Consider the following 138,576-nt stretch of genomic DNA (forward strand, 5'->3'; position numbering starts at 1 on the left):
AACACTGCCCTCTCCGAGTCGGTACCTAGACCCAGGACTCAGGGCCAAGGAAGGCTGAAGACGAGGCGTCGTTCGGTGCCGCAACTCGTCCATACCCTCTCCCTCGTCCCAGTCAGTGGTCCCGAGGGGTGGGGGGAGGCTGAGCTTGAGAACTGCTAATGAAGCCGCAGCCAATTAACGCCTGGGCAAGGGTTGGGGGCGGATAAAATTAGCAGCCGCGGCTGCTGAAGGGAGCTAGAGGCGGGGGTGAGGACGGTGGGCAGCTGGCTGAAGGGGGCCTCGTTTGCAGGCGGCGGCAGCGATGACCAGGCCCGGCTCTCCAAACTCGCGCTCGTCTCTTCCCCCACCCCCTCGTCTCAGGCCTCCCTCCCTCCCTCCCTCCCTCCCTCCCTCCCTCCCTCATCCGTCTGCAAACTCAGCGCCCACGAAATTAGGAAGGAAAAGGAAGATCGATGACTCCAGATGCTGCAAACACCGTTCGCCCTCCCCCACCTGCCGCCTCCCGCCAGCCCCGCGGAGCTTAGCAGGTTGTCAGCGCTCTGCTTACGCTGTCCCTGCATCTCCTTGAATGGGAATTCTAGGTCTATACCTCCACCCCCAAGTCGTGCCAACTAGTCCGCTGGCAATCCCCTCTCTGGTTTAATCCCCATCCTAACTGCTACCTATCTCTTACCCCAAGGGTCGTCCTCATCTCTGTCTGATGCAGTCTCGGATGACCTCCAAGGTGCTAGGTCCGTTAATATTTGCCTGTTTCCCCGCGAGTCGCGGGGGGACGGGGAGGAGGCCCTGGCCAGGTCTCTGCCAGACATAAACCCACATCATTCCCCCTTCCCTACAAAGGTCTCACACATACTCGTATTGGATTTCACTTTATTTTGTTTCCTTTCTCGACTGTTTTGGAGTAGAAAAAATATCACGGAGAGGAAGCAACCGGGAAAGGGGCAGGTGGACCAGGACTACAGCGACAGGAAGGAGGCAGGCATAGGGCAGGGGCTGGAGTCCATCACGTACCCAGGAGTCTGCTTTCGCTACCCTAATTGGAGTTTGAGGGAAAGGGGACAGGCATACGGCAGGCAGAAGGGAATGAGGATAGGCCGCAGCTTATACTTCTTTAGTCTTGACGTAGGAACAGGGTGGAGCAGGAAGACGAGCGCCTGGGGGCAATAAAGTCAGGGTAAGATGAGGGTGCCAGGCCAGGCATTATTAAAGCTGTGGGCAAAGGGAATGTCCAGCCCAGCGTCAGGAGCGTAAAGGGACCCAATGTGGATGTAGGGGACGCTGGAACCGCCTATTCTGGGCTGCGCTTTGCCCCTCCACTTTGGGGTGTAGCCGAGGGGACTACCAGCCTCATAGGCACTCCCAAAAGGGAAAAGGAGACTGACGCCGACTGATGTTCCCCGGGAGGGCTGTTCCTCTCCGCCCCCAGAATGGAAGAGTGGATGCGGCCACAGGACTTGCGGGGCATGGGGAGGGGTCCCACTTAGGGAGGCCGGGATTTGGCGGGAAGTTCGGCCGAGGGAGGGGCGCACTATCCAAAGTAGGGGTGCTCGCTCTGGAAGTTATAGTCTGGGCACACCTTCTGCACCAGTTTGTAATCAAAGCTGAGGAAGGAGACGAAAATGCAGATGACTTTGAAGGGCTTGGCACAGAGCCAGGCAGCCTGACTCTGCGTATGCTCGGTGAAGCACACCTGTGATGGGTCGTACAGGCACGGGCGATGCTTACGCGCACGGTTTGTCTTCTCATACTCCACGTGGCAATTGAAAGCTCGTGACTCTTTGGCCCCAGGCACTCCGAGCGAGCCCCCAAGTGGGCCCGCCAGCGCTCCCCCAAGGGTACCTCCTAACCCTGACCCTGTGGCTGCCAGCCCCAGCGGGGGCCCCAGCCCAGGGAGCACACCCTCCAGGGCAAGGGTGGACTGCAGAGGGTGGGGAGCGGGGCCCGGCAGCCAGACGCCCCCGAACTCGACACGCTTGGAGGGCGGCACGATACTGACGCTGAGGTTGCCCAGGCTGGACGAGTTGTGGCGGAAGTACACGCTGAAAGTCCCGTTCACATGGTCCACGATCTTGCCGGTCACCAGCAGCGAGAACTTGAGGGTATGCACCCGGAAGTAGAAGTCTCCCCAGCCAAAGATCTTTTTGGCGCGGGCCGCCTTGATAGACGGCTTTCTTTTGGTGCGCGGCGCTGGCAACGCTCCCGCCGCTCCCGCCCGGGCCAGTGCAGTGGTGTGGTTAGCGGGCCACGCCCAGCTCCAGGAGCCAGCGGTGCCCAGGCCGTCGGAAGACCTGGGCGCTGGGAGCTGTTGGCCAGGGACGCCCCCTCCAGCCGCTGCGGGGCGCAGCTCCACATACTGTGGCCTCCCGGACTCCGGTATCTGGGCACTGACGGCCTGTGAACACAGAATAAGGAGGAAAAAAGAGACGCAGGGGTTGTCCCTGGCCACCCCGCCAGAGCCCTACCCACACCAGCTCCTTTCAAAAAGTCCCTAGGAGACCAAATGGAATCCGTCAGTCCGCCGTCAGTGGTTGAGGGAGTGTGCATTGGAATAGACCTGCAGCCCTACCAAGCTATGTACGTGGTGTTGCCCAAGTCACTTCACCTATCTAGGCCTCAGTTTCTACATCTGTGAAATGACACTGAGAATCCTTATGTTCTTCCAGAACTCCGATGCAGGTGAGAAAGCCCAAGCCAGTGTGGGTTTGAATAGGGAGTGGAGCTGGGGACCTGGGCTCCATTTCCTCCAGCCTGGAGCCTAAATGGTCCAAAGTGATAGGCCAGGGAGGAGCTGGACTCAGGCAAGCGAGGCCATGACCGCTGTCAACATCCAGCAGTAAGAAAGAGGTGAAGACCTCCCAAGGCCTCTGCTGAGACTAGAGCCCCCGCCTCAGCCTCTACTCCCTTGCAGGAAAGGGCACGGGAAACCGGTAGAGAGGAGGAGAGCAGTGGAGAGTCTGGGTATGGGGGGTGAGACTTGGGGGCTACTCCACTACCCCTCCCAGTCTCCAGTGCTCTGGCAGTAGTGGGGGGGTGGCTCCTGGTGGTCCTATGAGCTCAGAGGCAGGCAGGAGGAGCCGCCCTGGCCCGCCCCTACCCGTCTCCTCCTGTCTCAGGTGGCGACGATCTGGGAGACAGCTTGGGCGCGAGTACAAGATAGATCGAGAGGCAGGAGCAGCGGGGCCAGGCCCAAGCCATCAATTATCTGGGGGTGGGGGGGTGGGGGTGGCCGGGAGTGAAAAAGACGGGTGAGAGCAAGAGGAAGAAATATGGAGATGCCGCTCCAGTAAAGGGAGTGAGGGAGAGGAGCTGTGTGTGTGTCAGAGTGTGTCAGTCAGACTGTGCTAGCTGTGGCCGTTAGTGTGGCTCTTACTGCGTGTGGGTTCAGACGGGGGTTGGGAGTACTGCGTGTATCAGTCTGGGGTGGTTGTGTTTCTGTTAGCCTGGGATGATTGTATTGCATGTCTGTCTACCTGGAGTGATGTGTATTTGCGTATTTACCTATGGTGATGGGTGTGTGTCTGCCTGCGGTGTCTGTGCAGGGTGGGTGGCTCTGTGTGTGGTCCTGGTGACTGTGTATGTGTCTGTATGCCCATGTGTATCAGTCTGAGGATGCTGTGTACGTGTGTCTGCTGCTTGTGGTGGCTGAATGTCTGTTGTGTCAGTCTGTGGAGGTTATGTATGTGTGCCTGGGTTGTATATGTGCCTGGGTTGGCTGTGTATACGTGTGTTAATCTGAGTGAGGCTGAGTATCAGTTTGTGGTTGTATGCCAAGGTTGGCTATATGTCTGAGGGTGGCTGTGTGTGACTCTAGGTGTGTCACTTTTCCTGTGTGAGCTATCATCTTGTGTCCATGTGTCAAGCTCTTTCTAAAGGGTGTGTGTCAGTATATCCACAATGATAGAATAAGTGTGCTCACTGTGTTCCCCCCCTGGGGGGGGTGCATGTGTGTGAGTTGTATATGAATGGTCCCTGCTGGCTGAGCTTTGGGTAGGTAAAGAGGCCTGTCAGCACGGGTGTCGCCCTCTGTTTGCACACACCCGTGTGTGTATATACCATAAGTCTACAGGGGACAGGAACAGCAGTCAGGCTGCGGGGCTAGAAGCTCCACTGCCTGGTCCCCACCCCTGCAGCGCCACGATCCTGGGTTATTAATGCAGCGACACCCGCTCATCATACATATTTATCGCCCACCCCCCATTCCTCCTGCCATCCATCCCTCCTCCCAGCTCAGGTGAGAGGGTCGGGGGAGGCAAGAGTGATTGACTCAGACAGACAAGCTTGAATAGGCAGTTAACACCCGGAGGGTGAGACTGAGAGGGGCTGGGGGCAGGGGTCCTAGGCTGCAGGGGGAAGGAGGAAGGGCCTCCTAGGAGGAGGGGCCAACGCCCCCGCCCCAGGAGGTGGGCTTTGAGAGGGCAGGGAGCGAGCTCCAAGCTCAGAGAGCATTGGAAGATGAAGTGTGTGAAGCTTCCAGCGAAAGTCTAAGGGTGGGGCTGGGGGGCACCATTTGAACTCTAACACCTAACTCCTCACCCGTTTGGGCCCAACCACTGCTTTTTCCCGGGGCTTCCATCAGTCCCCACAATCTGCAGCTACAACCCAAATGTCTCCAAGGCACCCCGCCCCTAGCACACACCCCAGCAGCACCCGAAGTCCTGCACCCTCCCAGTCAGGGGTTGGGACGGAAGCAGTTTTGGCTGGGCTGTGAAGGGTGCCAGGTATCTCCCCTCTGACCCCAGACAAATTGCTGTCTACGCTTCTCTGATCCAGGCAAATCCCCAGGCTTTGGGCACTCGCACCCCCCACCTGCCCAGGAAACAGCCATCATAAAACGGAAGAGTTGGGGGGGGCGGACAAAGCGACCTTGTGGGGGTGTCGGACAGGGAGGGGCGAGAGTCTGCGAGGAAACGAGCCGAGAAATGGGAACATGGAATAAAATAAAATCAAATCCTCCCTCTGGCTTCCTTGCTCGCCGGCTTGCTCTCCCTCTCTCGCTCTCCCTTTTTCACTGTTTTGCTCTCTCTCTCTCTCTCTCTCTCTCTCTCTCTCTCTCTCTCCCTCTCTCTTCCCCACTCTCCTCTCAGTCTCTCTCGGTCTCTTCTTCATTGTCTCTAATTTTCTCCTTCCATGATTCTGTTTTTCTCCCTGTTTCTGTCTGTCTCTGTGGTTATTTCCCTCTATCCTTCAGGTTGTCTGTCTCCAACTGTGGGTGGGGGTGGGAGTGAGGGCGAAGGAGGGTGACAAGGGAGCCCCTCTTTGCCCAGAATCATGGTGCTGTTCCTCCCCCTCTAGGACTGAAAGTGAGAGCAGGGTTTTGTCCGAGGAGGGGTTCCCCTTGCTCCAGAGCTGGTTTAATTAAGCTAATTGAGCACGATGACATTTGCAGAGGGGAGAAGCTAGCTGGGCTGTGGGCTGGGGGGGCGGAGGTGTTCTGTGGCAGACAGGGAGGGGGGTGAGGGGTGAGCTTCACCAGGCACGCTTCCAGGCCCATGGTTGGGGGGGCCGGGAGCCGAGCCAGGAGTTCTTTGCCCCCAAGGCAGCGAGCCCACGCACTGGAGGGGAGTTGAGGCTGCCTCTTGCTGCTGAACAAACTCCACTGGGGGAGGGGGCTCTTTTGGGACGGGACTGCTGGGAAAGGGGGGTGAGGATCAGACTGTTAGCCCCCCAACCGCATTGCAGAGTGCACCTCCCCGGGGCCTCCAGACTGGTCGGTAGCTTCTCTCTTGCTGCCTGGGTCAGGCGGGGCCGCTCAGGATTCCGACGGGGGAAGGGACAGCACCCTGTGGTTGGAGAAGAAACAGTGCTCCCTGCCTGGGTTGGGGATGAGGAGGGAAGAGCGTGCTGAGCTCTTGCACCTAGAAAGATGAGGGGGCACTGCAGTCAGAACAGGATGGAGTAGCTGGGGTCTGGCTGAGGACCAGAGATTGAGATGGGGGTGAAGTCAGAGGTAGGGTGGACAGGACAGGCTGGGGTGAGGACTGGAACAGATATGGAGGGGGACTGGGAATGCAAACCTGCCTCTGGAAGGCACAGGTACTGGGTGCAGAGATGAGGATAAAACAAAGGTAGGAACAGGGATGAAGCACGGGAACAGGAATTAAGAGGAAATCAGAAATGGTGGACAGGCATGGGCAGAGACAGGGACGCAGATGGGGTAGGGACCAGGGAAATGAAGAGAGGGGACAGAATGGGATGGGAACCAAAATGAGGATGCGGGAGGACAGGGATGGTGGATGAGGAATGGGCAGGAATGAGAATGGGATGGGGACTGGATGCGGGTGGGAACAGGAATGGGGAATGGGACATGGTTATTGGGCAGAAACAGGGATGTTGAGGGATGCAGAGACCCAGGGGGTGGGGATGGGGAAGGTGAATGGGGACTGGAATGGGAAATCGAGGACAAGGAAGGAGGTAGGAGAAAGGGAGGAAGACAGGAGCTGAGGACAGGTATGGGAGACAAGTGAGAGGAAAAGGCAGAAGAGCAGGACTGGGCTACGAGAGGGGGCCAGGCAGGTGGAGGCGCAGACACCTCCATCCAGACCTTACTATAGCGAGAGGGGGCGGGGACCGCTGGTGGGGCCAGCTCTGCCCTTGGGCCGGGCACCCCTCCCCCTCAGCCCCGCCTGCCCGCCTGCTCTCTGCCTGCAGCGCAAGGCTCACCGTTATCTGAATTTTGATTTTATTTTATTTTATTTTATTTCCCTGCTTCCTAGAGCCGACGCGGTCCCCACGGGAACGGCGCCCCCCGCCCCCCGCCCCGCGCCTCACTTTATTATTGCAATAAATGTGCCTATAAAGGCGCGGGCTCCAGGGCGCGGTGAGGGGGGTGGTGGGAGCCGCGGAGCTGCGATGTAATTTCCCGAAGCCGGAGCTGGAGGGGGAGTGGGCGGGGTGGAGGTGGAGGAGGGGCAGGCGAGGGAGAGGGGAGACTCGCCAATTTCCAGCACTCAAGGCAGAGCTCCCTGCTCCCCACCCCACACCCCACGACTCCCCACTCTGCCGGGCAATGCCTGAGCCTTGGGACCCCTCCCACAAGACTCTGCCCTCTCTCTGTTATCCTGTCCCCCTCCTGGGCCCCGCCCACGTGGAGTTGAGAAGCTTCCTCCAAAGTTGTCCATCTCTTTGCCAATGACTTCATCTCTGACTCCTGCAATGCCCCCTCCACTTACCTAGTCTCTTTCACCGTTTATCTCTCCCCTTCCCAATGACACCGTCTCTGACCCTAGTGACCCTTCTTTACCTTGTTTCTGTTCCCTAATTACTTCACATCTTCTCCAGTCATCCTGTCCTGGATCTCCAGCTCTTCCCCCAGCCCCACTGGAGACCCTCTAGATCCTTTCCAGCGGGTACCCCTCCCACACTCGCAGGCTTGGGCCCAAGGGAGCTGTCACAGCGCTGCCCCTCTCTCCTGTGCCCCTAGCCCAGCTGCGGCCCTGATTACCCCCAAATCCCTACCAACAGCTCCAGGGCCTAGCCCAGGCTGCACCGTGCCTAAGTGGCCCAGCCAGAGATTAGCTGGGGGGCTAGAGGTGATGATGGGAGGGGGTGGGCTAGACACATGGACAGGGCCAGCCGGCTCCAGAGACTGGAGACTCCAGCTTAATCCTTCCCCCAGGCATGATAGAGCTGGAAGTTCCCACAGGGCTCCACCCCTGCCCTCCCCCAACTAATTAGTAATTAGTGATTAGTGATTAGTGACTATTGATTGCCTGCTGCTTCTCCCAGTAGGCAGCTGCTTTGGCAAGGGGTGGGGAAGACACACACAGAGAAAGAGAGAGAGTGAGAGAGAGAAGAATCAGAGACCAGACGGTATTAGAAAGATACTGAAGAAGGCCTGGCCCAGAGGGCAGGGCCCCAGGGCCAGTGGAAGGCAAGAGTCCCAGGCCCTGAGAGATGACCAGGAACCCTGAGCAAAGAAAAAGGAGAATGAGCTTCAGGAGGAGGGGCAAGTGAACAGGGTGAAAGAAGGCAGGGTTGTTATGTATCATGGACAGTTAGGGTTTCCCAAAGAGCTGTCTTATAAACTGTCCCCTACCAGCCTCTTACCCAGTGTCCACCCACTGCCAACCCTGCCAGTGAGACAGCCCTGAGCGCACACACATACATAGGCCACACTCAGATACACAAACGCATCCTGAGGTTTGCAATCCCACCATCAAATGTACTCAAAACCATAAGCACGTAGATACACACTCACAAACCCTCGAGACTCATACAGGCAACACATGGGCCCCAGTACACAGGTGCACTGGAGATGTACCACCTTGGGGTACACACATTTGCACATGACATACTCACAAGTGTAGACAAACGCACATACTCAGACACATCTTTCTACACATATACCCCCACCCACAGTTATAAATATTCTCACACCCACAGTCTGTATACACAAGTAAACACAGGTTCTCACAAACACACAAGCTGGACTAAATGGGAGATACACTCCCCCCCCCCCACTGATTCCCAACACAGAGGCCCACAGCTGCAGCTCACATACACTCAGCTACATCCCCATTACTCACATCCTCGTGCTTACTCTCCCTCAAGTCTCCACCAGATGTTTCATTCCCCTTCAGGGGGCAAAGGAAATTAAACCAGATCTGTCCACAGGGGAGTTTATGTGATGGGGAGAGTGAAGAGGAGAGCGGAGGAAGTAGAAAGGAGGGGTGGGGAGTACCATCTCTCCCATCCTCTCCACCAGGCCTTCACACACAGTAGGTTGTGGGGCACAGACTCCCCCCCCCCCCACTGCAGTCCTCTAAAGGCAGAGCTGGGCAGCAAGCCCAAAAGAAGCTCTAGCTAGTGGGAGCAGTTTCTGAAGAGGGGGCTCCTCTGCCCACCTTCCAGCCCCTCAAGGTCACCAGGCAGGTTTGGGAGAATCAGGGAACTCAATCGCCAGCTTCACTGGGCAGCCCCTGCCCTTCTGGAGCTGCTGAGTGTGATTTGGCTGAGCAGATGGAGATTCAAATGTTGAAGGGAGAACTACACCCCTTCCAGACTCTGCAGGGGCTGGGGATAGGGTGCAGGGAGTAGGGTTTTAGGAAACCACCTGCATGCCCCTAAACTATGTAGGTCGGGGTGCAGGAAACAGGAAAGTCATGGGCAGGGGAGCTGATTGAAGGAGACAGGGGGCCAGGGCCTCGGTCCCCAGTGTGGGACACACAGCGGGGCACAGATGGCTGCACTGTGAAGCAGGCACCTGCACTCACTCCTTCAAAGCCAACACAACACCCCATACCAGCATACACATGCACCCTGGTCCCCAGCATGGAGACAGCCAAGTCTGCCCCCCCACATGCATGCACACAGGTGCACACACTGCCTCACACATTCCACACCAGCACAGATGAGCACACCGTGTACATGAGTTGAAGCCTCCAAGTCAGGAGGAAGGCAGATCAAGTCTGGGCCCCCTTAGCCTCTGGGTCCTCGCCCCAGAGCCTCAGGGAAAAAAGGCAGCCTTGGGAGGTGGGGCCTTGGAGGGGACGGGAAGAGAGACTCCCCTTCCAGACAGCCCCCACCCCTATCAGCCGACACCAGAGAGGGGTGTGTCTGTGAGGTTGTGCAGGGGAGATGGTGTCTCCGCGGGAAATATGATGGGAGACTGTAGCCAAGTTGGGCAGTATCTGTGTGCGTCCGTGTGTGCGCGCGTGTTTTGGGGCCGTGTATGCTCGGAACACAGTGCCCACCTGGCATGGTGACAAGTGCAGAGAAGAGAAATGGGAAGGCACGAGTGGAGGGGTGGAAGGACAGACAGAGAGGGAGGCGAGCGAGGTTGGCGCGGAAAGGCGGCAAGGCTGACACCCTGCTGGCTTGTCTGTCTGTCTCGCACTCCCGCTCTGTCTGGCGCACTCGCGGGTCGGGCTTAGTCCCCTCCCCCGCCGCGCCTGAAGCCAGATCCGAGTCGGGCCTCCACCCTTGCCCCAGTCCCCGACCCTCAGCCAACTTGCACTGGGAGCACGCTTGTCCTGGACTTGGGAGTCTGTCTGTCCGCGTCCTCCACGCGGCGCAAAGTTGGGACGCTGGGGGCGGGGCGGGCGCACGGAACCCCTTGCACTCTGGGACCTTTGCATGCCGGACCCCGCGCTCGCGCTGCAGCCCTGCTGCTCTTACCGTCCTCAGGAGCCACGGGCCAAAGAGCAAGAAAAGCCATTCCGGGAGCAGCCGCATCTTCCTGGGCGGCGAGCGGGGCGGGTGGGTCAGGTCCCGGGGCAGGCCGGAGCCAGGTGGGAGCAAGGGGTTCCGGGCTGGCGTGCGGGGGGTTAGCTGCCGGAGCGGCGGAGCGGCGGCGCGGCCCGCGGACTGAGCGCTAGCAGCGAGCGCGGCGCTGGGGGCGGGGCGCGGGCGGGGGAGAAAGTTGGGTCCGACACGGGCGGCGGGCGGGGGCGGGGCTCCGCGGCGCTCCAATCCCGGCCGCACCCCGCGCGCCCCCTCCCGCCCGGCTGGGGGCACCGAAGGTGACTTTCAACCCGACACGCCCCGGACACGCCCCCGGCCCAGGTGCGAAGTAGAGAGGGCGGCGGGGCTCAGGGACCATGAACCAAGGGTCTGGGTCTGTGCACGGATGAGGAATAGGGCAGGGCGTGGGGCTTGAGCTCCAGAACGGTGTTCCCAAAGGGCCCAGTACGACCGGTGACCCTCGGTGCTCGGGGCCAAGGTGGGTCCCTGGGCAGGAGCAGGGCCGGGGCCGAGGTGAGGGCGGGCGGGGTCTCGGGCAGCTGGTACCGCGCGGCGCTGACGGGGATGGATGGGCGCCCCGCGGCTCTTTCGGCCCGGAGATGAGAATCATTGATCACGGACGGAAACCCCATCACGTCTGTCAATAGGGTTGACAAACGGCGCCCGCCGCTCCCACTCCCGCCCCCAGGGCACCTCCGCTAGACCGGCCGTTCACCTTTGCCCCTAGCCCCCCGCCGCTGACCCCTGCGCGTCCCACGCAGAGTGTCCCTGCGTGGGGGTTGGGCAGGAAGTCCCCCTCAGCGCCGCCCGCCCGGCCTTTTGGTGCAATCTCTATCCCTTCCCTCTCACTGCCCCATCTTTCACCATCAGCTCCTCTCGGTCCTTGTCTCCTTGCTCCTATATCTCTGTCCTTGTCTCTGTCCCCAGCTCCAGCCCTGTCTCTGTCCCTTTCCTCTTGGCTGTTTCTTCACTGTTTCTTCCTCCCCCAGTCTCTCTCTCTCTCTCTCTCTCTCTCTCTCTCTCTCTCTCTCTCTCTCTCTCTCTCCTGCCCGGGAATCTTCATCTGTCAGCTGTTGCTATGCAGTGAGGCTGTGGCTGAGGTTGTGGTATGACCGACACCTAGACAACTAGAGATAGGGACAAGCAGAGAGATAGAGACAAGCAAAGAGATAGAGACGGGCACATACTCTGAGACACCAACACCCCCACCCCAGGCATGCACGCAGATGCTTCACAAGTGCAAGCCATACCATACAGGAGAGCACACAGGCAAAGTGAAACACATCCATGCAGAGATCAGCACACACTAGAGGCACAGTGACACACAGACGGACACACTTGGTTTACACACACGCAGGAGCACACAGAGACAGACAAATGCACACTTGCACCAAGAGACAACTACACCCAACCAGGTACTCAGAGCCCATCCCTGCTTTCTTGCCTTAGTAGAGGCCAACATCCACAGACAGAGATGGACACACACACAGGTGTACACTGGCACCGGCAAGCCCAGACACATGCAGACAGATAGATATACGGATGTGACAGACAGACAGACACACACACACACACACACACACACACACAGAGATCAGGGATACTGAGAAGATGAGGCAAACAGAGACACCCAGAGAGAGACAGACAGTAGCCAGGAGAAAGGAACCTGGGTGCACGTGGGGCAGAGAGGAGAGAGGCAGGAGGGAGCAGGAGTGGCCAAGGCCCAAAGCTCCAAGGCTCCAACCAGAATCCTGAGCTCGGGTGCGTTCCAAGCCCAGGGGCTGCAGCAGTGGGTGGGGGCAGTGGGCACACCCAGGCCTATAGTGCCCAGGACAGAAACCCATCACTAGGGTCTTGATCTTCTGGAGTCCTGACCCACCCCACCTCTCCTCCTTTTGCTGCAATCTCAGACACACACACACACCCCCCTCCCTTTTCTGGGTCTTTGCCTCTGTCCCTGTATCTCTCCATTTCTGTATCTGTTTCTCATTCTGTCTATATTGCCTCTGCTCCCGTCTCTTCTCCATCTCTTAGGACGCCTCTGCCCTCCTTGCCAGGTGGGGAGTTTTCCAGGATTGCCTCTTGGTAGACCCTCTCCTGGTGGGTCCTGGAGGGCAGAGGGAGGATGCAGAGGGAGGGGTGTGCGTTCCAAGCCGCAGCTGGGAGCCCCTCTCGCTTTGCCCAGGATCGAGGCGACAGGCAGAGAATCAGTGGCTCCCCGGGGGCGCCAGATGCACGGCTGGCAGAGGGAGTGAGGGGGTGGGGCTGGTGGTGGTGTTGTGGGGGGAGCAGGCAGGCGCTGAGGGAGGGAGCCGGCTGGAGGAGGGTGGAGGGGGTGTGGCAGAATAGCCTGAGGGAAGCAAGTGAGAGGTTGGACCTGGGGTCCGCCCGCAGGTACATAATTAGTGTGTTGGGGAGGGGGCTGTGCTGGGCTTCGGGATGAGCGGCGCTGCAGGAGTGCGTACGCCACCTGGTGGATAGATGGGGGCACAAGCCTCCCTCTCAACAATCGACGAGGATGACCCTTTTTTCTCAGCAGGGTCTCTCTCTGCCCCGGGGCCCTTGGAGCCTTTGGGCCCTGGGAAGCTCGGCGACAGTAGAGGATCTCAGAGTTGGCTTGGAGACTGAAGTTGGAGATGGGATCTCAGGGCTGGGAGGGCTTTTGTTTTTAAAGGTGCCTAGACCCATAGCTTGCTCAAGAAAGGAGGAATAGACTGAGGAAGTTGAACTAGGGAGGGAGGGGTAATGAAAGGCAATGCTTCCCCTTTGGGAGTTGGTAAGGGTTCTTTGTAGCTGCCCTCTCTAAGCTGTATTTGCTGTTGAGGGGAGAGTAGGGCTATAACCCTGTCTGTATTGGACAGTGTAAAGCTGTGTGATCTTCTGTAAGAGGTTCCGCTCTCTTGGCAGGGGTTGAAGTAGACCTGGGACCCCTTTGATTGTAGCTGTCCTTTCCTGTCCACCCCTGGGATGTTTAAAATGATTGGTGAGCTGGGTCTGTTGGTGGCCCATGGGACCTGGCAGACTGGTTTTCCCAGTTCTCCTTCACTCCAGGGACCCCCCTTCTCCTGAATCCAGGATTCTACTCTTGGCATCTGGTTAGTTAGTTTCCATGAAGTGTGAGATGTTAGTGCTTCAAGAGCAACCTCAGGCAGAGAGCTGTACAGGACCACCCTGAAGGATTATAAAGCCCTTCACAGCCCCAGGATGTCCATTTCTCATGTTGGGATTTCTCACTGTGGGAGTTCATTTTGGATAGGGTTGGTGGTGTCCCCTAAAAGTGACAATGCACAGAAACAGATCTTGGAGTTAGTATCCTAGAGCCAGAGGGAAACAAGATCCAGATAGGTGAAGTCACTGGCTCAAGGTCACACACCCAGGAGAAGCAAGTCTTTCTTGTCAAGTCCAGTGCCACCCCCTTCTTCTGCCACAGAGAGATGCAGAGGGAGGGAGCTCAGAGAAGGGTACTGAAGACCAGACTCAAGCCTGCCTCCAGCACAGACTAGGGCTACCTCTGGTGGCTGCAGCAGGCAAGCACAGCCCAGCTCACAGAGTATCGCACTCATAGGTAGACACAAGTGGCATTTTTCTTTCTCTTTCTTTTCTTTTTCTTTTTTTTTTTTTTTAACAATTTTATTTATAACAATATCTGTGTTATTTAGTTGTAAAGGAATTCAGCAAAAATTATTAAAACGTTCATGTCCCCAAAACGGGGCGACCCACTTACCCTTCCTTGGTGTGCCCCACCTCCTCCTTCTCCCCAGGGGAAGAGAGGCTGGGGGACTGTTTACCAAAGTCTCCAGCCCAGGGAGCCACCGTGGGGACTCTGGAGAAGGGGGAGCTGTCTGGGAGGGGTATTGAGTATGGCCATCTCAAAAGTGCCTCTATAATGGGGATTGGGGCATGGGATGGCCTCCTCCAAAACTAAAAAACTCCATCCTTTCCTTCCTACCTCAGCCAGAGCCAAATCTTCCAGACAGAGGCAGTGAAGGACTCTCCCTCCCCAGAACTAGCCCTCAAGGAGTTGGGAGGGGTGAGGGGGAGGGTGACAGGGGAGAGCCCTGACAAAGTGTCTTGTACAAGGAGGGGAAGGCAGCACCACCAGCTCTCCCAGTGGGGGTGCATTTTGGTGGGCAGGGCCCCCTTATACCTGTAAGCCAAAGGAACCCCCAGAGCCCTGCTGTCCCAGCTCCCTGAAGGCAACATGGGGGGTGGGGGTGCTGAGGAGCAGGCAGAAGGAAAACGGAAAGAGATAATACTGTGCTCGCTTGCTCGCTTGTTCACTCACATATAAAAAGTAATTCCTTCATTTTTACATTTATACATCCCAGCAGGGCTGGGGAGGGCTTGTTGGGCAGGAGTGGGGCTCATTGAAGTACTTCTCTGGCAGGGGGCAGGAGGCTCTCTGGGGGAAGTCCGATGGGGCAGGGCCCTATGCCAAAGGGTCTCCTATCTCGTCCTCAGGGCCCCGGCCCAGGAGTTCTCGTTTCTCATCCGTGCTGGCCAGGGAGTGGCGGCTGCCGTGACCACCCATGTAGAGTGTGGCGTACACAGGGTTGGTGAAGTTGGTGGGCTGCAAGGTGACAGAGGGTTCAGGTATGGCTCAGGGTCTGGGCTCTATGGCCCAGGTACCCTACCCACACCTCCACTCTATCATCCAACCCAACACCCTTAGTCATCCCATCCATAACCTCTTGCCCCTGCCCTGGAAGTTACCCCCTCTTTCCTCCCAGCCCACCTTGTCAGGGTCCAGGGCAAAGTCAGCATCCAGTAGGCCCCCTACATCATCAGGCTCCCCGCCTTCATACATCTTATAGGTGGGGTTCCCAATCTCCACGTTCATGGCCCCGTTGGTCATCCGTTGGTGCTGGAAGCCCTTAGCCCTGGGGAGAGGCAGGAGTATAGGAGTAGAGATTCTAGGGGGGTAAGGCTAGGGTGGTAAGGTAATGACCAGAATTTTTCAGACTCCTTGTAACTCACCCCCGGACTCGCCGCTTGTACCAGAATACTGCTCCGGCTACCAGAAGCATCAGCAGCAGCAACAGCAGAGGGATAAGGATGGAGGCCATATCTAGAGGGGAGGAGGTGGGGGACTCAGTCCAAAAGGCCTAGGAGGCACAAGCACCCCACCCCATTCCAGGTCCCAGCAGCCCTGCCTTCCCACCCCCTGCCACCTACGTCCTGGCTGCTGTTGGCTGACCACCTGCTCCTCACACTGGGGTCCTGCCATATGGGGTGGGCACCTGCAGACAGGAGAGCAGAGCTGAGCAGACATGACTTCCACAGCCATGGCTGCCAGGGAAATGGGGAGGGGCCCCAGGATCCTGATGCGAGCCCAGATTTGGGGAAGGGGGATGATCTAGGCCTCGATGAGGCTGAGGCCCAACTCACTGGCACTCAGGCATCATTTTGCTGTTCATGGTGCAGGAACCGCCATTGCTACAGTGGCCGTCGCAGGTTAGACAGCTGGGGGCCACCCGGCCATCAGAGCAGCTGTAGGAGGGAGTGAAAGGCTGGTGTGAGGCTGGTGAGGGGTGCCTGAGACTCTGAGGAAGAGGCAGGGCAGGGCTGGGAGGGGCAGATGGAGGGCATAGAGCTGTGACAGGGCAGTCTAGCCAGGCACAACTGTGGGGCCCCACTCACTTGCAGGTCACATCCCCAGTCTGCTTGTTGACCACACAGGCCCCATTGAGACAGCGGCTGCACTTGTTCACTTGGCACCTCGGCCCCTCGAAGTAGGCGGTACAGCGGCACTGGCGGGAGCCATTAGCAGCCATCTGGCACGTGCCAAAGTTCTCACAGTAGCCAGAGCACTGTCCTGTGGTTTGGGGTGGGGGGAGAGGAGGTACTTCAAGTTCCATTCTCATGAACGTCCTTCATCGGTTGTGGGGTGAGCTAGACACTTGAGGGGGCCCCCAGGTCTTTTGGATGATCGCTACCTTCTCCTGAGTCCCTGGCAGCCCTCACATCACAGACTGCAGGGTACAAGGACATCCCCGAGCATCCTGACAGGGCACCACTTTTGCTTGAATAATCCTGGTGCCAGAGGGCTCACTACCTCGGGGGAAGTGCCGACACCTCCACAGGGGAGTGCCAGCAACTTGGGCCTGGCTGAGCTGAGAATGGCCTCCCTCCCTAGAACTCACTCCTGTGGCTACCACCCTAGGCTCTCAGGTCCCCCAGCTACCCTCATTCCTTCCCTGGGTCCCAGGGACAGCTGACTCACGGTACTGGCAGCGGTCACCCAGGAATCCAGGTAGGCATCGGCACTGGGGCTGGTTGCCCTGGTTGACAGTGCAGGTGCTGTTGTTGGCACAGTAGCCCGCACACACCTGCTGGGTGCATTTTGGGCCTGTGAAGCCTGTGGGGCAGCGGCACGTGGGCATGCCTGGTGGGAGAGGATGTGTGAGTGGGCCTGTGGCCCACTGAACCACCTGGCCCTCCTGCAGAGGAACAGGGCTGGAAGGCCCCAGGTGGGAGGCAGGTAGCAGAGGGATGGGACACAGGGGTGTGGACAGGAGGCATGAGGGGACGCAGAAGTGACGCAAGGTGGGGCAGGGGCTGAGGATTTGCCTGAGGTGGGGCCAGTGGGTTGGGGGGCTGGGGTCAAGGGGCCAGGAGCAGTCCTGGAGGGAGAACTGAAGGCCATACCAGAGGGGGAGGCAGCGCAGGTGCCCCCATTGCGACAGTGCTCCCAGCACTGATCTAGCTCACACTTGTCGCCTGTGTAGCGGGGCTGGCAGCGGCACTTGGGCTGCCTCCGTGCATTGAGGAAGCAGCTGCCACCGTTGAAGCACTGTAGGTTACAAGTTCCCGGCCGAGGAGCTGCAGGAAGGACCATGGGGGCAGAGCCAGGGAGAGAGGAATTCAGGGGCTGCAAGGAGGAGGGTTCTGGGGCACAGGGGGAGGGGCAGGGGAGGGGTGGGTGTGAGCATACCATCTGGTGGGGGTGTTGGTGAGGGCACAGCCACACAGGTGCCATTGTCCAGGCGCTTCCCGTTGGGACAGGTACAGACAGGCCCACTGGGGCTCAGCAGGCAGAGCCACTCACACTTCTTGCGGTCACAGGGGTTGGTCACTGTAGGTGTGGGCCAGCGGGAGAGGATGCTGAGCCCTGTGGACCCAAGACCCTCCCCTGCCCTCCAGGAACCGAGGCCACAGCTTGGAGACCTAGTGCCCCCAGGCCTCCCTGCCCCAGCCTGGGCTCTCCCTCCTTGCCCACCTTCAGGCTGCTTGTGCTGGTGGTACAGGACCACGTCAGAGGCGTGGTTCAGGCCTCCTGTCAGGTTGATCAAGGGGCTGTGTCCAAACTTATGGATCTTGAAGACACGATTATTGATGTAAGTGACACCATAGATGTAATCCTCAAAGACATCGATGCTGAAGGGGTGACTTAGGCCTGGGGGAGGAGGACATGGACTCAGAGGGGACTCAGGCCCTGGTAGTGTCCTTCAGGACACTGGCTCTCAGGCACCTCAAACCTAACATGTCCAAAACCAAATTCTTCCCAGCCTGTTCCTCCTTCTGTGGCCACTACTGGCAAAATGTCCCATTACCCCTAGACTTCTGGGAAGAGGACTGACTTCTGTTGCCTCTCCCCACATTTGCTAAGTTCCTACTGCCACCTATGTTTCCTCCGCGCAGTTTAATACTCATTGGTACAACAAATGAATGGACAGGTAGGCCAGAGGGTCAGGGTGGGTGTCAGGCCTGCAGGGCTGGTGCAAGGGGAATCCCATTAGGAGAGGCCTGGAAGACACTGCAGGACTGTGGGGGGCCAGGCTGGGGAGGATGGCAGGCGCTGGGGGAGGGCTTGGGCTCAGTGGGGAGGACAGGAGTCCCCAGGTCCAGGCTGGCTGAGGCTGCTGTCATGCTGACCTCGTTTGCTGTCAGCTGCCACGATGGGGTCTGTGCCATTGAGCCGGATACTGCCGATGACTGAGAGTTTGGCATCTGCCCAGTATAGACGTTCATTGTGATAATCCACGGCCAGGCCTGGGGGAGGCAGAGAGCATGATGAAGCCCAGCCCCTCCCACCTCAGGTTGGGGGAGAAAGAATTGTGTCTGTGTTGGGGTGGATCCACCCTGTTCCCATGACCACTCCCAATCACGTCTTCTGGAAAAGCCTCCACAATCCACCTGCCCCATTCCAGTCCAAGCCCCTCCCCTCCTACACCGTCCCCTGCTGCCTCGGACCTGTGGGCCACTGGATGTTGTCCTGCACCAGGGTCTCCCGCAGTGTCCCATCCATCGCTGCTGTTTCAATCTTGGGGTGGTTCCCCCAGTCTGACCAGTACATGGTGCTGGGGAAGGAGAAGGGGTGAGTGTGGGTAGGACCTGGGGCTGCCAGAAGAGGCCAGTCAAGGTGGGCCACCAGGTTCCTGGCCTGGGCACAGAGACTTCTGGGTCTTGTGAGGAGGGCATTCTGTCTGCCTCCTTCAGAGAAAACCAGGGGGAGTCAGCTTCCTGACCAGGTTAAGAATCTTTTGTTGTAAAGCCACAGTGTGCTGCAAAGTGGGCAGAGCTGCCCCCTAGAACAAAGCAGCAGCCAAGTCTTGGCTGTCCAGGACAGCCAGCCAAGTAGAAGTCAGGTCCCTGTCTGAGCCCTGGGCAAAGGCAGGCTGGGGTTGGCCAGACTGGGGCAGCCTGGAAGACCCTAGGCCAAGGGAGACTCAAGCTCAGGGAAGGGCACGCCTGGGATTCTGGGCCCCTGCCCCTGTCCCGGCCCTCCCCACAGGATGCACTCTCCCAGGACCCTGGCCTACCCCCTCAGCGGGTCCACCACAATGGCGTGGGGCTCATCAATCATGCCGGAGATGAGCGTCTTGCGGTTCTCGCCCTTCATTTGTGCCACTTCAATCACGTCTCGGCCTGAGTCAGTCCAGTACACGTTCCCGGCCACCCAGTCGATGGCAATGCCCCTTGGCATCTTGAGCCCTGAAATCTGAATGGCGGGGGTCACAGGGTCAGGGGCCACCACCTTTTGTCTTCTTGCCCATGATCTACCCCCGACTCTGCCAGCCTGTCCCTCCTAAAAAGTCATGCCAGACTGAGCCAGTTGCCTGGCTTTGAAGAGATTCAGTGACACTTATCTTATGGGCCACACTTAGCACTTTCACGTGTTTTGCTGGGTTAGATATTACTACCCTGCTTTATTGAAGAACAAAGTGAGGCCCAAAGAGGCCAAAGAGGTGTTGGCCAAGACTGACACAGTAGGCGGCAGTGACAATCAGGAATTGAACATGGCTCTTGTGCTGAAGGCCTGTGTGCCCAGGGTGCTCTGCTGCCTTGGGCTGCAGTGTGGCAGAGCCAATGATGGGTTCTCACTGCTCTGTCCATCTGTGGCCCGTGCCTCCCGACATAATCCTGACTGCCCTCGGCCTCCAGTCTCAGCCTCTGCCCACCCACTGTCTTTTTCAAACTCTGCTCGAAACCAGCTGCTCTTTGGAGTCTCTCCACCCAGTCAATCCTTGTAGACTCCACCCCAGGCTGGGTGCTCACATTGAGGTGGGTGACACCTCGGTCAATCTGTCGCCGGTGGCGATTGGAAGTAGTGGGAGGCGCGGCAGGGGGCAGGCTGCGGTAGGAGATGGTGCCCGTGTGCCAGTTGGTCCAATAGACACGGCCAGCCTTGACGTGGACGTCCATCGCATCGATGCGCACAGTCTCGTCACCCTGGAAGGCCTGCTCGTAAGCCGAGTGAGGGTGACTGGGGAACAGGCTGCGGATCTCATTGTCATCAGCAATGTACAGGACCTGATATTCAGAGCCTGGAGGGGTGAGAGGTCAGATGTCAGGTGTGGGGAAAGACAGGGGCAGGAGGCCAGGCCTGGGTGCCAAGGCTGGGGGCTGTCGGGCCCGGTTTTGGGAGGAATGTGCCTGAGACATGCTCCTACACCCAGCCCAGCCCCTTTCACACGAACAATGTCTTCTCTCCTAATCAAACCATCTGCACCATCAGAAACCTCTGCTCAACCCACCCCAGTGCCAGGCCCTAGTGCCAGCCTCAGCCCTTGAAGGTGTTTCCTCCCTTCCTCCCCTCAGCTGATCTAATGGGACCTGCTACTCTGGAAAGCTGTCCCTGCTCCTCTAGTCCCAGCGACTTCTGACTCATGGCCTCTGGCTGGCATCACCATGCTCCCTGCTCCACACTGTCTGATGTGTGCCTGTGAGTGCATGTGGATTTAAATGCACAGGCGTGAGGGGTGCAGGCACCCATGGCACGGGAGTGCGCTTGGGCATGTGGGGTGGGGTTGTATGTATATGCATGCCTTTGAGTGTGCACGGGGGTTATGTGCACGGGTGTGTGGATGTATTTGTGTACAGGCATGAGGAAGGTGCAGGTGCTTAGGCATATGGGGGAGAGCTTGCATGTTCTCGCCAAAAAAAAAACCAAAAACAGGTAAATACGTGAGGTGATGGATGTGTTAATTAACTTCATGGGGGAATCCTTTCACAAGGTGTACATATATCAAATCATCACATTGTACACATTAAATATCAGACAGTTTTGTCAATTACATTTCAATAAAGCTGAAATAAGAAAAGCATAATGGGAATATGCAGGTGGGGTACACGTGAGTGTGGCAATGTGTGTCTGTGTGCACTCCTCCTAGGAGTGGTGGGTGAGGAGGCATGTGTGGAAGGAAGGGGGCTGCCCCCACCCCAGACTTCCTCAGATGAGCCAGTCCAGGACCTGTGCCCAGAAGGCTGCACCTGTGGGTCTGGGGTTCCACACTTACGCAAGGGTGTATGGAGGAAAACATCCCACTCTGGGTCCACCCATTTTATATCCTGGTGCTGCAAAGCCCTGCCCACTCTTCCCATCCTCTCCCGGCTCAGGATTCAGTACCTTCGGCCTTGCAAGTGTTGTGCGTCTTCATGAAGTTGCGAGCACAGCTGCAGAGGTGGCCGCCCTTGGTGTTGTTGCACAACTGTGAGCAGGTGCCGAAGCGTAGGCACTCGTTGATGTCTGGGGATTACACGGGAGGGTCATGGAGAAACGCCATGTGGCTGGGGTTTCTGCCCCAGGCCCCCTGGGTCCTGCCTTCTTACCCTGGCATCCCGGCTGGCCTGGCACAGTGTGGAAGCCCGAGCGGCAGGCACAGTAGGCAGCTTTCTCGGTGCGCACGCAGCGTGCCTCATCCCCACAGATGCTGGCGTTGGTGGCGCAGCTGGTGAGCTTGGGGTCTGTGGGGGGACAGAGAGTGGGTTCTCTCCTGAGCCGCCCTACACCTGGACTTCGGTTCTCCACGCTGCCATCCCTGCACCTGCCCCGTTGCCCGCACACACCCCTCTTACCAATACTGCAGTCCTCCTCATCGGAGCCGTCCCCACAGTCATCGAACATGTTGCAGCGCAGCGAGGAGGAGAGGCAGCGCTGGTTCCGGCACAGAAACTCCTTCTTGTCTTTGCAGTGGGGGGTCTGCGCCGTGGGTGGCTCTGGGGAGGGCAGGGACTTCAGGTCCTGGGTATTCACCACCCTTGCTCCCTCCTCCCGTAGGGGCCTACAGTCAGTCATGGATACAGGTAGGACCCAAGCCTGGCTGTTTGTCAAGCTTGCAGGGGAAGTGGGTTAAACGTGCAGGTTCTCCCTCAAGACCTACGGTACCAGGAAGCTGCCAGTGCCTTTCCCCAGCAGCTTCTCCCTCCGCAGGGAGGGCCCCCAGGCTCCCAACAATGGAGCCTACTCTTCCTGGTGACTCCAGACACAGCTCGCACTTGGCTCACCCCATCCTCTGTAGCACCCCACTATGGGCCCCCAAAGCATCTTTGCACTGGCCCCTTGCTCACCACAGTCTTCCTCATCAGTCCCATCCCCGCAGTTGTCGGTGCCATCGCATTGGCGCCCAATCCACAAGCAGACGCGATCATTCTTACAACGGAAGGGTCGGTTGGGAGGGCACACAAACCGGGCTGCAGGAGACAGAGCCAGAATCAGCCCTGGGGGGCAGCTGTGGGCCACTGGGGAGCGTGAGAGCCGCCATCTCCAGAGCCCACCCCCCCTGCTCTGGGTGCCCGCTCTGCCCTCGCCCTGCAGCCTCACCGCACTCCTCAGGGTTCTCATCTGAGTTGTCCCCACAGTCGTCCTCGCCATCACACTTCCACGCCAGGGGCTTGCACAGGGTGTTATTGCACTGGAACTCATCCAGGGGGCAGGTCCGCACTGGGCGCCATGGACAACAAAGGGCAAGGAATGAGCTGAGCCGCAGGCTGCTGGGGGCAGGACCTTGCCCACACCCCTCCCTCCACAGGTGGAGGCCAGAGGAGTCCCCAGGCTAGCAGTGGTACAGCCAGATTGAACCCAGCTCTAATTTTCTACCAGCTGAACAGCCAGGACAGAACTGCTTCCTCTGGTATTTAGGGGAGCAGAAGAGGCCTTCTTGGGAAGAGTGCACTGAGGGGTCCAAAGGGTCCTCTTTCTCTGGTGGTTGTGGTGGGGCACTGGGGCACTGGGTAGATCAATGGCAGGCACAGAGGAGGAACAGTGGGCTTGGTGTGAGGATACCTCGTGCCAGTCCCCATCCTCAGCCCACCAGGGCAGAGCCAGGATGTCTACCTCACAGCTGGGGTCTCTGCTCCAAGCCCCAACCGTTTACTCAGGTTCACACTGGCCCCTCTAGGCTGCCGAGCCCATGCTGATCAGCCAGGAGCAGGCACTACCTTATTGCCCAGGAAAAGGAGAGAGAGCAGGAACTTTGTTTCTCAGGGCAGCCGACTGCCTTGTAGGAACTTATGGGGTGGGGCCTAGAGGGACACAGCCCACAGGTTTCTGCTGGATTTCAGCCCAAGTGGCTCTTTGACTAAGTGCTGCTATGGGGGAGGGAGTGCTCACCGCCAGTGCCACAGGCCTCCTCATCACTCCCATCCATGCAGTCGGCGTCTGCATCACAGCGCCACCGCAGGGGGATGCAGTGACCACTCTTGCACTGGAACTGGTCCATGTCACAGCGGGGGATGCAGTCTTTCTGTGGGCCAGGAAGCAGGCATCCTGGTCAGATCTGGGCACCCATCCGACCCTGCCCTGACTCTCCCTCCTTCCGGTTTCCCTGCCCACCTCGTCTGAGCCATCTGCACAGTCATGGTCCCCATCACATTTCCAGCGCCCAGCGATGCAGCGGCCATTGGCACAGGAAAATTCACTCTCAGAGCAGGGCCGAGGGGCTGGGGAAGGATAAGGGACAGACAGGCCCCAAGAAGGTGGGCATGGGCACTCAGCCCTTGAGGGCATCTCCAGCCCTTGGCAGAGTGATGCTGCCCATATCTGTGTCCCTGAAGGCCACAGCGGACTGGCATAATGACCAAGATGCTCAACCAATCCTGGGTAGCCAACTGGCTGCCCTCATGGGACCTGCGAAGCACAGAGGGTGCTCACTTACCCCTCTGGGGCAGACATAGGAGAGAGGGCATGGGTCCCTGGCCCTGCCCTCAGGACAGACTGTGTGGGGAGGGGAGAGGAGGGACAAGACCACTAAGACAAGCACCAGGGTTTAGGGAGCGGCCAGTAAAGGATGATAGGCTGAGGCACAGCACAGGGACAGGTGGGCTCTGGGGCAGAGGCAGGGGTGAGGTGGGAGCACGGTACATCAGAGACACCTACCTCTGTAACCCCGAGAGGACAGTGTGAAAATGGAGAGAAACATGAGATGAGGTGAAATGGCACAAACTCAAATACACAACATGGAGTGGGGTGAGGAGGGAGGGGCTCCTGACCCCTAGCCCTGGGGGTGGCCACCTGCTCTAGTGCAGCCTCGTGGGGGTGGGAGCAGGGCTGCTGAGAAGCGAGGTGCCGGAGGTCTTTGGGGGGGAAAAGCACCTGCTGGGCGGGGGGGAGGGGGTGTGGGGAGGTGGGGGACATACTGCAGCTCTCCTCGTCCGAGTTGTCCCCACAGTCGTTGTCATAGTCACACTGCCAGCGGCCTGGCACGCAGCGGTTGTTCTTGCAGCGGAACTGGTAGGGCTCACAGGTGCGCTCGTCTAGGGGAGGCAAGGTGGGGGCGCAGTCAGGGACAGAGGGAGGGGCAGACGTCAGGGTCGCGCACCGGCATGGCCAGCATGGCCAGGAAAGGTTAGGGCCAGGAGGGGGACAGTGGGCATTCCAGCCTGAGAAGGTCAGCATTAGGAGGCAGCGTTCTGAGATGCAGGATTTACAAGGAGGTGCTGGGGTCGGGGGAGCTGCTTTGGGAGGGGATGAACAGATCTAAGAGATTCTGCACAGGTATGTGCTGATGAGGCACTGGTGGGCACAGGGACAGGAGAATTAGGAGGAGGTGGCAGGAAGCCAGGTGCCAGGCTCTGCGGAGACACAGCTCTGCCCCCATCAGTGGACATCAACCTCCCTCTCCAGGCAGGAGGCCTTGCCCTGGGAGTCAGGACTCGGCAGACTCACCACACTCTTCCTTGGGCTCGTCAGAACCGTCCCCACAGTCGTCCTCCCCATCACACTTCCAGCGGGCCGGGATGCAGCGGCCTGAGTCCTTGCAGCGGAACTCATCCACCCCGCAGGTCATCTGGGCTGCAAGGGGGTGGGCCCGGTGGTGAGGGGGAGGCTCCTTTCAGGAATGTGCTGTGAGGGTGGGGTGGGGGTCCCATGTGGGGGTGGTGGGAGCAGAGACACCATGGAGAAAGGGGGGGCTCCAGAGGCTGGAGGGGGCAGGGGGCAGGGCTCCTGTGGGGAGGCAGGCTCTAGGCTCCAGGGTGCCAGGCAACTCACTGCAGTTGGCGGGCTCGTCACTGCCATCCACACAGTCATTGTCGCGGTCACACACCCAGACTCGTGGGATGCAGCGCTTGGTGATGGAGCACTGGAACTGGTTGGGGGCACAGGTCACCTCGGCTGCGGGGCAGGGGAGAAAATGAGGACCCGCCTGTTCTGCCTCCCACCACATTTTAAGAACACCATCTTCTCCCTCTCCCAAGCCCTGCCCGCACTCCCCCAGGCACTGCCAGCAATTTCTTGGGAGGAAGGTACAGTTTATTTCCAATTTTAGTGCTTTTTATTTTCTGGATGTGCACATCTCTCTACCGAGCAGGATGATTTTATGAACAACCAAGTCACACTCAATATAATATATGTTGCCCTCTGATAACATTACTTGAGAGCAACATCGGCCCTGGAAGACCGCGGGGGGAAGATGCCAACATGCGCCGTGTGTGGTGCCTGTGCCCACCCCCCGGTCCCTGCCGCAGCGTGGAGCACTCACGGCAGTCCTTCTCATCTTCCCCGTCGCCACAGTTATCCTGCCCATTGCAGCGGAAGATGCCGGGAATACAGCGGTTGGTGTTGGTGCACTTGAACTGACTGGGCAAGCAGACGTGGATGTCTGTGTGGGGTGGGGAGGAGAGCAGGGTAACTCATGGTGGACGGAGGACTCGGGCAGGGCGCTGGTGCCCACCCCTGGGCGGGAGAGGCAGGCTCAGGGCCTGGGGCAGCAGGACGCCAGCCTGGAGAGGAGGCTGCTGTGGGCTGAGCTTCCTCGCCCTGGGAGCACAGTATGAAACCCCCAGATCCCGAGGAAGGGCAAAGAGGGGAAGGAGGGCAGCCAGTGGCTGGCCAGCCCTTTACCGCAGTTGGCCTCGTCACTGTTGTCCTGGCAGTCATTGTCCCCATCACAGATGAAGGCAGGGTTCGTGCAGATGCCTGTTGAGCACTGGAACTGTCCTGGGCGGCACTTGAATTCGGCTGGCGGGAGGGGAGGCTTAGCATCAGAAGGGCTGGCGTGGGCGGGCCACACAGGGCCCTGGAGTCAGGCTGCCCCTACACATGACCCTCTCGCCACCCCTGCTCTGGGCACTCACGACAGTCCGGGGGCTCGTCTGAGTGGTCCCCACAATCGTCCTCTGTGTCACACTTCCACCAGAAGGGGATGCACTTGTCGTTCTTGCACACAAACTGGAGGGCAGGTGGGGGCAAGAGGGGTTGGTGGGGGTCTGGGGAACTCAGAAGGTTTTCTTTTGAGGGGCTGGGATGTTTCAAGGAGCAGCAGGGTCAGGGTATTTTGGGAGAAGGTTGAGCAGGATGGAAGGCTGGGATATGATGAGTGCAGGAAGGCCAGGCAAGGGAGTATCTGTGTGGAGGTAAGGTTAGGGGTATTGGTGAGGGAGGGTCAGGGTTAGGGTGTAGGGGTGTTTGTGTGAGGTGACGGGTGTAAAAGTATTGCTGTGGGGAGACAAGAGGTAGGCAAGAAATGTAGGGGTGTTAGCGTGGGAAAACCAGATGCATGAGGACATTAGAAAGGGTGTTGGGGTCCGAGGAGGAGTGGGACTACTGGTGTGGGGGGCTCAGGGGAATGAGGCAATGATGAATGGGGGCCCAGGGGAAGAGCCTCACCTGGCTTGCTGTGCAGTTGGACACACAGGTACGCCCGTCGCCGCCCAGGTAGAAATTGGTGGGACAGGCACATTTGTGGCCGCCCCCAGGGGACAGTAGGCACAAGTTGCTGCAGCCACCATTGTTGATTTTGCAGGGGTGATTGGGCACTGCCAGAGAAAAAGTGGTTCAAGGGCGGCCAACTGTGCCAGTTTATGGACCACTGCTCCCTGAGCCACTTGACCTTTGGCAGAGTGAGGGCAGCACTAGCTGCTAACACATTTTGGTCTTTCATAGGCTGCCCAGCCCCCTCTATCCTGGGCAGACGTGGGATGGGTCCAAATCCTGCTCTTTTAGGAGAGAGCTGAAGCCACAGACAGGAGAGGACTCTCCTGAGGTCCCAGGATCAGAACTGTCCTGAAGCCCACACACTGCCTCCCCTGCACCCTCCCTTAGCTGTGGCCTGCCTGCCTTCAGGGTCCCACCTCAGTGGTCTGCACCCCGACCCACCGTACTTGACCGGCCTCAAGGCCTTGCTGCTACAAGACCCCAGGGCTGGCCCCAGGCTGGAATGAGCTCCCACGAGCCAGCCCAGAGCCTGTCTGCAGCCTCCCGCATCTCCCGGCATCTGGCAGGAAGCCCTGGTCGCTTACCATCTGGCTGGCGCAGGGCGTGGAACACATGCAGGTCCATGGGCCGGTGCAGCGTGCTGATGAGGAGCGTCTTGTTGGTGCCCGTGGTCTTATGAGCTCGGTTTATGGATTTGGTCTCCCAGTCAGTCCAGTAGACATAGTCCTCAAACAGGGTCAGTGCAAAGATGTGCGGGATGTCCTGGTTCAGCACTGCAGATGCGGGAGGACAGGCCCGGGGGGCAGGCCGCGCTGAGTATGTACGGGGCGCCTTCCCTGCTATACCCTCTTATCCCCAAACAGCCCTGGAAGGTAGGCGTTAGCCTCAGTGCCACATGGGTACGTGGATTCCGAAGGTCGCACAGCTAATAAGTGGCAGAGCTGGAACTCAAGTCCAGGTCTGTCTGATAGCAGGTTTCTGCGTCACAGTATTGTATGGTTTCTTGTCAGGAAGTGGGGAGCACGGAAGTACCCCGATCCCAGGCCTCCCACTCCCATCTGCCTTGGGGTCGCATCATCTGGGACTGTACATGGGGAGGGTCCTCACGCCTGGGCTGATTCCAGTAGTGGACCCTTCAATGCTCTGAACCCACGCACCGCTGGTGGGTGGTGTCCTGGGACCATGCCCTCTGGCTTTTATGCTACTCTTGCCCTGAAGGCCTGACCCCCTGCAGCTTCACTGTCCATCCCCATCAGGTGTGCTGTGCCCAGGCAGCCTCACTGGCATACTGACCAACGTGACGATTGGAGCCATCTAAGCTGGCAAACTCAATGTAGTCTTCCCGGGCATCGGCCCAGTAGATGCGCTCGGTGACATAGTCCAGGGTCAGGCCATTGGGCCACGTGATCTTGGTGTCCACGATGACGCTGCGTCCAGACCCATCCATGCCAATCCGGCCAATAAGTGAGTGGTCACCCCAGTCTGTCCAGTACAGGTACCTGGCAGGTGGGTGGGCAGTGAGCCCCAAGAAATCAAGTGACTGGTCCCTCCAGCTCCCACCTGCATGTGGGGAGGCTGGGCCTGGGTGCCTGACTGCACCATGTCAACTGCTTTCAGAGGCTCCCTCAACCCTCCTTGCCCACTTACCCATTCTGCACGTCCACCACCAGAGCCCTGGGCTCACGGAGGCCAGAGCTGACTAGCACCGTCCGATAGGCCCCGTTGAGCTTGGACACTTCAATGGTGTCCCGGCCTTTGTCACACCAGTACAGGTTGCCGCCCACCCAGTCCACAGCCAGCCCGTCGGGGTTGCTGAGGCCAGTCCGGTGCAGCACCTGCAGGCAGGGAAGGAAGAGCCTGGGTGCCCTGTGGTCGGACTCTCAGCCTCTCTGGGGCTCAGCTTCCCCATGTGTAAAGCGGGGAGCTCGGCGGGGAGGACAATGGAGAGAAAAGGCGCAGCTTTGGGCCTGATGTCAGTTGAGGCTCTAGGAAAGGGGTCTATAGATGAGCGGGACCACCACAGTGCCTGGGAGCACAGGTTTAAGGGAGGTCAGACATAAGGGGGAACTTACTGGTAATTAGGGATAGAACAAGAGGAAATCTCCTAGGTCTTCCTCTAGGCTTAGAGAGGAAAAGGTGAGGACCAGCAGTCATGTAGTGATTCAGTAGGGAAGGGGGTGAAGAAAATAATTGTGGGAGGTGGGTGGGGAGATGGCCTTGAAACAGCGCCCTGTGGGGAGGGGCAATGAGGCTGGATCTCTGCACCCCCACAGTTGTCAGCTGGGGAGTGGGTTGCCCCGGGCTTACCTGCACATTGCTCCCATTTAGGTGCATCCTTCGGATCATGCTGCCCTGGGTTGTCACGTCCGTCCAGTAAATCATCTGCTCTCGGTAGTCAAAGTCCAAGGCGACGGCGTTGTTGAGGCCCTGCATTAGGGGGTGGGGGAGAGGGGTGACTGCAGAGACAGGAGGGGTGGCTGGAGAGGTCAGGAAGGGGTGATGGCCATGGGCCAGTGGGGAGGACGTGGGCCTGTACTGAGTGAGGACAGTAGCTCTGGGCTTGGGACACAGTAGGGGGAGGAGGTCTGGTACCTGCTTAAGCAGGGTGTAGTTGGAGCCGTCCAGGTTGAGCTTGCGCAGGTAGTACCGGTTGGCGAAGATCAGAAATGGCTCCTCATCTAGAGACAGGATTCTGGCTCAACCGCTAGCTGGGGCATATTCTGGGCACCCCTGGTCCCCAGCCTGTCATGAGCTCTGCTTCCCCAGCCCTCCCACAACAGCCCTCAGCTGCCTGGGCCATCTCACCGGTCACAGCCTTGCAGCTGTGGGGGTCACCGCCGCGGGGGGCGTAGCCCTCCACACACAGACACTTGTAGCTGCCGTGGGTGTTGATGCAGCGCTGGCTGCAGGGGAAGGTGGTGCTGCACTCGTCCACATCAGCACAAGTGCGGCCGTCATCCTTCGGCCGGAAGCCGGGTCGGCAGCGGCACTGCAGGCACAGGGAGCTTTGGCTGGGGATGGGGCAGGGGTCTGGGCCTCCCCGTGAGCTGACAGCCTCCCACCCTAGAGACCGGGGATCAGAAGCCCTCATGGGGCCCCGTTCCTTCACCCTGGGTAGCTGGCTCTGCTGGGGAAGCCCAGCCTTGCTGGGGGAGGCAGGCAGCACACAGGTACTGAGCCAACCACGCTAGTTATCTGGCTCTCACCCCACCCAAACCACTACATTGAATCCCCAACCACCATGTTTCCACGTCCACAGGGCAGTGCTCAGGCCTCATCTGGGCCCGTGGGCATCATTTGACAGAGCTGATCATGTTCCTCTCCAACGGTTTCTTCAACTTGCTCTTCTTTAGCCCCAGCATCTGCCCATTTTCAGGGGCCTCTGCTGCTTTCCCTCACCTCCCAGCCCTCGGGGTGGCCGAGCACAGGGCTCAGGCTTCAGACCTCCCCTCTTTTCCATCTATGCTCACTCCCTTGGGAATCTGATCCAGACTCATGGACTTAAATGTCGTCTCTATGGTGATAACTCCCAGATTTCCCTCTCCTGTCTGGCCTCCTCCTTGAACCACAGGCCTGTGCAGCGCCTTGACATCTGCACACGCTTTTCTCTCACAGTCCTTCTCTCATCTTCCAGCAAAGCTGCTGGTTCTACCTTCCAAATAGATGCAGAACCCAACCAAGCAGAGTTCCGTTTTGTTCACTGCTGGGTCCCCACTGCCTAGAATGCTGCCTGACAGAGCAGGTGCTGTGTAAGCCTTTGTTGAATGAATGAATGAATGAATGAATGAATGGTAGAAAAAGAAGTTCCCAACCAGGCTTGGGGGTGTGGAAGCTCCCACCCTGGGGCATGGCACACCTTGAAGCCAATCTTGAGGTCCTCACAGTCCTGGCTGCAGCCACTGAGCTTGCGGTTGAGACACTCATTGACATGGCAGCCACGCTCGTCTGAGCCATCGCCACAGTCGTCCTGGCCGTTGCAAAGCAGCGCCTCGGCCACGCAGCGCCCGTTGCTGCACAGGAACTGCGAGGAGGTGTAGCACTTGTGCTCTAGGGAGGGGTGGAGGTGGCAGGTCAGCAGGGTCCCCAGCCATCTGGGGAACAGGTGTAGAGGGGCAAGGCGAGAGCGGGGAGTCAGGCATCGGGCCCACCTGGGCTGGTACAGTGTGGGTTCATGGGGGCCTCATCGCTCTGGTCGTGGCAGTCATTTTCGCCATCGCACTCCCACTGGCGAGAACTCAGACAGCGCCCGTTGGCACAGCGGAACTCATTGGGGCCACAGGTCGGGTACTCTGGGGGAAGAGGGGACGGGTGAGGCTGGTGGCCTGGGCAAAGCCCATCACCGTGAGGGCAGGGCCTGTCTTCCCCCATGGCCCCAGGGCTCACCACACTCGGGGGACTCATCGGAGCCGTCGGCGCAGTCACGGTCATGGTCACACACAAAGTGCTTGGGGATGCACTGGCGGTTCTGGCACATGAACTCGCGGTCGTCGCAGGTGCTGTTGTATACTGTGGACAGAGGAGGACATGGCCCCTCTGCCCCTGCCTGACCAGCTGTTGACTGTCACCCCCAGACCTTCCTGTGGTCCACGCGGTAGAATGGGCAGAGCAGTGGATAGGGGGCCAGACACCTGAGTTGTAGATGGGGCTCTGCCACTAATGGCCTGTGTGACCCCTGCTGAAGCACTTCCCTTTCTTGACCTCAGTGTCCCTTGTGCAAAGCGAGACTGTGGCCCATCGTAGCCCACCCCACTCCTCATGACCCGTCACTCACAGCAGCCAGCTGTGACGCTCTCATCAGCACCGTCAGCACAGTCCTTGTCACCATCACAGAGCCAGCGCTCGGGGACGCACACGTGGGTGCCAGGGCAGGAGAAGGAGTTGGGGCCACACGTCTTGCCTTCTGTGGAGGGAACAGAGAGCTGCTGAGAGATCAGGAGCAGGCAGATGAGAGTCGGGCAGCGGGATGCCATCCCCTGTGCTGCGCTGTCCTTCCTGGGGCGCCGCCCCGCCCTGACCCTGGCCGCCCCTCACCACAGTGTGCTGCCTCGTCCGAGCCATCACCGCAGTCGTCACTGCCGTCACACAGCCACTGCTTGGAGATGCAGCGATGGTTCTGGCACTCGAACTGGGCCTCTGAGCAGAACTTGTCTGGGGCAGTCAGAAGCCACAGTTAGATGGGGTAGTGACTTGTGGGTCACTCAGGTGCCACAGGATGAATGGGAGAGAGACCCCTGGTACCCCTCTGTGGAGGGCTCAGCATGAGCTGGAGAGATGACACCCCTCTGCTTAGGGTCTGGGAGGGGGGGCCTGGCATGAAGGCCCCGGGTACCCTTCTCCCTGGAGGGCACTTCCTGGGAGGGAGCTAAGAGGTGGGGCCTGGACTGGGTCTTAGTGGCTACGGGGAAGCCTGGCCCACTGCAGGTCCTCTGGGCTCCCAGCTCAGGTGGCGGGATGCTGTGGTCACTCACTGCAGTGGGTCTCATCCTCGCCGTGTTCACAGTCATCCTCCTTGTCACATGTCCAGCTCATGGGGATGCAGCGTCCACTGGGACAAGCGAAGTAATTCAGGGGGCATCTGGGGCGCTTCACACCTGGGGGTGAGGAAGGCATGAGGGCCCTGCTCCCTTCGGGGCCCACGGCTCCCCACATGCACGGCTCCCCACACGCCCGACTACCGGCCAGACCTGGGCAGTCACGCTCATCGCTGTAATCCCCGCAGTCGTTAGCGCCGTCACACACCCAGCTGGGCGCGTAGCAGAGGGACGTCTTCTCACAGGGCTGGAACTGCACGCCTTTCACCCCCAGGCGGAAGTAGCTGCTGCAGTTGGTAGCACCTGGTGTGGGTGGCGGTGAGGACTGACATCAGGTTCCCTCCCATCACCCTCCCAGGCAACCACTGGCCCATTGGGGCCTCCGTGTGTTTTGGAAAATTGAACAGCATCCTTTAGGTGGGGCATTGTCCACACCTTCCACTCACTGCCCTCTCCCTGAACCCCAGGGGAGCCCAGGCCTGGAGGCAGGGAGCAGGCGTGAGACAGGCAGGCTGTGGCGAGGGGACTGTGGCAGCCCTGTGGGCCCAGAGGGAAGGTAGAGAGGAAGGCTGGGCAGGAGAGGGGAGCAGCCTAGCAGGACCCAAGGAGGGCTCAGGAAGAGGGTACCACTCACTGCAGTTCATCTCGTCTGAGGCGTCCTCACAGTCCACAAACTGGTTGCAGCGGCTGGAGTTCCCGATGCAGGTGCCGTCCCGGCAACGGAACTCGCCCACACCACAGGCCGTTTCTAGAACAGTGCCCACCCGGTACCATCAGGCCAAGTTCTCCCTGTGGGGCCCAGGAGGGCACAGGCCAGATCTCCTGGCCCAAAACCTGTCATAGAGTACCCTGAACCAGACCCCTTGGGGTCTGGGGCTCAAAGCTCGTTAAGGTGGGGATGGTGCAGAGCTTGGGGGGTCCAAGGCCCGGGCACAGTGTCCCACTCACTGTTGCAGAGAATCTCGTCAGAGCCATCCCCACAGTCATCTGCCCCGTTGCACCACAGCATGTTGGACACACAGCGCCCGTTGTTGCACTGGCGGAAGGACTTCTTGCAGCGGCGTGTGTCTGCAGGTGGGGAGGAAGCAGGCTTTGAGTTAGCAGCAACTACAGCAAAGGGGCTGCCTCTTATGAGACGTTATGCATTTGTTCCCTTGACAAACTGTGCAGATCCAGCTATGGGTCTGGCACTGGGCTCACGGTGGTTCCGCCCTCCATGACCTCCCAAAATTCCTTCTCGGGCCATGGAGCTGGGTCATGGAGCTTCTGCTCCTCTCACTCCCAGGCCCTGCCCTGCTGGGGGCTGAGGCTGGTCACTAGAGGCCACAGGTCTGGGGGAGGCAGCTCCTTACTGCAGTAGGATGGCTTCTCGTCAGACTTGTCCTTGCAGTGGGAGACGCCGTCACACGTCAGGCTGAAGTTGATGCACTCACCGTTGGCACACTCGAACTCATCTTGTGCTCGGCAAGAGGAATTCACCGCTGTGGGGGAGGGAAGGAGCTTCATGATCCAGGGCCCTGGGGCCCTCTGTGCCCATGCCCCTCTCCCCCAGGAACTGAGGTCATCCTCAGTTTCTCCTTCGTGAAAGGATCAAGGAGCTGGGCTGTTGCAGAGTCTGGGAGGAGCTGGTCCCCAGTGAGAGCCCAGGGTTCCCCACCAGTGCCTTCTTCCCTCACTCCCTCTCTCACCCCGGCAGGTGAGGTCCTCCTGGAGGATGCGGCCCCCTCGGCAGGAGCAGTTGACATGGCCTTGGTGGGTGAGCAGGCACAGTTCCTGGCAGCCCCCAGTGTTGATGCGGCAAGGGGAGAGTTCGCCTGAGCAAGGAAGGAGCATAAGGAGGTAAGACTGTTCTCTGCTGTGCACCCACACCCACTCCTACAGCTTCACTGAGCTCCTGGGCACTGGCTGTGGCACAGTGATGGAGGGCCAGGTGTTTGGGGTGGGGTGGGGGGGCTGAGGTGGAAGACGTGTGTCCTCTTAGGTAGGGGGATATGGAACTCAAGGCATGCTTTGGGGAGATTCAAGTCTAAGGAGCCTTGAGATTGTGTGTGTAGTGGTGGGGCCCCCAGGGCCTGTGTGAGTGGCCCAGGAAAGCTTCAGGTCTGTGTGGGGGACACTCGGTCAGCTAGGCCCCGTGTGGGAGTGTGTCTGTGCACGTGCACAGAGGGTGGTGCAGGCAGAGCCGGGGCTGTGTGTGTGAGATCAGGTTCCAGGGGACGTGTGGCTCTGGGTGGGAGGAATGGTGAGAACATGCACTGGGGTGTCCGAGGATGTGGATGGGACCAGAGTGGGTGGTGTGTGTGTGTGTGCATGTGTGCGTGCATGTGTGCTGGCACGGTGGGCAGGACAGCCAGGCTGGTGGCAGCGGCCCCACTCACAGCTGTTGGTGTCATTGGCCACAGCGATGATGCCCATGGGCTGCTGGGGGATGTCCACGCGCAGTAGCTTCATGTCACTGCCCACATACTTGTTGGCCCGTTGCACAGCCCGCCGCACCCAGTCAGTCCAGAAGATGTGCTCCCCGTACACAGCCAACCCGAAGGGGTGGACTGGCTCTGACTTCAGGATCACCTGTGGACACAGCACCTTCGCCGTCACGGGTATCGCTCAGGCCTCTTGCCCGGACTCCACACCCCTGCAGCTGGCTCCAGGGACGAGGGGGCCTGGCCCTGCCCTAGGTCCCCTGGACACAGTCACAGAATGGGCAGGATCCACAGAGGCATCTTGCCACCTCTCTCATTTAATTGATAAGGGAAAACAAGCCTGGGAGGTGAGGATTGCACAAGGCCACACAGCTAAGTGGCAATGTCAGGGCCTGGATGGGACCCCTCATGGTCGGCTTGGCTGTTGCCAGCATGTGGCCTCCCTTTCTGCTGCTCTGTGCCTAGGTGGTTTCCTTCTTGGCTGACAGGCCATCCCCTGACCCCAGTCCCTTGTTCCACCCGTCCTGCCTGCCCTGGAAACTCACATAACGGTGGGAGCCGTCATACTCGCACCGCTCGATCTTGTCCAGAGTGGCATCAGAAAAGTAGAGCTTCTCAGCACGGTGGTCAATAGCTAGGCCATTGGGTGTACGGATGTCCTTCTCGATGAGAGTCAGGGCATTGGCTCCTGACAGGGCCGCTCGCATGATGCTGGGGTGCTGCTCATTCCAGTTGGTCCAGAACATCAAGCTGGGGGAAGAGAGAGCCATAGGGAGGAGTCAAAGCCAAGGGGTCTGCCATGGAGGGCCCCGGCCAGCGCGTGCAGATGAGCAGAATCCAGGGGTCAGCCAGGGTGGGACCCAGACCCCAGTACCACAGGGAACCTCTGAGCCGCCAAGGCCAACACAATCCTAGTGTCCAGGAAGGGCCTGGCTACTGCAGTCTGTGAGAGCAAATGTCCCTCAGTGTCTGTGTAATGACCATCTGCATTTACTGAGAGACAGTGTAGCCAAGTGAGTCAGGCTCTGGGGTTCTAGCTGTGGCTCCACCACTTTGCAGCTAGGGACCCTAGCAAGTTACTTAACCTCTCTGTGCCTCAGTTTCCTCCTCTATGAAATGGGGATAATACTACCACCTCTCCTATAGGGTGGCTTGAGGATTAAATGAGTTAATATTCATCTCGATGACAGCCAGTAAATGCTCTGTGAGTATTTTCTATTATTTTATTAACTGTTCTCTTCTCTCAGTATCCAGGAGACCCTTGTTCAGTGTCTACTGTGTCCTAGGTCCTAGGGATGCATGGATCCTACCCTTAAGAAGCTCTTGAGAATCTCCTTCTCCATAATTTAAGGCCTTTGCATATTTGGGGTCTGAGCCCCATCTCTGCCCTTGAATGAGCCTCTTGGCCTCCTCTCGGTAAAGGAGGTGGTGGAGCAGGCTGGCCACGCCGTGCTCCTCTCTGGGGCATGGGGTATGGCTCCAGAGATGGATGTGGAAGACCTCAGCGCTGGTCAAGCACCACACTGGCTGTGACAGTGTGGTCCTTATACTATCTGCATTGGATCGTGATTCCTGGGTCCTCGGTCCCAGAGACTCACTGGGTTAGGCCTGGGGTGGGGTCGGGGAACCAGTGCTCCCCAGGCGATCCTCATGCATCCTGGAGTTTGAGAACCACTGAGCTGCACAGAAGCCACTTCTGTTCTCCAGTTTTATCAGAGGAGCTGCCCTGCCTCCCCTCGGCTCCTCACCAAGTACCTCTGTGCCCCTCCTCCTTCCATCCCTCTGAAGTTCTGGCCCCAGAGCTGTTCTCCAGCCAGTGGACTTACCTGGCTTGTGTTCTGGACTCCTTTGCAACCAGAGCCCAGCCTCCTGAGCCATCCTCAGCCTCCCACCATGGGAGCCCTTTGAATGGGCGTGGGAGGCTCCTTGCAGCCCCTTCCTGCCTAGAGCTCTCCCTCCTCCAGCTCCTGCTGAAAGCACTCCCCTGTCTGCTCTGCCTTTCCCTGGTCTTTCCACTTCTGGGCCCTGTGCCAACCTGCCGCCTCCGTGGTGCCTCTCAGTCATCATGCACAGCCCTGTGCTGGTCATCAGTACTGCCCACCAGTATGATCTCTCCCCCCAGCTCGGTGGCTTGAACAGGCCCAGCTCAAGGTGTCCACACAGCAGGTGTTTAGTGAGTAATCTTTGCCTTAAGCTTGGAGTCCCAGAAATACAGAGGACCTACTATGTGCCTTGAACATGGCCTTCTAATGAATGAATCAATTAATCACCAACTCAGAAGGTCCTCCACAGCCCCCAGATCGTCTCCTAGGTTCAGGTACCGTGTTTCCCCGAAAATAAGACCTAGCCAGACCATTAACTCTAATATGTCTTTTGGCAAAAAAATTAATATAAGACCCGGTATTATATTATATTATATTATATTATATTATATTATATTATATTATATTATATTATATTCTACCAGTCTTATATTAAAATAAGACTGGGTCTTATGTTAATTTGTGCTCCAAAAGACACATTAGAGCTGATTGTCCAGCTAGGTCTTATTTTCGGGGAAACACGGTCCCTGAAACATTACAATCCTCATGTTACAGATGAGGAAACTGAAGTTCAGAGAGGTCACACAACTGGCCCAAGGTCAAACAGCAAGGAAGTGGCCAATCTCAGGTTAGAGCCAACCTGTCCTGCTCCTGCACCGCCCTCCCAGGTCTGCCTGGGGCAGTTTCTGCTGCCCTGTGGCCCACCCTCCCCCATGCCCTGGGCCTGGCAGCTCACTTCTGGCACTCGTCCAGCACAAAGGCCCGAGGGTGGTCGTCTCCAGACATGGTGATGACTGTCTCACGCTCGAAAGCCCCTGGGCGGCTCTGGTCCACCGTGTGGCGGGTGATAGTGGATGTCGTGTAGCTTGTCCAGTAGAGAGTGTCCCAGCCACGGTGATACGCCAGGCCTTCTACGGAGCCCACATCTATGAGGAGATAGGAGCAGCCATGGGTCAGGACAGAATCAGAGAATAGAGCTGAGGGAACAGCCTGGGCAGGAGCTAAGGGGAACAGCCTGTAGCACCTACTTCCCTGGCATATGTGGGGTCGGAAGAGAACTGTGGGAGCTGGGGAGCATGTGGGAGCACAGCCCTTGGTGCCTCCAATCCCTCCTGTATCACCCTATTTCCAAATGGCCCATGGTCCATCTCCTTGACCCTTTTCCTGCGTCTTCCCACCACTGGGTAGATTTGACTTCCCTTGAGCTACAGTTCTGCCATGTTGAGTGCGAACTGGATTTCAGTAACTCAAACCCTACTTGGGCTGTACTGGGAAGATTCCTACTTAAAAAGACCCTGACCTGGATTGTTTTGTAGACATCTTAAACTCAGGTTAAAGAAGTAAGTACACAATGAGGGAGATCCAGGGGAGCAGTCACTTAAGAGAAAAAAGACTCAGGGGTTTAGTGGCTTCAAGCTGTATGACGAAGTGGTTGTCAGCAGGCTGTCTTAATAGACGTATTGTAGCCTGAACAATAGCCTGATGGGAGAGGACCGTTCTGCCAGTCTCTGCTGATCAAGCCAAGATTGCAGCGTATCAGGTTTAGCACAGGACACTACATTTTAGACAGACATGTGGACTGGACTATGTGAAGCAGAAAATGCCCAGAGGAGGCTGAAAGGACAGGTCTGTTCTCATCACCACTGTGTACCCGGCACCTAGTTCACTGTGTGGCAGGTCTTTCTGAACGGGATGCATGAACACATGACTGAGACAAAGGACCTGGGGGGTGTCCAGCCTGGAGAAGACAAGACTGTTGTGGAACAAAACTGCAGTTTTCAAAGACCTGAGAGGCTGTCTTAGGATGACAGCTCTAGCACCCACTGCCCTTCATGGAGCGTCACCACTTGTCCTGTGCTGATCTAAGATTTTACCTTTGCTGCCTCGGTGCTCCTGTATCTTTACATACACAAGAAATCTGAGGCTTGGGGAATGTAGGAAATTTGCCCAAGTGACTTAAGTCCTGTGTCGGGGCCTGAACCTGGCCTGTCTCTGCAGCCTGTGCTCTGAGCACTGGCCACACAGAGTAGAGCTGGGGCTTATTCTGTGCAGCCTGGTGGTAAACCAGGACCAGAGGGGGAAGTAAGAGGGAGCCAACTCTGCCTCCAAAGGTGGAGAAATATCCAAGTAACTACAGTGGGCACGGTGTGACCTGCTGGCCATCGGTTGGGGACGCAGAGGTGGGATTCAGACAGGGCAGGGGTGGGCTGGCTGAGATTTGCCAGCCCTTCTACCCTGAGTCTCTGCTGACCCTCCCCCTTCCCCCCACTCCAATCCTGGGAAGACTTGGAATCTGGGCTCACTTTCCACAATGGTGGTCCTCCCTGAGCCATCGTCATTGATCTGCTGGATGTTCCCAAAGTGGATGTCGCTGAAGAAGATGCGATTGGGGGTGCCTGGGGAGGTGCCGGCTCGGTAGTCGAAGGCCAGAGCAATGACGTTCTTCATGTGCTCAGGGTCCTCAAAGGGCTGCACAGGAGCGTTGAGGTTGCGCTCGTCCGACAGGTGGATGCTCTTAAGGATGGTACGCTCTGAGTAGAGCAGGTAGCCAGCGTACTCACGGCATGACGCCCCGTCTTCAGCCAGCATCCCATGGGCACAGGCACAGGCCCGCTGCCCACCGCCCCGGTACAGGCACAGCTGCTGGCACCCACCGTTGGCCACTGCACACACGTTGGTGCCTGGGGGGAGGGCATAGGGGAAGGAGGGGGTTACAGAAGGCAGGGCCCACCTTTGGGAAGGATTCATTGGTGCCTCTGTCATCTCAGCTGAGGTGGAAATTCTGGGTGGCACACTGTTCTGCCTCAGTTTCTCCAATTCAGACAACCCTCCAGGAACCCTGTGCCCAATACCAGATGGGTCCAGCTTCTCGGTGTCTCCTCACCACCCTTGGGTCTCTGGGGCCACTGGAAAGTGCCCCTTTGGGTCTTCTCTCCCAGCCCCTTGCACTCTGGGTTCTCTGGGGTACACAATCCCAGCCCAGGGTGCTTCTGGCCTCCCCTGCGCAGCCCAGAGCCTGGCCTCACCTTTCTGCCGGTCCCGGTTGAAGACCTTAATGTCTTTGAGCTGGACACCGATGCCCGTTCTCAGGGGCACAGAGTCTGTGGCATTGTCTTTGCTCCCACGCTTGATGGAGCCGTTGGCGTGAGTCCTAGGGGAAGGGAAGAGCCATGAGCAAGATGTCAACTGGGGTAAGGAGGGAGGGAACAGACGGCCAAGGAGAAGGCCATGACGGAAGCCCTCACCTGTCACTCCAGTAGATGAAATCCTCAAACACAGACACCGAGAACATGTCCATGTTGTTGTTGGACAGAACCACCTCGCGGTTCTCACCTGTCTCCAGGTCGATCCGCTCGATCTTGTCTGTCCGGGCATCGCACCAGTACAGCTTCCCATCCTACACGCCAAGGCACCCACCTCATCTCCAGGGCACCAGGCTCCTGTCAGCCCCCACATCCCAGGCAGCAGGGAGTGTCCCACTCACTCCTGACTCATGCCTTTCTCCTCCTTCCTCCACTTCCTCCTGCCCTCTGACCTGCTGACCTCTAGGCTTCTCTCTAGTCCCCACTGCTGAATGACCTCCCACCCACCATCTCTGGGATGGCATAAGGTGTACTCTGGGTGGGGGCCAGAAGACCCCATGACTCGCTGGGTCCATATCTTCCTACCAAATGGAGGTCATTACAAGGAGACTCGAACAGGAGTAGAGCAGAAGATAAGGGGAGCTTCCCTCCAGTGCATGGGGTCCACCCCTCAGGGCCAAGCCTGCATCCAAACCTGATAGTCCACCGAGATGCCGTTGGGCCAGCTGATGCTGACATTAACCAGCACCACTCGCTCAGTGCCATCCAACCGAGACCGTTCAATACGTGGATACTGGCCCCACTCAGTCCAGAACAAGTACCTGTGGGACGGAGGTAGAAGGAGAGTGTCAGTGTCCAGAATATGGAGAAGAGGCCTCATTAGTGTGGGCTGTGGCCTGGGGGACTGGGCCAGACCAGAGGCAGGAATGGGGATTGGCTAGCCTGTCCAGCTGCTTACCCCTTCTCCGGGTGGACAGTGATGGCCCGGGGCTTGTCCAGGCCCTGGGAGATGACCACATAGCGGAAAGAGCCATTGAGCCGGGCCACCTCGATGACGTCAAAGCCCTGGTCCGTCCAGTAAATGTTGCCTGAGGAGGGAGTAGGTGGTGCTCAGGGGTGTGGGGTTGGAACACATGTACCTGGTCCCCTCCCAGCTCCCAGATACCCCTGCTGCTCCCCTATATGTTCTTGGCTGCCCCTCCTTCTTAGATACCACTTTCCCCCATCCTCTTGAGCTCCACATCCTCACCTGCAATCCAGTCTACTGCGATGCCCTCCACGCGGCCAATGCCATTGGTCACGACATCCTCACGCCATGTCTGGTCTCGCTTAGCACGGCTGATGGTGCTTAGGCCCATGTCCACCCAGTAAATGGTGTCATTTTCTAGAGGTGGAGGAGCCAACATGGGGATGCCCAATAAGGCAGGGGTGAGGCGAGGGGTCAAAATCATATGGTGTCAGGATAAAGATGAATGAGTGCTAGGGGGCCAGGGAGCTTGGAAGGGGAGATGGAGGGGCAGAAGCGGCTGTGGTAAATGCCTGCCCCTCAAGCTGTGATCAGGTAGCTTCACACTGGACCCCCCCCACAGAGCACACCACCCCCAAAGGTCATGCCCCACTCCCTCCTGCCATCAAATGGCTCACCAGCATGGAAGTCGATGCCAACAGCCAGGGAGGTTCCTGACACTGGGACCAGGGCATCTGACTTGTCATTGGGATCCAGGGGGATTCCCCGGATTCCCTCATGAACAGAGTACAGGAGGAAGGAGCCCACACCTGAAACACAAGGACACTTTAGGCATGGCCCTCCCTGATACTGCTTTATACTTGGCTTCCGTCACCCTCAAATCCGTTCTTCTCTGCTTCCCTTTTGATATCTTCCCCCAGCTATCACACTCCCCACTTCCCCAACATACACACATGTGCCTCCTAGTCTGAAGCCTGGAGCCTCGGGCAGGGAGGTCACCTGCAAGACCTCTGACTGCCCACTAGAGGGCAGCAGAAGCCGGGCTTTCTCCCTCTGCACTATGAACTGCAGTATGGCTTCCCTCAAATACAGCCCTGCACCCCCAAAGGCCGTTAGGGAGAATCTGGGGAGTTCAGACAACATAATCACATTGGATGACTCCCAACTCTAGATTTCCATCTTAGTACATCTTTGTTCTCTCCTCACTCCAACACCTGACACTTAACATTCCCAACACCCCGCTCATCTCACTCCGCTTCCCCATGCCCTGTAATGAGGTGTCATATCTACACATCCCAGAATCCTCCCTTGCCGTTATCCTTTGATACAGTGTCCCCAAATGAATCCCCAAATGGATTCTGGTTGCTCAGGTTCCATGAAAAAAAGGATTCATGGTTGAGCGAGTTTGGGAAATTCCAAACACTAGCCTTCTCTTGAAAAATAGTGCCAATGAGCATATTTAAGGCTCTGCAATGAGAAGTTCTGCAGCAAAAAAAAAAAAAAAGAAAGAAAAGAAAAAGAAATAGAAACCACTAAAACTTTGTTCAACCCAATATTTCTGTAACATCTACCCACATTAAAGAGGGAGGTGTCCAGGAGTGTACTTTGGAAAATCCTATCCCAGGGCAAGCTCGTAAATCAGTCAGCAGATTCTTGAAAAATGTCTCTGAGAAATATCTTCAGCCCCAGCTTAGGCCCCATCTCCTAATACTGGGATTACTCTAACAGCCTCCTAACTGGTCTAACTGCCTCGGTTTCTCTTCCCCCACTCTGCTGGCTCCCTGCCACCAGGTTAATCGGCCCCAAACAACACTTTCTGGGCACTCCTGGCTGAGAATGCAGGGCCCTGTCCTACCTCACAGCCTATCATCATGACTCCCCCACACCCTGCCCACCACTCCTGCTTGGCACCTCAGCACCCATTCACATACCCTCCTATTGTTCTGGACCCCTTGCCTTGCATATTGTCCCTTCTTCTTTGAGCCACACACTTAAATCCTAGTTGTCCTATTAAACCCATCTCACAGCACACCTCTTCCATGACGCTGGCCCTGGTATTACCTTCTGATGCCTATTTCTCCAGTTTCCTACTGAAGGCAGAGCTACTTCGTGGTCCAGTTTCCCCTACATGTTGGCCCCCCCTTCTGGCTGTAGCTGCAGAGCACAGGGTCAGGGACTTCTCTCCCCTGGCTTCCCCGCTAGTACCCAGTACAGGGTGGCTTACTAAGCATCTAACCCTGAATATTACATGGCGAATACAGTCTTGTTGTCAAAGTGAGGAGAGAAAGGTAGGGCTGTAGGATAGGACGGGTCAAGGTTGGGGACTTGGGCCAAGAGGTACTGACCCTCACAAGCCTGTTGGCCGCTCCGGAGGCTGTAGCCAGCTGTGCACATGCAGGAACGGGTCAATTCCGATGTGGGCAGGCAGAGCTGGGAGCAGTCCCCATTGTTGACACTGCAGGGGTTGGTGCCCTCATGCTCTGGGGGAGGAGGTAGGAGGCAGAAAAAAACCTTAGTGGCTCTTTGGGACCTCAGTGCAGGCTCGTGCTGCCCAGGGACAGGATGGTCACCACCTTTACCCTGGACCTAGTAGGGATCACCACCCAAACCAGCTCTCAGGTCGTCTGTCCTCCTGGCCCCTGGCCCTGTGACCAGGGGGGCTGTGAGCCTATAAGGTGTCCCAGTGAGAATTAGAAAGGGGAGCCCCTTTGGGTGGTGAGCAGAGCCCAACCCATTTTCATTCCCATTCACTCCCTTGCCCAGGGGCTCCTGGCCACAGCCCTGACCTCTCTGACCCCCATCCTGTAGCCCCTGTCCCTTGCCCCCGGCCTCACCCAGCTGGATGCTCTCATCATAGACCTTCATGTGCATAACCAGCGTCGTGCTGTTCCGCAGGACCACAGACCCTGAGCCATCAGCCTTGTTGCACGTGCCCATCTTCTCCGACACTTGATCTGCCCACCACAGCTTGTCCCCTGGGATGGAAAGAAGGGCTGAGACCCTTGGGAAGGCCCTTCCCACTAGCTCTCCTGAAGGGCCTGCCCTACCAGGGCAGGCAGGCTGCCCCCAGGCCAGCCCCCATCTCCCCAGCCAGTCCAGTCTGGCCTGCTCTGCTCCCACCCAGTAGCACTCACCCATGATGGCCAGGGCAGTGGCCTTGCCCAGCTGGTTCCGCATGGAGTCAATGATCTCGAGATCGCTCCCATCCAGGTTGCAGCGGTTGATGGTGTGGTTTCCGGAGCTGATCCAGTAGAGTTTGCTTTCAGGGAAGTCAATAGCCAAGCCTGGAAGAGGGGGGTGTCACTGCTGGAGGGCCTGGCACCAGAGCTGGGGTCCCAGAGCCTGACCCCGCTGGGCTGCTCACCTCCAGGGTTGGCACATTGTATGTGTGAGGGGTGCGTGGTTTTCAGGGGAGAGTGGTGAGGACAAACACTAAGCTGGGAGTTTGAGAGATGGGGGGGCAACTAGGGGACCCTGAGAGCATGTCCTGGTTGAGAATTAGGGGAGGGCTGCAGCGTGGGCAGGTCAGGCTCATACCCACAGGGCCCTTCTGGCCACTGAAGAGCAGGGTGCGGTTGCTGCCATCCATGTTGGCCATGCTGATGTTGTCCCCATCGGTCCAGTAGAGCTTCCTTGGGGGGGGGGGGTGCAGGGAGAGGAGGCTCAAAGCCCTGTTCTTCCTCTACCCCCCTCCCCCACACACCCTAACCCTGGGCCCTGGACTGACCCACGCAGGGGGTGAACAACCAGGCCGTGGGGCTGCTCCAGACCCTGTACCACAGCATTCTTGAAGGAGCCATCCAGCCGGGCCACGTTGATCTGCTTCTTGTTGGTGTCGTAGCTTGTCCAGAACAGGTTCCGGGACACCCAGTCCACAGCCAGCCCATGGGCATTTGGCAAATCTGAGGGCACATTGGGGAGGTGGTGGTTGGGGGTTTGTAGGGCAGAGGCTGGGAGGTGGAGAGGCAGCCTGGTTTCTGTGGGAATAGGGATCAGGAAACCAGGTTGGAGTACTTTGAGGGACCCAGGGGGACAGGAAGTGGGTGCCGAGGACCAGGGTAGGGTGGGGGGGGGCACCTGTGTTCACAGGGACAGGCAGGGCCTAGACAGAACCTGCAGAGACGACGGTCTCCACGCCTGTGCCGTTGATGAAGGCACGCTTGATGGCCTGTGTCCGCACGTCAGACCAGTAAACACGTTGCTCTCGGGCGTCATAGTCCAGTACTGTGACATTGTCGATATCGGGCACAGTGAAGGAGATGATGTAGTTATAGTAGGGGGCATCCAGGTCCACGCCCCGGATCTCCATCTGACGTGCGTACAGCAGGAACTTCTTAAACTCTGTGGGGCACAGGGCAGGTCAATAAGGGCATAAGGGTGCCCCCCACGTCTGTGCTTCCCACCCACCCACCCAGATGAGGGTCCCTCCTTCTCGTTACTTTTGTTTGCTGCTGACCCTTGGCTATCAGAAGTGCCTCCCTTGGGTGTAACCTCTTCTTACAGAGGCTGTCCCTGGAGCCTCCCCCATTGGGTCCCTCCCAACCTTCAATTACAATGGGCAGCCTGGGTGCTGACACCTTCCCCTGCAGCCTCAGCTTACCACTGGCTCTGGAGGGAGGGGCCTCCTACCATAGCAGGTGGTGTTGTCCTTGTGGAGCTTCATGAGGTGGGGACAGGCGCAGGAGACTGTCCTGTTGTAGTTGATAAGACACAGGTGGGAGCAGGGGCCTCGGCCCCCGTTGGCCTCACAGGGGTTGGGAGCTGGGGGAAGGAGAGGAGAACATCCTGTGACTTGCTGGCCCCTCCGTGGCTTTTCTCACTTGAACCACCCCTCTTCAGCCCTTCTCATCCTCCCTGTTCCAGCATTGCCTGCTGCCAGCCCTTTTCTGTCAGCGTGTTGCCCCACCCCCACCATTCCAGCACAGACACCTTCCTGTTCTCATCTCCACCTCCTCTCTTTAGGGCTTCTAGTGAGGCTTCTGGCTCCTTCTGGCCTTACCCATGGGCTGCCGAGAGGGGTGGTACACCTGCAGGTCGAAGGGCTGGGTGTTGGTCCTCTGTACCACGGTGACATTGTGGCCGGTCCACTTGTTGGCCTTGGCCAGTGTGTTTGTTCGCCAGTCTGTCCAGTATACTTCCCCCCCATACAGCGTTACTGCAAATGGGTGTGACAGGAACTCGTGTCCCCGAAGCACCTCCATATGGCCGGAGCCGTCGTAACGGGCTGAGTAGATGGCGTCTGACCTGAGAACATGGTCGGGGCAGAGTGAGGATGCCAGTTGGGGCTGCAGCCTCAGGGCACCCTGCCTGGGGGTGCTCCTCCCAGGCCTGGGCCCACCGCCCCCCACCTCAGCACACTGGAGCATTCCTCCTCCCAACCCTGCTGGCCAGGGAAGGCAGACCAACCAACTGAGCAGTGGGGACCACCTGCTGCCATGTCTAGGATCCCCAACTCCTGTGCCCCCCACTCACCGACACTTCTCCCCAGGGCAGCCAATAGCACCCAGAGCTTTGGAGATGAGAAAAAGGCATCCCCTCCGGGGAGACCAATTACAGAAAGTTTCCCCTTCCCCTGGGCAGACTGAAATCCCACCACACACTTTGCCAGTAGAGTGTACACATCTGTGAGAGCAGGAGGCTGTATTTCAGCCCTCCACCCTCTTCTATCTACACCTCTCCCCGAGCCCAGTCTCTCCCCTCACTGCAGTCCTGCTGGGCCCAGCCCTTGGCCACCCTTGTTCTAGATCTAACTCCCCCAGACTTTCTTACCACCCCCTCACTGCCAGGTCCTGGGATCCTGGCCCACCCTGGCCCTGGAGGGGAGGGAAAGACAAAGGCCTCCTGAGGATGGTGGAGGGCACTGACCTGGCATCGATCCAAAGGATGCGCTTCTCTAGGTAGTCCACAGTGAGCCCATTGGGCCAGCCACCTGAGCCTGTCTCCCGGTGGATGGTGCGGCGCCCTGCCCCACTCATGGAGGCTGCCTCGATTCGGGGCAGGCTGGCATCCCAGTCTGTCCAAAACAGGATCCTGGGGAATGGGAAGGAAGTCAGGAGGGGCAAGATTGGGGGCCTGGGGGAGGGGCTGTGGTAGGATCCTAGGTAAAGGGTAGAGGGGGGTGAGTGGCAACAAGGAGACAGGTGACCCCGTCTAGGGTGAATGAGGCTTCCGGGGGACCACGGGGCCAGAATTGGGCTAGGCAGGGTCCTCACCCATCTCGAGGATCCAGTGCGATTGCCCTTGGGTGCTCAATGTCACCAGCTAGCAGGGTGGTCCGAAGGGTCCCATCCAGCTTAGCCACCTCAATTTGGTCCAGGTTACTCTCTACCCAGTAAATGTTGCCTGCAATCCAGTCTACAGCCAGGCCCTCGGGGGTGGCCAGGCCGTACTGAATCACCACCTCGAAACTGGTCAGGGCTAGAGAAAAGAGGGTAATGGGAAGTTAGAGTTCCATGGGGTGGGCTGGACTGAGCTCAAGGCATCCTAGGAACCCTCTATGACCCACCCTCAACCTGACGCCTCTGCCAATACCTCTGATGGGCCCTGGATTTAACTGGGGTACCCCGGGCCCCCAACTCTTTTCATCCAGGTCTCCTACCCGACCAGGAGGTTAAATGGGAGAGAAGCCCAGCTTCCAGAACCCTGGAGAAGGGGAGGTGACTACCATCTTCTGCTAACAGCTCTCTGGAAGGCTAACACATGGGAGGAGGTCAGAGCAGAGGGTGGAGTATTTATATACCTAGACCCAATATGAAGAGAACAGAACTTTCTAGACATTACTCTGCAGACTGTCGTGGAGATTTTCTCATGGAAATATACACATATGGACCTCATTACTTTAGAAACTCTTGCATAGTGAGAACATGATCACAGTCTACTTAGCCAGTCCCTTGTTGATAGACATTTGTCATTTGAGGTGGTTCCAAGTTTTCTCTACTACAAATGATACAAACTCCTCTAGTAAGATGTGCTTCTTTCAAGTCTTTGCTCAGATGTCACCTTCTCAGGAGGCCTTCTTTGACCATCCAATTTAAAATGTCAATCCCCATTCTCCCTACCCCACCCCCCTGCCTCCTTTCTTTTTATCCATAGCAGTATTCTCTTCTGTCACATTCCACAGTGTACTCATTTGTTTTGTTTATAGCTGATGTTCCCACTGGCATGTAAGCTCCACGAGGGCAGACATTTGGCCTGTTTTGATCACTGCAGCCTCCCAGGGCCCAGTGTGTATGGCAGGTGCTCAAAACGTGTGTTGAGTGAATGAAAGAAGTCTGTGATGGGTCAGGCCGCCTTGGGACAGAGGCAGAGTTCAGGTACACCACTCCTAAATGCTTTTTTCCTTTCAAGTCTGTAATTTTAGAATTTGGGGAGTCATGCTCCAGGCAGTTTCAAAGAAATCCTGATCATTTTGTTAATTATCAGGATGGCAGCTCTACTGACAATAATTAGGGGGCATCAGGCAGTGAGACCCACAGTAAAATCTAACCCAATTAGCAAGAGTGTGAGGGATGGGGGAGCTAAGGGCCTCCACTTTGGGCTGAGCACCCAAGAGCCCTGCCTCAGGCCCGGGCACAGAGGGCGGGCAGGCAGTCACCTCCGTTGTCCAGCAGCTTCCCGCGGTAGATCTTGTCTTCCACCACGTCGGTCCAGTAGAGGGCACTCTGGCTGAGGTGGAAGTCCAGGGCGATGGTGTTGCGCAGGCCCGGCACCAGGACACTGTAGTCTCCTTTGTGAAGGTCAATGCGACGAATCTCATGGCGGTTGGAGAAGATGATGAATGGCTTGAAGGGGTCTAAGGAGGGGTGTGATAGGAGTCAGCAAGGGGTTTGTGCCTCTGTTCCACTCTGTCCACGGTGTGGACAAAAAAGGGGCCACATACTAAACCTGACAAATTCAGGGGAGGCCGGCATGGTGGGCCCTAGAAACTCAGAGTCTGAAAATAACTACATGGGATGGTCTGAATACGAAAATTCCTAGCTGAAAGAGAGTCCTAGGCCTATAGAGTCTTTGACAAAGTTCAATCTTTACCTTAAGTGAAATTGTCTATTATCCTTTTTGCATCTAAGATAACATACCTTTGAAATGTCAGAGTAATCTTCTTTTTCAGACCCCTCAAGGCACAACCGCTGACACCAGAGCAGAAGACCACAGACCCCTCATTGTTCTCCTATTCCCCCAATACCATCTCCATGTGCTGTAAATGTTAATTATTAACTCTCCTGTACCCACCAACATAAAAGAAGTATGTCTCTCTATTTTGCTTTTTATCCAGTCCCAGAGATTTCCTGCTATGCTTTCTTTCATTCCCTTAATCTACCACCAATGGATCTACCTCCCTACATGTCCTCATTTGATTCTAATGTATAAAATAAGCTGCAAAACTGCCATTCTCTGGAGCATTTTCTCAACCCATTGAGATTTTGCTTCCTAGCAACTGTCAACTTGGCTCAAATAAACTCATAAAAATTCTCTACAGGTTTGAACATTTCTTATGTTGACATTAACTTGGCATAGTCGGCAGGATTCCCAAGAAGCCCACCCAGGACCACCCTGTAGACCCAGTGCTAGGTACCAGGAGGGGCCCATTGTGCCCCATTGGCTCCCTGCTTTGCATCCGGTGAACATGGGTGAGTTTTTCTTGGAATCTGGGCCTTCCTATTTTAAGGTAGGAGGCCCTGACTTTATTTGAGCTGTTCTAAATAATTGGTCAATCAATCCATCCATTCCTGAGGTGGCACTACAGGATAAGGGTTGAGCTAACCCAGGCTAAGGATAAGAGTTGAGATAACTCAGGGACAGGAGAAAAAAATGGGTGGCTGGTTTTTAATTTTGGCTTTTCAACTGGCATTGCTTACTGAGAATCTGAACAAAACCTTTTGCTAGATAAATGAGTCTGAACTCGTTCAGCTCTGAAGATAAGGGACATTTACTCCACCCATCTTGAATTTCGGGTATTCTTAGGTGACTAAGAATTTATGTGGAGGTGTCTGAGGGTACCCCTCAAGACAAGCAGGGCTCGGCTCCATAGGGAATTCCAACACAACTGTAATTAAATAATTGACTTGTCTGGGGATGCACACATAAGGCCAGCTATTTAGTGCTCCGAGTCCTCACTCTTGTATTAGACAACCAGGGAGAGATACAGAGACATGTAAGAGAGTTGGAGCGACCTGGGAGGTGACAGCCCCTTGGAGCGCAACCCGTAAGCAGTGCACTTCAACCCACTACACAATATCCCTAGAAATTTGTTTAGACTCTGCAGATCTCAAAAGAAAACTACAATTGACCTGGGAAATTGTGTCTTCAAGGCTGACAAGCCCCCAGCCCCCAGCCTCCATTAATACTCCTGCAGATAAATGTAGAATTTGTAGGGAGCCTTTACTTGCAAGTACTTACAGAAATGGGAAGATTTATCTAGAAGGGACATCAACGTAAGATGGCAAAACGGAGCTCTTTCGACCCCTACATTAATTTTTTGCATGCACAACAGAAAATAAAAAAAATGAGTTCTAAAACCAAACTGAGTGAACGGGAGGCTTACTTCAGTTTGCAAATAGGAGCCTCTAAAACAGAGCACAGAGAGACCTTCTTCTCTCCAGAAAGTTAATGAGAAAATTTTAGAGTCTGAACTAAAGGTTTCTGAAGCTGCTCAATGCCAATATCCCACTTTTCTCTCTTTTTCAACTGCCCTGCTGTACCCTTCGTTTTGTTGTCCTAGCTTATTCTCCTTTCCTCCTCCCTGCTCTCTCTCTCTTCTACTCCTCTTTCACCACAGCTCCCTACTGACCTAGGGGACTCTCAGAATAGAAAACCAGACCAGGATAGACTGGGAAAGAAAAGAAAAATCAGAAATTCTGGCAGGACCCTTTGAAGAAAAGCTGGTCTCAGGCAGAGGGGAACCAGCGACTGTATATATTACTTGGACTAGACCAGAATTAAGAGATCTACCTGAAGATTTACCTGACCATCTCCAGGACCTTGATGGGTTCACAAAGGAATTTGATTTGACTGTTAGAACATATGGTCCTGGCTATTCTGACCTATTCCAATTAATATACCCACCGGTTTCTAAGAGCAAAGCAACAGAAAGGCAAAATAAGGTTTGCTAGGAAACTCCCATGGAGGACTTAAAAAAAAAAAGAAAGACAGACTGGGGAAAAACGTAGATAATTAGCCCACCGCTTTATCAAGCCATAACTAAAATTTCCCCCCAGAAAACAGACTGGACCAAGGGCCAGCAATGTAACAGAGAGCCTGAGGAACCAGTGCTTGAGTTCTTTGAATGTTTCAAAAAACTTGCAGACAATACTGAGGTCTGTCTCCAGATAGAGCTAAGGGTCATTGGAATGACGCCTGACCAAACTCAGCGTTTTTGGAAGGACTAGATGAAGAGCTTATAACTTCGATTGAACAACATAAATTAAACTGGCCGACCACAGGTACTAATGAACCGGCAATTCTGGCTGATCAACTATCTAAAACTATTCAAAAGAGAGAAAAAGACAAAGCTGCCAAAGTCGTGAACTTACAGCTCCAGTAATTAAGCAATCAGGTCAGATTTTCCCGAAGGTCTTTTAGAGAAGGGGAAAGAGGAGTCTGTTTTTATTGTGAAAAGTCAGGTCAACCTTAAGAAGGACTGTAGAAAACTGAAAAGGGATTTAGAAAAAGAAAACAAACAGAAACAAACATAGGGCTATGAGAGGGCATTGCCCCTTCTCCTTATTAATACTTTAGGAGAAACTGAAATTATATAAAAGGGGAAACACTGAGGCCTTGTTGATACTGAGGTTACTTTATCTGTTCCTAACCATACCCAATTAAGCTGCCCTCTCCCTTAGACTAAGCTTCTGTACGGATGGTAAGGACATCTAATCAACCAATATCTATTTTTAAATCAGAATCTGTTCCCTTCCAGCTAGGGAATGTTACAGGTTAACCTATATTTTCACTAGTCAAATCTTCCCAAATTCACCTGATAGGGAGAGATTTTCTTGAAACCAATGATAATCCACATATTCCTTTCCCAGAAGGGTGAAATGTATTCAGAACTAAATGAATCAGATATTATTAACCAATCGGGAAAATAATGATTTTAAAGGAACCTCCACAAGAGGAAACTATTCTTGAGATTGACAGGATGTTTCAATGCAACTTTGGGCCTTTTCCAGTAGAGACATTGATAAGATTAAGTCAGCCACTCCTATTAAAATAACTATTGACAATACTTTGCCTCTACTTGATATTCACCAAAATCCTTTAAGACCTGATGTACTTGCTGGAATTAAGCCCATTATACAAGATTACATAAAAAGGGGGCTTATAATTCCATGTACAAGCCCCTTTAATTCTATCCTTGCAATAAAGAACCCCAACTGGAAAGCATGGAGATTTGTACAGGATCTCATAGCTATAAATAAAATAGTTACTCCCAGATATCCTGTGGTTCCAAATCCACATAAATACCCTATTATCAGCTATTCCTGTGGACCACCAATATTTTTCAGTGATAGATTTACATAGCGCCTTCTTCAGCATTCTTGTAAAAAAAAAAAAAAGACAGTAAGTACCCCTTTGCTTTCACCTAGGAAGATCGGGAGTTTACTTGGACAATAATACCCCAGAGATATACGAAGAATCCACTATTTCTTTCAGATACTGAAATGATTTGAATGATGTTGAACTTCCCAGAAATTCTACTCTAATCCAATATGTGGATGATTTACTTTTATGTTCTAAGACATACTGGACTCCCAAGAGCACACAATTTACCTATTAAAGGTAGCCTTTAAGGGACATAGGGTCTCAAAGGACAAGCTTCAATTCTGTTTACCCCAAGTAAGATACCTTGGTTATCTAATATCTAAAGATGGGCTACTAATTAACCCTGAAAGACTCAGAGGAATCCTATCCTTTCCTCTTCTAAAAACAAACAAATAAAGAAACAAACAAACAAAAACACAGCTTAGAGGGTTCCTGGGTCTGACTAGATACTGTCATAATTGGGTCTCAAATTTTTCATTAATGGCCCAGCCTCTGTATGTCTTATTAAAATCAGATTGACCTGATCCAATTCAATGGAACCTTGAAGGGAAACAAGCTGAAGAAGCTCTAGAGGAAGTATTAGCTAATGCTTCTTCTCTGGGAAACCTTAATTATAAACTTTCTTTTTCTGCATGAAAATAAAGGAAACGCTTTAGGAGTTTTAACTCAAGAATATAGTGATCATCATAGACCTATAGGATATTATAGTCAATTAGACTCAGTACCCCAAGGCTCCCTCTGTGACAGCCATCTCTGCGATAGCCACATGCAAACAAACAGAAGAAATAGTTATGGGCTCTCCTTTATTTATGTTCCTCATTCTGTTGAATCTCCACGGAACTCTCATCACACTCAACATTTCTGTCAGTCGACTGGCTTCTTATGAAGTACTGTTGCTTTCTGCACCTAATGTTACTTTAGCTTGATGTAACAGTCTTAACCCAGAAATTTTGCTATCTCCTTTGCAGGATGAAGACGTCCATGATGGAGTTTTTCTTACTGAGCACCTTCTTGTTGCTGTAAATCATTTTTTTACAGGAAACTCCTATTGATAATGCTGACTTAATTTCAGATCTTATCTGAAAGATGAACAGGGACATTACTGAGCTGGATATGCAATAACTTCCATGGTGGACATAAGCGAAAGTTCTTATTTATCTGAATGAAATAAGAGCTGCCCAACAAGCTGAATTAATTGCTCTAACTCAAGCTTGTCAATCAGCCAAAGATCAAATAGACAAAGATCAATAGACAAATTTATACTGATAGCTGCTGTGCCTTTGGTGTAGCTCACAACTTCAGAATGTTGTGGAAGCAGCAAGTCTTCTTAACTTCCTCAGGGCAGCCCACAAAGAATGGAAAACAGGTTGTAGAATTATTAGATGTCTTACAGTAATCAGAACAACTGGCAATTATAAAATTCCAGAACATTCTAAAGCTGCCGCCATGGAGGCAAAAGGAAATAATTCAGCTGATACTGCAGCTAGATAAGCAGCAATAAGTAGCCAAGTTATCTAGATCTGAGAATGTTTCTTGCTCCCTATTAAATCAATAAAAGATTCTCTTTTATAGTTCCAACGGACAGCTACAGAAAAAGAAAAGAGGATATTGCAACAAAAAGGGGGAACTTTGATCCAGATAAATGGCTATGGTTTGGACCCAATCAGAAATCAATCTTACCTATAGGGGCTCAAGTAGCTATACTTCAACATGTACATGAGCTAACACATTGGGGTCCTGATAAGATGATTTCATGGAGTAAACAGTATTACTGGAAACTTTCTCCTCCTGTAGCTCTTAAAGTGTATAGCTGATGTTCTATCTGTCTAAAATATAACCCTGGAAAAATCACTCCACAGGTCCCAAGGACATTTCCCACTTCCTTTAGGCCCATCTGAGGTATGGTAATTGGATTTTATCCAAATGTCACATGTCAAGAACACAAATATGTGTTAGTTATGATTTGTATGTTCTCTTATTGGGTGAGGCATTCCCTTGCAGGACAGCAACAGCCTTAACTTAACGGTAGGTAAATTTTTATTGGAAGAAAAAAATTCTCAATTGAGGACTTCTGTCTGAGTTACATAGTGTCTGAGGAACTCATTTCACTGGGCAAATAATGCAGTTCATTTGTAATATTTTGTCTATTCTACAGCATTGCACTTATCACCCCAGTCCTCAGGATTGGTGGAAGATACGATGGTATAATTAAAAGTCAACTAGGTAAATTTTCAGAAGCTTTTCTTTCCTATTTTCAAAAGTTTTTAATCTCCCTTGGCCCAAAGCTCTCCCTATAGTGCTCCTCAACCTGAGAGCTACTCCTTTTGGTAAACATAGCCTTTCTCTTCACTAAATAGTCACTGATCGCTCTGTGCATGTGGATAGAGGGACATATGAACCCACCTTACTAAAAGAAGACATTCTGCATTAGCATCAAGGATTTATTAACCACCTTAAAGAAACTGATAAATTCGTAACTGATTCATTTCACAGTGTGCTCCTGGGAGATGAAGACTTCAAAGACCATGATTTATAATCAGGAGATTTTGTCTCCATTGGAAAAGACATAAATTAAAGACTCTCTCCAACCTTGTTAGAAGGCACCTTATCAGGTATTACTAACTAATCCAGCTAAACTTAAAGGGGTGAACTCCATGATTCACATTTCTCATTAAAAAAAAAAAAAAAGGGAGCCCAATAGCAAATGGGTAGCTTCCCTTGACTCTGACACTTGCCTCCGCCTACAGCGGACATCAGCCTCCTTGAGGATGAGAAGTCGCTGACATCAGAGGTAGACAGTTTTCCCAAGATATTGACAAAGTCTGTATACCTACAAACTGATGTTGAACTTAAAAAAACATGTATTTGATTGTCTTTACCTGTTTATTAATATTAGTAATAATAGTTATACTTGTTCTTTGGGCTTTTCTCAAACCCTGTTCTTACATAGCCCAACTGTTCATAATTGATGAAGGTGTATAAGATAACTTTTGTATTATTAATAATACTTCTTATGGTTTCTCTTTTGAAATTTAGAAGGAATGTTATGGCAGATGATAAGAGATGTGTGTGTGTTTTAGAGAAGTTAAAAGAAGTAATAAGTTGTTTTTTTCTAAATGAGTAAAAAAGAGACAAACTAAGAAGGACAAGGGAAGCTGTAGAAGGTTTGTGGAAAAAGAATCTTGAGAAAGGAATTTTATGTATGAATAACGCTAGAACCCAATTATGGGAACATGCTTACCTCCTAACCCAACGAGGACTATTATGTTAATTCAGATGGAAGCTGAAATGGCTATGAAAAACAAAAAGTGGCCCTTTATAATGGCTTCTGAGGCAAAGGAAATTTACTTACGAAACTCTTACTGTCTTCCTGGCCTCTGGAAATTTTTTTTTTTTTTTAATTTATTGGGGTGACAATTGTTAGTAAAATTACATAGACTTCAGGTGTACAATTCTGTATTACATCATCTATAAATCCCATTGTGTGTTCACCACCCAGAGGCAGTTCTCCTTCCATCACCATATATTTGTGGAAAATTTTTTGATGGCAATTGTAATTTATGTCATTGTGTTCTTATAGATTTGGCCCCAAATAAACCTTAAAGTTATAGTTCCCAATTGTACAACTAGCAGGAATCAGATTAATAATGAACGACACTTGAGTGCTTCCAATAGGAAGTAGATGGGCCGTATTAAAATAATAATAGTAATAATAATAGTAATAATAATAATAATAAATGGGAACCCATCTCATGGTCAGATTGTAAAAACCAAAGAGGTGTAAGATTGTGAAAACCAAAGAGGTGTGTGGTTGTGCCTTCAAACTATAAGTAAATGTTATACAAGATGCAAAATACAGAAAAGTGAGACAGAGAGCAAAACTTGGATCATGATAGCTTGCAGGTTAGAAATGATCCAGGGTGTTTTTTCTTAATGAAGGCCCATAAAACCTGACTGCTTCCCATTTATCTGCTTTTCCCTTTCGAAAAAAATTTGGCCTTGACTTCCATCCAAGGTTACAGTCTTGCCCTGTCCTCCGTGGTCCGCCATTTCAGCAATACAAATGATGACCCTAAGACTTCTTGGAATGAGCCTTCCTAGCACTGTGGAAACACATTATCTAACCAAGAGGTTTGTCATTAATGCATCCTTTGGGTTGATTTGTGACCAAAAGGGAGAAGTGTGGATGAGAAAAAGGGCCACATACTAAACCTGACAAGCTCAGGGGAGTCCAGCATGGCGGGCCCTACAAACTCAGAGACTGAAAGTAATCACATAGCATGGTCTGAACATAAAAATTCCTAACTAAAAGCCAGTCATTGGTAGTCACGTCCTAGGCCTGTAGATTCCTTGACAAAGGTCAATCTTTACCTTAAGTGAGCCTGTCTATTGTCTTTTTGCATCAAAGATAACATACCTTTGAAATGTCAGAGTAATCTTTTCCAGACCCCTCAGGGCACAATTTCTTCACTAGAGCATAGACCCCTCATTGTTATCTTGTTCCCTCTATACCATCTCTAGGTGCTGTAAATGTTAATTATTAACTATCCTGTACTCATCAATGTAAAAGAAGTACGTCTCTCTGTTTTACTTTTTATCCTGTCCGAGATTTTCCTCTATGCTTTCTCCGGCCCCCTTGATCTACTACCAATGGATTTCATGTAACCCTCCCTACACCTTCTTCTTTGATTCCTAATGTATAAAATAAGCTGCAAAACTGCCATTCTCTGGAGCATTTTCTCAATCCGTTGAGATCCTGCTTCCTGGCAATTGTTGTCAGTTTGGCTCAAATAAACTCATAAAAATTCTCTACAGGTTTGGACGCTTCTTACGTTGACAAGGGGCAGGCAGGGTCTCTGTTGGCCCTGGCACTGAGCCTGGATGGAAACCTCAGCCTTTGACACTTGGCTGCCCAAGCCCAGCCTACTATAGCTCAGGGGCCTGCCTTGGCCTGCCCAGCTGCCCAGACACCCTGCCACCCCTCACCCATGTTTTACCCAGGCTGCGGCAGCTCTCGCCATCTGGCTCCAGCACCCAACCCTCGTAGCAGGAGCACTTCACGCTGAACTTGTTCTGGTCGCACTTCTGACTGCACTTGAGGTGCTTGGCACAGTAGCTCTGGATCTGACAGGTGTGGTTGTCCGGCCCCAGCTCCATGCCCAAGGGGCACGAACACACAATGCCTTCCCCGGGTGCCACCGTGCAGTTGTGGCTGCAGCCACCATTATTCAGAGAGCACTGGTCTGGGAGACAAGGAGCGGGGGGACAGGATCAGGGTCAGGATTCTGGAGGAAGCAGGAACACTGCCCTGCTGGGCCCCAACTCCGGGGCAGCCCAGACAGAGCCCTGGTACCCTGCCTGTGGTGTTCACCGTTTCCATTCCTGGCCAACCCTCTGTCCCACTGCTTCCTAGGCTTTCTCAGGTCCTGGGCTGGGACCCGTGCGCCCACCACTGGGACCACCCTTCCTCTTTCCCTTTCAACACCATGGCTGCATCTCTCTGGTCTCTACTTCCCTACCCCTTTTTGAGCCCATGGTGGTGACCGCAGCTTCTTGCCTCTCTCTCAGAGGTTTGGAAATCCATTCCCCTTTCCTCGATCTCTCCTGCTCTGTGGTGGGGTATGGTAGGGAATGTCCTGTCCCTGAGTCCTGACACACCCTGGGATCTGCCAGCCTTGACAGATGACCCATCAGCAGTTCTCAGGGCCTGTTCCGACCAGCCTTATCGCCCACTCCTCTCCTTCCAGGAACCCCATGCTCTGCCTGGCTCACAGAAGATAAGGCTGCTCTGCTCTGCTCCTCATCCCCCAGCGTTCTGGGTGGTCCTCCCTGACCCCCTACGTTTCTTTTGATCTTGCATGCACACCCTCCTTCCCTCACGTTCTCACTCCCTCTAAAAGATCTACCCGTCATTAAGAATCCAGTTAAATCCCTGCTTCCTCTGGGAAGCCTACCCTGACCACACCAACACTCAACCTGGTGCCTTCATCTCCAAAGCTGGCTCTGTACTGCTCTGTAGTACGAGTGTGTGTGAGGGGCCTGGGCCGGCAGCATAGGGGTTGCACTGCACTGTCTCCACAGCACTTTAGGAGCTGTGTGACCTTGGACCAGTTATTTAACCTCCATAGGTCTCAGTTTTCTCATCTGTAAGATGGAGATGATAACACTATTGCTTCACAGGGTTGCTTTATGGATTAAATACTATAATAGAGTGATGTGCTTAGCACAGCCTCTTGCTAAGGTGAGTTGTAAATCAACATGGGTTGTTGATAACTGCCCTGGGCACTACTCGTCCAGCAGTCAGAGGTGCCCTTTCTTGGACCTCTCCCCACAGAGCCCTGGCCCTGGCCCAGACTCCTTCCCCAGCCACCCTCCCCACTCCTCTCCTGGGGCCTCTCCTAGGCCTGGGCCTCACCGCAGAGCTCTCCCTCATCAGAGCCATCTCCACAGTCGTCGTTGCCATCACACAGCTTGTCGGGGGGCAGGCAGACCGAGGGGTTGTTGGCACAGGGATGCGAGGGCGGCCTACAGGCTAGGGACTCACAGTTCTTCTCATCCGAGTTATCTTCACAGTCCCTGTTGCCATCACACACCCATGCTTTGCTGATGCACCGAGCTGAGGGATGGTTATAGTATGAGGGGCAAGGCAGGGACTGCAGGGCCTCCCTAGATCCTTCCCAGAGCCCGTGGAGTTCTCTAACAGGGTCATGATGCAGTGCCATAGGGCCCACTAAGAACTCTGAGGCTTTTTGTGTCAAACTCATATAGGCAATGAAGGAGGCAGGAATTTGCAGGAGGTGCTGAAGCTTAACTCTGGTGAGGGTTTTGGTTCTCAGGGCCCTTAATGCAGGCCCAGGCCCCTTCATGCTTTCCCCATGTATCATGCACAAGCTTTTTCTGTGTGTCTTTTGCCTCAATGTCCCCTCCTGCACCCCTCAAGTATAGTGCTATCTCCCTCGCCACTGCTCTGCTCTCTGTATGGTTTCCTCCTGTCCATGGTGCCCCATTCCATGCTCCCTCCAATACTTCTTTTTACCAGAGTCCTTGCAGCCAAACTTGACGTTAGGGTCACAGACGTGGGTCACTCCCTCACAGCTCTTCTCGTCACTGGAGTCCATGCAGTCAGTGTCCCCATCACAGCGCCACCTCAGGGGGATGCACAGACCATCCAGCCGGCACTGGAACTCATCATTGTGACAGCCACCAGGAGGCCTTGTGGCTGCAGGGGGACAGGTGGGAGTAGGGGCTCCAGGTCAGTCATTCCCATCTCTGCCTTCCCAAACCCCCTCCTGCTATGCCCAGCCCAAGGCTATGAATAGAGACAGAGATGGAGAGCTCTCTGTGTCCTTCTAATACTCCTTGGAAGGACTCACTGAGGGATCCCAAAGAGCATCTCGTCTAATCTCCCTGTTTTACACACGAGAGCATGACTGGATAAGCAATGTGCTAGGCCAGAGCTCAAATGCTCCCCACCTTAGACTAGCCTCTGTTTCATTCATTCACTCCACAGACACTTATTGATTGCCTACTGTGTGCCAGCCACTATTCCAGCTGCCAGCGTAAGTAAGATGAAGTCCTTACCCTCAGAGAGCGGAAATTCTAGTGGGGAAGAGAGACAATGAAGACACGACACAGAGACCAGAGTGGAATGGCAGGTAGTGATCAAAGCTATGGAGACAAAGCTGGGTCAAGGCTACAGAGAGCTGGGGATGCTGCTTTAGATGGGGCAATCAGGGAAGCCCTCTGAGCAGGAGACATTTGAGCAGAGGCCTGAACAGCGTGAGTCTTGAGAATACCTGGAGGTGTATTCCAGGCAGAAGGAACAGCTAATGCAAAGTCTCTGAGGTAGGACATATTCAAAAAAATGCCCAGGGCATATTTGAAGCTGTACAGCTGGAGCAGAGTGAAGGAGGAGATGGGTGGCAGGAATATAGGTCAGAGAGGGGGGAGCCCTGCAGGCCACGGAGCAGTGTTTGGCATTGATTCTAAGCACGTGGAAGCCAGTATTAGCTTGAGGGCAGAGCTGGGGCGTAATCTGCCATAGGTTCCACAGGATCACTCTGGCTGCTGCCCTGAGACCTGACCCAGGAAGTTGGGGAAGGAGCAGGAGCAGCACCTGGGAGGCACAGGTGACTATGCACCAGCCTTACCTCACACTCACACTGCTGCCACAGCCCCACTCTTCCCAGCTGCCCCACCATGAATATGGCTGATGCTCTTGTGCCTGAAATTCAGCAGCAACCTCCAAGCTGATTTTCCTTCCTTCGGGCCCCTGAACATCTTTCCAATCTAATCCCATTTCAGGGAATACCTTCTGAAAGATCTACATCTTATCACCTTCCACCCTTGCAATCCCTTGAAGGTCCCCAGTGCCTGACTTCCACCTGCTGTAATCTGCCCCCTTCAACATAGCCTCATTCCTTACTGTTCTCTCCAATCTGAGGGCTCTGCCTGGCCCCACTGTCCCCTGTGGGAGTGCTCAGTTTCACCCTCTAAGTCTTACTGCTGAGTTCTCCAGGCCACCCCAAACCCCACCCTGAAGACCCTCCCACTTGCCCATTTACCCAGTCTAATCGCTCATCAGGGCCCAGTTTAAATTCCACCTCGTCCTGAATGGTCCCAGACCATTCCAGCTCACAGCCATAGTTGACAATTGCTACCAACCACATCCCTGCTCACACGTGCCAGCCCCACACCCCTATCTCCTCTCATTTCATAGAGGAGGAAGGCAAGGCTTAGAGGAAGCAACCTGCCCTAGTTGGCCCAGCTCTTAAGTGAAGGGCAGGAGCTCTTCTTACCATGCCTCGCACAGGCTTTCAGGGGCCCTTTCTCGGAATCCCAAGGCACTATTACCTGTTCTACTCACCCAACCCTTGTCAGTGGTGGCCCTGGAGACTCAGTTACTGTCTCCCAGGCCTGGGTGACCCTCCCTATCCTCCCTCTCAGTGCTGGGCTCAATACTCAGTACTGTTCCCATTGGTGTGAACCTCAACTCTACACGGCAGAGGTTGTAAGCTGGTGGCCTAGGGGCCGGATGAGGCCTGCGGAAAGATGTTGGCCTGCAGTGTTTTGAAAACTTTAAAAATCAATTGCCAGTTGTTACGATTGATTTGTGTTCCCTAAAAAGATGCCGAAGTCCTAACTCATAGTAGTTGTGAATGTGACCTTCTTTGGAAATAGGTCTTTCCGGATGGTCAATTTAAGATGAAGTCATTCGTGTGGGCCCTGATCCAATATGACTGATCCTTACATAAAGAGGACAGATGGACACAGTGACGGACACACACACAGGGAGAACGTCGTGTGAAGATGAAGGTTGTAGCATGCACAAGTCAAGGAATGCCAAAGCTTGCCAGCAAACACCAGAAGTTGGGAGACAGTCCTGGAATAGATTCTCCCTCACAGCCCTCAGAAGGACCCAACTCTGCCAATATTTTGGTCTTGGACTTTGAGCCTCCAGAACTGTGAGGCAATAGATTTCTGTTGTTTAAGCCACTCAGTTTGTGGTAATTCGTTGTGACATCTCTAGGAAACTAATATACCAGTATTTAAAAATGGGTAGATTTTACATAAAAATCTGCATTTCTGACTTCTCTGGAATGTCCTGGGCCTGTATTTCTGCATGGTACAACTGGCCAGAGCTGAGAAACCAACATCCCTTGAGAGGGTCTGTGTCTTCCAGTGAACTCAGGCCCCACTGCCCCCTGGAAGTCTGGGCACCAAGACCCTCACAGAGCCAACCCCTCTCTCCTTGGTCCCCACTGCATTCATTCACCCCTTTCCAAGCTCCCAGCTCAGAGTACCCCCTTTCCAAGCTCCCAGCTCAGAGTACCCCCTTTCCAAGCTCCCAGCTCCCAAACACAAAGCCACATGCTGAGAGCTTTTTGTGCATGATCTCACTGAACCCCCACATCAGTGCTGTGATGTTGGTGCTATTCTTGTCCTCACTTTGCAGATGAAATGCACAGAGGCCACCAAGATTAAGTAACTTGCTCAAGGCCACCTAGATAGTAAGTGGCAGAGCTGGAGCTCAAACCTAAGGCCACCCAACTGCAAAGCCTGCGATCTTAACAGTGTGTGACAATGAGCTGTTGGCAATCTCCCTCTCCCACAGGACTGAAAACTCCGGCAGGATAAGCGGCATGTCTGGGTTATCTCTGGTTCCCAGATGGGAACAACATGCAGTGGGGAGGATGGATGGAGGGTGGCTGGCTGAGTGACGGGCATGTGCGTAGTCTCCCTCCCGCCCTGCTGGCCCCGGGTACCGACCCTGGTTGGTGCAGTTGGCGTGCATCTCATCACTGTAGTCCCCACAATCATTGTCCCCATCACAGGTCCAGTGCTCGGGGATGCAGCGCCCGCTGTTGCACTTGAACTGGGTGCTAGAGCAAGAGTGGCTGCAGCCGGCCTCGTCACTGTTGTCCCCACAGTCATTGTCTGAGGGGAGGCAAGAAGGGGAGAGGCAAAGAGGGGGTCAGTAAGCAACCGTCTCTGTGACCCCAGCCTGGGGCCCCCATTCCCACCTCCCCATTCCCATCCTCGGCCCACCCCAACCCCCCACTGAGAAAAAAACAAACAGAAAAGACACAGAAACTGCATAGACTGCAGCATGCACCATGGCCCATGGGGGGGAGGGGCGGCGGGGTGGGCTCCAGGAGGGCCCTTCCCTGAATTCCAGGAAGCTGGGAGGGAGGGGGACAAAGGATATGTTCCTTTAACATTTGAGCTGGGTGTGGGAACAGGGGTCTGTTTGCTTTTGGGGAAAGGCAGCGATTTCTCTGGGTTTGGAGGGAAAGAGATAGGTGGAATGTAGGTGAGGCCTCTCTGCTGGGAAGGGAAGGGCTTGATCAGGCCCCACCCTGAGCATGGGCATTGCTGGGCCCATGTGCTGGGCGCCTGGCTCACAAGGGAGCCAGCTGGGAAGGGTCCGGAGCCACTTCTGGAAGGCATCTGAGGGAGACTGAATGGATGTCCTGCTTCCAGGCCTCGTGGGTGGAGGCTACCAGACTTCCCTGTACACTTCTCGGATGCTGGGGAAGATTGGGGTTCGGCTCTCCTCCTTGGGTTGTGTTCCTGCCTCTTTCTCAACTGGACTTGCTTCTCTAACTCTCTCCTCTCACTAGGTCTTGGTCTTCTTGCCCCCATCGCGCTGTCATTTCTTCTCTGAGAGGTTCCCTCTGCCCTCTCTGCTTCTTCCCCTTCCACTGTTTGCTTTCTCCTTCCTTCTATCACGTTCTCTCTCTCTCTCTCTCTCTCAATCTCTCTCTCTAGCTTTTCCTTCACAACCTAGGAGCTCAGGGAGGGGAGCTGCCCGGGGGTCCTGAGAGTGGCCTGAGGCCAGCTGGGGCTCTGGGGTGATGGTGCATGTGCTTCTATGCACTGACCGGCAGGCTCAGGACAGGTCTTTTCGTCAGAGCCGTCCCCACAATCCTTCTCTGAAACACAGAAACCGCCAGGGCAACCATTGGCACAGGAGACAAGGCAAAGATGAGGGGCAACATGGCGCTGATCCAGTTCACCCTCTCACACGTTAGCCAGGGCTGGAGCCACTGGTACAACACATCACAACACCACACAGACACAACCAGAACCCTGAGACGGCACACACACGATGATCCACTGGCCCCCATGGCTCAGGGCTGATATCACCTGCTCCATGGCTGACCACCAGGTGGGCTCCTGAGCCTGGAGGGTGCACCAAGGACCTCAGGAGATGGGGTTTGCAGGAGGAAGGGAGCTGGGCACTGGGCTCTCCTTGCTCTGCCCCACTCCTCCCTGGCCCTTCCTGCTTATCTTTCCTTGGCCCCAGAACCCCTGCCAAAGGATGCACAGCTCAGGCCCTGCCTGGGAAGGGATGGCGCAGATAGGCGATGGGCAGGGTCCCCCTCAGTCCATCTTGGTTCCTCCATGGCATTTCTGTTGCGTCCCCATTTCTCCCAGCCAACCCAGTGGGGTATAAGTGAGCTGGCGGGAGACCCTGGCTTGATTCTAAAACCTGTTGGTCTCCCACCCGGGGCCTGGCTGCAGCTTCCAGCTTTCCTGGGAATCAGGGCAGGTGAAGGGAGGCACGCTCTTACCATTGTCACATCGCCAGTTGATGTTGATGCATCTGCCATTGTTGCAGGTAAACTGAGTCAGGGGGAAGCAGGTGGGATAGGCTGTCAGAGAGAAAGCATAGCTGAGTAGGGCCCTCAAGGTTACATAGCATCATAGTATCGAGCAGGTGGGCACAGGGTTTCTCCTGTAGCCAGCAGCCCTTAGCCCAGCCAGACAGGAAAGAGAAGGCTAAGCAGCGATGACTCAGTCTGAAACTCTGCCTGTTCATCCCCACCCTTCTGAGCTTTCTTTTCTAAAAGCTTTTAGCTACCAAAGATGAGCCCTGTGCTGAGTGTTTTTCATGCGTAATCTCACTGAACCTCCACATCAAGCTGTGATGTGGGTGCTCTTATTATCCCCACTTTGCAGATGAAATGTACAGAGGCCACTGAGCTTAAGTAACCTGCTCAAAGCCACCCAGGTACTAAGTTGCAGGGTCTGTGCAGCACCCCTGCCCCAGGGCATGTTCTCATAGTTGGCCTTCTCCCATCCGTGCCAGCCGGGCTTTCCCGCTAACCCTCTTACCACACGAGGCTGACTCATCAGAGCGGTCCCCACAATCATCGTCCAGATCACAGGTCCAGGAGATGGGGATGCAGCGGCCACTGGCACAGGAGAATTGGTTGGGTGGGCAGGTGCGAGCTGGGGACAGGGATGGGCGTGAGTGCTCATTGTCCTGTCTCTCTTTCTTAATTTCCTTTTCTTTCCTATTATTCTCTGCCTATCAGGAAGTCTTCCTGAGGATCTCAAAGCCATTTCTCTTAGAGAAGAGAAATGGCTGCATCACCTCATCTCTCAAGGGGTCCCTGGTCTCCTCCAAGAAGATCTAGCCTGCCTTGCTGGTAAGTCCCATTTAGAGCTGTGCTTTGTCCCCTGCAGGTTCAGTCTTGCCAGCCAACCCTGACCTTCAGGGGAAGGGGACGGCACCTCTCCTGCTTGGGACTCCAACTTCTTTGCCACAAGCCCCCACACTCCTTTCTTTCCCCTGAGACCCTTCTGTCTTCCCAAGCCTGGCTCCCCGCTCCCTTGCCTCCCCGATGGAGGGGTGCCCAGTGTGTTCCACCCCCCATTCCACACCTGAACAAGTGGCATTAGACTCATCTTCACTGTTGCCACAATCGTTGTCACCATCACAGAGCCAACGGTTGGGGATGCACCGGTTGTTTTCGCACTTGAAGCGGTCAGAGGGGCAAGTGTGCTGATCTGGGAGGAAACAGGTCAGGCGTCACTGAGCAGGCAGTGAGCTCCGCCAGCTGCCCTGCAGGCCTGCCCCCAGACTTACGGCAGAGGGCCGGGGCCTCGTCACTGTTGTCCAGGCAATCGTTGTCTCCGTCACACTTCCATCGCTCCTGGATGCAGCGGCTGTTGGCACAGGCAAACTCTCCCGGCTGGCACTGGGGTGGGGGCACGTAGGATGGGTTCGCTGTGGGCACCACAGGGGTGTGAGGGGAGAAAGTCAGACTCAGGTCATGGGACAGGTGCTCTGTGTGCTTGTTTTATTATTTAAAAATAATATCACAGGATAATTTTTCCTAGTGCATACTTCTTCATGAACAAAATATCTGGAATGGAAATCGCAACTTTCTCTCAAGCCACAAGGGTGACGTTTACACTCATATGTCCCGTACTTCAGTGTGGCCTGAGAATAACCAGCTCCAAGAGAGTGCAGAGCCCCATACTTTCGTCCCCACTGAGCAGACCGCGCCTCCCGCTGTCCTTGCCATCTCCATGAACTGCTCCTTGGAAGGCGTGTCTGGAACCCTCAAGGTCCCCTCAAGGACCCCTGGTCCCTGAATTTCTTCCCTCACAGATGCATCATTTCTACCAGCAGGAATGAAAACAGGCCCCAGAACTCTGCTGGCTCCGTGCGTCTGTCCCTCAGCACTCACCCCTCACCACCATCATCTGCCCCGGGCCATCTATCAGCAGGAAAATCACTGCATACTTTGTGTTTGCATCGATAACCTCGAGAAGCCCAGGACTCCCACATCAGCCCCTGTCCCTGGACCCTCCAGGTCTGTGCATCCCCTTTCTGACTCATCTCTCATCCCTACTCTACACCCTGACCCTTCCTAGGGGCTCCATGGGCAGCTATTTTCTCTCCCACAGCCCTTGACCACTGGGCCTGGAGGTTGGTGTGTGTCTCCCTTGCTTCTCACTACTGCTTCCCAACTATGCCTCCTCTCTCCTTTCTGAAAAATCTGCGTTGACTTTCATGTTATCAGACTCTCCCAACCCCTACTTCTACGGGCCTCCGGGTTACTCCCTGTCATCCTCAAGGGTTTTCAGCGCTTGGCTCAGTGTCACTTTCTCAAAAATCACTCCGGCTTTCATTCTTAGTAATTTCAATGTCCATGTACATGATCCTTTCATTACCCTAGCCACTCAGTTCCCCTTTCTCTCATTCTTAGCTGTGCACCAAGGCCCCATGTTTGCTTCCGGGATTCTATCATAAGGAATCCACCCAGAATACGGGATGGCATGAAGGTGTGAGAAATAGCAGAGCGGGTGATTAAGAATCAAGGTCTGGGTCAGACTTTCTGCTCTAACTTTGGGCCTCAGTTTCTTCATCTGTAAATTACGGAAAATAAAAATACCTTCCCTATTTTAAGGAGTAAATAAGTTACTGCATGGGAATTGCTTATAACGGTGTCTAGTGCATGGTTTATGTTCAATAAATGTTGGCTGTGATCACAACAAGAAACTGGAAGCAACCTAAACACCCAACAGCAGAAAAATGGTTGAATAAATTATGGAACATTTACTAAATGAAATATATTTACTAAATAAATATATTTGATATAATTTATTTACTTATAAATATAAATACATTAAAAATTCTGCCTATGTATTCATGACATACTGTCAAGGGACAAAAGCAGAATAGAACAGTATGTGCAGCACAATTCCATTTAAGTAAAGGTAAATGCGTAGAGAAATGTTTGGGAGGGGGTCCCCCCAAATGGTAACAGTGGTATCTATGGGTGGTGAAATTTGGGGTGACTTACACTTTCTCCTTATAGTTTTCTCCAATGTTTGTTTATTTATTTTGACAATGAGCAAGACTTATTTTCATTTTAAAAACTGAAGCTATTTAAAATAATGCAAGAAACACAGAAAATGCTATGACACAAGGGCAGAAGTAATTTTATAATGTATACAGTATGATTACAGCTTTGCAAAAACCAACCATATAACCCATCTCATGAAACGATGGTGTACAATTTAGCACCTTGCTAACAAGGTAGTGGTGTGCACTGCTGGGATTTGGGCCTGTTTTCTCTTGTCTAATTTCCAATACTTAGAACTATTGTTATATTACTTTAATAATGGGGAAATAAATGTAAAAGAAGAATATTTTCTTCTTTCCATAGCTGCCCTGCTCATCACTCAGTTTCCCCTAAGCTCTGTGCCTCCTCAAACTCTTCCCACCCCTCAGTCCTCCCTAACTCACCCCCTTCTGGTCCCCAGAGCCTTCTCTCATCCCATCTCTCACCTCCCATTGCGCCCACAGGGCCCTTTGCCTCCTTCATCTCTGATTGGACCCTGTGGTCTCCTCCTATTGGGGTCTGCTTCCCCACCTCCCACCCCAGCTGGCCCCTCATACCCAAGCAAGTGACACCGTCTGTGTCCAACACCTGGTCCTCAGCGCAGGCACACTGGCGGCTCCCAGGGGTGGCCAGGCACAGGCTGCTGCAGCCCCCGTTATTCACCCGGCATTTGTTGGTACCTACTGTGAAAGAGGACCACAGGAAGGCGTCAGGGGTGGAGGGGGAGGACAGGAGATGGAGGGGAGGGGAGAGGATAGGGGAAGAGATGCATTAAAGTGAAGAGACAGAAAGGGAGGGAACACAAGCATGTTGAAAAGAAGGAGATGCAGATGGGGCAGGAAGGGAGATAGGAAATACAGAGTCAAATTGGGCTGGGTGGCCTCTCTTTTGGAGTCTCAAAAGTCAGAGTCTAGGAGCCCTGGGCAGTGCCTTCACCCCCTACGGAGTCTCAACCCCCATGTAGGTCCCACCCTATCACCAGCCCCAGCCCCAGCCCCAGGGGGTACCTTGCTGCTGCTGGGCATCATACATGCGGATCTCAAAGATGGGGGGCCTCTCGCTACGCAGAAGGGTCACGGTGGGAGGTGCACCTCCTGTGCCCCGTTCCAAGCGGTAGACACTGCCACTCCGGTACTCAGTCCAGAAGAGGTAGTTGCCGTGGTGACACAGGCCAAAGGCATGATTCAGTTCAGGACCCTCATACACAATCTAGGAATGGAAGGGAGGTTACTAGGGAGCTTGAGACAAATGGGGGGCCTGAGGAAGGCCCAGAGGGGTCACTGCTTCATACCCTCATTTATCCATGTCCTGGGTCTGAGTCTTATTGCTCCCATTATATGGGAGCCCCTGAGGGTGATAGCTTTGCACAGAGTGAGATGCCAGACGCTGAACCCAGCAGGAGGCTGATGGTGACATGGTCTTCTTTTGGGCCCATTCATATTTGTTCATATCCCTCCAATATGCGCGCGCACACACACACACACACACACACACACACACACAGTACTGAGCAGACAGCCAGAATTCATCTGTTCATTTCTTCACCCAACAAACATTTGCCAGGATTTATTAAAGGTCAACTTGTGGTACACACCAAGAAATGAAAAAGACATGGTTCCTGCCCTGGAGCCGCTCATTGTCTCATTGAAGGCATACATGGTAATCCAGGGTGGAAGAAGGCACTAGAGATAATATTGGAGGAGGTGGCCCCTGAGCAGTGTGCCAGGTGACGAGGCGCTGGGTGGAGGCAGAAAGAACTGCATGAGCAAAGGCACAGAGGGCAGCACTTTATGATGTGTGCTGGGAGTTACAAGCTGTGGGCAAGCCTGCAGACAACCTGCGCAGTCACAGACGCACTCTAATAGAGGCAAACCTCAAACAACACGACACAGAAGACACAAAAGCACACAAATGTATACATCCATGGGAACACAGGCAAACACACAGGAAGCCCATGGGTCTAGACACACACAGAGCCTCACCCACAGGCAAATATGGTCTAGCAATGCACACACGAACACACACACACAGGTGCACACTCGCCCACCTTCCGGTCTGTGCCATTGAGCAATATGGTCTCGATGCGGTCGTAGAAGGCATCCACCCAGTAGAGGCGCCCCGCTGGGATGTCCAGGCTCAGCCCATTGGGCCACAGCACTGTCTTGGAGGTGACAAAGATGTCTCGGTGTGAGCCATCCATCCAGGCCCTCTCCAGCCGCCCTCGCCGACTGTCCTTGGGGTCCTCCTCCCAGTCTGTCCAGTACATCCACCTGTGGGCAGTGACTGGTTAGCACATGGGCCACCCTGCCATCAACAGCCTCCCTGTGATACTAATCCATGTATGAGACAACCCTGGCCCACACATTTCATTCTTTTATTCCTCCATTCAACAAATATTTGATGAGTGTCTACTGCAAGTTGAGCACAGTCTGGCATTTGGGAACCCAGTGGAGACCAAGGCAACCAAGGCCCCTGCTCTCCTGGAACCCACGTCCCACCCAGGGAGACGGAGAAGAAACTAGTGAACCAAGAAGGCCTCGCACATCAGAGAGTAATAAAAGCCAGGAAAGCCACAAAGCAGGTGACAGCATGGAGAATGGTCAGGCAGCAGGTGGGAAAGGCCTCTCTGAGGAGGAGGCATCTGAGCTGAGATGTGGATGTTGAGAAGGAGCTAGATCTGCAAACACCTGGGAGTTCCAGGCAGAGGAACTCTTAAGAGCAGAAGTCCTGAGGCAGAAAGAGCTAGGCTGTCTGTTTGAGGCATAGAAAGGAGGCAGTGGGGACAGAACTTCCAAGGGCAGGAAGTAAGGTGTAGATGAGGTCAAGCAAGCTGCAGGCAGACCCCAGGCATAATAAGGAATATGGGTTTCACTCTAAGGGGAAGGAAGCCAGAGGAGGGCTCTGAGCTGGGAGTGACAGAATCAGATTTCTATGTATGTGTTTAAGGCATCACTCCCATTGCCCTGCATACAGGGACACGTTCTCCCCTTTCAAACACCCATCCTTGCCTAAGCATCCCACGTAGGTTGCCCTCCCCTGTTCACTCTCCGTCTCATCCCCCACTTTTGAGACCTATAAGGTGCCCGGTCCACCTACCCCAAGGCCCTGGGAGGACTCACCCATTGAGTGGATCCACCACAATGGCCCTGGGGTGTGTCATTTTGCCCTCTATTAAGGTCTTGCGGGTCTGAGCAGCTTTCTCCAGCCTGGCCACGCTGATGGTCTTCTTGGGTCCATCATCCGTCCAGTACAAATTGTCCCCCATCCAGTCCACGGCCACACCCTCCACATTGTGGATGCCTGTGGGGAGTGAAGGGGGCAATGATGGAGGGCCTCAGAGGATGCTCAAAACCGCCTGCCTCTGCCCCTCAGGATGCGCGTATCTTTGAGCAACTTGGCTAGCAGGGGCGGCAGGGAGCCCCTTGTGCCCAAGAGGGTGGGAGGGATGGGGATGGGAATATGGAAGAAGGAGCTGGAAGATCATCTGTGTTGCCACATCTGTGTTGACGCACAGAGCCTCTCAAAACTGCACATGGCAGCCAGTCCACCTACGTGGCGGATACAGGCTTTCATGTGAGGGCATGTCTGGGCCTGAGCCGGGGTGGACGGCTGAAGCAATGTGCTCTGGGCACAAGTGTGATGCCATGTCCTTGGCCTAAAAATCCTGAGCTAACAAAATGAATAAATCAGGAAGTGATTTTTCACTTAGCTAACGGCTTCATCTCCAGTGTCCTTTAAATAGCAGTTCCCCTGGTATAGGGAACCCCAATCTTTTCCTGATGAGGAGCTACTTTTGATTTCCCCCAAGTCTTATGATTGCTGACTGCTGAGGTTCTCTGACCCGCGGCGGGGGGTGGGGAGCAGGGCAAAGGCTGGTAACTGGCGTCAGCTAGATCGATCGGTTAGGACACCCTGGGGGCCCACGTGCAGGTTTGGCAATTCCTAACACAGATAGGGAAGCGGCAGAGCTTAGCTCCGAGGCTCATATCCATCCACACAGATATTCACACATGGATATTCAGAAGACAACGCACTGTTGACCTGCCTGAGCAGCTCAGAGGGAAAGACTGGATTCAGTTCACAAAACATGGAAGCCTGCAGCGTTCGGCGGCTGTGGCGTCTGGCTGCACAGACCTTGCGTGTGCAGAGGGGTGTCAGGGTGCCTGCTCTGATTCAAGGCCTCAGGTCTCTCCCCGGCTGTGTGGTGCTTCCAGCTCCAGGGCTCAGAGCCAATGGCTGAGAGACCCTGAGTTTTCCCAAGGGCTGGCAAGGACAGCCCACACTGCTTAATCCATCCATCCTCCTGCTTCTTGTCGGCTCAGCCAAGAAGGAGGTCACACAGGGGTCAATCTGTCATCCCCTCATCTCCATGCCAACCAGCCCAGCCAGCCAGTCAGCAGAGGACTCTCCATGCTGCGAGGGCACTGGGAAAGAGATGCCTAGGCCCCAAATTGCTTCCCACCCCAGTGGGCCATGTCCCTTGGGAGTCCATTCCATCCACCTCCCACTTCCGGGGCCCTTACCATCCTTCAAGATGGTCTCCCGCTCAGTGCCATCGATCTTCTGGCGGCCAATTAGGTAGCTGGTGGTGTCAGCAAAGTAGATGAAGCCGGTCTCAGCGTGGAAGTCCAGGGCCCGGGGGTTCATGAGGTTCTCAATGGGGATCATGTGCTCATCTGGGACCTTGGCCCCCATATCCATGCCCCGGATGATGCCTGGCCGGCCCTTGCCATACACAAGGAATAGCTCATGTTCTGGCTCTAGGGCAGGCACAAACGGAGGCACATAGTCAGACACACACATATGCATGTGTGTAAGCACGTGTGCGGGCGTACACACACACACACACACACAACTGCCATCCAGCTTCGGGGGCCGTGGCCCAAGTGGCTGCAATGCCCCAGCTATACTGGCCCTGGGGACATGGGGCAACTGGGGCACTGGGTCACGTGGACAGACCCATAAATATGTAAGGACCAGGGGACAATGCCCTGGGGGTTTTAACCTGTCCTCTAGGGATGGAAAATGGGGCAAGTGTAGCAAGTAGCATGTTTTCAGTTAAGTACACTGCTCAGCAGTGAAATTCGTGACCCAAAAGCAGCACCATCAAAATATGTTGATGCTTTTTACCACTTCCTCTGCTACCATCCTAATCTACGCAACGTCACTTCTTCCTACAGAAATAACCTCCTGCCACTTCCCTGCTGTATGTCCTCCACCCAGCAGCCAGGGTGATCTTTTTACAAATGTGAATCAAATAATGTCACTTTTCTGCTTCAAAGAGGCCAAGCTCACACAGGCCTCAGAGCCTTGGCACTGGTGATTCCCTCAGCCAGAAATGTTCTTGCTTCAGGTAGTTACATGATTCACCACCTCACGTCACAGAGAGCTCGGTTCAAATTTCATCTCTGTAGAGAAGCCTTCCCTGACCAGTCTATCTAAGTTGGAGCCCTCAGTGCCACCGCTAACTCTGTTTATTTTCTTCCTAACACCTACCACCACCTGAAATTTTATTTATTTGTTTGTCTGTCTCCCCTGCCAGACCATAAGCCCATAGAGGCCAGAGATGACATTTATCTGTTCACTGCTGAATTCTCATTGCCAGGACAGTGCCAGACACATAGTACATGCTCATACTTATTTGTTGAATGAAGGAATGCATGAAAGGGTGAGTATAGTCTTCTATGGAGCTTGAGTGGGATAGTGGGAAAAGCCCTCTTTTTGGATGTGGGTTCAAATGCTGCCTCTGCCCCTTACTAATGGTGAAACTGTGGCTAAGTTCCTTCATCTCTCTGCATCTAAGACAGAAGTGGCTGAACTGTGGGGAGGCAGATAAGGAGACCTTCCGACCCATCCCAGTAGGCATGCACACCCTGCCCTGTTACTCACTCTTGCACGACTTCCCATCACTGCCCAGGCTGAAGCCAGAGCGGCAGCGGCAGGTCCGTGCTTTGTGGCTGTTGGCCAGCAGGCAGATGTCGGAGCAGCCACCCGGCTTCCCATACTGGTCATTCTCACAGGCATGGCTTCTCACTGGGGGCAGGTTGGAGAGCTGGTCAGGACCCCTCAGAGCCCCCATGCCCAGGTCTTGAGAAGGCTTACTAAAGTCTTCCCACAACCATTCTTGCTGTGGTCTTTGTGCCTGTTGTTCCACTTGAGGATTTAGAAGCCACAGATTAGGTCCCCTCTGACCCACCACAACCTAGCCGTCAGACTCAGGTGGGGGCTGCCATGGCCAGGCAAGAGTCACCCAATTGCCCATGGCCAGGTGTTTCTCCTCTAGACTAGCCAGGACAAGGAGGGGCACTCTATGAACTTAGCAGGAAGAGAAAAGGGGCTCCCTGGGGGTGGGATATGGAGGCTGAGGGGTAGAAAGGGCTGGCGGGGGAGCTGAGGAGCCAGGGGACATAGTCTGGGGTGGATGGTTAGGAGAAGCAGTCATGATACGAGAATCAGGGGTTCCCACCGGAGGGTTCCTGGAGGGGCTGTGGAGCCCTGCTCACCTCGAGGCTGACGCCGCTGGTGGTAGATGTGGAGGGCGCCACCCTTGTCCACACGGGTGACGACCTGGTAGTCGGTGCTGTTGAAGCGGTTCACGCGGATCACGCTTGTCTTCTGCTGGGCGTTGGCATTGTCCGAGTTGGTGGCATAGAGATAGTTCTCAAACACGGTCAGGCCGTACAAATGCTCGATCTGAGACGAGAACAGTACCGCAAGAGAAGGGAATTCTCCCTCTGCCCCTGAAGAGCTCCTCAGCTTCCCATCCAAACGTCATTATGTGCATTCCCAAATTCATTCCAGTCGTCTAACTCCATGCTTTACTCCTGTCTCCTCCGGCTGAACTATCCTGTTCTTGAGACCTTTGCTTGTCAAAATCCCACTCATGCTTCACAGAGCATCTCTTTGAAGCACTTCTGGAATCTTCAAACCAGAGATGGTCTCTCCTTCCACATTCCATCTGTCTTGCTGTTTTCCACTGTCTGGTGATTTGTGGACTTACTGTACCCACTCTGCTCCAACCCTTTGAGAGCAAGAACTATGTCTCCCACAGAATCAGGCACATAGTAGATGATGGCATGATTCTGGGTTAAATTGGAGTTGGGCCCTAAACTGTCCATCGAGAACATTCTTAGCCTGACTCCAGCCTCCAGTCTTGGGAGGGTTCAGAGGACAGACTGGCCCCAAGCAAGCCCTGTAACAGCCTCTACTACCCACATAACCTACCTAAGGGAACGAACTGTCCTAATTTGTCCAAGACAAACAAGCTTGCTGGTTTGTGGGACTCTCTGGGCTAATACCAGGACAGTCCCAGGCAAACCAGGATGGATGGTCTATTCTAGAATGGAGGTGCCATCTCTGAGCTGGCAAGGCTTCTAGACTAGGTTTGAATAATACTTCCCAGCTGTGTAACCTCAGGCAAATCACTTAGACTCTTGAACCTCTGCTTTTTTCATCTGCCAAAAGGGAACTGAGTATTCTGTTCATTCATCAACCAGGCGTTATTGTAAGGATCAAATGAGAAATGGGAAGTACAAGGTGTCTCTAAAATAATTGTTCCCATCAGAGTGGAAGTCATATCCTGTCCTTTCCCCAAAGTGCTCATAACCAGCCCTCTCCCTCCGAGGGGGCTCAGGGCCACCCCGCTGCCACCCCCCAGTGGTTCCCCACAAAGGCTTCCTCCTCACCAGGATGCCCTGGATGATGGTCTGCCGGCCCTTGCCTTCGTAGTCCACCACCTCGATGTAGTCTAGGTAGGCGTCGGCCCAGTAGACGAGGCGGCTGACCAGGTCCAGCGTGATGCCGTGAGGAAACACAATCTTGCTATCGACCAGCTTGGTGCGGTTCTGCCCATCCATGTCACAGCGCTCCACCTTTGGGATCTGCCCATAGTCAGTGAAAAACACTTTCCTGTGGGCAGATGGCACGTTAAAAGGGTTCTGGACATTGGGCACCCACCCTTCCACTGTAGCCTCTGCCTCCCCGCTCCCAGGGCACAGACCCTGCCTGCCCCTCTCACCCCATGGTAGGATCCAGTGCAATGCCCTTGGGGTTGTAGAGCTCCAGGTCTAGCAGAGTGACACACGTGTCCCCGTTGCGATTGCAGACAAAGATTCTATCATCAATGTCATCCACAAAGTAGAAGTTACCCGTCAGCCAGTCGATGGCCATCTGCTCCACGTCTGGAGAGTGTGAATGAAAGAGCTATGGAGGGAGTCCTCCCACAGACACGGCCGCCCTCCTTCACCACCCAGGCGACGGCTGTCTCTCTTCCCTGAGCTCCTATGGGAGTTGCCGACAGTGGCACATTTTGCCATACGATCTTTGCCATCTTTCCACCTATCTGTTCTCTCCAACAGGAAGTCTCTGAGTATCGTCCCACACAGCCCCATTCCCAGCGCTGAGTCAGGGCTGGCACAGGGGGCACTGGGTAAGTGTTGGTTGGGTGGTTCATTGACCAGCCCCTCCTTGAACAGTCCCATCTCCTTGGGGTCCCAAAAGGCAGTGAGGACAGGTCCACTAGCTCATTCTAGTTTTTTGTGTTGTTGTTTTTTTTTTAAAATCTGCTTTTACTTGAGATAAGAGCACTCAGGCTAACTAAAACATCACAGATCCTTGCTTTTGGCTGGGCTTGCATCAATTTTATACAGTAAGTCGAGTTATCTTATGCTAACCAGACCACTGACTGGAAGCTGTACTATTGCAAAAGCAGGGCACTCAACAATTAATCCAATCTGAGAGAAAAGATTGCCAAAATATGGACACCACATGGATGGAAAAAGGATGGCCCATGGTGGCAAAAGTCTGGAACCAGTGACATGGGCCAAAATAAACTTCTTCTACTCACCCCCACTACCCTGTTTTTTCAATTTCCGTATCGCTCAATTTCCTCATATTAGGGAGGGTGGGACTAAGATATAGGGCTGGAAGAGAGAGCACATAATAGGAGGGCCATCAAAGGACTCTGAAGGTAAACTGAGGCATGGCTCAGAAAGAGGGGGAGCTTCAGAAGGGTGGGAGTGGGGGAGGAGGATGGAGATCAGGTACTACATCAGTCTACGCCATGAGTCTGGAGGAGATCCAAGAGAACAAAAAGGGCCGAGGAGAATACGGGTGGGACAAGGGCAGCCGGAAGTCTAGGAGGCAGGAAGTCTGGGGACAGTCACCTCTGCTGGCCTCCTCTGGGCCCCTCCTCTCTAGGATCCACTGGCTCTGTTCCACCCCCTGCCTCCTTCAACTACTACCCTCAGAGGTGATGCCCCTTGCAATTTGTGAAATTTCCAAGACAGTGACTCCCTGGGACCCCTGCCTTGCACTCTACCTCCAACTTCCCCAACAGGGAAAGAAACTTTTGGATGACCTGCCTTTGGCTGAAAATCACCCCACACTTAACCTAGTGGGGAATATTCTTTCCCCACACAGCTATAGGTGTGATGACTGGGCATTCGGCTCAACCCCTCCCTAATCCTTCTCCTCCCCTAGGGACTCAGGCTGTTTCCTAACAGTGGGTGGGGGTGGGGGTGGGGGCAAAGAGAACAGGAACATGGTTCCCAAGGAACTTGGCTGGGCCCTGACACTGACTCAGAGTCACAGGACTTAGGCTGGGGGGGAGGGGAAACAGCCAATTTGAGGCTCTCATCAAACTAATTTCCTCTTCAGGTCCCCCACCCCCACTGAACTTCTCTCCAAGGTGAATGGAGAAAGACACAAGGATGAGTTACCCCTGTAAGTGTTGATGTACCCCTGAACCCAGCCACTCTCTCCTCTGGGCTCCGGTACTGACATGGTCAGAGAGAGGGGACAGAGCAGCCTGGGAATGTGGGTCCCAGTACAGATAGGAAGAGGGCCCAGTGCAGGGGTAAGGTGATCAAAATGCCCCACACACTGTTACCACAGAGAACACAGATTAAAATGAACGCTGCTGGGCTACCTCCAGAGGAAGCCAAAGTCCCAAAGGGGGGGGAAGGGGAGGTTGTGCGGGGGCAGGGGGGGGCAGGGGGGGACAGGCCCGCAGCCCCAGGCAGCCAGCAAGGTGGTTGAAAGGCAATCAGGGCTGTGTGCCCTTTACTTGGTGGGCACAGTAGGGCTCTGGGGGGTTGCTGGCATGTAGACGAAATTCATCACTTGAAGCTGTTTTCCCAGCTCCAGCTGGTGCAGCTGCATCCTTCTCTCTAACTTCTGAGGCTTCCGAGTCACTACCAGGCTCCAGGGCTGGCAACACCCTGCCCTGCTGCTCCCCACCCACCCTTCCCTTGGCAAGAGGGGAGGAGGAAGACACCTGAAGGGATCTGATACCCCCCGTCCAGGTGCAGTTCCACAATAATTCTCCCACGCCTCAGGACGAGGCTGAACTTTGGGACTCCCTCCTGGCTTGTATTCCATCCCAGTTCCAGGAAGGAAGGCAGAGGGACCGTCCTGCTCGCAGATATTTACCATTGGCTGGTCTCCCCTTCCACCTCCCAAAGGCCAGGCAGGGCCCCACTCAGCAGGCCGGTGAGGAGTTGGCAAGAGCTGGTCTCCAGCCCAGCCTGGCCTCCCCTTTGGTATTTTTGCAGCTGGAGACTATTAGTTGCAAGTAAAAATCCTTTGTTATCCAACCCCCTCCACCACATTATTTTCCTCTCCCCTAAAGTCCAGATTCCTCGGCCTGCCCCACCACACATATGCACAAATTCACATGCACACACAGACGCTTGGCCACTCACACCACTCCAAAACCAGTGTAGAGATGTGTTCAGATTGGGAGAGGGTGCCTTCTCTCCCAGGCTCCTCCACAGGCAGTGTCTAGGCTACTTCCCTCTGTCCGTGGAAGGCATGGGGGAAAAGCAGTGTCCTGGGCTTGGGCCTAGAGGACCTGAGCATTCTGACCCCAGAAACCCAGAGGGTAGCTGCCCCCTCGTGGCCCAGCCTTATCAGAGCGGACCCACCCCAGCACATCCTCCAGAGGGGCTCTGTCCAAAGGCCCCAAATCCTGAGGACAGAAGAGTCTCAGGTAAACCAAGGGGAGCGACGCCGTGTTGTGGGAGGAACTTGGGGGGGTGGTCTGGGGACCAAGGAGTTGGGGATTCCAGCATAGAGAAGGCTGTTAGGAAGCTGGGAGGGAGATGAGACAGCCAGAGGACAGACCACAGCCTGCCTGTGATGTCGCAAAAGACTTTCAGTTCCAGGCCCCAGAATAGACCTGGGGTATGTGTGTAAGTGCTGAGCCCTCCCTGTACCCTGACTCCAGTGTTCAGCACTCTATACTCCCCACAACTCCAGTTTTTCTCAACTTTTCCATCATTCACATTGTTCAAGAGGCATTTCCCTAAATAGTGGAGGCTTTTCCAAAAACAACAGACCCTACCCCATTCCCAAGAAGACCCCGGCTTTAACTGCAAGATTCCAGTCACTCTCCCTAAAATAAACATGGGGAAGGGGACCTCTGTGCCTTGAGAAAATATCCTCAACATATCCACACACCCCAAGATTGTAGGATAGGGCATGAGACCCCTGGGTGAGGAAGAATGCCATTTCCTCCTTAACCATAATCTCAGGGAACACGTTGCATCTGGCTAGTATTTTAGGAACCTCCCCACCTTGCCCATCACTCTGTTCTGCCATGGCCCCAGCTGGGGCTCTATATGCCAACAGCTTGGGTTTGAATCCTGGTTCTGCCACCTTCCAACTGTGAGACTATGGGCAAGTGACTTAATGTCTGAGTCTCAGTTTGCTCAACTGTAAAATGGGACGGTGCATTCACAGCACATAGCACAGGGCGTGGCAGATAATAAACACGCCACAAATGGGAGCTGTGGTTTGTATTATCGTCCTCCTTCATCTCCACCCCATCCTTCCCTACCTTCTCCACCAAGTTACTGTCTGTGCCTTCAGCCAGAGTCCTGTGGCCTCCTGACTAAAGAAAACCCTCCAGGTAGGCAGTATGCAGGCTCCCATAACCCCAGTAGTTCCTTTTATCACAGCCTGTTTACCTGACTACAAGTGTTATGAGAGCAGGGCGCTGTCTTTCATCTTTGTTCCCAGCTCTTGACACACATGTACTGATTGATTCAACAAATATTTGTTGAGTCCTGAGTCCTCACTCAGTTGTCCCAGAGCTGAGATCACTTTTTCCCTTCCCTTCTACTGCCAGAATCTTCCTTCTCTGAATGTCCGAGACAGTGGAAGATGCCATCTTGCTGGTCAGAGCCACTCAGGGATCTCGTCCTGAGGGCTGGGAGGATAGAGGGAGGGCTGGGAAGATGATCAAGAATCTGGGGCCTTCACAGGTAGACCAAGACCACCAGGCAGGCCTGACAGCAGCATTGCTAAACGGCCTGCCTTCATGCTCCTGTTTCCTGCCAGGTCCTGACTTCAGCATTTCTTGTTCCACCAGCAAGTCCGGGGCTCAGCCACATTGTGTCACCTCTGTCCCCTGGGCCCCCTTCCTGCTCGTACTTCCCCCTGCTTCCATCCCCCACCTGGCCCATGTCCAGTCCACAAAGGTATTCATGCAATCCTGGGTCCCAGGGATGAGATGCCTGGATTCTGCAGCTCTGATTCAGAATCAGAACCAGGGTCTTCCTGCTATTGAGAAATCCTTGCTGGACTCTAAAACACGGCTTTTGCTTAAGTTACTTCCTTTGGCTTGGAAACAGTGTGGGGGGGGACGAGGGGTGTTGGGAGCAGGCTGGGTGGAGAGGCAACTTCAAGGAGACAGCGGGGGAGGAGAGGACAGGGCTGGAGCTGTGCCTGAGACACAGGGCAGGCCCTGGCCTGGGAGAGAAGAGGAGAGGAGGGCTGTTAAATGATTAGGAAACTCTGAACGGGAATGGGAGGCAAAAGTACCAGGATGCAGGGGGCCCAAGGCCAAAGAAAGGGGTGGCTAGAGCCTCCCAATATTCTAATACTCTGTGTGTGAGAAAGGCCAAGGAAGGGGGTGGCTGGCTTTCATACATAGAGTCTGGAAGTGTTCCACAGGCATGGATAGGGTAGGAGGCTGCGAGGGGTGCCCAGTTTAGTGAGAAGACAGCTCCCCTGCCAGCTGAGGAAACCAGTTCTTCACAGACTCAGAGGGGCTGCTCTCTGCCCCCTCTCTAGACAAATCACTACTCATTTCCTGTTGTGATTTTAAACACACACCCACACCCACACCCATACACACACACACACACACACACACACGGGAGGGAAAGGAAAAGTGAAGCTGGCCAGCTGGAATTGGGGACCCATTTCGCAACCTTGCTGCCTGCAGCTAGGGGGCCTTTTCTGGGCCTCCCCGCCTACCTCCTTCTTCCTCACGCAGCATAGTGCAGGGGAGAAACCCTGGGACTCTTGAGGGCCCCTCCAGAGCATCCTCATACACAGCCCAAAACTAAGTGACTTCAGCATACCTCATTTCCTTCAAGGCCTCTATTTGTAACCTCAGAACCTCCCCTCACCACACACACATACCTTCCCCGGGCCCTACTCCTGCAGTCTGCCCTCATTCTTTCTACAGTAGAAATATTCTCAAAATTGAAGAGAAGACAGGTAAGGACTGCAGCTTAGGCAATGCAGGGCTGGGGGTGGGGTGGGGTCAGGAGACCTCCAGCCCTGCCTAGCGGCAGCCATGCAGGAGACTAGACAAGGCCTCAGGTTTCCTGAAAGGGTGGAGAGAGGTGGTGGGTAAGGAGGGCAGGCCAGGCATGGCTCTGGTACTTCCAGGCCTGTGGACCCCTCTGGGCCTCAGTTTCCATAACTTCAGTCTTTTGTGTATCGCTTTCAAAACGTTTGCCATGTTTATGCATAGGTGCACTATTACTTACCTACTATTTCGTTTTAAATCAACTCACTTATTTTGCTGCATCTTAAATAATCTGTGAAATCATAGATTTGATAGGCTAGTTATAGGAGTTTCCTAATGGGAATTAAGTAAAAATGTAACTATAATAATAGAAACAATGCACATCTACGTACAACTTAAAATCAAGGCGTCCCTACTTTGGGAAAGGCAGTATTAAAAACTGAGGGGCTGGTCTTGGTCCTCGCCAAGGGTCTTCCGGCTCTCACTGTCATGCTCTCAGCCATGGAATCAGAGTCCTAAGAGATCTCCCATCCTGCTGGGACAGCAGCAGAAGGGAGGATGGGCCTTGGGGTGACATCCCAGCAGGATGAGGAAGAGATCACCCCAGTCCAGGGCAGTGAAAGCACTGGAGCCGGGGGAAGAGGGCCAGCAGCTGAGGCTTAGGTAAGGGAAGAAAGCACACACACACATACACACACACCTTTCAGAATTCTGGGGACTTTGATCAATAGCTGTCCCCCACTCTTGAGTACAAACAGAGGGAAGAAACTGGGGTCAAGACAGGAAAAAGAAAGAGCTTCAGTCCTGAGCCTACTCCATGAGCCTCTCCTTGAAGCTGCACCAACCACCGGTCACCCCAGGGCTATGGAGGGGCCCTCTAGGGCTCTGAGGACCCGCAGCAGATCTGGCTCACACCCATGTGAACCAGGACCCATGTGAAAACAGGCAAACTTCCTGGCTTCCTCCTTTCCTTTTATTCTATTTCTGTTTCCAGAGTTTTCCTGTGGCAGGCTCTCCCTCTTCCCATACCAGCAGGCGGGCTTCTTTCGGCCTCTTGGCCTCTGAGCACCAGCACCTCTCAATTGTCAGACTCCTCCCTCTTGCATGGGGCTCAGCCCAGGGGTCTGAAGGAGGTCATCGTCATAGCCAAGAATGGAATGATAGCAGGGAGGGCTCCCCCGGAGGGCAGGGAGAAAGCAGGAGAAAGCAGCAGCCTCTCTTCTTCCCCCTTGGGGAGCTAATTATAGGCCAGCAGCCCACTGCACAGGTGAGTGCCTGGGACCAGCTGCCCTACACACTAGGACAGGCCATTTAGTGTCTCCTGGGAAGGGGGGATAAGCTGGGGATGTGGGGAGGGCACTAGGGGAGAGACACTTCCTATATCCTCAGCTCAGGGCCCATAATTAGTTTGTGGGATGAGAGCAAAACAACCATCCTCAGGGTGACAGCCAGACATCCAGGCGGCATGGGCTATGGGGTGGAGGCAGGGCAGGGAGGAAGGGACAGAGGCTGGGGGCAAGAGAAACCCACTCCTTAACCCCACTAGCATTTCTCCCTAGAACCTTGGTCTCTTTCGGCCTTTTGGACTCTGCCCCAGAGGGGCCCGATGAACCTAGCAGACTGGGAGGCAAGGCTCTGTTTGCCAAGGGAGGGGTACCCGCCTGAGGTTATTTCCTGCCTCTCCTGGGGAGGAAGGCAAGAGAGGGGCCAGGCCAGAGCAAAAGCTGAGAAGGTTCCCATCAGGGCACCCCCCGCCCCCCCCCCCAAGAGCCCATGGTCTGGCCCTCGGGGCCAGGGAGGGAACTGCTGGAGCTGTTTGCCCAGACAGGCCTATTGGGAGGGGCCGCCAACAAGGAGCAGGGAGAGGGCAGTTGTCTCATGGGGTCTCCCCCAAATCCGACCCTATCTATTATGGGGTTTCCTGAGCTGCCCGCCCCCTAAAGACCAGCCAAGCAGATGGGGCAGCCCCCAGCCCAGCACTCCAAGGACATATGTCTGCTCACAGGCAAGCCCCGGTCACCAACAGCCCAAGGACACCACGGAGACGCTCTGGAGGACGAGAGCCCAGGCGTGGACCATAGGATGAGGCCATCGAGGGCAAGGACTCTCAGAGGAATACCTGCTCCCCCCAGAACTAAGCCCTGTGCCCTCCTGGGGTCTTTGTCTTCTGTGGGGATCATCACATGGGGACCCAGTGAAGGAACCTCAAGATCTAGACTGGCCCAAGGTTCACCACCCGAAACCTTGTGTGTGCCGTCCTCCAGTTATGTCTGGCTTTCACTTCAATTTATCTGATCCGGACAGACAACCCCAAACTCATTATGCAGATTAGAAATCAAAGCAGAGACAGGGAATTCTGGTTTACTCAAGGTCACAGATCCAGTTACCCTCCCCCGTGGGTCAGATCAACCACAGGCCCCATCTTTCCCTCAGCCCTGTGGTGCATTTCCTGGGAATGTGATGATGCCAGATGTTTTGTTTGTTTATATAACATCATCTGAGCCAAGCAGGACTGCTCCAAGCAGTGTATCTATGCCCTGGCCCCATCCCCACCCCCAATAACACCCCTTCTTCCACCCCTAGGACAGCAAAGTATAGCCTAGGGAGGGAGCCTGAATGGGAACGTCCAGGGTTTCCTAAAACGCTCAGGTGGCCCAGTGCCCACTGCTCCTCTGGTCTCATCCATTGCCACAAACAGCCCCAGGACCCCCACACTCATGCTGCAGGAGGAGGTCCCTTCTGGTGACACCCCCAAGGGAAACCATGGGACATGGAGACAGACCCAGCCAGGCCCTGGCTGCTTTGCCCTCAGCCACAAACTAGCCAGGCTCCACAGGCTCTGGGCCCCTTTCTCCTTGCCTGGCTCCTGCTGGTTGGGAAAGCCCCTTGTCGGCCTAATAAACATTCCTCTCTCTGAAAAGGGACAGTCCCTGATCTCTGGAGACTGACCACTTGTTTCTCCTGCAAGGCCTTCCTCAGATCTGGGCCAGAAAAGCACAGCCTGACTCTGTCCCTACCACAAACAGGTGTCAATATGTGCAGCCTTTGCCCCAGCCTCCATTGGGGGCTTCTTGTTTAGGCTCTTGTGCCAGACAGGGGTCATCCTGCTTAACTCTCGGCCTCTGTGCCAGTCAGGCTCCATCTCCCTGCCCTCCCCTGCCCTCCAAGCTGGGAGCAGGTGACTCACGGTGCAGGCTGAGGGAGATGTTGATGGTGTGCTCATCCACGAAGCCCTTCAGGCCAGGCATGCGGGCACACTTGAGCTGCGTCTGGGCAGCACTGTCCCCAACGTGCACCCAGCATACAGTCTCGTTGGCATAGCTGAAGTCCATGGCTGTGGTCTGCCGCGTGCTGGTGGGTGTGATGGTGGAGACCTGGGCCCCATTCAGGTACGTGGCCAGGATGTTCTGAGAGTTGGCAATCAGTAGCACTGGGGGCCGGTCTACGGGCTCTGTAGATGGGGGAGAGGAGGGTCAATGAACCAAGAGACCCTAGGACCTCTCAGGCCACTCCCCATCAGGGAACAACACTGAGGGAACCTAGCCTGACCACACCTGACCCCACCCACCGTTCTTGGCCTTGCAGGATCGGTTGTCTGGCTGCAGCAGGTAACCCTCCACACAGCCGCATGTGAAGGAGCCATCTGTGTTGGTGCAGAGCTGGCTGCAGGTGCCGTACACTGAGCACTCGTCGAAGTCTGCAGGGCAAAGGGCAAAGGTGTGGTCATTTCCACTGTGACAAGGGCATGGAAATGGGTACCCTCAGACACTACCACTGGGTGTGTCCATCCCTACGGCTACTTTGGAGGACAATTTGGTAGAACCTATTACAACAAGAAATGTGCAAACTTTATCATCCAGCAAGGCCAGACTTGGAATCTACCCTATAGAAATATCCACATATGTGCTCATCACCCATTCATTCAGAAAGTATTTCTTCGGTACCTACTAGGTGTCAGTACTGTCCTAGGCTTTGGGGATACATCAGTGAATAAAACAGATTCAAATTGCTGCCCTCATAAAATGTAAATTATGATAAAAAATGAAATACTGTTATTACAATAACACATAAAACAAAAAGGTAAATTATATTTTTTTGAGGTGCTAGTGCACTGGAAGGTGACTGGTGCCATGGGAAAAATATTAAGCAGAGAAAGGGGATAGAGAATGCAGGTGGTGGGGGTGTGATTTTAGAGTGGCCAGGGATGGCCTCACTGAGAAGGTGGCATTTGTGCAAAGACTCGAGGGAGGCAAATTTAAAACAGAAAAGTTTGCATTGTTTGTAAGAGAGAGAAATTGGGAACATCTTACTCATCAATAGGGCGATGGCCAAGTAAACTGTGGTAAGTCATACATCACAGTAGGTTTTAAAAGAATGAGGGAGATCTCTACATATTAACATGGAAAAATCTCTAGAACATGCTGAGTGAAAAAATTGAAAACAGATACGTACAGTATGATAGTTATGTAAAAAAAGAGCAGATGCATATAAAGAGTGCTTTTACTTAGATTTTCCGTGAGTACATGCATACAGATGTACAGAAAAAGGCCTGGAAAGAGAGATAGCAAACTGATAAAAGAATTGACTTCCAGAGATGGGAAAGGGACCAGAACTGAAGAGGATTTGTCAAAGTGGACTTTGGTTTTCTCTGTAAGGCTTTAATTTTTTATTTTTATTTTTTAACAAGAAAACTCACACGTAACCTATATAATTTTAAGATGAATTTTTAAAAGTCTGGTGGAAGCAAGTGGGCTCGCAGTCATGCCTGGAGGCTGTAGGGAGTGTAGTCGTGCCTCCTCTCTTGCACCTTCCATCTAACTTTCTCCTACCCAGCCAGCCTGCTGGCCCTGCCTCCCTCTCACTCCCACCAGCACACAAGCACTTGCACTCATTTACCTTTGCAGGTCTTGCCATCTGCCTGCAGCTGGAAGCTGTTGTTGCAGTAGCAGGTGGGCCCGTTGAGTGTGGGGACACAGTGGTGCTGGCAGCCCAGCTGAGAACAGTTGCTTCGGAGCTCTGTGGAGGGGGCAGGCGACACATGCTCAGGCCCCCAGACCTGGCAGCCACCCCCAGACTGCAACTTTCCCCCAACTCCCGTTGACCCTTCAGAAACCACATTCAAGGCCTACAGTGTTGGAAATGGAAGGGGTATAGGAAGCGTCTATTATATTTTGCAAGAGGGGAAACTGAGACCCGGGGAGGGTATGACAGCCCAAGGTCACAGCCAATTATGGCATTGAACCACATCTCCCTGCTCTGGCTTTTCTCTGTCCCCATGGAGAGCGGTTTGGTAGATGGTTGGGCTCAAATAGAGAGAGGAGAGAATCTTAACTCCTTCATACGCCTTCTGTCTGCACTGCCCGGAGACTACAATGTTGGCTCCAGGGCTGAGGGTGAACAGTGGGTATGGAATCGAGTCATTCCCAGCTCTGGCTTGGAAGCGCCCCTCCAACCTACCCCTTGAGCCCTAGAGACCTCTGAGAGAAGGCCTACGTAAGGTCCAGGTGGAGGATGGGAGGAGGAGCAAAACTGTTTCCCTCGGGATCCTTCTCTAATCTTTCTCCTGCCACTGACCCACTTCCACAGGGGAGACAGAAGGGAATGAGACAGGAGGGGGGGAGAGGTGGGAGCAGCTGCCCCCCCCAGACCAGCGACCCAATTAATGGCCTTGCGTGGGGCCAGGCGGCCTGGCTACAAAGACCCCTTTGTCCAGCGGCCCCACACCCCCACCTAGGAGTGAGAACGGCCTGAGAGGCTAAGACGTTCAGAAGCTCTAAGCCTGCCAGGCAGAGCTGGGATGGGGGGCCAGACCCCAGTTATTCCTTTTCTTCCACACCTTCACCCAAATGTGCTGCCTGCCCAGCCTCCCCTCACAAAGGGGGAAAGTACTGTATGTTCTGGAAAATCTAGAAAAGAGTTTCTCTTTGTAACATAGGATAGAAGGATGAGGAGATCCAACTTCTGTAACATCAGCGAAGGAAGTTCAAACCCTAGCTTTTTGGGGCTTTTTGTTGTTTTTGAAGCTGAAAAGGTATTCAAAAGGAAGCAAACTTGAACATGCACAAACTGATGAAATGTGCATTGTAACTGAAGTCAGCCCCTAGGTCCACACTCTGTGTCCTATCCCAGGAGTTTCAGACAAAAAACATGCAAAATCAACCAAAGCAGAGGATTAAAATCTTCCACGAACGCCCTTGCTCTACACACCCCGCCTTAGCGAGCAGCATCCGGGGGGCTCCTCCCACAGGCTGGCGAGGCCGGCGAACGAAGCTCCAGACCCCCGGCCCCAGCTCCAATCACAGCATCAGCTCTTCTGTGCTCATACTCATGTTTCATGAAACCATATGGAGAAATGACCCCACTATGCACCAAATAAATAAATAAATAAGAAAACCTTGATCTAGTATAAAGCTCGCATTTCACAGGTGGGAAACTGGGGTCTGGAGAGGGGTAGTGACTTGTCCAAGCACATACAGAGAGAAGTGCCCAGGCCAGGGCCCTTACTGAGGCCTGCAGGGCTGCTGACCAAGCTCCAAGCTCAAAGCACCCACAGATTTGGGTCGCTGCCGGGTGGTAATACTGCATAGGGGTGCAAGACAAGGCCTCATGTCCACTGGAGGTGTGAGGACACTCCTCGGATGGTGGACCTCCATACCACGCAGGTGCCCAACTGAGAGCTCACTGCATCCATCTGGGACAGAAGAGGTAGAGACGCCCTTACCTCGGCAGTGGGGCCCCTCGTCCGAGCCATCCATGCAGTCCTGGACGCCGTTGCAGAGGCGGGACATGAGAACACACAGCTCAGTGCCCAGGCAATTGTGCTCGTTTGGCTGACATCGCTGAGCCTTACTCTGTGGGCCTGAGGGGCAGATGGAAAGGTTAACATGACCACACTGTCTCAAGCGGCCGTCTGGCCAGCTGCTCACGGGGGGGAAGAAGAGGTGAATTGAGCTTAGGGTTTCAGACATCTGCACATTTAGATCTCAGGAGGCCTCAGGGGTGGTTAGACTCTTCGACCTAGAGTTCTACACCGTTCCAAACAGCAGTCACACACCTGGGAGCAGCCAGGTGGAGGGAGAACTAGGCCTTCAGCCAAGAGCCCACTCTCCAAATGCCTCATGCCTATGGACCCCAACGCCACCACATTCTATACTCAGAAGACAGGCTGAGGTCAGAGGTGAAGGTTCGGATGAGCTGAGGAAACAGTCCGTGGCAGAGAAGCTCAAACGATAAAAGAAAACACCTCCTTCCCATAGGCCCAGAGCCTGGGGCTGACAGGGGGTCTAGGACTTCCAGAATTGCACTGTCCAATACATACCGCCAGCCACAGAGCACTTGAATTGTGACTAGTTCAAAACGTAAGTATAAAATACACACTGGCTTTTGAAGAGTTAATACCACAGACCCCCCCTGCCCCCCCCAAAAAAAGCAGAATTCATTAATACTTTTATATGAATAATATACTGAAAGGATAATATTTTGGACACATTGGGTAAAATAAAATAAAAATTTCAACTGGGTATTTTTACGTTTCTTAATGTGGCTATTAGAAAACTTCAAAATCGCCTACGTGGTTTGCATTGTATTTCGATTGGACAGCATTATTCTAGACCCCCAACCCCAGAGCAGCCTGCCTAATGGAAGGATTTGGGAAGGGTCAAAAGTGGTGGCCCACTGGTGATATCTCTGGTACTTCCTTTCTTGCCCAAGAAGATGGGCTTAGGGGCAGGGTAGAGCTGCTCAGAGAATCCTCAGGAGGCCATGTAGGCTGAGATGCCAGCTGAGCCCATGAGCTGGAAGACAGACTCCTGCCTACGGGCTCCCAAACGGGGACAGGGTGTGTGAGTGAGAGTGTCTGCATGTACGTGGGAGGGTCTGCATGCACAGGTGAGGGAGGCATGTGGTGTGGACGAGGGTATATCTGTGGGTCCCTATGTGCTGGTGTTTCTGGCCTCAGTAGGTGCATTTCCATGTCCTTTGGGGAGTGAGTCTGAGTTTGTGTGTGTCTGGGGCATCTGTCTGAGTGCAGGTTGTGCTTTTGCATCCCCCATTTGAATGTTGACTGTGTTGCTGTGAGAACGTCTGTGCCGGTGTCTGCCTTTGTCTGTGTACGTCGGGGTGAGGGGTGGCGAGCTAGGCGAGTCAGTGCCCAGGAGGGGCTGTGTGTGAGTGTGATGGGTCCAGGAATGTGTATGAGTGGGGACAGTGTAGGGATGTATATAAGGTAGGGTTTGCATCAAACTAAAGGAAGAGTGAACAAAAAGAGCCAGATCCAGCCCCTCTGCAAGGCTTTCTTAATCCTTAACACCACGCATCAGGTTAGAAATGCGGGCTGTAAAGGTGGCATCAGACAAGAAGATACTCCAGGCTGAACCAACCCCACCACAGGATCACGTGAAGAATATCCCTGGCCATCACTCCTCCAGGGCAGGGGACGGGGGTGAGGCTGAGAGAGCTGGTGGCTCCCTCTCTGGCCCTAAAATTACCCCTGATAATTATGGATGAGAGCTGGGGAGAGCACAGGGGACCAGGCTGGAACAGAATAAACCCAGGAGAGAGAACAGAGGCAGACCTAAGAATATAAGGGGACCCTGGCCCAGATTAACCAAGCAGGGGAGAGGTTGAAAGTGGAGACCTCAGCACTCTGTCAGCTGCTCAGGACTCCGGGGTCCAGCCAGCAAGTCCTCCACCCCCCACTGGCAGGGTAAAGGCTGGGCGGGACCTTTCTCCCAGTTTAAACAGCTGCCTCTGATTACACCACTTACTGGGGGCAGGGGAAGGCGGGGGTGTCGGGAAACGCATAGGGGTGGGGCTTCTGGTGCAGAGACTGAGCAAGAGTTGGTGGCCTTTGGCCTGGGAGCCTGAGGACAGGAAGGGGACCTGGCCAGACCTGGGGGCACTCAGCAAGGGCCAGGAGACTCTGAGGTGGGACAAACAAAAGAAAAGGGAGGTTGGGCCCTCTCCTTCCAACAGAATTGTCGGTGCAAAGAACACAGTCTCTGGCAGGCTTGGGTAGGTAGCGGCTCAGGGCGCAATCGGATGTGTCATTTCTGAGCACACCAGCCATGATGTCGGCACTCCAAAGGTTGGAGAGGACAATTCTAGCTGTGTCATGGACAAACAATTACAGAGCAAGGTCTACACCAGGCTAGAGATCAGCGGTCCTCATCCCAACTGCCTGGGCCAAAAGGAAAAGGGATAAGCCAGGGGTTTGGGAGCAGGGACCCAGAAAAGTACGTACAGATCTCAGGGGCCTCATCAGATCCATCCGGGCAGTCCCTCTCACCATCACACCGCCAGCCCTTTGAGATACAGGTGATCTGGTCTCTGCAGGCAAACTGCTTGGGGCTGCAAGTCTTAGGGGCTAAGGATAAGGAGAGAAAATGGGGTGTAAATGAAGGCTGGAGGCCAATGTGATGGCCCTAAAGCCCCCCTATGGCTCCTCCTCCTTCCCCAGCATCAGTTCCCATCTGGTCCAGACTCTGAGCCACAATCCACGTGTCTGGGGAGGGAGCTGGGGGTTGGGGTGGGGGTGGCTGTGTGTCACTCCTGGAACACTGTGTACCTGTGGTGGGGGTAAGGGAAGGGTGCAGGAAGAATATTTTATTGTCCTCTACCCAGCCCCCTAGGCTGCCTGTCCAGTGTGCCCCTCTTCCAGCCCTCGGGGTCAAAGCCCTGCTGTCTCAATTACTCTGGCCAGGCACCAGCTCTCCTGGCTTTGCTGACTGAGAGTGATAGTGAAGGATGGGACATTTAGGGGGCATTGACATGTTTTCTTTTTATGTTTCTCTCCCTCCCACCAGAAGCCCAGAGCTGGTCTTTTTTAACCGTCCATTCTTCTGCCCTCTGGTCCCTGGAATCTATCATCCCACCCATCTCCAACTCCTAACTACCAGGCCCCCAGAAGGAAAGTGTGTTTGTGGGGTGCCCTCGGTACAGCGGTAGCTAGGAGATGGTATCACAGAGGTACTGGAGGGCAGGCTGGGCAGGGCATGGCAGAAAGCCCAGCCTCCACCTCCATGCTCTAAAGATACAGCCTCCGTTGTGGTTAAACCTCAGGGAGGACTTTCGGCAGACGTCCTCAGAGGTAAGATGCACCTAAAGATTGCTTGAGATCATGGAGTTGGAAAGCCGAGGCAGGGGAATGGCTGGGGTGACCTGGGGGAGCTGATTTTAGTCCAGCCAGCCCATGAAGTTACTATATCCAGTACCTCTTCGCCCTGTCCCTTTACCCCCACCAGCCATTCTCTTACATCATTCTCTAAGGAGGAATTATGAATGGTAACACTGACTCTCATTGTGGGCTCGCTATGTGCTGGGAACTGTGGGAAACCAGTTCTTTCCATGTATCATCATATTGAATCCTCTCCACAATATAAAGAAGTAGGTATCACTAATACCACAGGTTCATAGATGAGGAAACTGAGCCTCAGAGAGGGGAGGGTCACATAGCAGGCAAGTGACAAAACCAGGGTTCACTTGGTTTTGAGCTGACTGTAAGCTTTTAACCAGGGCAGTCTATACCAGTCTCCCCATTCCCATGAGAGATACTCAGGAGCTGTTCCTCCCAACCCCATTACCATGTCCTCTATGGGAAGAAAAGTCTCCCCATGCCTTCAGCCCCACCCATGGCTGGGTTCCCAGTCTCCCTGCTCTTCATCGCCTTTTCCTCGGCCTATGTCAATTCCATTTCTATTCAGCCGGCCTGCACTGGAGACCAGCTCTGTGCCAGGCATTGCACTAGGTACTGGGGTGCCAAGGAGGAGCGAGATGCCTCCTCAGGAGCTTTAGCCCCTTAGGAAGACAGCTGTATATCACTGCCTTGAATGCAGGGCAGAGTGAGCCCAGGGCTAGGACAGAGGACAAGTCAAGTATGTCAGGGCTCTGACAGGGAGGGACAGAGTCTGAAGGGGGGCCACACAGAGATGTCCTCCCTCCCTAGCCCCCATCTCTGGCGGAGGGGACTACACTCAGGCCCCTGGCCAGGATGAGAGTCGAGTTCAGGAAACACATCAAGGATAGCTGGGCCAGGCCCCCCCCAGAGTCCCCCTCCCTTACCCCCCACCCTGAGTAGGGAATAAAGGCCCCTTGAGGAGGTGGATAATGCTGAGTTCATTGCCCCACTGGGCCAGCTGTGAGGTCTTCCCGGGAAACAGCCCGCCAGCCTAGTTAGCATGCTGGAGAACGGTCCTCTTCCCCTGGCCAGCCAAGACCGGCTGGTGGTGGTGGTGGTGGTGGGGGGGGCTGGTAGAGGGGGCTGGAATGGGACTCAGAGGCAGATGGACTGTTTGGAGCCCAGAAACAGTCCCCATGCCCGCCACCCCCCTCACCCCCCTGGACTTAGTCCACACCCCCACTCCTCCTGGGCCAGTACTCACAGCCTGGGCCTGAGGTCACTGGTTGGTCACTCCAACCTCCCCTCCATTCTGTGTCCCAGCCACGATACCCCCTCCTTTGGCCCTCACTTTGTCCCCCCTTCTGTCCCCCACCCCCATTTTTGGCCTGAACCCGACAGAGGAAACAGCAGCTGGCAAACTCCGAAAGCTGGAATGAGAGAGATTCACAAACCAGATGTGCTCTTGCAGAGGGAGGGGAGTGGGGGATGGGGGAAGTGAAAGGAAGAGGAGCCCTGGGGGGGGGGGGGCTATCCCACAGCAGCATCTCTTCAGGCCCAGGGGCAGAGGGACTTGGGGTTGCACATCACCCAAGGGCCAGGGCAGCACAAGGATTGTGGAGAGATAAGTGAAAGAACTTCCTTCCTGTCAGGAATGGTAGAGAAAGCCCTATGAATCTGGAGTTTGAAGGCTGAGGCCTGTGTTTGATTTCCTTCAAGGGGAGGAAAGAAACAAATAACCTACTTTGGGGCAGTCTACACAGCCAAGGGAAGCCACACTCTGAGTTGGGAGGGAGCTGCAGTGGGGGTGGGGTAGGAAGCTGGTAATCTGCTTAGAGCCTCCAGCCAACCCCACTCCCCACCGCTGAGCATTCTGCATCTGATACCAGCACCCAGAAAACCCACCTTTGTGGCCCTTAGATGAGGGAATAACATTGTACTAAGTTCAGTCCTAAATTTGGGATCATCTACAAGCCTCCCCTGCCTCCTGCCCCTCATGAAAATTGGCGCTTCCATACGATACGAGCATTGTTCCACATGGGCACTATGCGTCAGCCACCAATCTGAAACACTTCGTACATATTAACTCATTTCGATCCTCACAATCCTGTGAGGTGGATACTGTTGCAATCCCGATCATAGAGATGACAAAAGCATGGCACCGAGCAATTATTAACTGAACAGGTGGTTTCCTCACTGGCTACGCTGATGATGCCGCCAGATAGAGAAGGATGAAGAAGTGAAACGGCAGGAAGAATATTTTGGTCCTCTGGCACCCGGAATGAGGAGCGGGATTATAGTGGGTGGTAGTGGCCTTCAGGGCTCCTCAGAGAGGAGAAGAGGGCATGGAGAAAACAAGAGGGACGAGAACAAGATAGAAGAGGCAAGAGAGAGGAGGGCGAAGGAGAGGACTAGGAAGGGAGGAGAACGAGCAAGGTTGCAGAGAGAACGCCAGGACACAGGGGCCGTCTGTTCTCAGCTTTGCCTGAAGATGAATGTGACCGCCATGCTAACTCTGGCCAACACCCCTGCCTCCCCTCAAATCCAGGCACCCAGCCCAGCCATGGCCCCCCAGGGCCACCAAGCTGGAGCCAGGACAGGAGGTGTAGGGTTGGGTGTGCTTCCAGACACAACACGGACCCCACTGCCCTGCTTGAGCCTTGGCTGTCGTCCTCTATCCCATTCTGGGACCTTGGGGGTGGGGTGGGGAAGGGGGGTGAGAGTGCTTGGCCAGAGAAGAGAGGGTGAGGAAAGTAAAGGCCCTGAGGGAGTCTTCTCCAGAGAAGGGGACTCATCCCTGATCTCCTTGAGAGCAGTGAGGGAGAGGAAGAGAGGTGAGACCTCAGACGGTGCTTCCTAAAGGACCAGGAGATTTGAGGCAGGAAATGCATGAAAGAGACCCTTGAGGCCCTTTTCAAGAGCAGATACAGCAGAGATAGGCTGTGTGTGGGGGGATGTTTTCTAAAGGGAACCACATGATATATCTAAGGGAACAGAGGAGCCAAGGGGTGGGAGGTAGGGGGGTAGCCTGCAGGAATCTAAACTTTCAAACATATGGGAGTGGGGCAGCAAGGGCCTCCCAAACCCAAACCGAGAGCTTTTCACTGAATTTTATGCATTTTGGGTGTTACCCGGTGGCTCCTTCCCGCAGCTCAGTGAGGCTCAGACACATTTTTGTCATTCCTGAGTCTGGGCCTCTGCTTTGCGGCCTGGACAGATGAACAGACAGGATGGCTTGGACTGCCCGGGGAGGGGAAGGGTCTCCCCCTCCATCTTGAGTCAATATTGACTCAGCAGCACATTAGCCTGACAAGTGACCTCCCCACCATCTTTTCCTTTTCTCACAAATAAAATTCAGACCCTTCGAATGCCCCTAGAGGTCATCGTATCTGTTACCAGGCCTTTATAAGCCTTGCCCAACACACGCACATGGCTTATACTCGGTAGAAGTAACAGCTCTAAGCTCCTGACCCATTCCCCACACCTTTCTCTAGTTCTCAGGTCATGAGGAAGTTCTGCCAGAAGTCTAACCTCCCTCTTTCTTTCTGAAATATTTCCTTTCTCCCTCTTACTTAGCCCACAAAGGGTATCAAGTTCTCTTCTTGCAGAAACATTCTCTCCAACATCCATTCCCAAAATTAGTGGAGGGGAATAAGAGAGAAACTTGGAGGAAAGTGGAGGCGGAATTTCACTGCCAAACTAGATATTCCCAGTCTGGCCTAGGAAGGGAAGAATAACTCCAAAATGGCAAGGTGGGAGCTAGGGAGCATGTGAGAAAGCCCAGGAGAGATGCCTGCTTCTGGGTAGCTTTCAGGAAACTGAGAAGCTGGATGGAGGTGGATGGAGACAGGCAGAGACAAAGCAAGCGACAGAGACTGAAAGAGACAGGACAGAGAATGCCATGAAGGATGGGCAACAAGAGAGATGAAACAAGAAGATGAGAGACAGAATTTCTGAGAGGCCAAGACTGCACACATGGATGATAGACAGTCAGAGGCAAAAAAGCCGAGGTTGCCAAGATAATGACACTGTTGTATTGGGATGAACCTGGAGAATAACAACCTCCCTGAAACTCAGATTAGGGTGGGGGCAGCATATATCCTGCTTTAGATAGACAGAGTCTCTGCCCTACCAATGTCTGACCCAAGGGAGACCCAGAATAGGGACTACTGCCTCCCACAGAATTGGGAGGGAGGGAAGAAGGAAGACAGGGCTTTTCAACCATGGCAGCTAAGGCCTGGGGAGACTCACCTCCCCAGGATGAGTAAGAGGGACAAATGCCTCTCCCCCCACCATCCCTCACCTCACTCCCAGGGAGGTTTTACACTGGTGCCTGGGGCTACTGCTCCGGAAGCACTCCAGATCCAACTGCTTCCTTTTCCAAACAATGCAGGATCCTGCTAACTGGGCTGAAATTTGGGACTGAACACAGGGGGGTGGGATTAGGTTCTCCAAACACTCACATCAGCTGCCAGCTCCACCAGGTCAGGGATCCTTGTGTGGTCCCACTCAACTGGGCAATGAGCCCCCCACCCCACCCCCATCCAGAGCTGAAGGACTTGAAAGCTGGAGAGTCCACAGAGGTGGGTGGGAACCGTGAAAAAAAGACTACTGAGAAGGAATAAGCTCTGGGCTTGGGGTTCTGATGTGCAAGGTGGAGACTGCAGCAGGAGGAAAGAAAGACTTGAGTATGGAAGGGCTTCCCAAAGGTAAGGAAGGAGCTTTGAAGACTTGCAGGATTCGGACAGATCTAGCTCTGGTCAGGGCCCCAGCTGACATCCTCAGGAGGCCCAGTGATAGGGGAGGGGTTGGGGGCAAAAAACTAGGGAGAAAATGGAGCAAGGATGGAGTAAAAGGAAGTCTTGTAAAGCAGCCTCAAACATCAAAATATCCCCCCAATCTCAAAATCAATGTCCTACACGTCCCTGCTTTGAAAGATGAGGGTGAGGGGAGATGTTCAAGGATCCAGGTCCGACCAGGGGAGAAAGGAGTTTGAAACCTTCTCTCAGAGAGTCAGGAGGAAAACACCTCAGCCTCAAAACTCACTTCAAGTGTCGAGCTTGTCTGCTAACTGGTAATACACTGGCTCAAGGGGGTGTGTGGAAGGCGGAGGAAAGGAGGCAGTCCGCCTTCTCTGTCTGAGCCGCATCTGCCTGGGGCTGCCCTCCTCACTACAAAATGTTCTTAATCTGAGCAGAGTCCTCAATAACCCCTCTTTCCATTCCACACTCCATCTGTTTCCCCATCCTCTCCAGTAGCGATCAAGTACACTCAATTCTGTCTACTCATGGTGAGTGACATTGCTCCCCAAAAAGAAGGGGACCTCGGGGTAGGTTCAAGAATAGCAGAGAAAGCAGAGGAGGTGGGGAAGGCCCTGAGGGCTGCTCCTCTGGAGGGAAAGCAACCAGGCCTCAGAGCAGCAGGAAGGAAGGTTAGACACTAAGTCAGGTAAACTGGGGCCCAGGGTTTCCTTCTCTGAAAGGAGGAAGTTCTGTGTCAGTGGGCTTGGGGTGTGAAGGCAGGAGTAGGGATAACGGAATCCCCTAGGCTACCTGGATAGCACTGGCCCTACGGATCTGTGCAATTCCCCTTTCTCACCCCGAACCTGGTGAGACCCATGATTCATATCTCCAGTCCCAAGGCAAGAACAGTAGTGTGTGTTTGGGGAGGGGTCCTTTCCCTGGGACTTCCGATACAGTTGGTTTGAGCTGGGGTTACTGCTGTGGATTGGGTGAAATTTGTAAGAAAGGGTAGAGACAGTTAAGGAGGACATGTTCAGTCTCCTTCTTCCATTGACCACCAACCAACTTGGTGTGGCAAATAGAACTGTTTTAGAATCCTAGGCGTGATGCTGCTGGGGTCATCCCTGACTGGGCTGGGAAACTTTTCTGCTCTCCACAGAGACTCACCGCCCCCCCCCCCATTGCTTCTAACTCCATCCATCCTTCGTCATGGGGTTCCTGGTGGTCTCTTTCTCTTTCTCTCTTAATTTTTTCCCCCTATCCCTCCTAGAAGCTGCTATACCCAAATCTCTCTAGCTCGGTTTCCCCTCCCACCTCACAGGGCTGAAAACAAGAGGAAAGAAAGTGCAAAAGAGAGGAAGTCATGGGCAAAGGCTGGCTGTGAGGGCTGGTCTGGAGGATATTCAGGGCAGATCCTCTTTCCTCCTCTTGGGCAGATAATTAAGGTAGTAGGGGGCGGGGGGAGGAGCAGACAGTCCCCCAGATGGCATAATTGAGGGCCAGTGAATACGCTGTTTTTCTGGACACAGCTACTTCCTGAACCCCTAACCTCCCTCCTGCAACTGAAGCAATTTGGGGGGAGAGGAAGAGAGGGAGAGATAATCTGGTTTCAGAGAAAAACTTTCCCAATTCCAACCTGGCAAAATTTAGAAGATGGAGGAGGGGTGCATGATGGTATTAGGCCAATGTTTTCCCCGGATGACAGAACTAAAATGACGGGAAGTGATGAGATCCCACTGCTTCTCAAATCAGGGGCCCAGCCCAGCCCAACCCTATGACCCCAGCTTGGGCAAGACTTGAACCAGTGACTCATAAGTAAGAGAAAAAATAGCTGACACAAAAAGGGGAGAAGGGGCACCCCATGTCCCCAAAAGGACAGTGTTCTAGCCCAAACCTAACTACAGTATACAAAATATGTGTATATGAAGGCAGGAGGGGAAATGGTGGAGAGAAATACACATTTACCAAAGAAGCAGAGAATTGGGGAGTGGGGGCATAGCCATAACCCCCATCCAACCTCCAACTCTCCTTCCAGTCCAAACTGTGATCAAGCCAGAAATCAGGGAGAAAGCAGCCTTCCTCTACCCTCCCACCTCAGCATTCCAGACCATTCTCCAGTCCCCTTCCCCAGCGATGACATCTGACGTTTTTCATTTCACAGCTCCCAGGAATTAAGAAAAATTCAGTCACATAGCATCACTTGCTTTTTTTCTGCTCCCCAATACAGCCCTATCCATGCTACTGACAGAGGCTCTGAGAGGGGGTAAGTGCCCACTTCGGAACCCAGGCGGGCAGCCATCTGGATCCTGGACCCAGGCCTCTAAGCCTGGTCTCCCAGGCCCGGATTCCACATCCAAGCAGGGGGCCCTCTCCGTGGCCTTCCCTCTCTACCCACAGCCTTCTTGGGCCTGCCTGCCCTCTGCCTAGCGGGTCACCCCTGACTTGGCTCTCCCTTTCAGATTCAGAGGCCACTGCAAAAGGCCCTCCACCCCCTTTTGGAGCCCTACGTTGCAAATCTGGATTCCTTCACAATTCAGATGGGGGTAGAGGGGGGGAGGATGTAAGGGAGGTGGAGGCCCTCCCCGACCAGAGATAGGAAGAGAAGGCCTTTGGATCCTGGGATCAGAAAAAGGGGGAACCCTCCTCTCCATTCCCAGGCCTCTGGTCTTTGTTTGGGCTGGGGGGCCCCCCCGGAAGCATCATTTGCCCAGGGCCCTCATCCTCCAAATTGGACCCCCATCCCCACCCCCAGTTGGGCCGCTGCGGTGTCAGCTGGACTGGGATAACAAAAGGCACCCCCTCCCGCGCCTCCCTTCCCCATCCGAACGCAGGAGTGGGGGCTGGGGAGTGGGTGTCCCCAGGGGTCCAAGGGGGCCGCAGAATCTCACTCACCATCGATAGCGGCCGAGACCAGAGCTGAGAACAGGGACAGTAACAGCAGCTGCGGCGGGGTCAGCATGGTGTGGGCTGATGCAAGCAGCAGCCCCCTCCCCTCTGGTCTTGCTACTTCTCGCCGTCGCCCCCCCAATTGGGGGGTCCCCCTTTTTCCTCCTTTCCCCCTCCTCCTCTATTCTTATCCTAGCCCTCCGCAACGCGCACCAGGGGCGTGGGTGAAGAGGTAGAGTTCGGAGTCCCTTAGGGAAGGTCTGTGGATGGGGCTGCGCCCCTTGCCCCCAATTCCAAACCCTTCACACCCCTGCTTTTCTCTTCGCTCCTCTATCCCCCTCCCTGGGCGAAGCTCAGAGCCCCATCTCCGGGCCGCCTCCGGCTGCAAAAATGCACAATTGGGAGGAGGCGGGGTGGGGGGTGGGGGGCGTGGACCGGGTGGGGGAGCCCTTGGAAGGGGCCTGATGGAGCTCTGGGGGCTCCCCTCGTTTCCGCCTCCTCAGTGCACGGGCCTGGAGCTCGCACCACAGTTCCCCGGACAGAGGTGCCGCGGGGCGGGCTGAGGTGGGGGAGAGGGAGGGGACGGGTAGAGGAGGGAGGGAGAGAAGGGGCGGGGAAAGAAAAAGGGGGGGGAAAGAGCTACGCGGCAGTCCTGTGAGTGCGCATGCGCAGATTTGGCGCGCTGCCCTGGGGAGGGGGGTGTCTGAGCAGCTACGAGATTTGGAGCTCTGGCCAGCGGTTCTAGAGTGGTGGGATCTGGGCGTCGCTAGCTGATTTGGGGCCAAGAGCGCCCTCTCCCCTAATTGGGACTTTCTCCCCCACGCTGCAGCTTGCTGAAGGGGCATGGGGGGATTGGGCAGTGGACACGGAGAGAGGAGCGGCTTCTCTTTGAAACTCGGTGTCATGCCCTAGGGTTTCAGGCGCTGTCTGGGGATCCAAGACCTGGGGATCCAAATCTGGGCCGAGGCCTGATTTCCACCGAGAGCCTGGACTGTGCCTCGCCTGCCTGGGGTGGGGGCAGGGGCCGCCAGTCTGCAGGGAAGATACAGGGAGAGGCTGAGCTTTGATTTGGAGACTTCGTAAGACTGGGACGAGGACTGGGGCCTGCGGCGAAGGGGGGCGGGGTAGGGGAGGGGCCGCGAGGGCCCGCCCCCACTTCGCTCCAGGGCTCGGAGTAAACAGGGACACCCGCGGGGACACGCCGGAGCTTGTCTGCCCGCCTAGGACTTGGAGATGGAGCCCACCTTAGCACCCGCCCCGCCCTGGTCGCCTGGCATCGGGCGCGGGAGGGGCAGTCTCTGGTTTGGAGGGAGGTGAGTCACCAGCGGGTGGGGTTGAGGAAGGGCCACCCCACTTCGCCCCAAGAGGTCGGGGCTCATTTATTTTTTTTTCTTTGGTGTTTTGTTTTTTTATACCTTCTGACTGGCTTCTCACCAAGTCGAGGTTTTAGATTCCGAGCAAACAGGGATTTGGAATAAGATGAGGGACTCTGGACCGGAGTTCTAAGGAGATGTCTAATGAGTGCGGGACCTTTGTCCCGGCTCTGAGCCTGTACGGGAATGCTACTTTGAGTCCAGAAGGCGAGGCTGTTTCCAGAGCCCGGTGAATGTGCTTCTGGCCACTGCCCCCTTCTGGGCGGCGTTTTAAGGCTGTACCCTGGCTGTCTTTCTGGTGTCTGAAGTCAGAGTTCAGGGAGACAGCAGGCGACCTTGGCTGCCAGAAACTGACAGTTAGGGATGAGAGAGGGTTGCACCACGCTCTCCCTTTTAAAATTCTAGTCAAGGAAGGGCCCCAAGTCCTCACTCCAGTCAGTTCCTGGCAGAAAGCAGAGCAGCATGGAGGACTTGTCAATTGATGGCAGTGAGGAGGAATCCAGAGGGAACCTGACCTTTCCCCCAAACCAGAGCTTCCTTGGCTCACTTTGCTCAGGGCCAAGGCCACCTGCCTTTCGTTTCCCAGGCTAGAAACCTCAGACTCTTTGCCAACTATATCCAGTCTTGCAAGCCTATGCTCAAGGTCTGTTATTTTTTCCTTTGAAATAGAGCTCAGATTTCCTCCATTTTCCACTGCAGAATTTCTTCAGGCAGGGGTGGGACTTACTCATCCTTTTATTCAACCATTATTGGCTAACACAGCGACAGGCACATGGCAGGGACACTCTAAATGTTGTTCATGAATGCCTCCTAGGTTCCTTCCTCTCTCAGAACTCCCAATATTGTGGTCCAAGTGAAATCATATTGAGGCAGATTTCAGACAGCTTTGAAAGGAAAAAGCTAGCTGGAGTGACCATATGAAGTTTATGAAGGGGGAGTCTCATTTCTCTCCCTGCTAACTACCTTACACACAGGTGAATCTTCCTAAATCTGCTTTCCCTGTATAGTCTCTTCCTGGCTGGTGAACCGCTACTGGATGTCTGGAGATAACGGAATCAAATGTGAACTCTTCTCCCAGTCATGGCCATCCAAAATCTGACCTCAGACAGCATGTCAACACTTCTCCCTTGCTACGTCCCAACACTTACTAGCTCCTGAATGTGAATGTGTATTTATTTTTATTAACTTTGTGTTATAAAAAGTAGTAATAATTAGTGGCTAAAAAAACTCAGAGTATAGGAAGGTACAGGGTGAAGAGTAAACTTGCTGTTCTCCACACCCATTCTTCAGTTCCACCCTTACAGTAACCACTACTGAGAGTTCCATGGTTTTCCTTCCAAGAGGTTTTTTTTTTTAAATGATAAATATATATAAACATCCTTTAAAACCACAAATGAGCTCATACAATATATACTGTTCCGTAACTTGCTTTTTTCAATTAACCTGTCTTGATCCCTTTCCATAATGTACACACACATCTAGCTCACTCTTTATATTGGCTACTTGGAATCCCCACTATTTTTGGGGGGTGTTGGGCACTTAGGTTATTTCCACTATGTAAACTGCTGAGGGTGTCTCTATAAGGTGAAAGAACGCATATTTCTACCTGAGCCTTTAATTATACTGTTCTCCCAGCTCCTCCCTACCCTCTTCAGAAAAGCTCTCCTGTTAGTTCTCGCTCTGCCCATCTCTCCTGTTCCAAACTGGCACTCAAGATAGCCTCAGTGTGCGGCCGGTTAGCTCAGTTGGTTAGAGCGCTGTGCTCTTAACAAGGTTGGCGATTTGATCCCCACATGGGCCACTGTGAGCTGCGCCCTCCACAACTAGATTGAAACAACTACTTGACTTGGAGCTGATGGGTCCTGGAAAAACACACTTAAATAAATAAAAAACTTAAAAAAAAAAAAAAAAAAGATAACCTCAGTACCTAGACATTAGCACCTAATTTTGCCGGGTCTATGTCCACCACCAGACCATAAACTCCTTAAGGGCAGGGATGTCCATGTCTTTTACTTCTTTGGATCCACACAGGGTTGGAACTTTCGATTGATGGTGGGGATGCTGGCAAGAGCATTAGGACTGGGAGTACCTGTGCTGGTTGAGGAGACAATCAAAATTAATTCCTGTCAAATGGAATGTGACTGTAAGCATCTTCTCCATATTTCTTCTATAGTAACTCATTATGCAATCCCTCTCTGTCTCCAGCTTCTTCTCCCACTTCTATTCTTAAGAAGCTTTTTCCATCTTCAAATCCTTGTATGGAGAATAGTGGGAAATCAAGGAAGAATTCTCTGCAATCCATAATCAGGATACCTAGAATGGTGACAGTGGCAAAGAAGTTGGTCTGGGAGAGGATATCTCCTTTTTTGGATCTCCCAGCAAATCATTAACCATCTCCTTTTCCTGTCTAAGTGTAACAGGCACTGGAATGGGGCATTAAGGGGCAGCTCTGGGACTGAATGTCAGGCCAGAGACTGACACCACCTAGTGGTCAACTAAAGAGGTGTAAATGGGAGGGTGTCTGACCGGTCTGATGGAAAGGTGGGAAGAGAACCAAGATTTATTGGGCACTTACCATGTACCAGGTCCACACAATGGATTTTACATGAATTAGCTCACTTGAGTCTCATAACCACCTTGTGGCAAAGGTGTTATTTTCACTTTGTAGATATGGAAATAGAGATTCAGAGACATTAAGGAATCTGCCCCAAATCACAATGCAGATTGGAGGCCAGTTTTCATAGACGGAATAAACATTTATTAGGTACCTCATATGTGCGAGGCACCTTGCTAGGCAGCAGGAACAAGAGGTAGAAATACATAGTCTCAGCCTTCAAGAAGCATACAGATCAGTACAACAAGATGATTGACAATTACAACACGGTACCTTAATGCCTCGATAAAGGCAAGCACAGAGGGCCATGGACACCAGGGCAGGATACTTATTCCAGATAAGGAGGTCAAAGCAGAGCAGGGTAAATGACGCCAGGCTACATATTGAAAGAAAAAAAGGAAATGACAAGCAATGACAGGAGAAAAGTGTGTTTTAGGCTGGCAGGCAGAGGCATGGAGGCATGAGGAAGTTTAAAACATTTGAGGAATAACTGATACGATATGTCTGAAGTTTTAAAGTACTTATTGGGGAGGGTAATGGATGAAGATCAGGGAGCCTAAATACAAAGGGTGATTTTAGCCACACTAAGAATTTAGATTTTGTTTTTTCCTACAAGCAGTGGGGAGCCAGGTGAAAAATTGAGGAAGTCCTTAATACATCAGCCAGAGAGCTGGAGAGGAAGAGGATTCCTCTAAGGAGGTATAATCAAGTATACTAATTGGTTTATCATATTACCCTAGAGGATAGGGACAGAGAAAGCTGGGTCTGGAAACTTTGGCTCACATTAGAATATTCTTAAAGTGTTCAAATTTGGGCTGCACATTAGAGTCACCGGGGGAGTTTTTAAAATCCAATGCTAAATACTACTACTACTAATAATAATAACAACAACAACAACAACAATAAGATTAAAATTTAAAACCTCCAAACTGGAAGAGTTACACTACTTCAAGACTTGTAAGCTACAGTAATCAAGACAGTGTGGTACTGTCATGAGGATCAATAAACAGACTCATGGAACAGAACTGAGGCCTAGAAATAAACTCACACTTAAAGGTCATTTGATTTTGTCAAAGATATCAAAGCAATCCATTGGGGAAAGGAGTGTCTTCAACAAATGGTGCTGGAACAACTGACTATCCATATGGGAGAAGTAAGTGAACTTTGACCTCTACCTCACACTATATGCAAAAATTACTTCAAGATGGCTCATAGAGAGTCAGCCTGGTGGCTCAGGTGGTTAGAGTTCCATGCTCCTAATGCCGAAGGCTGCCGGTTCGATTCCTGCATGGGCCATTGGGCTCTTAACCACAAGTTTGCCAGTTCAATTCCTTGAGTCCCACAAGGGATGGTGGGCAGCACCCCCTGCAACTAAGATTGAATACGGCACCTTGAGCTGAGCTGCCACTGAGCTCCCGGATGGCTCAGTTGGTTGGAGCGCGTCCTCTCAACCACAAGGTTGCCGGTTCAACTCCCACAAGGGATGGTGGGCTGTGCCCCCTGCAACTAGAAAAACGGCAACTGGACCTGGAGCTGAGCTGCGCCTTCCACAACTAAGACTGAAAGGATAACAACTTGACTTGGAAAAAAGTCCTGGAAGTACACACTGTTCCCCAATAAAGTCCTGTTCCCCTTCCCCCAATAAAATCTAAAAAAAAAAAAAAAAAAAAAAAAAAGATGGCTCATAGATCTAAGCTATAAAAGCTAAAATTATAAAGCTTTTAGGTGAAAATACAGGATATCTTCATGACTTGGAGGTAGTCACAATTTTCTTAAGTCATATAAAGCAATAACCACAAAAGAAAAAAATGATAAACATCGAAATTTAAAACACTTGTCAAAAGACACCATTAAGAAAATAAACAAGTGGGGTGGTCGGTTAGCTCAGCTGGTTAGAGCGCAGTGCTCTTAACAACAAGGTTGCCAGTGCGATCCCCATATGAGCCACTGTGAGCTGCGCCCTCCATAACTAGATTGAAACAACTACTTGACTTGGAGTTGATGGGTCCTGGAAAAACAGACTTAAAATAAATATAAGTTAAAAAAAAGAAAAGAAACAAGTAAGCCATAAAGGTAAGCAAAATATTGATGTGATGAAGGACTGGTATCCAAGATATATATAAAACTGCTATAACACAGTAATAGAAAGACAACCCAATTTTTAAAAAAATGCACAAAAGATTTGAGCAGATACTTCACAAAAGAACATATGAATGGCCAATAAACACATGAAAAGTGTTCAATATCTTTAGTCATCAATAAAATGCAAATTAAGACCACAATGAGATAATTCTCCACACTCACCAAAATGGTTAAACTTTAAAAATTTGACAATGCCAAATGTTAGTAAGAAAGTAGAGCATCTGGAACTCACATATTGTGGTGGGAATGTAAAATGTACTATCAATTTAGAACAACATGTAGCAGTTTCTTATAAAACTAAGCATATACCTACCGTATGACCCAGCAATTATACTTCTAGTTATTTATTCAAAAGAAATGAAAACATGCTCACACAAAGATTGGAAGAAAAAGGTTCACAGCAGTTTTCTTCATAATAGGCCAAAACTGGCTACAGCCCAGGTGTCTATCATTTAAAAAAGGGATAAACAAATTGTGGTATATCTCTACAATGGGATGCTACTTAGTAATAAAAATGGACAAACTATGGATACACACAACAACATGGATGAATCTCCAAACATGGTGAGTAAAAGAAGCCAGACATAAAAGCATGTCCTGTTTTATTCTGTTTATATTAATTCTCAAACAGACAAAACTAGCCTACGATATAAAAAAAAATATCAGAACAGTAGCTCCCCTGGGGATGGGGCTGCGACCAGGATAGTTATCTATATCTTGACAGGGGTTTGGATGTCATAAAACAACCAAGTGGTAGGGCAGGGATTTGAACCCAAGTGGCCTGGCCTCCGAGGCCATGGTTTTAATCACCATATTACATTGCTTTGCTCCTGGCATGCTGCACCCTTGGGTGTGGACAAGATGACTCAGGAAGAGTCACCTGCGAAGACAGGAGACTGAGAGAGAGAGCATTCAGAGAGGGAGGAGGAAGGCCAGGAGAGAGGGGCTATGAAAACCAACAGGGGTAGAGCTTACTCAAGAGTGGCTAACAGTGTGGAATACTGCTGAAAGTCCAGCGAAAGAAGGGCAGAAACAGGCTATCATTCTCGACATGTAGGAGGGCATGTGTGACATGGGCCAGGACAGTTTCATTGGACTAGTGGGAGAGTGTACTGAGGAGGTGAGGGAGGAAAGACTGAGTGTGAATAACTTTCCCAAGGAACTTGGCTGCACAGGGGAAGAGAGAGAGAGGGAAAAGATAGTAATTAGAGTGCTAGTTAGAGGGCTGGAATTTCCTTGCCGAGGCTCAATCCTAACCACAGCTGGCTCTATCCAGAGATGCTTGGCTTTGCCCACCTACCAGGGCTGCTACTTGTCCTTCTGTGAGGCGAAGGTCTGTTGGCCACAGTAAACCTCTGACAGGCCCAGGGCTTCATTGGGAACCTTGAGATCAGCTGACCCCACCATTGCTCACGTCCTGTCATCCTTGGCAGGCCTCAATGGGCGTCTACCCTTCTCCACTCAGCCCAGTGCTTCCTCTTCCTGACCACCCTTACACTGCTTCCCACCCTCACCCTTGCACAAAGCCCTGGGCTTAGATTGTCTTTGCTCCCCTTTGCTTGTCTGAAACATGGCTCTTCCCTGAGGATGCTCTTCCTTTAAAGAGATATCACTTATTTTTCCAAATGCACAAGACAGGTGATAGTGGGAGCATGGGCAGTCAGCCTGCTCTGGGCTCTTCATTTCCTATAGTCAGTATGGCTCCACCAAGATCTTAATTAGGGATGCATCTAGCAGCAAGTAACAGAAGACCTGATTAAAGTAGACTGAACAATTTGGAAATCTAGAGCTGGTCCAAGGTTGGTTGATTCAATGAGAGTTTTTTTTTTTTTTTTTTAATTTTTAAAAAGATTTTTATTGAAAATGTAGCTAACACAATATTATAATAGTTTCAGGGATACACCATAGTTATTCAACATTTATATACCAAAGAAGTGATCACGATTATGTCCAGCAACCATCTGACACTGTGCTATGCTATCACAATATTATTGACTATATTCCCTATTCTGTACACTACATCCCCATGTCTTATTTGTTTTATACCTGAAAGTTTAGCAAGTTGTTGTCCTTTCAACCTTAGTTGTGGAGGGTGCCATTCAGCTTCAAGTTGTTGTCCTTTCAGTCTTAGTTGTGGAGGGCGCAGCTCAGCTCCAGGTCCAGTTGCCATTTCTAGTTGCAGGGGGCGCAGCCTACCATGGCTTGCGGGAGTCGAGGAATCGAACTGGCAACCTTGTGGTTGAGAGCCCACTGGCCCATGTGGGAATTGAACCGGCAGCCTTCAGAGTTAGGAGCATGGAGCTCTAACCGCCTGAGCCACCGGGCTGGCCCCAATGAGAGTTTTCTTTTTTTTTTTTAAATTTTATTTTATTAAATTTATTGGGGTGACAATTGTTAGTAAAATTACATAGATTTCAGGTGTACAATTCTGTATTACATCATCTATAAATCCCATTGTGTGTTCATCACCCAGACAATGAGAGTTTTCTACCTCTTTGAACCGCTAGTCTATCCTCAGTGGCTGATGGTATCTCTCCTCATGGTTGCAACATGGTTGCAGCTATTCCAATCCTCGTGTATAGACTTGACATTGAAGAAGAACAAAATCTTTCCCAAGAGCCCCCTAAGGTCCTATTGGCCAGGGGAATGGAAATACTGTGATAGGCTAGATCAATAAGATTCATTCCCTGAATGCATGGGAGGGGAACACCTGTACAAAATCCAGACTTTCTCAGCAAGGGAGAAAGGCTTGCTGCTATACAGGCACCATCAGTGCTTGCCCTGATAGTCATAAAAATTCCTCTTCCTTTGAGGGCCTGCTATTTCACCTTCCATTGAGAAAATGGGTAGCATGCAACTTAAGGGCAGCAGTGCTCGCACCAAACTAACTGGATTCAAATCCCAGCTCAGTTGCCTTCCTTTTGGCCTTGGGTGGGTTACTTATCCGTTCCACACTGCAATTTCCTCATATGTAAAAATGAGGGCTATCAGCACTATCCAATAGAACTTTCTGTGATGATAGAAATATCCCATGTCTGTGCTAATATAGTAGCCATTAGCCATATGTGATTATCGTGCATTTGAAATGTGGCTAGTGCATCTGGGGAATTGAATTTTTAAATTAAAATTAAATTGCCCCATATGGTTAGTAGCTACCATGTTGGACCCATAGTTCTATCTCATAGTATTGTTGTAGGATAAAATATACAGGGCTTAGATGTTTTTAAAGTAGGAATTGAAGTAACACATAAACCCTCACTAGATGTTAGTTGTTTTGCTGTCATCTACTGATGTCCTGGTCACTTGCCCACATTTCTTGAAGACTTTGACATCTGACTCACTGTCTTCCTGTGCATCCCAGGTCTTTTGCAAAGCCAGATGGCTTCAATGTCCAGCAGCACCCTGGCCTCTTGGTTCCTTGCCCTCCTCAACTCTGATGACTCACCTCCATGTTGCCACAGTCACTTACTCCAATAGCTACAACCTGTACCACACCCTGCCAGGAGAGCTGGACTGAAATCTCAGCCCCTTGTCTCTGAATACAACATTCCAGCCCCTAGCTTTTTCTCTCCCTTGCTCCCAAGAAGGCTGGTCTTTAGGCCTGTTGAGACTTCCAGTTCCTTTACTCTATTCTTTCTTTACCCATTGGCTCCTCATATCTTTACTTCTCTTCCTAACCAGACTTGATTCCACACTGCTTCACCTCTACTCCACCAAGTGGTCTCCTCCATATGAACTGTTCTCCTGGCTTCAGACTTATACTTTAAGTCCATCCTCCACACCGACTAAACATCATCATATTACTCACTTGCCCTAAATCCTCTAATGCTCCCCATTGCCAAACTACTACCTGTTTCCAGAGGTACCATGCTCCCATAGTATCATGCTTTTGCACATGCTAGAGCCTCTTCCTGGTTTAACTCTTCTCTTGTTCTTTGACTGGATAACTCCTATTTTTCCTTCAAGGTTCAGTTTGGGCATCACCTCCTCCAGGAAGACCTCCCTGATCTCCCCTATCCTCTACCTAGTTTAGGTTCCCCTCCTATATGCTTCCATGGCACCTTGTGCTTCACTAGAATGACAACTCCCATTATCCTGTAGTATCATTGTTAACTAATTGGATTCTTCCTCTCAGCTTTACGAGCCTGAGAACAGATATCCAATAAATTTTTGTTAAATTAACTGGGCATAGATTCTGGGCAGATTGGTTTTGTTTGCTTGCTACCAGTTTCATTTTACTTTTTCAAAGATGGGAGGGATTTGAACATGTTTATATGCTGAGGGTAAAGAGTTATAATAATTAGAGAATGAGAGGTTGGAGATTTGGAGGATCCAGGGAACCATGAATGGAACAGTGCCTGGAGAAGCAGAAGGGAGGGGTCCTAAGCACAGGTGGAAGAACATACCGTGGGCAGGGGCAGGGACACAGACACCCTCTCCTCTGAGCCTGAGAGAGGGCTCAGGTGATGATGAATATGTCTGTTGATAGAGAGCAGGAAACTAGGAAGTTTCCAGCGGAGGGTCTCTGTTTAATCTAAGTGGTGAGTTAGTATTAAGATGGAAATCTAGGGACAATGGCAAAGGCCTGGGACACAGAACTGGCTAGGGGTCCACCGCTGCTTCCCACACTTCTTCAGTGACCTTTTCCTTCTGTCCCTCAATCCTCCCCAAATCCCAGCCTGCTGCCCATGGCACCCACTCCTCTTGTCTGTGAAATGTACTGAGATCTTGCTATCAATCCGTCACCAAGTTTAGTCCTTATATAAGAGAGTGTATGTAAAACATTTAGCCCATTGCCAGATACACAGTAAACATTCAGTAAATGGTAGTCCTCGTATTTACTAGCAAGAATGAATGTTGTCTTTTCTAGTTACACAGCAGTGTTTGCAGAATGATATGAGTCCCCGCCCTCCGGGAGCTTATGTTCTAGTCAGAGAAGAAGGATGTACCCATAAAATAATTAAAAAGCAATGCAAGGTGATTACATCCAAATGCTTTTTAAAAAATCTCAACCTGCACTAAAATGTATCTCTTACATCAAGACCTAGAACTCAGATACACATATAAAACTGAAACAAGTTTCATTAGACACTACCTATCCTTACTTTGTGTGATGCATACTGGTATTTTCTATTCTACTTGGTTTAAAAAAAGCGATGGTCAAGGTTCCTTATTATGGGTTGAAATGTGTCTTTGAAAATTCACATATTATATATTGAATTCCTATGTCCCTCAAAAATTCGTATTCATATGAGGTACCCCCAATGCTTCCGGATATGACCTTATTTGGAAATGGGGTCTTTACAGACGTAATCAAGTTAAAATGAGGTCATTAAGGTGTGCTCTAATCCAATCTGACTGGTGTCCTTAGAAAAAAAAGAAGAAATTTGGAGACAGACTCGCACATAGGGGGAACACCATATAAACATGAAGATGGTAGCTACAAACCAAGGAGAGAGGCCTGGAACAGAATCTCTTTCACAGCCCTCAGAAGGGACCAACTCTGCCAATACCTTGGTCTTGGACTTCTAGCCTCTAGAGCTGAGAGACAATAAGTTTCTGTTGTTTAAGCCGTGCAGCTTGTGGTGCTCTGTTATGGCAGCCCTAGCAAACTAACACACTCACCAAATCGATTTTATGACTCAGGTGGGTTGCTGCAGTCCACAAACCCAAAAGTTCTTTTTTCCCATGTTTTCTCTCATGCAATCTTAATTGCCATTTGGTGGGATGGTAGGACCCAAAGGAGGGTGAAACAAGGAAAGCACTCATTCTCAGGATTGTGCAAGTAGGGGTGTCATTACTGAAAGTCTGGCCAACCCTGCAACTGCACGACCTGAAGATGAGTGCTTCCTTAAATTTTGCACCCTAGTCTAGGCTATGTAAAGTAGATGTAGTTATTGTCTCCATTTGAGGGTTTGACCCAAAATGGAGTCAGACCCAAACCAGATTTTCCTCTAAATTCTGAGTTCTTTCCATGACATCACAGTGTCCCCACTAGTGCAATCAATTAGAGAGGATGACAAAAAATATTGTTTTCCTACTAGTATTTGTTCCTCATCTTCCTACCCCCAAAATGAAGCAAAGTTAGAGACTGCATTCACTCCTTCCCTCCTCTTACCAAACTTTGGGGGAACTTGGACCTTCTAAGACCCTTAGATGCTGGAGCCTGAATTCAGCCACTGTCTGTGAATGTCTGCAGGCAGCATGGCCACCTGGGAGCACATGCAAACTGCATACACCGTGATCGATCCTAAGACAGATTCCCTGCTGGTCATCTCCACCCCTGCTCTCCCTCCTCTTCAATTCACTGCCTTTCAGACACAATAAACACATAAACACACATACCTCTAATAGGCTCTGTCTTTGTAGAGCTAATATCCCCAAACCCAGGGACCCTGACGTAGGATGGAGGCCCTGTTGCCTTCCTCATGTCTGGTTTATTCTGGGCAATCAAAATAGTGCCTAATATTTAGTACCAGGCACTGTTCTAAGCCTTCACGTGTATTATCATATTTCACTCTCACAACCTTATGAGTTAAGACTATTATTTGTTCCATTTTACAGATGACAAAACTGAAGCACAGAGTAAATCACCCAGAGCTGTGCAGTTAGCAGTGTTGGCAGGATTTGAACCCAAACAGTTCTTAACTGGTACCCTGTTGACTGGCTGGGCCAGACACCCATGCACTCCTGAACACACATGCCCGGCCACGTGGGGTGGGAGGGGAGGAGCTGGGTTCTGGCAATCAGTTCAGGCACCAGGGGGCAGCATAGGCCTAGCTTTGGCCCCTCAGCCCAGCCCTGTTGGGTGAGAGGGGGGTGGAAACCTCCTCCCACCTCCCAAGTTCCCCAAGAGACCACCCTTTCCACACACTTTCTCTCAGGTTTGGAAGTGTGAAGGCCTCTCTGGGTCCCTTAGCCTCCTTCAGCTCCTCCTCTAGCAAAAGCTGCAGAAACCATCCACTAGTTATGATGGATGATGACTCAGAAGCTGAGCAAGCCTTGTGTACGTGTGTCTCCTTGTGACTGCATATGGCTCTGAGTGCTGACATGTCTATGAGCCTGCCCGCACGTGTGTAAGCGTGTGTGTGTGTGTGTGTGTGTGTGTGTGTGTTCTTGTGGCCGGGGAAGTTGTGCATGTGTGTTCCTGGGTGTGTCTCACTCAGTGTTTACCCCAGAAACAGGAACTTCACTAAGGCTGCACAGCAGAGTCATAATCCAACTTGTCCCTGGGGAGTCTGCAGGCAGCAACTTCAGCTTGTGCTGGCTCCCACCGGGGTCTGAGGACTAGCAAGCACCGTGGGAGGAGGGGGCAGAGACGGTCAGTCTGAGGCACTCCTGGAGTATTGCAGAATTCTGAGCTTGGGGACCCCCACTCCCTCCCACCAGTGGTCACGCGACTTCTAAAGCTTTCTCTGCCAATAAGGGAGGGGGACCTAGGCCTTAGGACATCAAGCTCCCTGCTGCTTTTCAGGGTCCTCCACTGGAGGGAGCACAAAGCCCAGAGGGATTTGCTTTCCCAGAGACCACGGGGAGCCCAGTCCCTCCGGAGCCCAAACCCCAGGGGCTCTTGCAAAAGTTTGAGAATGGGAGAGGCAGTTTGGGGCGCATGTCTTTGCTTGATATTAGATGACTTTCTGGAGGAAAGTTTATCGCTTTTGAGAAAACAGAGTAAGTGGGGATCAGCCTCCCCTCCAGCCTGGCCCCAGGACCCTGACCCCGGTCCTGGCTCCCCCGCCCGGCACAGGAGGCACATATCCTCACCCCACTTTCTTCCTCTTCCTCCTCCAGCCTACTTTCTCTTCTCTGTGTCGTCAGAGCTCCAGGGAGGGACCTGGGTAGACAGAGAAGCCGGAAACAGCGGGCTGGGGCAGCCACTGCTTACACTGAGGAGGAAGGACGGGAGAGGATTTTGTGTGTGTGTGTGTGTGTGTGTGTGTGTGTGTGTGTGTGTGTGTGTATTTTTTCTTTTTGGTGGTGATGGCGGAGGGCGGGTGCTAGCAGGGCCAGCCCTGAACTCGCTGGACAGAGCTACAGACCCATGGGGCCTGGCAGTGCCCGCTGAGAAAGGGAGAAGACAGCAGAGGGGTTACCAAGGTGAGGGGATGGTTCTGATAATGGGAGGGTGGGGGTCTCTGATTATCAGTGTATGGGAGGGTGAATTAATTAACGGGGTGGGGTGGGGGCTCTCAGGATCCTTCCTTGGGCGGGGCGGATGGTCCCCAAGAAATTGTTTCAGCTGGTGTTGTAGCTGGTGGTACCGGGTTTGGGCAGTTTCGAATCTCAGAGGAATCTGGGATGGGTACAGGCCCAGTACTCACACCTCCCCCTCATGGGTCACTTTTTCTACACCCCTGCCTCCGGAACCTCCAAGGACAAGTAAAGACTGGTAAAAGAGGGCAAGGTGGTGACCCTCTGCCTGCTGAGTGTGTGTGGGGGGAAGTGGCTGCCCCTCCCTAGAAGGTTGATGCCAGAGGGCAGTGGGTCTTTGACAAACTCCTGTCTTGTTCCCCTATCCAGGTTCCTGTTCAGGAACTGGGGGATAAGTGATCCCCAGATATAGACCTCATGGTGCCCCAGAGGAGGGGGAATTTCCCCCTCAAAATTGCTTCTCGCTTGGCTGCTGTAGACGCCGAGATTTCCCAGCGGCGCGGCGTTAACCCTCCTCGTGCTGAACTGGCTCCGCCTCCCTGCACCCTCTCCCCGCCCCCACCGCCACAAATACACATTGGGCAACTCAGAGAAGCTCTTTTGACTTTTGATCCTGTGGTCCCACGGTCAGAGGACTCGGAAATGTAGGGGTTGAGGTGATCAGGTTTAGGTCACGAAGTGGGTGATGAGAACCCTGGACGTCGTGCTTTTCTTCGCAGTTGGGAAGGAAATCTTGGCCCCACCCCTTCATGCTGTGGCTCCTCCGTGTCCCTTCCAGTCTTTGGGGGCCTTTATGCAGGTGGTGCTCCTGTTTTGGCGAGCCAATCGACCCAGCCTTGTTATTGGGTGGGGATGGGGGAAAGTGTGGCCTCCTGAGGTCTGAGGATGAAGTGGGGGAGGAGATTTGAAGCTAGGGCTGGGCCAGAAGGCTGGTCACTCAACACGGGGACAAAGAAGAAAGAGGGGTTGCTGATGGCTTAAGGATCGCCTCAGTCCTCAATAGGGTAAGGGTAGAGGGTCAAAGGTCTGAGCATCAAGAGAAACAAGAGTGGAAGAGAGGAGAGAGGAGTGGAGTCCTCCCTTGAATTTGAAACACACACCAAAAGGTGCGCCCCCCCCAAAAAAAAGGGTAGAGAAAGGCCTGTTGTATTGGAGGACCCTGAGCAGGAGTGGGGGAGGATTCTGCTTTTGGGAGAAAAGAGCTGGGGTTGTGGTGCTGGGATTGGGGAGGAGGGGCAAGAGGATTCTAATCCTGGGAGAAAAGGGGGGAGGACTGGGGCTGGGGGAGTTCATCTTGAAGCAGGAGTCTCCAGAGAAAGGGATCCTCTGTTCTCCATCCTTTTGGAAGTCCTGGGAGAAGGGAGAGGCTAAAAGCACAACAGGAGGATTTGGGGTTACTGGGCTCGGGGTTTCCCAGGGAGGTTCCAACCCCTTCCTCTCCCTCATCTCTGGGAGAGGGACATCATGAGAAACATGAACTGAGAGACCCCTGGGAAACCACTTGTTTACCCACCCCACCCTGCAACCCACCCAGAAATGGGGACACAACCCTCTCCCCTACTCCCATCTCCTCCTTTCCTCTCTCCCTCTTTTCTTTTCTGTCCTTGGCCTTCTAGCCAAGCCTCTAGCTTCCTCTCCCCCTCCTCTAGGCTCTTCACTCCAGGCTTAACTCCACTTTTTCTTCATTCTCTCTCACCTTCTTGCTGAGTTCGCTCTACTTTCCCCTTTGCTCGGTCACCCCTTCTTCAACTCCCTTCCCTCAGCACTCCTCTTAGGATGATGGGATTTGGATCTGGAAGGGATCCTAGCAGTCCAATGTGGTGGTTAATCCCCATTCAGATTCCAATCCTGATTTCCAACTAGCTTGCTGAGTGGCCTTGGCAAGTTAGAGAACCCCCTTGAGACTCAGTTTCTTCATCTATGAAAGGGGATAATTATATATTTTTAAAATTTTGTGAGGCTCTAATGAGCACTAACATAGAAAGTGCTTAGTAAACGGTAGCTGTTCTTGTCCTACATCCTCTTCTTCATCATCTAGCTGGCTAGTTTTCAAATTATCTCATGGAGACTTGGAACTTTGAAGGGTTTCTCAGGGACACGTTTGGGGTCAGGAGATGGGGAGAGGCAATTAGAAGTAGTAGCGTTCCAGGCCTACCATACTTGCCTTCAACAGAGAAACTGCAATTTTTATACCTTTTATATAATTGGGATTCCACAGGTTAAAATTTTCTACTGCGTTAAAAAGTTTGGAAAGTTCTGCACTTATCCGAGCCTCATATTTTATAGATGAGAAGACTGAGGCCCACAGAGGGAGGTTCCTTGCCCACAGTACCAAAGCCAGGTCTACAGATGCAACCCTCGTCCCCTGCTTTCTCTCACAGACCTTTCCCTACTGCCCGATATCACCTGTCTCCCCACCTCTCTGGCTGCAGCTCACCTCTTCCCACCCCTGTGTCTACCACTGAGGGATACCCTTGTCTCAGGCACTGACCAAAGATGTCCCTAGTTTGAGGTGGTCTGGCTGTGAGTGGTGGGGGGTTGGTCTCTGGGAGGGCTGTCTACAGGAGGTCCCTCCCCCCCAGAACATAGGCCACCGTTTTTGGGCACTTCTCAGTGACCTGTTCCTTTCTCCAGATGCCCTCCAAACACCAGGTCATGTCTCTGTGGGGGCTGGTCTCCCAGATGCCCCCAGAAAAACTGCAGCGGCTCTATGTCGACTTTCCCCATCACCTGCGGCATCTCCTGGGTGACTGGCTGGAGAACCAGCCCTGGTGAGTTCTGGTTGCCCCATGCTCGTCCCCCATGTCCTCCCCATCCATTCTCCCTTTCATTAGAATTTCTTGCTCCATTTTGGGACTTGGGACCCATTATTTCATGTGTGGTGGCCTAGATGTAACAGGGAGTCTGTGCCGCACCCATCAGACTATGCATGTTGACACATGGAGTCCCCTGGGGCAAGGGCACTTCCCATCACAACTGGAAGATTGGGGGACAAGGGGCACGATAAAGGCTGCAGAGGACCTTCCCATAGGATGGGAAGGAGCCGCTGAGCTGTTTGCTATGGGGTGGAGGGTCAGTAGAGCTGAGGAAGCGCTGACCCAAGGCCTCTTCATCCTGATCTTCCCACAGGGAGTTCCTGGTCGGCTCTGATGCCTTCTGCTGCAACATGGCCAGCACCCTACTTTCCGCCACTGTCCAGCATCTTCAGACCTCTGCCAGAAAGCAGGGGGAGGGGAGTGCCATCTTGCAGCACATCAGCACTCTGGAGGTGGGGGCAGGAGGGGAGGGGACAAGGTTGGAGTGGGGCAGGAGTGGAAGTGGGGTGAGCATTGGATGCTGGAAGAAAATTGGTTGGACACTGGAAGCAAATTGGTATTCCTGTTGTTAGCTGTTAGCTAGCATGCAAATTAGACTTTAAAAGCATGCAAATGAATGAAAACTTCAGGAGTCTACAGTTGTGTTGCCTTTCAGTGCATGTGAGAATAGGGGTTGGAGGGGGGGGGCGTTGAAGGAGGAGACTGACTGGGTAACAGCCAGGCTAACCCTGTCCATCATCCTTCGTTCCTATAGAGCATCTATCAGAGGGACCCCCTGAAGCTGGTGGCCATTTTCAGACAAATACTTCAAGGGGAGAAAAAAGCTGTTATGGAACAGGTATTGTCATACCCCACCTCCCACCCCAACTCAACTTCCTGGAACATTAGCCTGAGCGTTGAGAAACTAGAAAGAATTTGAACTTCAGGAAAGGCTCAGTATTCTAGTCCCAGGATGAACCAAGAACGTTTTGAGGGTAGTGAGGTCTATGAAGGAGTAAAGCGCTGATTTTGCCAGGAGAGAAGTTTAATCTCTGGAAGATTCCAAAAAGTCAGGAAGAATAGTCAAAGGGAAGTCGAGGCAAGTGGCATGGCAGCAGGCATCCCTTTAGGGAGTGGAGGTCGAGTGGGAAGAAATCGGCAGACTATTACAATTCAACTCTTGGCGTCTGTCCCTCCTGCGCAGTTCCGCCACCTGCCAATGCCCTTCCACTGGAAGCAGGAGGAACTCAAGTTTAACACAGCTCTGCAGAGGCTGCAGCACCGAGTAGGCGAAATTCGCCTTCTCCAAGAAGCCCTGCAGCAGGGGACTGAGGCTGGCCAAGGTGGGAACCTAGGCCTGGAGCCCTAAGAGGGTTCTGGGGAGTGTGTGGGAGTGACCCCCTCTTGGACCTCAACCTTGACTGAACCTCAAATCTATCTGCACCCCTGATTTCTGCCCTTACCCTCAGTGTCTCTGCACAGCTTGATACAAACCCCTGCCAATGGGACTGAGCCAAGTGAGGTGAGTAATGGACTGAGAGGTGGAGATTGAGCTCAAAGTACAATCTTTGAGGCATCTCAAATCTGTGGAGGAATGGAGATTAGACCTCAGAGAGACAGAGGTGGGGAAGGGAAGGGCAGAGAGGTGAGAAAGATAGCCCTCTCCTCAGGAGAGCGTGGTGAGGAGGCAGCATGTGGCCCTGGCTCAGGCCCTCCCTGCCCGCAGGCCCTGGCCTCGTTGCTGCAAGAGACTGTCGGGGAGCTGGAGGCTGTCAAGGCCCTGGTGCTGAAGAGGATCCAGATTTGGAAACGGCAGCAGCAGCTGGCAGGGAACGGCGCCCCATTTGATGAAAGCATGACCCTACTACAGGAGAGGTTGGAGCAGGGCTGGCGGGGAATGGAGTGGAATGGGGTGGGCACTTGCTGTCTCTGCTGGAGGAACCACAGGTGTGAGAGGGAAAAAGCCAGGTGAGAGGGCCTTGGAGTGGGCCAAGACTCAGAATAGTCAGTCCCAGCAGAACTATGCACACTGTTGCTCAGGTTGCATCCTGTACAATTACACCTGCCAGCCACCCTAGGGGCCACAAGCGGGAGTTTATCGAACCCGCGCTTCTCTATTCAAGCCCCATGCCCAGGGGAATAGGAAGCCTTCTTCTGTTTGACCTATTAGGCAGGGCACCTCTCAGTTTGTGCAAAAGCACCATACGTGCTCGCAGCTGACCTGGGTATCAGAGCCCTGGGGAAGAGGCAGCGGGGTTTTCACAGGGGATCCAGGCACTGAGAAGGAACCCCCTATCCAGAGCCAAGGTAGGTCCCAGAACTCTTTCAGCACAGGTGTCTTGCAACCACACCCCCTGCCCATCCCACCCCTCCACACACACTATCCTGCTTCCTACCAGGGTTTAAGGGTAGGGTGTCTGGGCTGGAGTAGGTAGCCTGAATCCTGTGTCCCCTGACCACTGTCCTACCCCCAGGTGTGAGAGCCTGGTGGACATTTATTCCCAGCTGCAGCAGGAGGTGGGGGCAGCTGGTGGAGAGCTTGAGCCCAAGAACCGGGCAGCACTGATTAGCCGGCTGGATGAAGTCCTTCGAACCCTTGTCACCAGGTATGCCCTGTGAGCCCCTAGCTTGCCAGACCCCAAGGAAGGATGAGGGTGAGAATTGCGGGGAAGGCACCAGGAGGGACCCATCTGCTGACTTCTCTTTTGTTCTTCTCACTCCTCCCAGCTCTTTCCTGGTGGAGAAGCAGCCCCCCCAGGTTCTGAAAACTCAGACCAAGTTTTCTGCTGGGGTTCGATTCCTGCTGGGCCTACGGTTCCTGGGAGCCTCAGCCAAACTACCACTGGTCAGGGCCGACATGGTGACTGAGAAGCAGGCGAGGGAGCTGAGCATGCCCCAGGGGCCTGGGGCTGGAGCGTAAGCTGGGGCTGAAGAAGACCTCTTGGGGTGGTGGAGGCCAGAGGAGCCTGGGGGACCGGCACCTCCAAGAGCTGTGTGATTGAGAGGGAGGGCCATGGGATGATCAAGGCAGAGGAAGGGGAGGGACCCATCAGTGCTGGAATGGGGTGGGGGGAGCATGATTTGGCCAAGACGGGCTGCCTCCCTTAAGAACCCAGGCGGGGAGATGGAGATTTGGAGCCAGAAGTCCATGCCATTCACCCAGTGACTCAAGGTCCTCCCCCTACCTGGTCCAGCCCGCTCACTCTGTGGTCTCCCCTGGCAGAGAAAGCACCGGGGAAATCACCAACAACACTGTGCCCTTGGAGATCAGTGTTTCTGGGAACTGCTGCTCTGCCCTGTTCAAGAACCTGGTGAGGGTTTCAGGGCAGGGCGGGGGTCGGGATTCTCAGACTATGGGACTCTCCTTGGAGAGGGTGCTGGAGCCCAGGAATCTCTGTCCTCAGTCCTGCTGTCCCTCACTCCACCCTTCAGCTTCTGAAGAAAATCAAGAGGTGTGAACGGAAGGGCACCGAGTCTGTCACCGAGGAGAAGTGTGCTGTGCTCTTCTCCACCAGCTTCACTCTCGGCCCCAACAAACTCCCCATCCAGCTCCAGGTGAACTGAGCCCCCAGCCCTGCCCAGTCTGGGGCCCCAGGGCCCCTCCATGGCACACACTGGGGTCCTGTATCCTCACTCCTTCATGACAGCCCCCTACACTGTGCGTCTGGGATTCATGCACACTGGGGCCAGGTGAGCAGGGAGAAGCAAGAGCATGGAGTGCATGTGTCAAGGAATAACAGTGTAGCAGCAACGAGCACCTTCTTGTGGACCAGGGCCCTGTTTTAAGTGACACACTCACACACAGTTCTCATAATAACATCAGGAGGAGGGTATCATTTCTAACCTCCTTTTACAGATGAGGATATTGAGACACGGAAAGATTGAGTAATTTGCCCAGGTCACACAGCTACTAAGTGTTGGAGCTGGCATTTGAAACCTGGAGGTCTGGCTCCATAGCACTGACTCATAACCACTTCTCTACAGTAAGGCCCTAATTGAGCTTCAGAAAGCATTTGATAACATATTATAAGCTTTTAATTATGTTGTGTGAGTCCAATAGCTTTCCCCTCAGAGCCAGCCCCTGAGGAAGCCCCTTGCCCTAATAAGAAGAACCCCCTCTCCTCATCCCATTCAGGCCCTATCTCTGCCCCTGGTGGTCATCGTCCATGGCAACCAAGATAACAATGCCAAAGCCACCATCTTGTGGGACAATGCCTTCTCTGAGATGGTGAGGAAAGACCTGGAATGGGGGGTACAGGGGCAGAGTGGGTTCTAACATGGGGGGTGGGGTACAGGCTGGTGGGGTGGCAGGCATGTTCAAATGTGAGTGACCTTAACTTCTTCTCATGGACCTGCTTTCATGCTTTTTACCTCTTTTCATACCAGTCTTAACTATCCTGTCGTAGCACCCTGCACTATTGTTGGAAAAGCACCATCTTTGTGAGAGAGCTCAGGGGGACAATGCCTGGGAGGGGAGGTGGGAAGAATGAAGGCCCCTCCTGAGGAAGAATGGGGGTGATAGCTGAGGCACCCTCTCCTTCCCCTTTCACTCCAGGACCGTGTGCCTTTTGTGGTGGCTGAGCGGGTACCCTGGGAGAAGATGTGTGAAACTCTGAACCTCAAGTTCATGGCTGAGGTGGGGACCAACCAGGGGCTACTCCAAGAGCACTTCCTCTTCTTGGCCCAGAAGATCTTCAATGACAACAACCTCAACATAGAGGCCTTCCAGCACCGTTCTGTATCCTGGTCACAGTTCAACAAGGTCATTCCCCTGCCCTTCAGACCTCCCAACCCCAAGCTCTTCATCCCTGGGGCACTCAGGGCCTCCCCAACCTCTGCCCAGGGACCAACTGCTGGGATTTTCATCATGCCCCATCATGTTCACCACAAAGGCCTCTCTCAGGAGGGGCCCCGGAGCTCAGGGTCAGCCTGGAGGATGCATACTCTGACCCCTCAGGCTTTGGCCCTCTGTCCTCCCTCTTCACCAGTAACTTATATGACTCAACCAGATTGTGTAAACACAGCTCTGATTCAAAATGACTTTGACCTATTGGTAAAATAGTTCCTATTACAAAAACAGGGATGAAATCCCACAGGGACATACACTAGTAATACCAGCAACCATGTGTTGACAGTTTACTATATGCCAGGCACTATGCTTAGCATTTTACGTATATTATTTAATCCTCCCAACATCCCTTCAAGGTGGGTACATTAGTATCCCCATTTTACAGACAAGGAACCTGATGCTCAGAGGGGTTGAGTAGTTTGTCCAAGCCTCCCAGCAGGTGAGTAGCATGGCTGGGATAGAACCCCATATTTCTGACTCTTACTCTTAGCTACTATATTTTACTCCCTCCAAAACAAGGTGGCTCAGAACGGGGTCTGTTACAAGAACCGGAGAAAAAGAAGATCTGGGTGTCTTGGTTGATCACCAGCTGGGTAAATGTAGTCATGTACTGCTCTCTTAGATAAAAAGGAAGAAAGAAAAGCCCACACGACCAGAGGATGTATTAGCAAAGGGAGCAGGACCCACACCTGGCGGCCGCCTTCTCTGGACTCCACGTCTACCAGGCCTCATTAGGGATGAGGGGAGCACAATGGTTATGAGGGGCCCCAGCCCTAACTTCCTGGGCTAAATCCCAGCTCTGCCTCTCACCAGCTGTGTGGACCTGGGCAAGTTATTTGACCTTTCTGGGCTTCCATTTCTTTATCTGCAAGATGGGATAAGTTACAGGGCTTACCTCCATGGTCTTGACAAGATCAGATAAATTATGGAAAGGGCTTGGAATAATGCCTGGCACATGGTAAACGTGAGTGTTGGCCATTGTCACTGATGGGGGTCTCAGGTCCAGTTTGGTCCCTCAGTGCTGCGACTGTGTTGTGGGCACACACAGCCCAGTGCCTAGCCTAACCAGGCTCCAGCTCTGGCCTTTTCATGCTCACACTAGCTCCTCCTCACGCCACAGGAAATCCTGTTGGGTCGTGGCTTCACCTTTTGGCAGTGGTTCGATGGTGTCCTGGACCTCACCAAACGCTGTCTCAAGAGCTACTGGTCAGATCGGTGAGTCTTTGCCCCAGGTGGCCTGAGCAGCTGCACATGCAGCTCCCTGTCCACATCCAGCGCCTCCACCCCCATCCTCTCCTTCATCCTGGCCAGGCTGATCATTGGCTTCATCAGCAAACAGTACGTTACTAGCCTTCTTCTCAACGAGCCCGATGGAACCTTCCTCCTTCGCTTCAGCGACTCAGAGATTGGAGGCATCACCATTGCTCACGTCATCCGGGGCCAGGATGGTGAGGTCATCACAGCCAGTCCTGTGTTTCTGTGCCTCTGGGGTTTCTTCTGGGAAGGAAACGTTTTGCTTTCCTTGATGCCAACCCCGATCTGCAGCAGATTCTTCCTTAGGTCCAACTTCTCTTCCTCCTTCTGTGGCCTAAACTGCCATCTTCTCACTGTGAGCTCTGTGGATGGAAATTAGTGGTTCTCCTTCCCCAAGACCCCCACCTGAGGTCCTCTTCCCCTTGCCTTTGTAGATTGAGAATGAGTTCTGTGTGGGGGCTGGGGAAGGGGAAGAAAATCTGGACAGAGGGGACTCAGGGTCTCATTCCTATCATAGGCTCCCCACAGATAGAGAACATCCAGCCATTCTCTGCCAAAGACCTGTCCATTCGCTCGCTGGGGGACCGAATCCGGGACCTTGCTCAGCTCAAAAACCTCTACCCCAAGAAACCCAAGGATGAGGCTTTCCGGAGCCACTACAAGCGTGAGCTGGAGCTAAGAGCTCTGACTCCTTCCTGTTGCCCACCTCCTTCCTGCTACCAGTTGCCCCTCCCGTGCCCACTCTGTGTCATCCCTGACTCTTCTCTCCATTTTTGTAGCCTCACTTCTCCTACTTGCCCATCAGCTATGTCCACCTCTCCTACCTCCCCTCCTTCCTAACCCTGGAGCATTCCATAGTTCTCCTTTCCTCCCAACAACAGATGAACAGATAGGTAAGGATGGCAGGGGTTACGTCCCAGCTACCATCAAGATGACTGTGGAAAGGTGAGTGTGGTGGTGATGATGAGTGGGGTGTGGTACTTACCTGTAGGAAGGGGTGGTGGCATCCACACTTGGTCCGTCACATGGGTCTCCTTCCCTCCTCCAGGGACCAGCCGCTCCCCACCCCCGAGCCCCAAATGCCTACCATGGTGCCCTCTTATGATCTTGGAATGCCCCCTGACTCCATGACCATGCAGCTCAGACCAGATATGGTGTAAGGAGCTTGAGAGACAGAAATGGGGGTGGTCTGTGCAGGCGGGCTTTCAGTATGGGCCGCTGGGAGACCTGGCACAGGGGGCTGAAGGCGGGAAGGGATTTCCCATCCACAGGCAGGGGCTGGGGATGTCCAGGAGAAGGACTGGCATCCAGCAGTCTTGCTTTCTTTCCCCAGGCCCCAGGTGTACCCACCACACTCTCACTCCATGTCCTCATACCAAGCCCTCCCCCGGGAAGAATCAGTCAACGTGTTGCCAGCCTTCCAGGAGTAAGTGAAGAGCCTCTTGGGGATAGGGTGGGGATACCCAGCTACAAGGGGAATGGGCACTTGAATTTGTTAGGAGAGGGTCTTCTGTGAGAAAGGGGCAGCAAAAAGCTTTGTCTTTTCTGCCCATTCCATTGAGGCTTAATGGTTAAGACCCAGACTTCCCTGGATTCGAATTCCAGCTCCGCTACTTACTGACTCAGGGCAAATTACCTAACTCTGGTGCCTCATCTGTAAAATGGAAAATAATAATACCTTCCTCATAGGATTATTGTGAAGGCTAAATGAATTAATAATATGTGTAAAGCTGAGCATAGTACCTGGCTCATAGCAAGAGCTATTTTTGTAAGGATTAGTGTTCTCGCCTGCTCCTGGAATCCACACTCACTTATCTGCAGTCTTCATTTTTATTTACTCATCTGTTTTGACCTTGAAGTGGTCTAGACGTTTCTGTATCCCAGAGAGCACTCAGGTACTTATTAACTCTTAATCAAGGCATGACATCTCCCCTTCCAGGAGTTGAGGTGGGGGACTTAGAATCACCAAAATTCCTAGTGCAAAGAAACATCAGAAAGTAGTTAATCCAGCCCCCACCTCCTTCCAGTGCACCACACCCACCACACTTAACAGATGGGAAGACTGAGCTCCCAATTGTAGGGATAGCGTGCTCAAGGCTATGCGGTCAGGATGAAGTGTTGAGATTTGTTTCCTTACTCAGTGGTTTTGACTTTGCAAAGGCTCTTGCCCAGCCTTCCTTTGACTGTGCCCTCTTTCCTGCTTCCAGACCTCACCTGCAGATGCCCCCCAACCTGAGCGACATGAGCCTGCCCTTTGACCAAACTCACCCCCAGTGAGTGACAGCCCCCATCTCGATCCCATGTGCCCTATTCATTCCCAGCCTCCCCTGCCTCAACATCTTACTTTTCTGGTCGCAGCAGGGGTCTGCTGTCATGCCAGCCTCGGGAGCATGCCATGTCCAGCCCCGAGTCCCTGCTCTGCTCGGATGTGACCATGACGGAAGACAGCTGCCTGAGACAGCCTGTAGGAGGGTTCACTCCGGGGACCTGGTGAGTGGTGGCCTGGGGGTGGCAGCTGAGTGGGGGCTAGAGGAGTGCCTATCCCACGGCTTCTCTCCTTCCTCCTCGTAGGGTTGATGAAGACATGTTTCCGCACTTGCTGCCTCCCACTGAACAGGACCTCACCAAGCTTCTCCTGGAGGGTCAAGGGGAATCAGGGGGAGGATCCTTGGGAGCCCAACCCCTCCTGCAGCCCTCCTCCTATGGGCAGTCTGGGATCTCAATGTCTCACCTGGACCTAAGGGCCAACCCCAGTTGGTGATCCCAGCTGGAGGAGGAGCTCAGAGAGACAGCTCTTCCACCCCCATGGACCTGCTCTGGACACCTGCCCATGCTCCTGCCAAGCAGCAGACAGGGGGGGTGTCCTGTCCCCACCTACTTCCTGGTCAGGAGGAAAAGACTTTGCCTGGAGAAGGCACAGTGGGTGGAGCCTATCCACTCCTTCCCTCTTATCACATACCCCTGCCCTCTCCCTTCCAGTACCGGAAGAGAAATTCAGGTTCCAAAGTGACACACCCCAGCATGCCTGCACACGCACCACACACACACACTCACGGCTCTCTCCCGGAGATGGGACTAAGCAGGAAGTGAAATGGGCAAGAGCAGAAGTTAGGTATGGAGGGCTTCTCCTCCCACCCATAGCCAGGACTCAGGATGCACAGACACATGCGCACACTTGCACTAGAGGCTGGGGATGGCTTGGGTCCCTGGGGGATGAGGAAACAGTTTAGGAGACCCTGAGGGGGAGAAGAGGGACTTGTACACTTGGTTATTGATGTGGGTTACACCTACGTTAAAAATCAAATCCCAAACAGCTCCAGATTCCTGTCAGTCAGAGGTTTTTGGTTGTGTATGTGAAATGCATGGCCTGAGTTTCTTGGTGTATAGCTATGTGCAAGTGTGTATACCTGAGACATGTGGACGTAGAAATGTCACACATACTTCTCTTATGGCCACATAATCCGATTTTGTCTATGTGACAAGTTCTGAAGCGTGAAACACTGCAAAAAGACACTGGTGAGTGTGCTGACCGCTGACGTATGCTAACCCAGATGTACTCAGCTCTGAGTATGACTGTCCAGGTAGGACTATGTGCCTGTGACATCTGCATGTGGCTGCAGCTTCCGTGTCTCACCACCACCAATCATGCAGGGGTGAGAGTTGGGGGCCACACCAGGTGTGTGATGCCCTCGGTGTATTAGGGTCTCTCCCCCATTGCTTCTTTTCTGTTTCCCCAGGCACCGCCAGTTTTCCTCCACTCTCCCACCCCATGCCACCCTTATCTCCCTCTTGGGAGTCATAGATCCTAAGCCATAAAATAAATTTTATTCCAAAATAACAAAATAAATAATCTACTGTACACAATCTGAAAAGAAAGATGCTCTAACTGCTCGGACAGGTACTGTGGTTTAGCCCCAAGTTGAGGAAGACACTGAGTCCAACCCAGGCTTCCCATGGGGACAGATGAAGGGAACCCCACATCCACCCCACCCCAGAGAGGGTAGGGCAGAAAGGAAAGAATTGCTGAGGATTTTGGGGGGGGGGAAATGGGAATAGGTGAGTAAACTGCAGCACTTATTAAATTATAGAAACAAACTAGAAGCACAAAAAATGGGGGAGCAGAGGGGAGGAGGATCAGGTCCAGTGTTCCCAGGCCCCCAGTTCTGGGGGGAAATGTTTCCATTTTTAGCTGCTGGACCTTCCCAGGGAAGTCCCCTTTCCCCCATGTCCAAACTGAGTCCAACTGCTCACACCACAGGTTCAAACTAGAGAGAATGGGAGTGTGCTGTGCAAGGGAGGGGAGAACCCCAGATACCCTGCAGACAGTCCTTGCCCCCGAGCTCCGGGCAAGGGTGAGGGGCAGCACACACCCTCCTTGCATCCTCTCGTCAGGCCCCTACTCATTATTGCTTGAAGCCCCATAGTCCTATGCCCATGGAGCAGTTGGGGAGGCAGAAGGGCAGCAGAAGGATCCAGGGTTGTGACTAGATGCCAGGGGTTGACAGTGTAGGGATCTGTGGGAGCCACAAGTCCGGGGGCCTGGGTCTGAGAACACAAGCCCACTCCTCACTGCCGGCTGGCCTCAGCCTCCACTTTCACGCTGCTCCTGCGACCTTCGACCAGAGCTGGATGGGGTCCTGGGGCAGGGCATCGGTCCAGCAGCCCTTCCTCGAACTCTGCAGGGCAAAGGGGTTGGTTAGGAGGCTGCGGGGTGGACGTTGCAGAGAGAGGGGATTGAGAACAGAGGCAGGGGTAGAGAAGGTAGCAAAGATGAGCTTGCTGTGTTGCGTTACTGCCTCCTGCCCAACGCGTATATATGGGGGGTTCCATATCCAAATGTGTGTGCCCCTCCTCTTTCTGGCTGTGTGTAGCTCTCTGTCTCTGTTTGTGTGTCTCTCTTTCTCTGTCTCTCCCGCCTCCTCCGCTCCGCTGGAATTTCTGGTTCTGTCAGGAGCTGTGGGGGCGGCTTGGCTCTGACCTCTCCCCCTCCCCTCTTCCCAGGCTCTGCCGCCCCCACTCATCTCTGGCCCCCTCCCAGATCCCACCCAACCAACCATGCCCCCCAAGTTTCTCAGAAGCAAAGTCAGGGGGAACACAGGAAGCCAGGCTCCCAGTTCCTCCCCAAAGAAGAGCCCCCTTTTCAGTCCCTGCCCCCACTTCTCACCCACACAGTTTAAAAATACCAAGCCAGAGTTGGTGGCTTTGTCTGCTGCATCACTCTCAGCCCAGCCGCTGCCCAGCAAAACTGACCGGCCCTTTGCTAGCTTTCTCCCCTTTTCCCCATCCACACACAAAGCATCCCCCTCCTGGCCCCTCCACTTCAAGGCTGGGCAGCCCCACCCCAACTCCTAGCTTGCTCCACCCTCCTGCATTGGTGGAAGTGCTCTCCAAGCTTCCCTTCCAGGTGACCCTTCTTCTGCTCCCCATCATCCCCATTCTGTCTCCCTGTTCACCCCAATTCCCCCTTCAGAGATCTCCATTATGGTCAGACCCTCCCCAGTGGGAACAGTCCTGCAGGGTCCTCCTCTTCTCTGCCCAAGGCTGGGTGGCTGGAGCCCAACCATCCTACTGCCCTCTCTGGGGTCTACATCCCTCTTCCTCCCACCTGGCACCAGGACACCAGGATTGCTACTGTGGGGCCTGGGTGGTGGGGGTGATTGGGGACAGCTCTGCTGGCTGCCTCACCTGCAAGAGGCGGCTTTGCAGGCACACAGGGGCTGAGGCGGCCCACGCGGTCATGGGAGACGAGGCGGGCTAGCCGCAGCCCCTCATCCATCAGTGTCTGCTGCAGGATGTGGCGGCTCCACAGCCCATGGGCTGGCAATGCCAGAGGCAGGTCAGCAGGGGGCGGCGTCAGCCTTGGGCATGACCCCACAGCTGTGGGCATGGGCACTGGTCAGGTAAGGGACTACAGTCAACAGAACCCCCACCCTCAACCACACAGCTGGACCCAAAAGGCCCAGGCCCTTTTGCCCCCATCCAGCCAGGCCTCCCAACCCTGTTCCAGGCAGTTGCCTCCTGGCTCCCTCCTCCCACGCCTTCCACCTTCCCTCCCCAACCCAGAGGAGAGAAGTGTTCTGATGCACACTCACCCTGCAAGTGTCCATCTAGACTCTCCCCAGACAGGCTGGCGCTGTCTTCCTCCAGGCTAGGGCGGTATGAGGGTGCATAGGACTCAGGGCCTGGGGGAGGCTGCTGGATTTCTGAGTGACTTTGCTCTCCAACCTGTGGATGCCCCAAATGGGGAAATGAGGACCTAGCAAGGTAGGAAATTGGGGAAGGCTGCCCTAGCCCCCTACATAGACACTCGAAAACCCACCTCCTGTTTCAGCTTCTTCAGTGGGGGACCTCCCAATTCTTCAGGGTGGAGCCTGCAAAGATGGAGAGCAATACAGAAGGTGAGGCTGGCGAGAGGGACACATGATAGGCAGGGCACAGAAACTTGTGAGGGGCATGCATCATTTCAAGACCATGGAAAGATGCTGACTGAGCAGGAGTCTCCAGCTGAGGCACTATTATTGTGAGAAGGGGGGTCAGAGGAGACCTGAGATGGATGGGAAGAGGGACCAGACCTCAGACAAGTGGACTTCGCCAAAGTCAAGACATGCAAGTGGGTAGGAAGCAGGCCTGGAGGCACCTGAACTGGAAATTAGGACATGACCCAGCTCCTTGGCAAGATTCTAATCTAGAAAGGACCTGCAGCAGGGGGCCTTACCTGGAACCCTTCAAGGAGGACAGGTAGGTGCTCTCTCGGGCCACTTGGCGTGACAAGGAGAAGAGCTCTACCCTCCGCAGTAAGAGCGTGTTGTCCCTCATGCAGAACTGGGCAGCAGCCTCATTGATGGTCAGCTGTGGACAGAACCGCCAGAGCAGTCAGAGTCCTAACTCCCCACTGCCTTGTCCAGACGTCCTCACAATCCTTCACCATCAGACAAATGAGGCCCACCCATCAAATGCTTGCTTGGGTTTTGGCACTATGCCGATTTCTGAGGAAGATAGAGGTCAGCACCCACAGCTTCCTAGGAATGCCCGGAGCCTCCTTCATTCTTGTGTGGTCCTGAGCAGACAGGACAGGTGGGCTTTGCTTCCCCTCACTTGAGGAGGAAAGCATTGCAAGAGCTGGGGTTGGAGTGGGACAGAGGGGGTCAGGGGCTGGGGTCCTGGTCAAGGGGTAATGAAACAGACTTGGGAGTGTGAGGATTCTCAGAGGTGAGTAGGTTGAGGCCTGGCAGCCAAGAGCAATCCTGGGAGGCTGGGGTCCTCACCTCATGCAGGCTGAGCTGCTTGCCCTCCCGCCGCTTAGAATCAAAGCGGCCATAGATAATGCTGTATTTGCGGATCTCCTCCTCCTTCTGGCTGTCGTTATCATCCATCTCAAAGATATGCCCCACGCTCCGCGCCAGCTTCTTGTTCAGCTTCAGAAGGGACGTCACCTCCCCAGCATCCCCCCTTGGGAAGCTCCGGAAGATTCTCTCCACACTCTCCACCACCATGCGGACCATCTCTGGCTCCAGTCTATCCGGACCACTCCCAGACCCAGTTGCTGCCAAACCCCCAGCCCCGTTCCCCTCAGGGACCCCTCCCCCTGCAGGTGGGGAGAAGGAGGGTGAGCCGGCCTCCTCTTCTCCTCCCACCCCAACATCGGACTCTGGAGTGCTCCGGCCTGGCCAGATTCGGGCGTCCCCAGTCCCAGGTCCCCCAGGCAGTGGTGACAGCTTCTCTCCAAGTTCAAGGGGGCTCTTTGGGCTAAAACTGCGAGCACTGCCCGCCTTTTCCCCTGGGCTGCCATGCCCATTGCTCATGCTCCCTTTCCGGGTGCCTGCAGTCTCTGAGATCTTGAAGAGCGGAATACTGGAGACTGGCACAGCAGGCACTGGCTGACTGAAGAGCCCTGGATTGGTGGCCCACTCTCTCAGTGCCTTCTGCAGGCGTCGGACATGGAGGGGCTTGGTGGCCATGCCCACAAGTGCCATGATTTCCAGGAACTCCTCCTCACCCGCCTCACACAGTTGCTGCACGTCGTCCCCTCCCTGCTGGATGAAGGTCTCATAGTAGGAAAGAAGATTGGCGCGCTGCAGGACCCGGTACAGCTGCAGCTCCCCCAGTGTCCGAGGAAGTGCCATGGCTCGGGCACTAGGCCTGAGAAGGAGGAGCACAAGAGATAGAGGGAGGCCGTCAGTCCTCCTACTGGGTACCAACCCACACTCACAATTGTCTTCTTTCCTGCCTGCTCCTCTTCCTCTCTTTTGAATGCCTTTTCTGCCCAGTGCCCAGACTGAGAATCAGGCACTGTTCAGAGGCACAGACACGCCAGTGCCATCCCAACTGACCAGAAGTACCAAAAGCCAGCACAGTCTCTGCAGAAGTCAAAATCTCTTAGCCTCTATCCACAGCTTTTACCTTTCTGGCCTGGGCAAGACCTTGAGCGCTGAGGCGAGTCAGCACACCCCAGGATGGCTAGTTCTTCTCCAGAACATGGTCCTCACCTTCCATTCTAAATACCAGTAGGTCTGCCCATTACTTGGTGACATCTCACACTGAGATGAATGTAGGAAACCCCTTTTCCATCCTCCCCATAGGGGATATACCTGGGACCACTGCTGGCCAGCTTCACTTCCTAGTGGCATCCTGCCCATGTGCCTGAGAGGGGTGTGGCCCCTTAGCTGTCCTTTCCCATTCTGTGAGCGGGTGGACCTCTGCTCTCCTCACTACCCTCAGCTTTTCCCACCAGTTAGGCATTCTTAGCACACTCTTGCTCTCTCCTTCCAGGACCTCCCCTCTGCTCAGTGCCACCCCTCCCCCCTCTAGCCCTCACGCAGCAGTGACCTTCCCCAACTGCTCTGTTGGTAGGCCTGTCCCTTCAACTCAGGCAGGGGGGAGGGGAGGAGTGCCTCAATTGTTCTTCTCTGGGCCTGTTCCGCCCCCACACACTCCTACAGTGGTAGCGTCTGCAGGAGAAAACCGCCGGGGGGCTCCCGCCTACCCTCTCCCTTATTTTCCACCCACATCTCAAGTGGAGTGGGGGAGCGGCTCAAGTCCTCGTGAGGGAGGGGCTGCACGCCGAAACTCCCCTCCCCACACTGTAAATAAAGATACAGAAAATCCGAAAGGACGCCTAAGATATCCCCTGCTTCTCCACAGCCCCGTTGATACTCTCTTGGCTCAAAAGCGCCGGCTTCTCCCGGATCCCTGGGCCCGCGTGCACCATGCCAAAGACAGGCTGAGCCAGCGGAGCGGCCCTCCCCCGACGCTGCTACCAGCTAGAGTTCCAAGGTTTCCCCTGGCGCTTGGGGGCCCCCACGTTCTTTGCAGGGGGCTCACATGCCAGATCATGCCCATAGAGTAAACGGGGGATGAATTAGATACTGTTCTTTCACATCCAGCTTCATCAAGTCCCCTGCCTGCTCCCAGAGCCCCCTAATTTGAAGACTCACCCCCTTTTCCATCAGTCTCCACCCCCCACCTCCGTCCCGCTTCCCCTCGTCCTCTCAGCGACCTCCGCCCTCCGGACCCCTTTCCGAGTCCAGCTCCACCCATCTCCACTCCCCGCCGCTTCCCTTTGCCCACTAACTTGAGTCTGGGCTGCGGAGTCCGGCGGGCGCTGTCCCCTCCGCCCGGCGGCTGCTCGGCTGTGGGGGAGGGCGCTCTGTGCATGGACGGCCTGAGACCACCGGGGCTACCACTCTTGATGCCCGGCGCTCGGCGCCTGGTGCGCGCTGCGCTCTTCCCGGCGCGCGAGGCCGTGTCCGCCGCGGTCCGGGCTCCGTCCCTCCCTCCACGTCTCCTCTCTCCAAGCCTCCGCGACTCTGTCTGTGCCTCTGCCCCCCCACTCCCCGGTTGCGCTTGCCGCCTCTCCGCGCCTCCGCCCCCGCAGGACGCACGGAGACGAGGCCCCGCGCGGCGCTGGCTGCCGGGCGGGCGGAGGGCGTGGGTAGAGATGGGGGCGGAGGCCGGGGGCGGGGGGCGGGCGCCCGGGCCTCTCCGAGGGCCTCGGAGACTCCGCGGCGGAGAGGAGAGGCGGGGACTGGGGGGGAGGGGGTGTAGAGCAGGAGGCGGGGGCGGGGATTCGGAGCCGGGACGCCGAGCTGGGACTAGGGTGACCGAGGCCGGGATAGGGAAGGCGGGTTTGGGGACCTAGCGGGAGGGGTGAGGTCGCTCCGTGCCACCCACGCCGGATGCACAGCCGGCCCTCTTCTCGCCCACTTACCCACGTGAGCACCCAGGAGGCGACATTCCTCCCCCCTCCGCGCGGAGAGCGGAGTTTCTCAACCACGCACAGGTACACAAAGACACAGAAATTCACGGACGTACACACGCGCTGAACCAACTACGCGGACGCCCACTGCCCACACTCAGGACTCGCGGTGGTGGACGTGTGAATGTTAGGGGTGAGCCGAGAAAAGTTGGCGGAGTTTCAGGGTGCGCGGCTCCTCTCGTGCATGCATCTGACTCCCATAGAGTGTGTGCATTTATGGCAGTTCTGTGAGAGTGGGGCGTTGCAGGAATCTGTTAGGTATCCCAGCGCTCTTCTCCGGCCAAAATAGTAATTTGAAGAGACCACTTTGGGAAACCCAGGCCTTCCCCATCCCTACCTCTAGTTCAAGCTGAAGTTCGGGGAACAGGAATGGGCGGGTTATGCTAGAACCTACCACTTAGACGCGTTCATTAGACGCGTAGGGTTTTGTTAGCGCATAGGTCAGGCAGGGATGGGAGGGATACCCCGCCTTCGTCTACTATTCGTACCCTATTTGCCGAGGATGGGAACCTGGTCCTGGGGAATCCTGTGTGGCAAAGCTGGGATATGGAGAATACCCCTTCTAGGGACGTCTATTAGGGGACTTCACTCAAGAGTTTAGTGGAGGATGGGCAGGAGACCGGGAGCCGATGGCGCGGCTCCCTACGGAGGAGTTGGAGGGAGGAGCTCCTTCAAGGATCCTAGCCCCTTCCACAACCCACCATCCCTCCCCCCTTTGTTTCTTCCAGCCCCATCTGGTTCCCATTACACTCCCGCCCACGGCTGGGAGGACTGGGTTGGGGACAGGCGGGGGTTCTGAGGGCCTGGCCCTGCGGCTCTAGGCCCAGAGGAAACGATGGCAGGGGGATGGGGGAGGGAGACTGGAAGCGAACAGACTGGCCAGAGGCAAGGTTCCCTCGGTCTAAAACCTCAGCCCCGCCCCATCATTCCGCAGTTCTGAGTGGCCCGACCCGGCAGGGCGTGGGCGGCGTGTGCGGAGGCTGGTTCTACATTCCGGCCTGGCGAGGGGACCTTTCGGTCTCCGCTGGGGGCAGAAGAGGAGGGGTACATCACTGGAGGGATTTCAGTAGCTAAAATTCTCTTTCCTGCCCCATTAAGCCCCAACCCAGTGTGGGGTGATAGGACAAAGCTGAGTCCCTCCCCATCCCCTATCCCGCGACTGGGGGACACGGCTAGACAGGCTCCTTCGGGGGTACTCCGACCCCCTGTGTTCTGTGTGGGCGCCCCTCCCCCACCCCCTCTGGTTATTTTGGAGTCTGGGCTGCCAGTCGCTGGCCGCGGGTTTCCACGTGCCTCCTCCCTCCCCCTGCCCACGCTCCCCGTGACGCACATCCTCCGCCCACGCAGCCTCTGCTGAGGCGCCCCCCTCCCTCCCACTTGGTCTTCTTGGGGCGGTGCTGAGCCCCGGTATCCTGAGGGAGACGCTGGACTGAGGAAGAGGGCGGAGTAGGGCGTGAAGTAAGAGGGCAGTTACCCACTGGGCGCCGGGCGCCTAGGTCCCACCCCAGGAAAGACGAGGGAGGAGCCAATTTAGAGGCCTTCACTCCTCCGTCCTGGGGCGGGTACTCGGCCGAAGAGTGGAGAAAAATCCCGCCGTCAAAGCCTGCCATCTCCCCTAGGGGTCTGTCTGCGTACGAAACTGTGAAACTCCTGAGCCTTTCTATCTTTGCTTCTCAGGGTTGTCATGAGGTTCAAATAAGAGGACGTATGTGAAAACTCTGTAAATTGTAAAATGCTAAGCAAATTTAAGATATTACAGCCAGTTCGTACTTCTGTAGCCAGAGATTATGTATTTGTATGTGTTTCTTTACATCTACTGTGTATCTGTGCCTCTGTCTAGGTTTGTATGTGAGCCCCTATGTGTGGATTTTAAAATGTATACATTTAAAAAATCATTGACTTGTCAAGCCCCACCAGAAGCCCAGAGCACCCCCGCAGCCAGAGCTGCTGAGATGTCTGTTCTTTGCTTCCCTCCCACTTCTACCACCCCCACCTTCCCTCCTACTCCCTTCCGTTGAGAACAAGGAATTTCCAGTCTTTAGCAAAAGGAGAGACACAGAGACAGAGAGGCTGAGACTGTGAGAAACTATAGAAAAACATAAAGGTGTGTGTGTGTGTGTGTGTGTGTGTGTGTGTGGAAGATGACAAAAAGTGGGTGGGACAAATACAAAGATCTTCATTTCTTCTCGTTTTCTGCATGGGCTCCATTTTCTCTAGGGTGGCTCAGGACCACTTCCCTACTTGACTTACCTGCTCCCCCCACCTCAGAGTTCTCATAGGCACGCAGAGCTACGGATCCCATTTAATGAAATGATTTATTGTCAATGAATAATTTATTAATAAATAATTGACTAATTTATTGTCTATAGTGGTCTCTTCCAGGATGGGAAACAGTATCCTCAGTCCCAATTTCCCAAGAAAAGGGGAAAAGATTGTGAAGAAATTGGGTGAAAAGAGGAGTGAGGAAATCGCGAACCTGGCGGACTCGCATTCCCAGGGATGTGTACATTTTAATTAGCAGATTGCACTTCTAACCCCCATCCCTTCACCGCTCCCAATTTTTCACCAGGCTGAATCCAACTTACTTTGCAAGGTCTGGCTCAAATGTCACCTTCTTGGACCCTCTCCTTCCTGTACTCCCTCTGGGCAGAATTGCTCCCATCCCTCAGTGGCCTCATGGCTCTCTGTACACTCACTTATAGTTGCTTGTTTCACCCATAGCCCAAGACCTCTCCGGTGTAGGTTGGGTATCTGGTGGGCCCTCTGAAACAAATGGGTTGATGATGCTATTTCTAGGCCTGAGCAACTTTGAAAAGGGCAATTGACATAGATTTTACTCCAAAAGGAGCTGAACGTGGGCAAAACTGTTTAAGTGGAGACATTTGTTTTCCATGTCTCCATCCTTCTTAAAGTTTCCAGCAAGTCTCACAAGTCTGGTTCCTTGACCTTCTAAAATGTCTACTATTCTGGTAAATTAATTCATGCCCAGGTGTTAAAGGTAGAAGGCTGAACTCTTTGCTGGTAATAGAAAAATATAAAGTAATGATCCTCCTTTTTTCCTTTTTCAGTAACATATTAGAATTATAGTCTAAGGACTGTTATCCTTCAATTTAGGCATCTTAGAGGAGGTGCTTCACTGTGCCTCAAAAAGACAAAGGAACTGCCTTTAAGGAGCTCATAGACTAGTAGGGGAGATAGACCTATAAACAATTACAATGTAATGCAATAATGGGGGTACAAACAATGACACAAATATAGGAAGCCAGTGATCTATTCTGCCTGGAGTTGTAAGGGACAGGTTTAGACAGGCATCTAAAGGAGATGATGCAGCCTGGGATTTTGAAGTCTGAACAGATTTCCAGAAGGAAGGCACAGTCAAGTCAGAGAGCAGAATGTAAACTTACCTGGAAGTATGAAACAATATGTTTGAGAAACTAGACATTGTTAATTATTGCTGGATGGGTGGTGGTGGTGCTTAAAAAGGAGCCCAGGGAGGTCTACAAGGCCATTAAGGATATTATAGACTAAGGCTTCTCAAACTATAATAAAGGACCAATTTAAGAAATCCCAATCTATTGTCCACTACGTCTATAAAATACACAAAAAGTGGTTAACAGAAAAATGAAATAAAATCCCCATTTTTATTAGATTCAATAAATATAAAACTTTGCTGTCAAATTGCTATAAAAGTTTCTAAATGCTTACACTTTATTTCTGAAATTGTTTCATTGCAGATTAGTAACAAACTTTGAATAGCATTGCTATAGTTGTGTCTTTACATCTACGTTTCATATCATAGTAAGGACCCTGGGCTTCATCACAGGAGATACTGTGGAACCATAAAGACTTTGTAACATGGGAGTGACATGGTCAGATCTGCATTTAGGAGTAGTGTGGAGGAAGGGCTTTATGGCTGCAAAAACAGCAGGGAGGCCACCTTGGAGGAAACTAAAGTGGTTCCAAGTGAGAGATGGCAAAGTGCTGGACTAAATCACTGGCATAGGATGGAGAGGAAAGGACAGATTTTAAGATTCAAATCAATAAGACCTGATGATTAAGTGACTAGGGTGTTGAGGGAAGAGAAGACGGGTTAGGGTGACTCTCTAGTTTGGGTGACAGAGTAAATGGAATGGAGTGCTTCTCCTCAAAGTTTTGGGAATCGTCTTCATCAAATATTTATTGTCTGCAATCCTTTTCCTAAATAAAAAACACACACCATATATATGAAAACCAAGTCTTTTAAATCTCATTTGTTGAAACACCTAATTTGACCTGAACTTATGTTGTGGCAAACCTGACCTAAACTTACATGAGGCTATTTGTAGTTTTTGTTTATCACACTTAGGTTTATTCCATAGCTTTATCCCAGTGTGACTATTCACATATCTCATAGCAGAAATATTAATTTCTTTGATTACAGGGTAGTGTCCCAGACCCCATTGGGACTGTTGCTTTATATTGTATATGCACCATATTACCTTTCTTAAATCTAAAAAAATTCTGAAACACATTTGCTATCCAGATTTCCCACCCCATTATACTCATCAGTCTTGGCTTGAGTTCTTTTGGTTATTTGCACAAATCAGATCCACCTGCAGATAATGAATATTCATTGCAATGCATGCTATAGAATCCAAAGATGATTCTCAAAGTGTTTTGAGCAGTGTCCTCATTTTTAAAACAATGTTAAAACCTTTGAGTGATTACTGTGAAGTGACAGAATTCATTTGGATGGTAAGGTGTGATGTGTTTATGTACATTACTTGTACACCTCATTTTTACATATAGCAATCAGTGATCAGTGATCTTTGGGAATTACGTAGTTCCCAAGTTTGGAATTAATTCCCCTGTTCGCTGGCCATTAGTGAAAACCAAAGAGTGAGCTCTGAATGGTGAGAATTTGGGGTCTGGTTGAAAATGAAGTGGTGTGTGTGTGTGTGTGTGTGTGTGTGTGTATACACAAATTATTTTTTAAAACAGTTTTATTAGATTTACAAAAAAATTTAGAAGATAGTACACAGAGTTCCCATATAACCCACATCCAGTTTCCACTATTATATTAATACAGTACATGTGCCACCATTAATGAACCAGTATTGATATATGATTATTAGCTAAATGTCTATAGTTTACTCAGATTTCCTTAGTTTTTACCTTTTTTTTTTTTTCTGTTCCAGGATCTCATACATTATATCATATCATATTTGGTTCTCATGTCTCCTTAGGCACCTCTTGGCTGTTAGTTTCTCAGACTTTCCTTGTTTTTGAAGACCTTGACAGTTTTAAGGAGTACATGTTGGGTATTTTATAGGATGCCCCTCTATTTGAATGTTTAATGTTTTTCTCATGATTGGATTAGTTTTATGGGTTTTTGGGAGGAAAACCACAGAGGTAAAATGCTATTTTTCACATGCTATCAACTGACTTATTACTGTTGATATTGACCTTCGGCAGGTACCTTGGCCTATCTTAGCCTTGGCTTTTTAAATGGAGATAATATTTGTCTCACAAGATATTGTGAGGAATAAAAAACTTTTTCTTAATCCTTATGTTCATTTTGCTTCCAAAAAAAAAAAAAAAAAAAAATCCCTGTGGCTTTATTCTTATTTTTTTTTTTTTAGGAGGGCGCAGCTCCCAGTGGCCCATACGGGGCTTGAACCAGTAACCCTGGTGTTATTAACGCCACGTTCAAACCAACTGAGCTAATGGCTATTTTTTAAAATGCTAACATTTATTTCCATAAAACACTGACAATTTTTTTTTTCCGTTTTAAATTGTTTAGAACCTCGAAAGACAACAATCGTCTTACTTTAAAAAAATTGTCCCTTCAGGACCCTACTTGTAAAGAGGTTTCAATTACAAGTTTCCCAGAACAAAAAGATCATGATAAGAAGGAAAGAAGGAAAACAACTTCACACAGTTTTGATGGAAATACAGTGGTACCTTGGTTTTCGAATGTAATCTGTTCCGGAAGACTGTTCGAGTTCTGAAACGTTTGAAAACTGAGGCACGGTTTCCCATAGAAAGGAATGCAAAATGGATGAATCCGTTTCAGACCTTTAAAATCAACCCCTAAAACAGCAATTTAGCATGAATTTTACTATCTAATGATACGATCCATAAAATGATACACAATGAAAGCAATAAACACAAAATACTACACTGTAAAAGCAATAATAAACAATGTAAAAACAGTACTGTAGATGATAAAAATGAAAATGTAATTTTTTCTTACCTGCAATGATGATAGTCATGGTTTGGATGGGGGGTCCCCTTCAATAATCACGATAGGTGAGTGTTGTTCAGGTGTTCTGTGGTCCTCTTCCAGAATCACAATAGGTGAATATTGTTCAGGTGTTCTGTGGTCCTCTTCCAGAATCACAATAGGTGACTGCTGTTCAGGTGTTCTGTAGCCCTCTTCCAGAATCACTGTAGGTGACTCCTCTTCTGCCATTCCTTCCTTTGATTTTTTTATACCACTGACACCTGGTTTAGACTCACTGGATCTTTTCCTCACTAAACATTTTTCAATTGACATTTGCTTTTTCCGATGTTTTAAAATTTGTCT

The 138,576-nt window shown here is 53.2% G+C and overlaps 4 protein-coding genes across 12 annotated transcripts; 1 reads left to right on the top strand and 3 right to left on the bottom strand.

Moving 5' to 3' along the window:
• Positions 1 to 853: 853 nt before the first annotated feature.
• Positions 854 to 10,401, bottom strand: NXPH4 (neurexophilin 4). Its single transcript, XM_019742222.2, has 2 exons — positions 10,117 to 10,401; positions 854 to 2,392 (listed from the first exon to the last, which is right to left on the bottom strand). Exons 1-2 carry the CDS (start codon positions 10,171 to 10,173, stop codon positions 1,529 to 1,531), a joined length of 921 nt encoding a protein of 306 aa, XP_019597781.1. The 5' UTR covers positions 10,174 to 10,401; the 3' UTR covers positions 854 to 1,528.
• Positions 10,402 to 14,435: 4,034 nt separating this feature from the next.
• On the bottom strand, positions 14,436 to 99,119 carry LRP1 (LDL receptor related protein 1). Of its 4 annotated transcripts, XM_074325542.1 has the most exons (90): positions 98,582 to 99,119; positions 90,075 to 90,197; positions 87,555 to 87,692; positions 85,730 to 85,849; positions 84,402 to 84,530; positions 84,021 to 84,284; positions 75,308 to 75,470; positions 74,976 to 75,198; positions 73,794 to 73,983; positions 73,180 to 73,323; positions 71,814 to 72,050; positions 70,410 to 70,590; positions 69,338 to 69,560; positions 68,298 to 68,499; positions 67,848 to 67,973; positions 65,523 to 65,663; positions 65,318 to 65,443; positions 64,766 to 64,882; positions 64,222 to 64,302; positions 63,529 to 63,579; positions 62,414 to 62,581; positions 59,181 to 59,363; positions 58,560 to 58,760; positions 57,142 to 57,387; positions 48,198 to 48,395; positions 46,816 to 47,020; positions 46,469 to 46,633; positions 45,603 to 45,847; positions 45,233 to 45,364; positions 44,717 to 44,944; positions 44,331 to 44,505; positions 44,141 to 44,235; positions 43,738 to 43,887; positions 43,438 to 43,578; positions 42,949 to 43,083; positions 41,281 to 41,412; positions 40,886 to 41,020; positions 40,595 to 40,724; positions 40,331 to 40,457; positions 39,799 to 39,950; positions 39,580 to 39,704; positions 38,857 to 39,234; positions 37,290 to 37,479; positions 35,057 to 35,261; positions 34,467 to 34,659; positions 33,777 to 33,902; positions 33,441 to 33,569; positions 33,037 to 33,156; positions 32,723 to 32,836; positions 32,242 to 32,391; positions 32,026 to 32,148; positions 31,589 to 31,705; positions 31,329 to 31,457; positions 30,941 to 31,063; positions 30,706 to 30,846; positions 30,414 to 30,604; positions 29,363 to 29,546; positions 29,150 to 29,235; positions 28,865 to 28,984; positions 28,205 to 28,392; positions 27,851 to 28,056; positions 27,142 to 27,330; positions 26,510 to 26,658; positions 25,978 to 26,071; positions 25,745 to 25,861; positions 25,383 to 25,502; positions 24,893 to 25,015; positions 24,569 to 24,694; positions 24,040 to 24,156; positions 23,237 to 23,343; positions 23,015 to 23,147; positions 22,226 to 22,345; positions 21,973 to 22,095; positions 21,481 to 21,621; positions 21,235 to 21,369; positions 21,032 to 21,151; positions 19,681 to 19,949; positions 18,945 to 19,123; positions 18,376 to 18,482; positions 18,058 to 18,174; positions 17,402 to 17,578; positions 17,117 to 17,257; positions 16,831 to 17,004; positions 16,406 to 16,567; positions 15,823 to 15,997; positions 15,571 to 15,672; positions 15,358 to 15,422; positions 15,160 to 15,250; positions 14,918 to 15,062; positions 14,436 to 14,752 (listed from the first exon to the last, which is right to left on the bottom strand). In XM_074325542.1, exons 1-90 carry the CDS (start codon positions 98,646 to 98,648, stop codon positions 14,612 to 14,614), a joined length of 13,686 nt encoding a protein of 4,561 aa, XP_074181643.1. In that variant the 5' UTR covers positions 98,649 to 99,119; the 3' UTR covers positions 14,436 to 14,611. The 4 variants fall into 4 exon arrangements, with proteins under 4 accessions (XP_074181643.1, XP_074181646.1, XP_074181645.1 ...); XM_074325545.1 differs by lacking the exon at positions 58,560 to 58,760; XM_074325544.1 differs by lacking the exon at positions 63,529 to 63,579 and having other exon boundaries at positions 98,582 to 99,118.
• Positions 99,120 to 111,885: 12,766 nt separating this feature from the next.
• On the top strand, positions 111,886 to 125,617 carry STAT6 (signal transducer and activator of transcription 6). 4 transcript variants are annotated; one of them, XM_074325547.1, is made up of 23 exons: positions 112,665 to 112,801; positions 115,142 to 115,196; positions 115,490 to 115,626; positions 115,985 to 116,123; positions 116,426 to 116,509; positions 116,855 to 116,993; positions 117,120 to 117,172; positions 117,377 to 117,525; positions 118,125 to 118,256; positions 118,378 to 118,566; positions 118,874 to 118,961; positions 119,083 to 119,205; positions 119,786 to 119,878; positions 120,206 to 120,412; positions 121,620 to 121,714; positions 121,811 to 121,947; positions 122,271 to 122,417; positions 122,635 to 122,698; positions 122,802 to 122,909; positions 123,087 to 123,179; positions 123,961 to 124,026; positions 124,112 to 124,243; positions 124,325 to 125,072. In XM_074325547.1, the coding sequence occupies exons 3-23, from the start codon at positions 115,490 to 115,492 to the stop codon at positions 124,512 to 124,514; spliced, it is 2,565 nt and encodes an 854-aa protein (XP_074181648.1). In that variant the 5' UTR covers positions 112,665 to 112,801; positions 115,142 to 115,196; the 3' UTR covers positions 124,515 to 125,072. The 4 variants fall into 4 exon arrangements, with proteins under 4 accessions (XP_019597878.2, XP_019597876.2, XP_019597880.2 ...); XM_019742319.2 differs by lacking the exons at positions 112,665 to 112,801; positions 115,142 to 115,196 and adding an exon at positions 111,886 to 112,025; XM_019742317.2 differs by lacking the exon at positions 115,142 to 115,196 and having other exon boundaries at positions 112,518 to 112,801; positions 124,325 to 125,617.
• On the bottom strand, positions 125,557 to 132,097 carry NAB2 (NGFI-A binding protein 2). 3 transcript variants are annotated; one of them, XM_019742323.2, is made up of 7 exons: positions 131,325 to 132,097; positions 129,019 to 129,892; positions 128,469 to 128,602; positions 128,073 to 128,124; positions 127,846 to 127,978; positions 127,439 to 127,630; positions 125,557 to 126,429 (listed from the first exon to the last, which is right to left on the bottom strand). In XM_019742323.2, the coding sequence occupies exons 1-7, from the start codon at positions 131,405 to 131,407 to the stop codon at positions 126,320 to 126,322; spliced, it is 1,578 nt and encodes a 525-aa protein (XP_019597882.1). In that variant the 5' UTR covers positions 131,408 to 132,097; the 3' UTR covers positions 125,557 to 126,319. The 3 variants fall into 3 exon arrangements, with proteins under 3 accessions (XP_019597882.1, XP_019597883.1, XP_019597881.1); XM_019742322.2 differs by having other exon boundaries at positions 126,169 to 126,429; positions 127,439 to 127,645; positions 131,325 to 131,832; XM_019742324.2 differs by lacking the exon at positions 127,439 to 127,630 and having other exon boundaries at positions 131,325 to 131,559.
• Positions 132,098 to 138,576: the final 6,479 nt, after the last annotated feature.

Source organism: Rhinolophus sinicus, linkage group LG02 (genome assembly GCF_036562045.2).
Source record: "Rhinolophus sinicus isolate RSC01 linkage group LG02, ASM3656204v1, whole genome shotgun sequence".
NCBI lineage: Eukaryota > Metazoa > Chordata > Mammalia > Chiroptera > Rhinolophidae > Rhinolophus > Rhinolophus sinicus.

Coding starts and splice junctions, on each gene's coding strand:
- NXPH4 (XM_019742222.2), bottom strand. CDS start 10,173: ATGCGGCTGCTCCCGGAATGGCTTTTCTTGCTCTTTGGCCCGTGGCTC. Junction 2,393..10,116: donor GCCCGTGGCTCCTGAGGACG/GTAAGAGCAGCA, acceptor CTGTGTTCACAG/GCCGTCAGTGCCCAGATACC.
- NAB2 (XM_019742322.2), bottom strand. CDS start 131,407: ATGCACAGAGCGCCCTCCCCCACAGCCGAGCAGCCGCCGGGCGGAGGG. Junction 128,603..129,018: donor AGCAGCTCAGCCTGCATGAG/GTGAGGACCCCA, acceptor TTCTGTCCACAG/CTGACCATCAATGAGGCTGC. Junction 128,125..128,468: donor TCCTCCTTGAAGGGTTCCAG/GTAAGGCCCCCT, acceptor CCATCTTTGCAG/GCTCCACCCTGAAGAATTGG.
- STAT6 (XM_019742319.2), top strand. CDS start 115,490: ATGCCCTCCAAACACCAGGTCATGTCTCTGTGGGGGCTGGTCTCCCAG. Junction 119,206..119,785: donor AACTCCCCATCCAGCTCCAG/GTGAACTGAGCC, acceptor CATCCCATTCAG/GCCCTATCTCTGCCCCTGGT. Junction 121,715..121,810: donor AAGAGCTACTGGTCAGATCG/GTGAGTCTTTGC, acceptor CATCCTGGCCAG/GCTGATCATTGGCTTCATCA.
- LRP1 (XM_074325542.1), bottom strand. CDS start 98,648: ATGCTGACCCCGCCGCAGCTGCTGTTACTGTCCCTGTTCTCAGCTCTG. Junction 29,236..29,362: donor CAGCTGCAAGGCTGTGACCG/GTGAGATGGCCC, acceptor TCCTGTCTCTAG/ATGAGGAGCCATTTCTGATC. Junction 23,344..24,039: donor CTCGGACGAGGAGAGCTGCA/GTATGTCCCCCA, acceptor ATCCTTCCCCAG/CCCCTCGGCCCTGCTCTGAG.